Raw genomic sequence first — 113,029 nt, forward strand, 5'->3', positions numbered from 1 at the left:
GATACTAACTTGTTCTTTAAGATAAAAAAATTAATTAAAAAAATGAATGATCAACTCCTCCTTAAATTGGTGAAGCATAACAAATTCTCAAAACCAATTAAACCAAACTAAACTCAATTGAAGTTAAAGAATATCAATTAGGAAAAATGACAAAACAAGAATATAGGTAGGTCGATCATTTTACACCTATTTATATATATATATATATATATATATATATATATATATATATATATATATATATATATATATATATATATACACAAAATTAAAATTAAAATTAAAATAAAATTTAAATCCAAACATGCTATACCTTGTAAATAAAAAATAATAAAATAAAATTTAAATGTTTTTGCCAAAAAATACCTATAACTAAAATTTCTTTCTATTTTCATAAAAGTTGTGAGCCACACATTACTTTTCTAATTCGAGAAAAAACTATTGCTCTCCACAGATTAAGGGGTCATCTTTAATTAGGAGTTGGCATTGTAGTATATTTTATGTATATGTCCTGTCTAATTTGGGACATCCTACCTAAGATACGTTATAACAAGAAAATTTAGATTAATGATTAAGAAAAACAAATGCCGGAATACCTTAGATCTATTATACATGACTTTTTGAATAATCAAGTATGAATTCTCGCTTATTTATAATTATGACTCTAGAGTTTGGAATACTGTAGACTCTAAGACGTCATTCATTCCGTAACATTTCTCTTCTCTCTTTGTCCCCTAAACATGGAAAACAACACACTATTTTAGTGAATCCCGTAAATTCCTTTTCATCTTTTATGTTATTTGTATTTTTTGTTTGACGATTTCGTAACAAGTAAGATAATGTTCTCCTCCTAAACGTGATTTTGAACCTAATGTAATTAAAAGTGGGACATTCTACCCGAGAGGAGGAAGATCTAATGTTGAGACAAAAATGATAGTCCAACAAAGGTTGAGAAAAAAAAATCTCACTCATGAATCCACCTGTTTACCAATACAGAGAAAAGCTTGAAGGAGAACCAAAACTTTGGGTTTGTTTCTTTGTGAAAGAGAGGCCATTCAATGATTTCCATATACAATATGTTTGTTGCATTAATATATCCATATATATGAACTCAAAAGGCAATGGATAAGCTTAGAAGCATTGTATCCAAAAATGAAAATATGTAAATATATATAGATATATCACTTGAGAAAGCATTATATTATTTGGCTTTTGCTTGGTTTGCTCTACCTTTATCATCCACTTCTCTTAACCCAACTTGCATCCCAACCTTAGAATGTTTTTGTGGTAAAATGCAAAAATAGAAACAAAAGTCCCCATCAATTCTTTCTAGATCTATTATGTTAGAAGTTGAATGTACATCATCGTACACACATTTTCATACTTCTCTCTTTCTTTCTTTTTTTCTTTTACATGATAGGTAAGAGGTCAAAAGAACGCACACATAGGTATCTCAACTAAGTTGATAGATTTTTAACGTCTTATCATATCTCAAATTTAAAAGTCATTTTCATATACTCCAAACAATTTTGTTTAGGTCATAAGAAAAAGGAAAAAAAAATCATAATTGACATCTCAAACGACCTTTAACTTTAAAGTCTTTAAATCTAAAAATAAGCAATTTTAGAAAGAAAAAAATTGAAGTATATGGCAATCATTCAAAAATAGCTTTTAAAATAATTTCATAATACATTTTAAATGATTTTTATCAAAATAATTTAAATAAAAAATGACTTTTTTTGTTTGGAACATGAATGTTACGTTAAAGATGTGTTAACCTAAGATGTCTGTGTACAATCACTAAATACCGTGATTGTATTAAAATGATATCTTTTAAAAGTACTTTTAAGTCAAGTCAAACATACACTTAATATACACAAGACTATCTGATGTAAAATTAATTAAATATTCAACGTTGTCAACATCTTTAATATATCTTCTCACCTATATGTCATATATATAGACTTCTCTTTCTAAAAAATTTCAAAATATTTAAATGACATGTTTAATCGAAGAGCCAATTTGAATTTCAAATTGTAACTTTTTTAAACTCATTTTCTTCCGACACTTTTAATAAAAAATGATTTTAAATACATTTCAAAAACTATTTCAAATGTTCTATCACAAATCCTTGAATGTTATTTTCCAAAACGAGTTATTTCTTTAAATCAAACACTACCTTAATAAACTTAACAAAAATAGAAATAAGTTTCAAACCAAGACATAAGTACTTGGTACTCATATGGTTGAGTAAAATGGTTCCCAATTTCTTTTAGGGTTCTGTAAATGAAATAAAGTAATTAAAATGGGAAAAGTCACTGTATGATTGAGTCAGATCCTACTCATTAGTGCTTGGTGACAAGGCCTTATTTATTCCACAAATCAAAATGTTGGATAAGATTGGTTCATTATATTTATCATACAATATGTGAATACTACACACACACATAGTTTAATTAGTCTTATTAATTAATTCACAGACTTAAGTAAATACATCTCAATGTAATTAATATATATTCTCAAATTTTTAATCTTATATCTCTCTCTTTATGGTGACAGTGTATGCTTCCAACAGAAAGTAGTGTGGTGACAATTTTTTGTCTCTCTAAGTGCAGAGATGATGATGATCCAATATTAATTTAAGTGTTTGACTTTCACTTAACCCTTTCTTTTTTCAGTTTCCTTTTTGATGTTTGAAAGGGTTAATGTTTGGAGTCATGTGTTGAACTTTTGTTATTATTGTTGATGTATATTATGCACAAATAATGTAAAAGAATAATGATCTTCTTAGAACTACATATCTATCTAATGAAAGTGTACGTAGAATAATATAGGTTCTTTTCTATACTAAGATAAAATATAATATATAGTCGAGAAACATTATATTATATGAGACTTCCCATTTAGAGAACTACAAGAAGGAGAAAAATCAATAGAAAGAGATTAATTACGATTAAGAAGCCGAGAATGCAGCTTATATATATATACATATGATGACGTTTCCCCATAGGATGTATACCAATAAAAAGATGAAAAAGAAGTTTCTATGACACATCTGAAAATTTTCATTGAAAATATATGTTTTAATGATTTTGCAACAATTGTCAAAAAATAATACAATTTTTTTTTTGTTGGTCAAGTAAAAGCCTTATATTGACATTGAGAATCTGTGACAAAGACATTAATACTTGATGGAAATTTATGAAAATTATTATGCATAATTAGTTTATGAAACATCTAAATAGGTATAACGAAGAAGAGTTATTAATCTAATTTTTCAATTTCAATCATGTTCTTCTTTGGAAAGTTAGGTTTTGTCTAATAATTCTTTGTTTTTCATTTTTCATTTTCTGTTTTTTGTCCGTTTCTTAAAACATTAAAATTAGAAACAATAAGAGAGTTATTACCAAACGGACAAATAGTGATAAAACCTCACAAAACAGTTTAATTTTCTTTAAAGAAATTCTCATTTACGGTATAATTTAATAAGTAATCGCGCGATGCTAATTTTAAATTTAAGTTCTACTTTTTCAAGCTAAAACTAACTTCATATGAGAGAAATATTAAACATAAAAACAAAAAAATTATGCCTAGCTAGAGATCAATTATACTCCTAACATTATGTATGTCTCTCTCCTCTGAAGAAAAACCCCTTCAATTCAATGGATATTATTGTGTTTCTTCTCTTTTATCTCACCTCATGTTTCACAAGAACTTTAATTCTCAACTTGCAACTTGCCCAATTGTAAACCCACATATTATGTTTCTATATATGTAAATTAAAGAACCCCACCCAAAAAAAAAATAATAACTATTTTGATCATATTTGTAGTAGGAAATGAAAATATCATCCCAACATCAATTACAAGATAAAGAAAACACCCCTAGAATATTATAAATAAACGTACAGCCACCTTCAAGAGTATGTCTGTCTTTTGACAAAGTCACCAAAACTTACATTAGTTTAAAAAGCCCAACAAATCTTATATATATATATATATATATATCATAGTAGAAATAATGAAAACAGTAACACATTTCCTTCATATATATATTATAACACACATTTTTTCCATTTTAGTTCCATTTACTCCAAATCAACCAATTAATTTGAATGCAAGTTCTCTTTAGGAAATGGCTAGCTAAGTCCTTTGTGTGCTTGAAATGGTGGATTACAGCTCTTTATATATCTATCTCCCTCAAGTTTATCTTTTAAAAAACAATGTTAAATTTTAATTATTTTGAGAGCTGTACCACAATAATAATGAATACCATTAGAGAAAATTCACTTCAACTTTATAGTATGAAGATTGCAACGCGTTAGGCTCAACTATATATATATATATATAATAGCTACAAACTTTCCTGGAAATTCAACTAAGATGCTCCACCCAAGAACCTGCCCTATACAAACCTATAACCTCTCTAGCCCTAACCTTCCAAAACAATAATTTGGATTAATTAAACTTAATTTATCTTACTCTCATTAACTTTCTCTTTTGATTAGTTTGTTAAAGTTTTCACTATGCTTTTCATTTTAATATTAATTTAACATGATACATATATATATATATATATATATATATATATATACATATATATATATATATATATACACACACACACTAGTTTGTATAAAACATTGAAAAATTCACTGATTTACAACCAACATTCATATAACCATAATTGGCCCAACATTAGGGTTTACGGTTTAAAACTACAACTCCATTGTAATTTGGAGAGACAAATGTGTTTCATAAGGAAACAATACTAAATCGTTGGTTTTCATATACCAACCCTCGTCTAATTGGGAATGTCGTTCATTATCATATTTTATTTCATCATCATACAATAAGTAAGTGAAACTAATACATTAGTTATTATATCATATACTCTCAAGCTAGAATTGGTACTTTGCTATACCCATGACCTAATCATTGAAAGACAAAAGTGTATAATGGTTGGGAAAGATTGTTGAAATAATTAGGTCACGACTTACAAAAGAATTAAAATAATCTATGAGATTATATTATTATACACAAAATGATAAAGATCATGGGTACATACATTAAGCTCCAAAAGCATATCCATGCGGTAGTGCTCTTCCATAAAATAATTAAGAATTAACCATATATTATAATTTATAAACATAAAAGAATAAAGTGACACATTACACACATACATGATAATACCTTTAATTAATATTCTCAAATCTCAACCTCCAAAAGCTAAAATTGTTTAATTTTTCTTTTCCTTTTTGGTCTAAATGGAAAGACTTTCAAAGTCCGTACCTTCTTTTTTTTTTTCTCTCTCTCTTTTACTTTCGAAATGGGGTTGCTTGCCTGTTTTTTTCAGTAATAAAATTATAAATAAAAAGAATTCATTTTCACACCATTTAGAAAAAAAGCCATTGGATTGAGTCAGCTTATAAATTAATAAATGTCGTTGTCTCTTTCCTTGATGTTTCATTTTCTCTCTCAAACACAAGATCTTTGTCTATATGACCCACAAAAGACACCAACACATGATGTCCAATCTCAATATTCTTCTCAACTTGAGTTTTTTATTTTTTTTTTAAAAAAAAACAATTTTCACTTATAAATACCCAAAATTCCTCTCTCCAATCCACATCCTTCTCTCCCTAGCTCATTTTTCTCTCAAAGTTTTCCTTTTTCTTAATTAAAGACAATGGGGATTCAATTGAAGAACAAAGCTATGGAGGTAGCCTTGAAAATCAAGAAGCTTGGACAAGATGATCCAAGAAGAATTATTCACTCCATTAAAGTTGGAGTAGCTCTTACTTTGGTCTCATTGTTTTATTATTGGAAGCCTCTCTATGATGGCTTTGGGGCCTCCGGGATTTGGGCTGTTATTACTGTCGTAGTCATCTTTGAATTTACTGTAGGTTAGTATATATCGTTCTTTCTCTTCTAATTTTCAAAGTATATCGTTCTGAATTTTGAGTTTTTAGTTTTTGAAAATTAGGTTTGTAAACGTCATTTAATTGTCTCTAAATTTCTTGATGAACATACTATCTACGTTTTTAAAAACTAACCAAATGTCGAAAAAAGATAAACTTTTGAAAATTTATTTATATTTTTAAAACTTGGTTAAGAATTTAAAGATGAAATTTGTTTTAGGAAATTAAACAAAATAAAATTGAATTTTTCAAAAATAAAATAATTACAAAATCATTGCTCTCATCGATTTGTAGAGTACTAGATGAAAGTTGTTTTCGGATTACTGTGCTAGTTCTATTGCTCTAAATACTTCTGTTTTTGCTTGATTTCGGGTCAATGTGATACTATCATATTGAATCTTAGTATAACATGAATCTAGAGCCCCCTCATCCTAATATATATATATTTGAACTCTTTGCGTAAATATTTAAACTTTCCTATGGGTAAATATTTGAACTCTTTCATCATGTTGAATGAATACATCATTAGAATATTTGGAATAAAAAAAAATCCGTAGAATTAGGTCAAAGCTTTTTAACTTTGTTGTGGTTTTTGACATGTTTTGTTTGGATTGAAATTAATATTATTATAACTTTGGTTGTTTTTGCAGGTGCAACTCTTAGTAAAGGTTTGAATAGAGGTTTGGGAACAATGTTGGCTGGTGCTTTGGGAGTGGGAGTTGACTATTTAGCCAATCTCTCTGGACAAAAAGGAGAACCATTTGTTTTGGGCATCTTTGTTTTTCTTATTGGTAAACTTTAATCTTCTTCTTAATTAATACAAATTCCAAAGCATATTCCACTAATGTCAAAAAAAAAAAAACAAACAAACAAACAACAAACTATATGGTAAAGTTATTTCGTAAGAAACTTTTAATGGATATTTATTCTCACTTAGCTGAATTTCTTGAGATGGTTTTGGTTTCAGCTGCATCAGCAACATTTTCAAGGTTCTTCCCTGGGATCAAAGCAAGATATGATTATGGAGTGTTGATATTCATATTAACTTTCAGTATGGTTTCGGTTTCGGGTTATCGAGTGGACGAGTTCTTGACGATGGCTCATCAAAGACTAACCACCATTCTTGTTGGTGGAGCCATTTGCATTATCATCTCCATTGTTGTTTGTCCAGTTTGGGCTGGAGAAACTCTTCACAACTCAATTATTTCCAATATAAACAAGTTAGCCAATTATCTTGAAGGTTAGAAAAATTAATTAGGACAAAAAAAGATCATTATTTTGGCTTCTCTTCATCTTCTATTTGACATGAATAAAATAATCAATCTTAATTATCTAGGAGGATATTTATGAGGAATAATAAAAGGTTAATTAATTTTTACAGGATTTGGTGGGGAATATTTTCACTCTTCAGATGAACATGTTACTGTTCCTGAAAAAGACAAATCATTCCTTCAAGAGTACAAAGTTGTTCTTAATTCTAAGAGCACGGAAGATTCCATGGTGGGTTCTCTCTTTCCTATCAAATTTTTAGAAATGTTTAAATAACTCGATCACCATCTTCACAAATATTAGTAAAATTTCACTTTTTTTATTTACGATAAACCACTTATAGAAGGTAGAATTTTATTATATTTATAAATAAATTGATTTATTTTATTATATTTGAAAACACTTCTTTAAACATGTATTCTTAATAAATTATTCTCAGGGGTTTTAAGAAATAAGAGTTACATAAGTTTAAAAAGATTATTAGTATGCAAATAATTAAATTGAATGAAATGCATTAACAACTCAATTGACCCAACCGACCCATTTTGACTTTTAAGAAGATGAAAATTAATATTATTTTTCTTGCATGCCCACTAGAGCCTTTGTTGCCTTCCATGAAAAGCACTAACTTTTGGTAATTACTTTTTGGTCAGTGAAGAACATAGGTTATTGGGTTGAATACAGCTGATCATACATACATATATATATATATATATATATATATATAAAATAACTTCATTTTCATTTAATTATTTACATTTTGATCATGTGACAGGCAAACTTTGCAAGATGGGAACCAAGACATGGAAACTTTGGGTTTCGTCATCCATGGAAACATTACCTGAAAATTGGATCCTTTGCTCGACAATGTGCTTACCATATTGAAGCTCTCAATTTTCACCTCTCCCCTCATCAACTCCAAGTACTAATCCCATTTCTCTCTTAACCCTAAATAATAAATAATTCAAGCTTATATAAAAATGGATTTACAGCTAAGCGTATTAATTAAATGAGAATAATATTATCATATCACATGAAAACTCAAGACGTCTTTGTTTTACGCTTTTTTTTTAACTTGTAGTATTGGTCTTTTCATTAGTATTTGTTGTCGACTGTCTACTACTTAATTCAAAGTAATTATTAAGTGAAAATTTCAAATTAATTTTGATAATGATGAAAAATTAATGAAACTTAATTAATTTTAATTATTTTAAATTAATAAATAGACTTAACTTATAAAGAGTTGAATTTTGATTATTAATTAGAAAATTAAAGTTATAATAAGTGTAAAGCTTGAAAGAAATAATATTCTAAATCTCATTTATATAGATTAGATTGAAACAAAAAAAAAATCAAAAATTAAAAACTAAAAATTTATATTTCAAAATTTAGAAACCGAATGGAAAGTACACTCAAAGGGAATCCCTAAAGTAATAATAATAAATACATTGTACCAAACGATAGATATTGAGTTCAAACTTCTATGGGTGGTGATTTTCACTCCATTTAAAAGAAATAACCCACTTGTTGGATCTTGTGTAGATTTCCCAACTAATGACTCAATTGAGAAATACCCTAAAGCTATGCATATACTTTAACCTATATATATTTTAATATAGTAATATAGCATGACCTAATTAATTTCTTATCACTAATTTTAAAATTTGTTATGAAATCACAGGAGCCATCACAATTTCGAAGAATGATGGAAGTTCCATGCAAGACCATAAGTTCAGAATCAGGAAAAGCCCTAAAAGCCTTAGCCACAGCAATGAAGACGATGACTGATCCATCACCTTCATCACAGCTCCATCTAAATGCGGCAAAATCAGCCGTTAACGATCTGAAAAACACTCTGAAATCCGGCACAGCACAAATTTCAGACGATATTTCAAATCTTCTAGCAATAATTCCAGATGCCACAGTGGCTTCCATATTGATTGACATTGTTAAATCAGTGGAAGATTTAAGTGAAGCAGTGGCTGAACTCTCTCTAAAAGCTAAGTTCAAAAGTGTTTCACCAGAGAAACCTCAGTTGCTTCACAAAGGAACTATAAAGCCATTTGTAGAAGAAGATGATAATGAAGCACAGCAACAACCCCATGTTGTTATTACAGTCAGCGGAATTGAGAATAATAATAATAATGAGGATTTACCTGTAAATAAAAAGTAGGGTTTTTTTGTTCTAGAAAAGTGGGGTCTTAGTTTTTTTTCAATCCTATTTTGTTATGATTGAAAAATTGTTGGTAAGGGCGTGATGAGGGTGCTGTGGGTGTGTTAGCTCTAGTTAACACATCTAATGCGTCTACTGATCCTTCCACGTTTAGTACTTTATTTAAAAAGAAGGTTAGGCAGAAAAAAAGAGCGAAAAGAACCTCTAGAGGTAAAAGTAGGATTTATTTATTAGGGATGTGTCCTACTGTGTGACCAAGGATGGGGTTTTAAATATTGTGTAACAATCTTATATTTATGTAATGTAATGGTGAATATTCCACGAGATCTAAATATCTATAGAGATCTTTTTGTTCAACCGATTATAACTGCAGTGTGTGGTTTACCTCATTTTTGAGGTTATAATGAAGAAGGTAACTTTTTCTTCGTACTCTTGTTTTGACCTCGTATGATTAATTTTAATGTTGAGTTAAGTTGACTCAAAAGTTTCACATCTAAAATGTTGTTCTACATAGATTTGAAGACAAATAAAAAATAAAATCTTCCAAAAAAAATTAAACTCACAAAGAACAGCTTTTTTAATAAAATCAACCATAATTAAATTAATAAATAGAGATCATATGTTTATTATTTAGGCGGCAATAAAATGACTTATTGGTTGAAGTTAAAATTCTCGAAGAAAATAAGTTCAAATAGAGAATATAGAAGGATCCTTCCATGCTTAGAAAATCAACCTAATTTTAGGATTGGAACATCAAAACTTAAAATTAAAATGCTACTAAAAGGATGAGAATATTACAAAATTGGAATTTGGAATAAATAAAATTGGGATTTAGTTATATCTTTTGTTGCTTTTCCCATTATTTTGAAGAAGAGTTTGAAGAGCACTCAAACAACTTCCACCAATTTTTTTTTTTTTATACCACTAAAATAAAAAGTAAGCAATTTGAAGAAATCATTTCTTTTTTCTTTTCAAACTTACAATCATTTTGATTCTAAAATTTCCTTGTCTTCTAGTCCCTTTTGTAACTTAACTTTATTGCCATTTTTTGGCCATTAATATATTATACACTTAATAAAAACCAAACTTTAAATTTACAACAAAGTTGTTACCAAAAAATTTCCAAGTATCATTTTTTTCTAATTTTTCATAAGGTAGTCTACAAACCAATACTATTTGTATTCACATTACTAATTCATACCATTACTTTGGATATTAGGATGGTTTTCACCAATAGTTTATGAATTTATGAATTATTCATATAATTTTGTGTGATATAAAGAAACCATCAAATAAAACTTCTTTCTCTAATTATTACTTCATTGCAATTTAAACTTTGCATATATGAATCGTTACTGTGTAGAATAGAATGAATAAGGAATTTTCTATAAAAAAATGGAAAGAAAAAAAAAAGTAAACATAAACTATATAAATGTATAAAGTGACATGTTGGTTGCACCACTAATTTAATTTGTTGGACTTGTGAATGAATATAAGACAAAATGCTGAGTGTCTTATTATTTATAAGTTATCACATCAATATTTTAATTTTGTGACATTTCAAATGTCCAATCCGTCAACCATGCATGTGTACTTAAACTTTGTCCACTGTCAAAATAAATATATGACTTAATCATAATGTGATCATTTCATTATATATATTACTATGACTTCCATATGGTAAGCATTTTCTTTGGATCCTCCACTAAATAGAAAATGTTTTGTATGTACGTAATGTGATGTTTGGCTTTTTGTGATTTGAAAGTAAAAATGTTATCTAATAATAGTTCGTTAAGTATGGGAATTCTATAATTATTAATAGTCTCAGGTGCAAACCAAGATAAATAAAAATTATATTATTAATTTTGGCAAGTTGCAATTTTTTAATATATGGCTTCAAAAATTTCAAAATACACCCAATTAAGCTTTTTGACTTTTGTTTATTTTCATGATTTAAATATTGAATTACATTATTTAATTGAATTAACTTCAAGTGACATCAATGAAATTTTGTAGTTAAAGCCATAGTCTTTGGGTCTTGGAATTAAATTTTAGAAATCAACTCTAGCATTAAATATATATATATATATATATATATATGTATGTTAAGTAAAATTGTAAATTAATTAAAGAGAGAAAAAAAACCCCATGTACTTTGAGCAATTAAAACTTCAAATTATATATATTTATACACTAAAAGAAACATTTTTGAACAACAACATTTCTTTGAATTGGAATTATAATAAAATAATTACTTGTCAGTAAAAGTGATTGTCTCTTCAAATTAATGAGAAGTGGGGAAAAAGGGAAGTGGGGGTTCAAAAAAGGAAAAGAAAAAATATAACCATGGGGTTTCCACTAAGAAACGCCATTAATTTTAATGAAACCATAAAGTTTGGTATTGGTTAATAAATCAAAAAAAAAATAACAAATAATAATAATTAAACATAATTAAAGTTGAAAACCTAACACTGATCAACCAAGTTAATTAGGATATGTTATTTTGCCTCTTTTCAGGCCATTAATCATGTTGGATTATTAAACTAATTAGTTATTACAATTATTTATTTTCAAATGGTAAGGTTGGGTAGGCTTTTACATTTAAGCTTTTCTTTTTTTTTTTTCCGATCATTTTTTCTTTTGAATGGATAGAAATGTGTTTCAATGTTATTTTTGACTATGATATCATTTTTCGAGATATAACAAAGACACTACGAAGATGTACGTCAATCTAACTAAAACGTATTAAAATAAGAGAATAATAAAACGAATAAAACTTTGGTAATGAATTTTTCGATTTGTAAATATTAGCACTAATAAATATATGATTTCGTTAGTAAAAGTTAAATGTTGGGTTATCCTTCTAATCTTGTAAACAAATATTACAAGAAGATTAGAATTTGAAAAGGGAAGTGTAAAACTAAATTTGTTTTGTTTAGTCAGATAAGATATCAACCTATTCTCATCCAGAAATCAGATTCATTCGTGAATTCTTGTTTAGGCAGTTAATCATAAAGGTTATCCCTTCGATGAACCGACTCATCAATCCAAGTTCTTACCTTTCTCTAAAGGCTTTGTTAAGGCCGCAACGATATCGATACACGCTGATTCCACGCGCCTTTTTCAGTACCGCCACCAATGTCACAGGGCATAATTGTAAGTTTTGTCTCTATCTCTTTTCCGTTACGCTTCTCTCTGACTTCAGCCATTTCCCATTCATTGATTTTAGGTATTTCATTAAATCGTCGCCATTCCATTGCATCCGCTGGCAATTGAGAAGAGGGCAATCAAAGAGAAACGGATATGGGGCTTCTTTCCAACAGGTATTTGATCTACCAATTCTCTGTTTTTTCAGTTTTATCTCATGTTTTAATCCTTCGAGTTCTCATAATTTTGACCAATTTCAATTGGGTTCTCTTTTATTTGTTCAATTTCAATCCCTAAATTAAGAGTTGTTTGATTTGGTTGCTTGTAGAGTTAATCGGGAGAGCTTGAAACCGGGTGATCATATCTACTCTTGGAGGGCCGCTTATATTTATGCCCATCATGGTTATCTTCTCGCTCTTTCCATCTTGTTTCTCTTTACTTTTTTTGGATTTTGTGTGTATTGCCTGTTGTAGTTTTAGAGATGATTCGAGTGGAATTAAACTTTCCCCAAATATTCATCTGGCCTGTAAGTTAACCTCTGATTTAATCAGAGAGGGATAGTTTGATCTATGATACTGCATTATTGCTCTTTGATTCTTCTTATGTTGGCTTGGCTTGATCTTTTGGAAAGTAGTAGTAAGGATGAGTTGTTGTGGTATGTTTCTTCAAAATTTGTGCCATAACAATTTTTTAGTTTATAAGATTGTATCAATGTGGTCTATGTGAGGAATTATTGATCTTTATTGGATACTAAGAGTGCTTGATTCTCTCAAGAATTTTGTGTGTCATTTTGCACGTTTAGTTTTCCTTTCACACATTGAATTTGCTTTTATACTACATAACTTGTATTGAAATTATATTCGTACTGAAACAAATACGTTACTTAGAGTCGCTTTGGTTTTTTTTTTCTCTTATCTATATCGCTAAGTGGAATAATTCAGGTATCTATGTTGGAGATGGAAGAGTTATTCACTTCACCAGAAGAGGTCAAGAAGTAGGAACCGGGACCGTGCTTGATGTCTTTCTGGCAAGTTCAGGACCTGCTCGATCCTTTGTGCCATGCCCTACTTGCATTCCTCTCGAAGAAGGGAATGGGGTTGTTTCTTCATGCTTGAACTGTTTTCTTGCTGGTGGAGTGTTGTATCGTTTCGAGTATGGTGTCAATCCTGCTCTTTTTCTGGCCAAAGCTCGAGGTGGAACTTGCAGCCTTGCAACCTCTGATTCAGATGATCTTGTGGTCCATCGAGCAAAATACCTACTAGAGAATGGCTTTGGATGCTACAATGTATTCAAGAACAACTGTGAAGACTTTGCAATATACTGCAAAACTGGACTACTTGTGGTTGATCAGAGCACTATGGGACAAAGTGGGCAAGCAGTTTCAATCATCGGAGGACCTCTTGCAGCTGTTCTTTCAACACCACTCCGTCTCGTGACAACCAACGTCTATGGAATGGCAGTGACAGCCGTTGGTGTGTACTGTGCTAGTAGATATGCTGCTGATATTGGGATGAGAAAGGATGTGATGAAGATACCTGTGGAGGATTTGACACAAAGGCTGGCCACCGGCCTTCTCCAGGTGGTAGAACCGCAGATTTTACCTGCAATGGCACCGGAGTCTCACCTGCTTATTGGCAGATAATTTAAAACTAACATATATTTTTAAAAGGAAACTGGTGTGATGAAGATACCTGTTGTTGTTTGTCTAGTTTTAAACAGGAAGAACTGTTGTGAAATGTAACTCTTGCAAACAAAATATTTGTGGCATTTTGAAAGTTATTTAAGAGGTCTATAATTTATTAGGAAAACACGTATTTTATGAGTTGTCTGTTTGACCATAATCAATACAAGAAGTTGATAAATTCCATCTTTGCAAGAGACTTGTTTTCTCTATAAATGCAAAATTGAACTAAAGCAAACTCGAAATAGAATGTTTCAATGAATCCATCTGTTCTTCAACTTATTGTTCTAATGAAAAGCCCATGACATCATAACTCGAGTCGAGTTCAAGGGTAAATTCGATATATCAAAGAAGAATAAGAATGGAGAAGCTATCATACCTGATCACTGATAAGTCAAGGTTTCTACCCGGGCCTAGAGAGGAGGGTTGATTTGGCCCAAAGTTGAATTAAGTCGTCCTCGGGTAAGGCTAAAATCAACCCACCAAATTGTTTAAATTTGAGTAAATTCTTTTCACCTCTCAATTAACACTGGGTCTGTAATATTATTCTTCAAAATTGAAAGTTTTTCTTTTGCTAAAAAAAGATTGCATTGTTAGTAAAAAGAGTTCAAATTTTTCCTTAGGTTAGCAATGGTATTAGATTCATTGTTTGTCCTGTTTAGGGGTTGATGAAACTCTTCACAACTCTACTTGGTTACTTCCAAAACAGACAAATTAGCCAATTATTTTGAAGGCTATAAAGAGGGAAAAAAATGTCCTCAATGGCTTTTTGATATTTAGTTATGTATTGGACATAAGTGAAAATCTTTGCAGGATTTGGTGGGTTCTTTCCGCTCCCTAATAAAAATTAGATTTTTAATCTTCTTTTCTTCCACTTTGACCCAAATTTGGGTCAACGTCAAATAACCCACATTCTATAAACCAACTAAAACTAATATTCTACCATGGAAAGTTTAAACATGGTAGAAAATTCAGGCAAGACATTTAGTTCGGAATTAGGAAAGGCCTTGAAAGCCTTAGCCGTAGCAGTGAAGACGATGACTGGTCCATCATACTCATCCCAACTCCATCAAAACCCCGCTAAATCTGCCATTAACAATCTAAATAGATTTGAGATCATTGAATCGACTGTAAAGCCATTGATAGAAGTTGAAGATGAACAAGAACAAAAACCCCCATATTATTATTACAGATAGTGCAACAGAGAATGAGGATCATTCCATATATGAACATGGATATGTAAATTAAAAGTAGGGATCTTTTTTAAATGGGGGTTAGGGTTTTCTTTTTTTTTTTTTCTTCCGGCTCTGGTTTGTTAAGATATTGAGATATTGTTATGTAGAGGAAAGAATCTTTGAAGATAAAGTAGGTTTGTTGTATTAATGTAACAAACTTGATTATGTAATTTAATGAAAGATCAATCTAATGAGATTTACAGTTCATTGGAAATTGAACCAACTCATTCCAACACACACTGATTTTTCCAGTGCGGCCCCCGAGACCAACCCCATGCTCAAGAGGGCACAATCGTAAGTTTGTCTCTTTCTCTTTCCCTTTACGCTTCTCTTAGAATTGGACTTCCCCATTTCAGCATTTCAATTTGGGGGGAAAAACAACCCTGTTCCCTTCCGCCGAAACCAGATATGGGGCTTCTTTCCAACAGGTAATTTGATCTATCAATTCTCTCTGTTTTTAAGTTTTATCACATGTTTTAATCTTTCGGGTACCCTTAATTTTAAGCAATCCCAATTGGGTTTCCTTTCAATCGTTCAGTTTCATTGCCCTTTTCGTCTAAATGAAGAATTGTTTGAATTGGTTGCTTGTAGAGTTAATCAGGGGAGCTTGAAACCGGGTGATCATATCTACTCTTGGAGAGCCGCTTATATCTATGCCCATCATGGTTTTCTTCTCAATCTTCCCTTCATTTTTCTCTCTTTTCTGGATTATGTGTGTATTGCCTGTAGTTTTAGAGACGATTAGAGTAGAATTAGATTTTCTCCAAATATTCATCTGGCCTGCTGGGTAATTTGAAATGGTTGATTAGTCGTTTAAGTGGTTGATTTGAGAGCTCAAGTATTGGAATATGCTTTAGGTAACCTCTGATTTAAGCCTGGCCTTTATATCTCCTTATTTTGGCTTGATTTGTTTGAAAGAAGTAGTGAAGGATGAGGTTTCTGTAGTATTTTTCTTCAAAATTTTGTTTCATAAGAACTTATTGGTGTCTAAGGTTGAACTCAAAATAATACCCTCTATCTATCAATGTGGTCTAGATTTGGATCTTTATTGCATGCCAAGAGTTTGTAATTCTTTCTGGAATCTTGTATCTCATCTTGTACAGTACTTTGTTTTTCTTTAGAACTGTTGAATGTTGAATGTTATTCACTTGTGATTTTCCAGAAAAGAAAGTGGCTGTTTCAGAATTTTGATATTGTTACTGCCTACCACTTCCTCTAGTAACGAAGGATCACTAGTGAATATTGAGCATGGGATCAAATGTAAATTTTGGATCAAATCAGTGTGCTGTCTTCTAAGTTGCTGACTTATTGTGTTCTCTTAGTCTCTAGCAGAATATGCTGCTTTATGCTACATGTTATGACAGTAAACTGTATTGGGACTAGATTCAAATACATCACTTTGTGTCGCTTTTCGTTTGTTTTCCTCTAATCTATATTTGCTAATGGGAACAATTCAGGCATCTATGTGGGAGATGGCAGAGTTATTCATTTTACCAGAAGAGGTCAAGAAGTAGGAACCGGGACCGTGCTTGATGTCTTACTCGTAAGTTCAGGACCTGCTCGATCCTTCGTGCCATGCGCTACCTGTGTTCCTCTAGAAGAAGGGAATGGAGTTGTTTCCTCATGCTTGAACTGTTTTCTTGCCGGTGGAGTGTTGTATCGTTTCGAGTATGGTGTTAGTCCCACTCTTTTTCTGGCCAAAGCTCGAGGTGGAACTTGCACCCTTGCAAGCTCTGATTCAGATGATCTTGTGGTCCATCGAGCAAAATACCTACTCGACAATGGCTTTGGATGCTATAATGTATTCAAGAACAACTGTGAAGATTTTGCAATATACTGCAAAACTGGATTACTTGTGGTTGATCAAAGGACCATGGGACAAAGTGGGCAAGCAGTTTCAATCATTGGAGGACCTCTGGCAGCGGTTCTTTCAACACCACTGCGTCTTGTGACAACCAACGTCTATGGAATGGCAGCAACGGCCGTTGGGGTGTACTGTGCCAGTAGATACGCCGCTGATATTGGGATGAGAAAGGATGTGATGAAGATACCTGTTGAAGATTTGACCCAAAGGTTGGCCACCGGCCTTGTCCAGGTGGTTGAATCTCAGATTTTAACTGCAACAGTGCCGGAGCCTCACCTGCTTGCTACCAGATAATTATGCTACCATCTGTTGTTGTTGTTCTTGTTGTTCTTGTCTACTTAAAATAACTAAAAACATACTGTTGTGAAATGTAACTCTTGCAAACAAAATATTTGTGGTAAGTTAAGAAATATATGGAAGGTCTTAAAATGATTAGGAAAACATGGTCAAATTATTAGAGGATTGTTTGACTTTTAATCACTAAAACATCTCTCATATAAATTTCTTCATCAAAGATAATTTAACCCCATATAGACCACAAAAAAAATACCAACAGACACAAAACAGAAAGGTTTCAATGAATTCACTGTTCTGACTTTCTAATAGCTAAACAAAATGAAGTGTACAAAAGATGTTTTTGAGCCCTTAAATCATTCATCATATATTGTATGTGGGTTGAGTTAGTTCCATTTAAAAGAGGGGGAAGAAAAAAGGGAGATTTAAATGTAAGAAAAGTTAAAGAAGGGGCACATGGAATGGCTCCCTCCTTCACACACCCAAATGAAAGAACAACCAAAACATTGATGATGAAAAATAGAGACAGATTGAGACCTATCTGTCCAATAAGTAATATCAAAGGAAGAAGAAAGACCCTAAACAGCAAGGCAGCTTAGTTAGATGAGATGAGCCAACAAAACAAACATATGTGGGCTTCAACCCATATGTTCTTTTCCTTTCTTTTCTTTTTCTTTTTTTTATTTCCATAACTGCCCTCTACACATTATTCAAGTACATATATATCATACATATTCTCTCTATTTCTTCTTTTCCTTTTGGGATCAGACTTATCTTTGGAAATGATGGACCAATTTAGTTTTTTTGTGGACATTATTGGGATTTTTATGGGGGAAGAAGAATCAATTTGTTTGATTGGTTGGCATTGGGCAGTGGTAAGAGAAGGAATTATTCATATTCTCTTTCTTTTTTCTTTTTTTTCTTTTCTTTCACTCTGTCTTCTCTTATTATTTCAATGAATTAATGCTATTATCCCATTCATGCACATGCTCTTACACACACACACACACACACACTCTCTCTCTCCCTCCTCCATTTCCTTACATCATTGTTCTTTCTCATAAATTCTATCGATTTGCATATCTTCATAATTGTTGAATTATAAATACTAATAGGTTGGAGAGGTAATTCGAATCTTCTCATGGTTTACTTGTAAATGTTCATATTCCAAATAAAACTATACTATCTATACTTTTGGTATATACGAGAAATCATCGGTACTTGTAAACCAATTAAACAATATTTCTATCTAACTAACAAAAAAAATCTAAAAATCTAAAATTTAAAGGTTATAAAAATTCAAATTTCAATTTGAAAATTTTATGTGTTAAATTTCTGGTTAAAATATATACATTTTTTATTAACAATGATAAGAAAATAAATAGATACGGATCATTTAAAAGAAAATTACTTAAAATATTAAAGAAAAAAATCCATGAATGATAAAGGTTTTTTTTTAAGTATAAATCAGAAGATGAAGAATTCAAACTACTTTACTATTCAACCTCGAAAATGAAAATTTAACTGTAATAACCGATTAATCACTCACCAGTATTTATGAGAAACAAATGAGTGTCCTAAAATGTTTAGGTAAAAGTGTATATTTTAGGTTAGAAAATGAGAAATAAAAAATGGGGAGATGTTTGAGTGGAAGCGTTAGTTTAAAAGGAAAAAGGAGAGAGTGAGTAGTGGATTTGATTGAAATTAGAGAAAGAGATTAATATGGCGTTTTCTTTCCTATGCCGACATGGACACGTGGCTTTTGCTTTGCTTTCAAAAACTAAAACGGATCCTAAAATTAAGGTCATTCATTGTCGACACAATCATGGTCGCCACCAATTTTTTTCCATTTCAACACTTCATTATTTCTAATTATTTCTTCTTCTTCTTCTTTTTTTTTTTTTTTTTTTTTTTTGGAGAAATTTAAACATAAATTGTTTCCTAAGTGTTTTCCTACCTCTTTTTCCTTTACATATAATATTATAAAATTGTTTAAATTACCACTACTCAAAAAGCATAAGCTAACCAAACTAAAGAACAAAGTTACATTTATTCTCAAGAAGACACCTTACAAATGGTATAAAAAAAAATTAACCTTATTCTTAATAAAAATGGGAATATTGGACTAAAATGGATTGAAATAGATTAAAAGATGGGATAAATTAATATATATATATATATAGAGAGAGAGAGAGAGAGAGAGTAAGAAAGTAGGGCCCAAGGATCCAGCTTTTGACTAATTGGACTCATTCACCTTCCTCCCCACATCACTACAAAGCCATTGCAATACAAACAAAAAGGTTTAGCATAAGATTTAGACCCCACTTTTGTCTCTCTTTACCATATCAATATACAAATATATACATTTTACTTTTTCTAATTTTAATTTTAATTTATTTATAATATATAAAATAAAATCAAAACAAAACAAAACAAAACAAAAGCCTCCTCTGCCTGCACCGCCGCTGCCCTTCCTCCCCTAACTTTATTCTCCTTCCATTGAATCTTAATGAAAACGTTTAGGACTAAACTCCCTTTTAAATCCTAATCATGGACTCTAGTTTCCATTTTCCCTCTTTTGTTGGGACTTTTACAATTTTATAAAATATCATTTGAGTTTTATTTATATATATATATATATATAATTTTTAAAAGATTTTTACATTTTGTATTTTTATATTTTATCTTTCGATTTTGAATTTTCTTCCATTTATGTTTTCTTAACCTTATTTTTAATTAAATATTTTGTTTGCATGGTTGTTGGTTGTTGGTTGGTGGTTGGTGTTATCATCTATTAATTGATTTAAAAAATATCTAAGAAACAATTTAATAAATTTAGGATTTTTATTTTTATCATTAACGATATTTTCGACTAACTAAAAATTTATCTTATACCAATTTACGTCAATATGACTATTCTAAAGATCATAATAGTTTTCAAAATAAGATTATATTAGGAATTATAATTAACTTCAAAACAAAGTCAAATAAAGGAAAGGATAAGAGAATATGGAACTAAGTTTAAATGTATATGTATCCACTTGAAAAGATATTGAAGAAGATATATATATATATATATTGCATTTTGACAATTATACTATACAATTCAATTGGCTAAAAGTGAATATGGTTGAAGTTAATAACTCCGTGGAAAGTGAGAGAAAGAATATATGACCACTTGGAAGTTAATAAATTTGTTATTATTCCATTTTGAAAGTTTTAGATTCCTAATACTTTGAGAATCTCTTATTTCATCGGAATTAATTACACCGTGGAGTTGACTAGAATTATAGTGTATTTGCTTCCATTTCACGCTATAACATACATATTGGTTTCATATATAAATGTTCAATTTTTCTGTTATTACTTTATAATTCATTGTCTTATTTTAAATAATAATAATTTTGTATTAGAATTTATCTCATAAATTTTAGTTATTTAACCCATTTTTATTATAAAAGAGAAAAAAAAAACCCTATTTTCGATGACTAAATAATTTATGATTTGATCTCTTACCTTTAATGTTTTGTACTAAAGAAACGTCTAATTGGTTTTAGTGTAACAAATTAAGTCAAGAAGATTCGAATATATAACTATTTAGGCACACTTTTCTCTTACTTTTGTTTGAAGAATCGTAGAAAATCTAAGTTCATAGAAAACGAGAAGAAATTTTTTATTAGAAAATCAATATTAATTATAAAATGTCGACAATAATTTAATTCAACTGATACCTTCAAATACGGAAGACGAAGAAATTTATGGTCTAAATCGCTTCATAGTAATTAATTAGAATAACTTAACACATGCATGTTCTAATATCATGTCTTTCAATTAAACTAAAGTGAATTAAGTCAAATATAGAAGTTTTTTTATAAAATAAAAATAGACCGGAAATCATTTTAATAAAAATTGTGAATTGAAATATTGGGAAACGAAAATATAAAAATGGAAGAAATCAAAATCGATGATATAAAAAGAATGAAAAAAAAAAAAAACTAGTTTAAGACAAATCATATATGTTTAAATAAAGAATAACAAAGAAGAAAGTGTTTCCACAATGGAGGTGACTAGAGGGATTGTACTTCATAACATAGCCCGTGACCTTTTTTCGGGTAAATATTTAAATGGCATTATTCAGAAATGCTTCTCTTTGTCTACGTTTACCAAAATTTGTCAACATAATAATAATAATAATTTGGAAATAGCTGTACACCTCAATTTTCATCCACTCTATACCAAAGTTTGTATATGCAATACATGCTTCATCAATAATAATTAATATATAATATATACTCATACTAAAAAAAAAAAAAAAACACACACAAAACACAACATTGGGATAAGATTCTCGTGAACATGAAATGTGACATTAACATTGTTAGGTTCAGTTTTCCATTTTTGTTACTTAAATAATTAATGGGTCTATATATATATTTTAAAGGGTATTTTCAAATAATGGAACAAGTAAATAAGTAAAACTTTACTTCTCTCAAATAATTCATATTCATATTAATCCATTAGGTTTATAATATATATATATATATATATATATATATATATATATATATATATATAATTGGTAGAAGCGAATAGAAGGAGAAGTATCTGAATGAAACTCCATGTGCCACGTGTCAGAGAGAATAAAAGAAGTCCTCCAAATAATATATATAATAATTTGAAGCTAACGAAATGATATGGGTAAGTGCGTAGGCTTAGCTAGACACCATGATATTTAAATAAAATTGCAAATTGCAAATTATTCTATTCATTTCTTTTTATATATTTTTCAAAGATTTTACGAACAAATTAATTATAAATTATAAATTTAAAAGTATTTAGTCATTTAAAAAAAAAAAAGAAAAAAAAAGAAGAAGAAGAAGAAGTTTGGGGGTCAAAAATGAAAAGAAAAATAGGCGGCGGTCGTCGGAGTGAGGTGGGGGTAAAAGTAAAATGGAAGGAGAGACGGTCCCGTGATTTTCTCGTAAGTGGAAGTCACGTCTTGGTTGGGGAGATGAATTTACGTAAATGCCACCAAGTGCAAATATCATTTTCCTTTCTATTATTTTTATATTTAAGATGGTGGTTATCCCATGCGCTCTATTCTACACACTCCTTGTCCTGCAAATTTTAAAAATAATATCTTCTTTTCTTTTCTTTTCTTTTTTTTCCCCTTTAAAAGGTAAAGTATATTGGCCTCTCATCAAAAGATGAGAACAATTCTTTTGAGATCCTATAAAGCCTTCATTTTTTCAGCTGCTCTATGCTCTTTTTTTTTTTTTTTAAAGTCAATTTAACTTAACCATAATGATACGATATCTTATACTAAATGTAAGAATCGTTTTTTTTTTTCAATTTACTATTTATATTTATATATTGAACTCCTCTCCACTTTAATTAATAAAGTAATTTGTTCATACATACACTATATTTTATGTGAAATAAAAATATAGATCGACTAGTTCGATATGATTTAAGTTTTAGTGTTAAGTTAGGTGGGAAAAGAGAGACTTTGACATTTTAGTCAAATGATGAGATTTATTGTTTGGTTAAGCCAAGAAAGAAAAAATAAAACCGATTAAATCGCATTTTTCATTATATTTAATCATATACAATTATGTTTTAGTATTCATAAATAAATATTGTGTTTGAACTTGTTGTCATACTGTTAAATAAATAATCTAAATTTAAATTGTGCATAACTGGATTGAAGTTTCAAATCTCTCCTAACAAAACTTTGTAAATAAAAAAATCAAATATGTTAATAATAATAATAATAAAAGTAATAATTATTATTCATCACTCATGAGGAGAGTAAAAGATGGGTAAAAGAGGCGTGATAATTAATCTAATCGAAAGAAAACCAAAATTTTGATTGAAAAAATGTAAAAAATATATAATATTTTGATAAAATACATTTCATACAAAAATAATCAGGTGAAGGGTAAATAGTTATCAATCCTTTCTAATTTTACAAAAACATCAAATTTATTATTAATATGTTTAAATTGAAAATTTAAAGTTATAAAGGTTCACTCTCAAGAATAATAAAATTATATGAAAACTATCTACAAATTATAGGAAAATTCATCCCATTTGTCTTATTTCATTTAAATTGTTTTTGCTATATTTTCTGTAAAAGGTTTTGTTTTTTTTTTCATCCATAACCATTTTCCTATAATTTTTTCCATCTAATTTGATAAAATAAAATACATAAATTCTAAATAATTTTAAGAATTTGTGAACTAAATTTTATCACAAGTCAAAATTTGTAGAGATGACAAAGTATTTACATGTATAGAACCATTCAACAATGGAAAAAGCCTAAAGACCCACTAAAATATAAAAAATGTCCCGTCAATTAGGCTATCAACAACACGCGTAATACATTTACTATCGTTTAGATTTGGTTATTGTTTGGTACGTGATCATTTAAATACGACTGCAATTTATGTTTTCAATTATATCATTTAATTTGACTACGCTTAAATTTAGTTACTCGATAGTTTAGATTTTATCCTTTAGATCTAAATGATTTTTTTTTCAAAATTTGGTACATGACTTTTTTAATTCTTTTGGTACACATACTTTTTTTACACAATTATTTACCTATTTCGATTTAAATGATTTTTTTCAAGATTTTTTATACACGATTTATTTTTTTTTACACGATTGTTTTTTTTTTCACATCTTTTATTTTTTTTATACGATTGTTTACATTTGGCTACTCCAATCTAAATGATTTTTTTTTCAAAATTATTTATACACGATCTTTTATATTTTGCTATTTTTTGTGTACCGTTGTTTAGATGGTTACCCAAATTTAAACGACGTAAAAAAAGAAAAGAAGAAAATTGATGAAAAGAAACGAGAAAAATAAGAAAGAAGATGGAAATAAATCGCAGGAAAATAAGAAAGACGATGAAAAGAAATCGCAGTAAAAAAAGGAAAATAAGAAAGACTATGCAAAAAAATCACACTATCAAAAAAGAGGAAAAGAAAAAATACGATAGAAAAATTAAACGACGTAAAAATAATCATAAAAGAAGAAAGATTACGAGAAAAAATAAAATCGCAAGAAAAAAAGAAGTTGCATGAGAAAAAAGAAAAAAGAAAATTTCTATGGACTTTGTTGCGTGCAGAGTGCACAGTATATGGGTGTTTTTGTCACAAAGTTTTCCAAAATTGTAATTAAATGGAAATTGTTTATATAAAATATCAAAATTGTTTTAGTTATATGTTAGTTAGAAAAAGGGTGAAATGTTATAGAAAAGAAAATTACAATAAGGAAAAAAAGAAATGTAATGATGGAAAGTTTTAAATAGACACGTTTTGTTTTAACTTTCCGTCGGAAAGTTCCGTTTGTGTTCGTCATATTCGATGGATGGATGGATGGCGCCGGATTACCGCCAAATAACGAAAAGACAACAATACCCTTCCGTTATTACGAAATGACGTCATTCAAGGACAAATGGAAAGAGAAGAAGACGAGTTATAAGGAAAAAAAAATAAGGAAGAAGAAGAAGAAGAAGAAGTAGAAGTAGAAGGCGCGTGGCATTCCCCACTTCCAGAAACCATTAACGCGATGATAGCATAAATTCCCTCACAAGGGACACACTCTCCAATAATTTCTCTCTTGGGGGCCTCTCTTTTCTCTCTGTTCTTTTGTTTTCTTCAGTTTCCCGATCTAAATTTCCCACATTTCCGTCTTTCCTTGAAAGTTTTGTCGTTACGGATCCACCTTTCTCGCTCTCAACTTCAGCCAAAGTTTGATTTCTTCACCGTTATTCGGTTTATAAGACAGACCGATTTAGCTGTTCGTTTCTGGAACTGTTAATTCAACATTTTGCTTTTATCACTTGGTCGTAGAGTTCTTTGGATTGGGATTGTATGTTAACCCGAATTCCCCAATTCTCTTGCTCTACAGTGCTGGATTTCACGTGGGTGTTGTAAGAAACCCATAGAAATGGGGTTGTGAAGGTTGTTCTTGGCAAGCATTTCGGCCCTAGATGGTCCTTTTGGGAGCTTGGTATTGCTTCATAGATCTGCCATGGGAGACCTTAAAAAAGAGCTTGCTCTAGCACTTCTTCTTGCTGTAATTTCCGTGGGCTTTGGCGCCACCGACCCCCATGATCTTGCTATTCTCAATGATTTTAGAAAAGGGTTGGAAAATCCTGAGCTCTTGAAATGGCCGTCCAAAGATGACGACCCATGTGGAAACAAATGGCCTTGTGTCTTCTGCGATGGTTCGAGGGTTTCCCAAATTCAGGTCCAAGGTTTTGGATTGAAAGGCCCTTTGCCGCAGAATTTCAATCAGCTTTCTATGCTCTCGAACATCGGTCTTCAGAAGAACCAATTTTACGGTCCCTTGCCATCGTTCAATGGTCTGAAGAATCTCCAGTATGCGTTCCTTAATTACAACAATTTCACTTCGATTCCGGCTGATTTTTTCACTGGCCTTGATAGTTTAGAAGTTCTTGCTCTCGATGGGAATAATTTAAATGGTAGTTCTGGGTGGATGTTTCCACCGGCGTTGAGCAATTCAGCTCAGTTGACGAATCTTACTTGTATGAGTTGTAATTTGGCTGGGCCCTTGCCGGATTTTCTTGGGTCTATGTCCTCTTTATCTGTGTTATCGCTCTCTGGCAATAGACTCACCGGTAGAATTCCGGCTAGTTTCAAGGGTATGGTATTGACAAAGTTTTGGTTGAATAATCAAATGGGAGATGGAATGAGTGGTTCTATTGATGTGGTGACGACAATGACCTCGTTGAATAGTTTGTGGCTCCATGGGAATCATTTCTCAGGGACTATTCCTGATAACATTGGGGATTTGAGTCTTCTGCAGGATCTGAATCTGAATGGTAATGAATTTGTTGGTCTCATTCCAAAGAGCTTAGCTGATATGAGTTTAAGGAATTTAGATTTGAACAATAACAATTTCATGGGTCCAGTCCCAAAGTTTAAAGCATCAAAAGTGAGTTATTCTTCAAACCAGTTCTGTCTAACTGAGGAAGGGGTTGCTTGTGCCCCTCAAGTCATGGCGCTGATCGAATTTCTCGGTGCCATGGGTTACCCTTCAAGGCTCGTCTCTGCTTGGACTGGGAATGATCCATGTGAAGGCCCATGGCTGGGATTGAACTGCAGATCTGGGGATGTCTCTGTCATTAACTTACCTAAGTTCGATTTGAATGGGACCTTGAGTCCTTCACTTGCAGATTTAATTTCCCTTGCTGAGATTCGACTTCAGGACAACCATTTGAGTGGTACGATTCCATCAAATTGGACTGGTTTAAAGTCTCTTTCATTGTTGGATTTAAGTGGGAATAACATCTCCCCTCCTGTACCACGATTCAGTAGCACTGTGAAGCTCTCTACTGGTGGCAACCCTTTGTTAGATGGTAAGCAATCCCCATCGTCGGAAATTGGAGGTCCATCTCCTTCTGATAGCCGGTCTTCTCCAACGACAGAACCGAGTCCTAGTTCTGGAAATGGGGTGAGACAAGCATCTACTCGTTCCAAGGCATCTATAATAGTTTCTACTGTAGTTCCTGTTGTAAGTGTGGTAGTTGTTGCTTTTGTTGCTATTCCTCTGTCTATATATCTGTGTAAGAAGAGGAAACGCAATGGCCAGGCTCCTAGTTCTCTGGTCGTTCATCCTAGAGATCCATCTGATCCCAACAATTTGGTTAAGATTGTTGTTGCAAATAACACAAACAATAGTACATCTACCGCCTCCGGAAGTGGTTCCGGAAGCAGAAACTACAGTGGATTTGGTGATTCTCACGTCATTGAAACTGGAAATCTAGTCATATCTGTACAAGTTCTACGAAACGTGACAAATAATTTTTCTTCAGAGAATGAACTTGGTCGTGGTGGATTCGGAGTAGTTTATAGGGGAGAATTGGATGATGGAACAAAAATAGCAGTCAAAAGAATGGAGTCAGGTGTAATTAGCAGCAAAGCATTGGATGAGTTCCAATCTGAAATTGCAGTTCTTTCAAAGGTACGGCATCGTCATTTGGTGTCACTGTTGGGATATTCAATTGCAGGAAATGAAAGACTACTCGTTTACGAGTATATGTCTGAAGGGGCTCTCAGCAAGCATCTTTTTCATTGGGAAAGCTTTAAGCTCGAACCTCTTTCTTGGAAGAGGAGGTTAAACATTGCCTTGGATGTTGCTCGAGGGATGGAGTATCTTCATAGTTTAGCCCATCAGAGTTTCATCCATCGGGATCTCAAATCGTCAAATATCTTACTTGGTGATGATTTTAGAGCAAAAGTTTCTGATTTTGGATTGGTTAAACTAGCCCCTGATGGTGAAAGATCTGTAGTAACCAGGCTTGCTGGGACATTTGGTTACTTGGCACCAGAATATGCTGGTATGCTCTTAAACTTTTATGGATGAAATCCAAAATCAAAATCAAAATTAATTTGGGATGACTTTTGTATATCTTCTAAATGCCCCTACTAGTTTTCCTATCTAACTTCTACTTTCATGGTTTCATTGATACAGTGACAGGTAAAATTACTACCAAAGCCGACGTGTTTAGTTTTGGTGTTGTGCTAATGGAGCTATTGACTGGACTAATGGCTCTCGACGAAGACAGATCTGAAGAAAGTCAATATCTAGCTGCGTGGTTCTGGCATATAAAATCTGACAAGGAGAAACTGATGGCTGCTGTGGATCCAAGCTTGGGTTGTAAAGAAGATATATCTGAAAGCATTTGTATAATTGCTGAATTAGCTGGACACTGCACTGCAAGAGAGCCTACCCAACGTCCTGATATGGGTCATGCTGTAAATGTCCTTGCTCCACTTGTCGAGAAATGGAAGCCAATCGACGACGACACAGAGGAGTACTCTGGAATTGACTATAGCCTGCCCCTCAACCAAATGGTGAAGGGATGGCAAGAATCTGAAGGGAGCGATTTCAGTTACGTTGATCTGCAAGATAGTAAGGGCAGCATACCATCAAGGCCAACTGGGTTTGCGGATTCGTTCACTTCGGTCGATGGTCGTTGAACAAGGTACCTTGATGGCTCTTCTCTTTCCCCTCTAATAGGTGGACGGTTGTGTGTTCAATCGGTTTCGAAACATTGTTGAATATGTCACAGTGCTTTTCTGCTTTTACAGTGGGATCAAATTTGGAGATTTCTGATGCTAGAAAATTTTCAATTGTAGGATATGGCCTTTTCTTTTTTTCTTCCCTTTTTTACGTGAATGTAGATAGATATCAATGGTTCTTGAAACTGGATAGTTACATTTTTCTTCTTTTGTGCTTGTAAATTCCTTGTGAATCAGACTTGCAAGATGCAATGTTCTGTTGTTGCACTTCTTGCATCTTGAGTTCAAAAAAATGAATTTACATTTCTGTTTGTTTCTTGGATTGAGAAGGAGGAGGGAAGAGGGAAAAGTTTTGTTCAAAAGACAGAATTGTTTTGAAAGAAAAAGACAAAGTTATATTGGTTTGTGGATCTTGCAGCAAGGAACTCAGAAACAGAATTCTAGGAGCTACAAGGAGATGAAAACATGTTAGGTTCCTTTTGCCCTTTTGAACTTCTATATATTCTAAGTTAGTTTGGTCATTGACCTCAAAATTTTGATTATATTCTCAGAAAAATGTATTTTATTTTGTTTGTTCTTTCAACTTTTTTTTATTAGTCTATCATCATTCGTTAAATTCTACCTTCGACAATTTTATTCATAGTTTTTGAAATTATGATGTGGTGTACCTATCAACAATTCACCAACTACACCCACGACCAAACAGATCAAATTTCTTCTCATATCCAAATGGTCATATTTTCAGGTTCTACTCAGAGGGCCAAATGTTAGGTTCAACCATTCAAGTCTTCGGAAATTAGAATTTAGTTTTTATAATTTTGAGGTCTCATTTCTTTTTTCTAATTTTTGTTCTCTAAAAACTGTTCTTTTTTCTTCCATTATATTTTTAAGTCTCAGTAACCTTCTTTTTTCTTTTGAAAACTTTTTACCCTCTTGTGTTGTCTCTAACATTAAGGACACTAGGGAAGTCCTTAGCTCTCTATTTTTTCTCTTAAAATTTTATTTTCATCCTAGTCTTTTTCTTCAAATGTGAATTTTCTAAAAATCAAAATTTGAAGACAGACCTTAGACCTCTGATTTTTTTTTCTTTTTCTTTTTTCATATTTCAATGTTAATAAAACTCATTTTTCATTTATTTTTACTGGAGCCAAAAGTGCAAAACATGCAAGAATTGAAGAGGACTACAATTAAAGCATATTTTCAAATATTCGTAATTACTTTTATAAATATAGAAACCAAGCTCTAATAAAATGATTACGTGAAACCAAAGCAAGCTTATCATTTCGAAATTGAAATTAATCCTCATATCAACCAATTATTGGACTATAGAAAATAGAAATCTAATAATCCTTTCCATTAATCTTTTGGACAACCAGTCCTAGAAAATGGAAGGTAGGTTGTTGAGATAGGATCGAAAATGCTATAAATTATGAGCCACATAGGGCATATTGGTAGTGAATTATTCAACAAATTGGGTAAGAGCATAGAGATATTTGTGATCGATGAAAATTGAAATGACATCCCCTATTGAGAGGGGCATCCTTAAGAGCCATACAAAAAGTTAAAAGAAGTGGACACAACGGTCATTTGGCATTTGGCTAATTGCCCTCTCACTCAAAACCAATTCTCAAAGATAATGGAAACATATACTCTCTATCAATTATCCTCATTTCTCTCAATTTCTTCTTTGTAAATTTCATATATAAGAATTAATACCAGCAAATTCAAATGGAAGACGTCTTGCATTCTTTCTCTATATATAATTGATAATTCCATTCATTTGGTAGAAAAATGGCATAGATTAACCGTTTTACGTATGCTTTTGATTCGTCAGTCGATTTTTCATAAAAAATGGCATAGATTAACCAATTAATTTTTCATAAGAAATTACGAAGTGTACATCATACATCCAACTATTATTCAAATATTCAACTTTCAAGAATAATTAATAACACAGCAAAATGTTTTCCATAACTATATCTACGCTTGAGGTTGAAACGTTTACTATAGTTTTTCGCTCTTCTGCTGATCCAAACTTTAAAGTATTGTACATACGCACGCTCACCTCTTACTAACGAAAGGCTAACATCCTTTTCTTGTATCTGAGGTGGAAAGAAAGATACAAAATAATTCCAAAATCCAAAGCTATCTTCTGAGCAGATTGAGAAAAAAAATAGCAATTGCTCATATCAAAAGCAAATGGATGTACCTTTTGCCTGCCTTGATGATGGCAAGCTACTTGAGCCAACAAAAATAACCGCATCAGTAACAGGTGGTCATTTTCGAAATCACGATCAGCTCCTATGAATAATCTGAATGTGAATATCATTCCGTGCATGTAATTGCATCCACCAAAAGCAGCACAAGATAGCATAGCAGCCAGGGCCCATCCTCTGATTCTGGGGATATTGCCGTATAACATTTGAATCAGAGTCCAGGAGGCCCTGAAACGAATTATAACCAACAATTAGACAAGTGAAGTTGAGAAAAACAAGGTTCAGTTCAGGTGAAAGACAAGGAACATGCTAATACAGAAACAGAATCAATAAACAAAAAAGTAATATATGACACTCCATGCTCGGTTATCAGGAGCCTGAGATGATAAATTTAAAGCATTCCAACAGAGCAGAAGAGTCTGGAAAGGAACTTGTGTGGTTTATTCCAACTGTACCTGTACCGCTATGTGTGACTATATTTCTTCTGAGAAACAATCAATGTGGAAAGCTTGAACAGAATCCAGCTTCTGGTCTTTCAATGAGGTTATGGGCACAGCTGATGAGTTTTTTGATGCACAAAACTGTTTGTACGGCCGAACTACAGGAGGTAACAATAAATCGGATTGTTTGTTTACTGATAGCCGCCGTCCACATTTACTGCAAGATCAGATAACACACAATGGTAAATGTCAAATCCATACAAAACCAGATGTGGAAGCACTAAAAACCCTTAGACTCACCTACAAGCTTTTGAAAACAAATTTTGGTAGCTGCAGATCCAAAGCTACAAGAAAGCACCACAAATTAATTGACGAGGATTTTAAATGGGAAGGAGAAAGAATATCTCAAGGTACAATTTCAATGAGTGATGTTTTACCAATAGAGGATAAAGAGCTGCTTTTGGTTGATTTCCAAGAAAATACTGCAGCACCGTGGCAGCATGCTCCTGCATCAAGATAAAATGAAATTATCATCTCTGAGAGAAGGCAACCTCCATAAATGTGAATGAAAGCGAACATTATGAGCAAAGCGATAGGTACCGTAACATGTCTGAACACATGATAATTTGAAAAACCCCTGGCATGTACATGGCTGCCTCTCTGTTGAAACACAAAAAGTTCTAAAAAAATTGCAACATTTACCAACTTAAGTACTGAAGTAAGATACAACGAAAATCAGTGGGAAAAAAGGCCACAATGAATGGAACCAGGTGGAGGCTTCAAGTAGAGATAACAATTTTAGAAAAATAAACTAAGAAGTCTAATTGCATTTGTAATGAACAAACACCAAGTCTGCTTAGTCTCAGATCCGTTAAAATAAAATGATGAACAATACAATAATATTAAAAAATGTGGTTTTGAATTATATGTGTGTGTGCGCGCGAATGATATAAATAGAACTTAATATAGGTCGTTAAAAATTATGGCACAGTACCATGGATTCACGCCAACTATTTCATAAATCAACTGGTTGCATATCTTTAGACCATGCAACTGGGAGGTAAGATACCCCATATCAGGCAATAACACCATTTATTGGAGAATTTTCTTGTTGTATGTACAACAGACTAATGAGCGAAATATTTTGAAAATGAATGCTTATGCGGAAAATAGAGTACCTCATCAGGAGAAAAGAAAGCGAGAGCATCTGGTTCAACAGAACCAATTGGATGCAGAGATACTACGGCTCTAAAGACCGAAGGAATAATCAACTCAATCACACCAGCTTTATCTGCAGGAGTAGCCCCAAGTGCTCCAGGGCTCATCCTAGGACTATGATAGCTATGTTCTTTCAATGCTCCTATTGAATTCTCATTTGCTTGAGAGGGAAGGGCTGAAGCTTGTTTTAACCAGTCCAATCGCTCATAAGTGAAAATCTTAAGCTCTGGCACTTCCTTTTCCACACAGGATAAAATATCCGAGAGTGATCTAGAATCAATAAGCTCATTTTGTTTGACATCTGTCACTCCATGAGAAAAACAAGGCTTCTTCAAAGCAGGCTCATTATTTGACGCATTTTCATCTTCAAGATGAGGGAAAAACCGTCTTTTTTGGTCAGTGAAGGCCTTTAAAGCTAACCTATTAACAAGCAAAGCATCAGTAAAACACTCATGTGAACTTATGGAAGTCAGATTAAAAATCAAATGATTTTGTCTATCGTATAAAAATTTCAAGAACAACTCAAACTGTCCTACAGTAAAGTAGAAGCAAAAACATATTCAAGGTCAATTCATTAAATAACTTCATCGCTCTGTGTTAGAAGATATGTTCAATATTAAAATCCTTTGTAGGTGAACAAAATATGTTGTTTGACACAGGCCATAACCTAATGGTAACCAGTTAACTATGAAACATCATTTCCACAAGGCATTTATTCATCTAACAACTTGGATTCTTCTTCTTGTTATTGTTTGATTTTTATATGTTATAAAACATAGAGCTTTTATTGAGAAACATGAAAGGAGATACAAAGGGCATACGTAAAGACCGCCCACACGAGAACAGGCCCAACCTACAAAAAGAAATAAATAATAAGGTCTCCAATCCAAAAGAATAACACCTAACTGGATAATGACAAAAGACCTTAGAGGCCATCGCAAGTATTAAACAACCTAGTATTCTCCCAAAAAACATGCCAAGACCGACCAAAACCTCAAAGGTTTTTTTTTTCAAGCCAAACGACCCACAAGATTTAGGGAGAAAAAGTTGCCAAGTAACTTTTTCTTTATCCTTAGAACTCAGGGACACAGTTGTAGAACCTATACTCTTGAAGGGAGGGAACACAACCACCTCCATCATGGCGCTGCATGCCCTATCACAAACGACAGAAGTCTCAAAGAGTCCAAAAACAGCTCCAAATCAATTGCACAAACTGGCAACTCCAAAACAAATGATCAACATCCTCCAGAGCTCCTCTGCACAAGATGTGCCACTGAGGACCAAGGCGCGACTAAGAATGTGTCTGAACGTGATGCAAAGTGTTAACTTTGTCATGCAAACTCTGTCAGGCAAAAACTTTTACTCTATGGAATTCCAACTTTCCAAAGAGAGGAAAATGAAGGGGCTTTGGGATAAACGATTGGGGGGCCAAAAAAACCGATAATCCCTTCTTCTCTAGCCAATCTAAAAATTCCCGATAATCCCCAAAGCAGCTATAACCTCCGATCCTTCACTATCTGTCAATGGATGGGAACTTACCTACTACATATATGCAAAATACTTGATCAAATTATTTGGGAATTTATTAATATCATAAATCTGATCACATAGCCGATCGAGTCCAAATTACCACTAAGCAATATGAAGAAATGTCGAGTAAACTTCCAAATTTTAAGTAGTTCTTCAAAATTCCTGCCCCAGGGCAGCTATTTTGCTGTCTAGACTAACCTGGTTCGGTCAACTGCAGATGCACCAGCCTGGCCAGCTAGTTGACGTTTCCAAGCATAAGCAACCACAGCGCCATCAGGACACACTAAAGGCATATGTAGACCCCAAGAATTACTTCTCGAAAGAAGAGATTCACTGAGAACACCAGACTCTTCAAGCTGCTTTCCTAACAAAATCAGAAGTAAACAATTAAAATCTAGCGTGATCTTAGTCGTAACCCTAAAAGAAAAAAAAAAAAAAAAAGGAAGTGATGCAAAATACCAACTGCACGAAGGTCGAGGAGGTGTTGGCGCATGGAAGCGTCTTCTTTCTGAAACAAATGGAGAGGTTTAGAGCTTTGATGAGGCTGAGCAGTAACGCATAGGGCTTCGAGAAGGCGATCAGCGCCGAGTCTGATGTCGGCGATAAGACGAGCGGCGTGGCCGAGTCTGTCCATGGCGAGAGCAACCTGCTTGGGAGGAGCGTCGTCGGCAGAGGAGGGAGAGTGAGTGTTAGGGCTGACCGTCGCAGTTTGGCCCTGCGATGGCTGCTGAATGTGTCGCATTTACCCCTCCGACGATGTTCACTGCTCCCAATTTGTTTCCCCCAAAAAACTTCGGAGGTGTGACCAAGAAGACCGCTAATTTCTCAATTTCCACCCCCTCCCTTTTCTTTTATTTTCTTTTAAAAATAATAATAATAATAACAATACTTCATTCACTTAATACTTTACCAAAAATTATCCCATTTTTACAATGGAACTTAAACCGAATAGTTACCTAATGAAATTACCCTAATTTATTTACTCAACTCTTAAATCATCTGATAACACTATTTTTTTTTTTCTTTTCTTTTCTTTATGAAAAAGTACTTAAATCTAACCTCGTAGAGGACCAAACCCAAAATGTATACGTACACTTCCCAAATTTGTTTTCAACAAAAAAGAAAAAACCCATACACTATTTACTATTTAGGATATATTTCCTTTTTCTTTTTTCTTTTGTTTTAATTGCTATTTACCTCAATTTAAATATTGAAAATATAAATTACATAAAAGAAAAAGAAATTTAATAGTTTTTTAAAAAGAAAGTGCGGGAGAACAAAATTTCAGCAATCCCTTTTGGCGGCAAGACTGCCACAATCTAAGAACCACAAGAATAAATGCTGAATGAATCTTCTTCTTCTTCTTCTCCTGAACTCGGAATTGAGGTCTTTCCCATCATGCAATCCAAAATCGGCACCTTCTTCAAACCCACTTCTTCGATTTCATCCTACAGGTCGCCAGAACCCTTGAATTCAAACGCCGATGACAGTGATTATGGAACATTGAAAATCTGGGAAAAGGCAGAGCACCAATACATCAACACCTATAAGCGCAGGTACCCACATTATTCTTTTTTTTTTTCTTCTTTTCCCAGAATTTGTTATTGCCTGTTATCTATTAAATCCGTTTTGTTTAATTCCAAGGAATGTGAAAAGTCCACAATGTGTCGACTCGGAGACAAAAACTTCAGTTCCAGACGATTCATCTGGAAAATCAGAGTTAGCTTTATCGACCAAAATTGTGGTGAAGAACAAGAAAAGAAGCTATGCTCAGTACCATTTACTTTTCGGTCAGTCTGATTTTTTGCTACATTTTTGTTCCACCTGTGGAATCAAATATGCTCGTGGGGATCAAGATGATGAACAATCTCATAAAGCATTTCATAAGAAGTACACTTGTGGAATCCAATTTAAGGTAACACAAAACCTTTTAGTTTTCTCAAGTTTCTAATTTCTGGGTGTTTTTCTAATTACATTTTTGAATCATGGGTAGGGATGGACTCGCGAAAGAGTTATCGATACTCCCTCTGTTGAAGGCGGCCGTATTTTGTTGGTGTTGGATTCTGACCCGTCTGCGCACAAGAACAAGGTCCAAACTCTATTAAATTTGAACTGTTGAAGTGGAATACTTAGTGAAGTTAAACTTAGTTGTGGTGAGTTAATCTGACATTTTTCTTAATGTTAATCAAATTTGTTCTACTGGAAGGTTGAAGAGGTGGTGAAGATGATGGAGAAAGAGCTGGGAAGTGGATGGATATTGCATAAGAACTATCAGGTGTTCTACTTACTATAAACTGAGAAATTTCAGAGTTCTTGGTCATGTTGATTCTTTTGCACACATTCATCTGAATATGTATAAATGGGCTTCTAATTTGCCATGCAATATTTCTTGATCAAGTCTGTTCTTGATGTTCTCAACGTTTCCATTTCTAGTTATATCCTCAGACTTCCATTTACTGTAGTTCTTGACTATCATGTTTCTGCACTTACATTTCTTATTCCACCTGCAGGCCTATCTGTTTGTTTTATCCCAAAGAATTGTAGGATGTCTAGTTGTAGAACCGATAACGAAAGCTTATAAAGTTGTGTCATGTCATCTGCACGAAAGACCTGAAGAGTCTAAGATGAAGGATTCAATACCAAGTTCAAGTACCTTGCAGTTTGGTAATATTACTTTCCATAGAGAAGCCATTTTGAAGAAACCTACAAATAATCCCGAGGCATTGGATACGAACATGAATGGTGCAATTTTATGTGAAGAAGAAGCTGTTCCTGCTGTTTGTGGAGTTCGTGCAATTTGGGTTACTCCTGCCAATAGAAGAAAACATGTCGCCAGCCAATTGCTAGATGCTGCAAGGTAAGTCATTTAACATCATTACCTTTACCTAATCTTCATTCAAATGCTCAAACCCAGCAAACAAATAGAATTGGAACGATTGCATTTACACATTCACAAAAGCAGGCTAATTACATTAAATCAATAGACATACTCCTGGAAAGGGCATAAATTATTAGACGTAAGTAGATGACAGGAAGTTTCCCTTATTGTCCCAAGTATCATGGGTGATTGGATTCAAATATTCTTTGAGATCTTATTATGGGTTTTTTGACTAATGGTGTCTTGCCACATAGCAAGTAGGTCTCTCGAGCCTTATATGAACAAACGGACAAATACCAACAGGTCTGTTCAAATACACTTCTAAAATGAGCTTGCAGATTAAACAACCTAACCATTGTATCGTCAAATATCTCGACTGTTAAGCCTGTCTTTGTTATTTAGATACTTATTTTACATAACCTTGTAAATTCTTAGGTAGTTTTTGGGCAAACGACACGACAATTGAGTTCATGTACTTATTTTTTCCTCTACTGCAGGCAAAGCTTCTACAAGGGAGTTGCCCTTGAGTGCTCTCAATTGGCATTCTCTCAGCCAACTTCATCTGGAATGGCATTGGCATCAAGATATGTAGGCTCCAGATCAATATTGGTGTACAAAAGCAGCATTGTGATATGAGCATATTGAAATCTTGGAGAGGATTCATACTTAGGCTGGAAAAAGAAGTTAACCAACTAAAGGTAGCTTAACTCAAAAGTGCTTAAGTTTCTTTTTCTTGACAAAGCCAACTGAGAGTAGTAACAATTATGTAAATAAATAGTTGATTAGTTTACATAAAATCGAGGTTCAAAATTGTTGTCGAGTCCGTCCACTTTAGTTGATGTATAGTCTTGTTTTACTTGTGATATTAATTAGAATGGAGTTAATAGAAATGAGATCATTAATTGGAATTAGTATCAAAGTCAAACTTTATCCAATACTTGCAATTGGAATTATGATCGAGACGTAATTATTATTAATGCATTATTTGTTACTAAAAAAATAGGAGGCTAGAATTTTCAATTAGTTGAATAATCATGAATAACACGTTTAACTCAACTTAGCGTTTTGTGAACTTCAACACTGTTTGATCTCTCTCTTCTCTCTAATATTTTCAAGAACTCTACATAAGAAATGTACTAATAAAAGTTATTTAAAATAAGCATTAACAATTCAGAATCAAAAGTTGGTCAAATTTAAATCAGAACATAAGTTGAATAAACTGAGTCTAGAAAGTCTTAGAATTCTATTTTATTAAATTGGAACATATTTCAAACTGTATTTCAAATATATAATCAAATTTCTTTTCTAATTGAAAAATTCGTTTGAAATATAACTCCTGTCCATCTAGTATACATTAACGAAAAAAGAATGTTGGAATATAAACTTAAGAACTCAAGTTTAAACAATTCTTTACCCAACTACCCCTAAAAGTTTTAAGAACAAAAGATTAAAAAATAAGCAATAGATTTCACAAAATGGGAAAGGAGAACAAAGTTTTGAAGATGTTTTGTTTGGGCAATGAAAATTCAATCACTTTTAAGAGAATAATTCCGAAATTTAAAAGTGAATCCCACGTTTTCATTCCTTTCTATAATCAAAATCCCTTTATCTCTTATTTGGACACTTCAATCCTTGTTTACAGCTGCACAATTTAGTGAAGGTTCTGATTCCAATATCTTGGCCTCAGATTTCATTAATCCACCACTTCAAATTCTAAAAGGATCAAACATATCTGCCTTATCTCTAAATAAAGGCATCTCTTATTTGAACAATCAAACTTAGATGTGAGTGCATAACATTTTCTATGAACCTGTGATTCGTATGGTATATGTTCGTGGTATGATCGATAAAAATATTTGAACCCCTTCAAATGACCAATTAAGTTTCACTCTGCTTGAGAGGAATATCATCACCCACAATTCCAAGTATGAAGTTACCAAACTCCTTCATCACTTGTTCATAAACAGGCTTCCGGGATTTCTTAGCCTGTTCAAATGATTGTAAAGGTTTATGAAAAATTGTTGCAGGAGAAGAATGAATGAAGGTAGAAGTTGTTTACTCACTTGGTTCAGTAGCTGTTCAATTGACATCCATGACCACTCCCCAAACTCTTGCCTTTCTGTTCCATCGCCTAGAAGATTTATCTCTTCGTCTTTTCCAGTAAACTTCAGGAGAAACCTGTCCATGAGCTTTACGATTGATCAAATGAACGTGGAAGCTTGAAGGGGAAATAATATAATCCATATATGTTGATCGATTCTTTGAAGCTGAAAGAAAAAAAAAAAGTTACCAAATACGCACATGATTGGTTCTTTAAGGATTAAAAGAAATAGGATTATGCAAAGAAAACAAATAAATGTAGAGATGCTTTCGGAAAAAGAAGGTTCCTTAACATCAAAACGTTAAAGGAGTCGGATTTTATGGAGGCAATACCACTTATGGGTCTGGCCTTTGTATCTTGCTCCCCAGTGTTTGATGTGTCTGATGCTGACTTCGGGAGAGAAATCGTAAGAAAGCCAGTAGGGTAGCTATACTTAACCATGGATCGAATCAGTCCCGATTCAAATGAAGCTAGAATTCATTTTTTCTAAAGTTCATCATACAATGTACTAAAGAAGAGATATGGAAGCTGCAAAGTTATATAACTGGAACCATCTCAAAGTGCATACCTCTGCTATAATTTCTGCAGAAACTACTCCTGTTTCTTCCATGAGTTCTCTCTTGGCTGCAGTTTTGAGATCTTCGCCTTCATTTACACCACCCTGTACGATGGAAAATCATTATCAGGGAACACAAACCTAAGGATCCTCTACAAGCTTCAAGTTCCACAAGGCAATAGATCTATATGATTTTGAAGTTACTGGATCAATCCATCATTAGAAATCAACTATGAGCTTCCTATTTAAATAGTACGTAAGTTAACTCATGTAGATACTCGAATTGTAAAAAAGATAAAAGACATAATATCAAACACTTCTAAGTCTCACGATTGAAAAGATAAGAATCCCACCAAAGTTTCCATCAGTACCATAATAAACACCTTTCTGAAAGCTAATACAATTCTCTAATGGAAAGAACCAGAACCCAAAGAACCAATGCAAGAATTCCACCAATACTATGTTCGAAGAGTAAATTCGAGAGAAATGGGTACAGATTACTCGAAAATCCCCTTCTCATTTCAGCCGATCCTCGAATTGCTTCAAAAAGGGAGCTCAACAAAGAATTTTGGTATATTCTCACTAGGAAATCGGAGATGGAACCTATAGATATGTGCCCTAATTCGCACAGAATAAAGCGAGAGAAGTACTTAAAGAAAAGCAGAGAGACCGTACTTTCCTGTTTCCCAATGAATAAAGCTCAAAATACAACGGAATAGAAACTACCTGAGGCATTTCCCAGATTTCATGCCCGTTCAGTCTCGAAGCTGCAAAAATCTGCAAAAGATTAATTGGAGAGAGAAAAATTAGTTATGATCAGAAGAAAACAAGATAACAGAGAAAGAAGAAGACGACGAAGCGAAATTACTTTTCCAGAAGAATTAAAGAGGCAAATCCCAACGCCTCTTCTGTAACCTTCTGGAGGGAACTCCATGGATGGATGATGATAGACGAAGGAGAAGACGACGCCTTCCCAAATATGCGTTGACGAGGATTTAATTAGATGACGGGGGCATTTTGGTCTAAACACACCCAAGCTGACTATTACGATGTCGTTTTTGTTTTACTTGATTCCCAAGTCTCTTTCCTTCTATATAAACGTTTTGAAGTTTCCTTCTTAGTTCTTCGCTTTGCTTCCTTAGGTAGGAAGGCCACAAATCTAATTTCTTATTCCGAAAATACCCTCACCGCCTTGTGGTTGTTACCATAAAAACCTAAAACCCATTCTGTTAAAGCAAAAACCTTCCATAGTCCTCTTCAAGATTTCTCCGTAAAACCTTCTTCTTCTTCTCTCTCTCTCTCTCTCTCTTTCTTTATGAGAGTTTTCTTTTGTTCCTTAAGTAAAGAAAAAATTATTGATTTGTAGTGGCGATGGCGGACACCGTCGAGGGCGTTTCGTTCCCGATCGTTTTCCACGATGGCGAACGTGATACCAACATCGGTTCCGTCATCGTTTCTTCTTCGACGGAGTTCAAGAATTTCCAGTCCAGTTTGAGCAAGATGATTGGAATCTCTTCGCACCAGTTCACGGTTTATCTCGCGGAGTACAAGATCTCTCTGGATTCCTCCACGAAGATTCGGCGGAGAATTCCTATTACTGGGAAGGTCAATTTTGGCGCAATCTCCGGCGAGAAGAATAGTTTCTTTCTTGTGGTTTTGAAACGGTCAAGACGCGAGAGGAGGCGAAAGGTCATCCACGATAACGAAGAGGATTATTACTTCTCCTCGGCCACGAAGACGCAAACAAAGACGAATCAACCAAAGAAGAAGAATCCACCTGAGAATGTGATGCTGTTGAGACGAAACGGTGGCATCGAAAACGAATTGCTCTCAGGCTTCGTCTCGCCGGTGATGGATCGATACGAATACGAAGAGCGAATTAGGAAGCTGCAATTGGAGAGGGAGAAGTATTTAATTAGCTTACAGATAAACAACCTGACGATGAGGGGAGGCGGAGATGGCGGGCGGAACAACAGTGGGAGATCGGAAACGAGAATATGCCGTGATTGCGTGAGTGCAAAAGAAAGAGGGGTGGCGGCGGGATTTCACTGCTGCGCGAACGACGCGGTAACGGCGGGATTCCGGTCACTCGCGGGTCCAATAGCCCGACCCGTAAAAGAATCGGAGTAAAGATCCGACCCGAATTTAGGTTATTTTAGAATTGATATTTTTATGTGCGGTGCGTGTGAATAAGCGAGTAGGTTGAGAAGGAGAAGGAATGGTGTGGAGACTGTTCCCGTGTACTCGAGTACCATCGTAAGAAGAGTGTACCCAACTCTTCCATTGGCTACAATTCGATCACTCGGATCGCAGCAGCCGTTGATCATACCCAAGTAGGTGGTTCCACCATCCACCTAATTTTTTTTCTCTTTTAAAATTGTGAGACTATTTTGACCAATAGGATGAAAGAGTTTCTTTCTTTCTTTTTCTTTTTTTTGGTGAGAAACGTAAGGAAAAAAAGATTACGTTCTGTGCAGTTTCTACGACCTTGGACTGGAACAATACTACTTTTTCAATACTGATATTATCATTATTATTATTGTTGTTGTTGTTGTTGCTGCTGTTGTTGTTATTCCAATTAAATTTCTTTTATTTTTGTTTTCTAGGTTCTTAATTTATTTATACTTGGTCGTAATTTATTGTTGAAAGAGACGATTCTCAATTCTTGCTATTCCATTGTTTTATAGTCCATTCGAAAATGACCCTTCACTCCTTGTGTTCATGTATCTGTATTGTTTCGTGTTTGGGAGGTTGGATTGGGATTTCCTTTTTTAATACAAATATTGAATCGTTTTCAAGCTACTGGGAGTTGAAAAATACGTGGGGTTCTATTATAATTGAGATTTTGCTCTCTTACTTGATTCTAGCAACAAGTGTCATTGTTTTTCATGTATTCTCTGCTCTCTGCTCAAATGTAAAGTTAGGAGTATTGGATTAATTTTTTTAAAAAATATGTTTAAAATACATTATTCTAAGTGGTTGGTATTTGTCCGAAACTCCAAAATAATCTTTGAATAGTTCGAAAAGGTTAGTTGTATGTGGGATTTTTTCTCTTTTTAAATATTGAGTCCATCAAATATCACCGGGACACGACAAAGAAATATTTCATTCAATTCAACTCATACTATTCTTTTTTTCTAATTGAATGAATTAACTTGGAAAAAAGAAGAATGTTTCATTCAAAATTGGGCTCAACGTGGATTTTGAAGCTCAGAGTTAAAGAAATTCTATTATTTAGAGTTATTATAATTTTAGGAATAATAATTATATTTGAAATTAATGGTTATATTTGCATATCTTTTTTTTGGGGTTAAAATATAATATTGGGATGGCCACTTTTTGGTAGCTGCCAAGTCAGGTCTTTGTATGATATTGACCAGAAAGGAAGTTGGATGAAATAGGGTCGTGGCTATCATTGTATGGTGCAAAAACGTGTGCAGAAATATTGTTCTGCCGCAAAGTATATGCTTCCAAATTATTTAATATAGTTTTCGAACTTATTTTATTTAATATAGATCTCATTTTTCATAGATTGGTGATATCACTCACCTAAATTGACATGATAATTCTAATAAACGGTAAGAAGCATGAAATCTCATGATTTAAATCAACCATAAATTACATTTATCACAAATTAATTTTGTCCAACTATCAAATGCCCTTCTACCAAATTGCAACCACACTATGATTTCTTGGTTGAAAGCATGTAATAATGCTAAATAAAATAGAGGAACATTCCCACATATTAAAACTATAATGACAAAAATAGTTTAATTAATGAGATGTAAAGGGAAAAATTAAAGACGATGTAAATGAAAAGGCAAAATAAGAAGTTTCAGAAGTTTGGTCTTTGTTTCTTATCCGTTGGTAATGGTTTTAAAAACAGAGGTTGAAGATGACAATGTCCGAACCTTCCGTTATTTTTCTAAGAAAAGCCTTAACGGATCTCCATATTCTAAACCCTTCTCCATTTCTCCTTTACCATTCTTCTCTCTATCTCTCTCTCTCTCTCTCCAAATCCTCTCACAGGGAGAGAGAACAAGGCCAGAAACAGAGCATTCTTTCCAATGGCTTCCTCATCGGAGGATCAACAATCTCAATCCAAAGCCACTGACCCACCTCCTCCGCACCCGTCCTCTGCCGGAAACAACCCTCCTCCTGTCTATCCACCGCCCACATTGGGGTACCCTCCTCCTCAAGGCCATGGGGGGTACTCTCCGGCAATGGGGTACCCTCCAGCTCCACATCCAAGGTACCCACCGGCTACAGGGAATTACCCTCCTTACAATGCGTACTACGCTCAGGCTCCCCCGGCGGCGTATTACAATAACCCCCAAAATTACAGAGCGGGGACGATAAGCGCGGGATTCCTCCGAGGGATTGTGGCGGCGTTGATTTTATTGGTGGCTATAATGACTCTGTCCAGCATAATCACATGGATCATCCTCCGCCCTGAAGTCCCAGTGTTTAAAGTCGATTCATTCTCCGTTTCGAATTTCAATATCTCGAAATTGAATTACTCCGGAAATTGGGATGCGAGTGTGACGGTTCAAAATCCGAACCATAAACTGAATGTGAATATGGAGCGGATCCAGAGCTTCGTGGACTACAAACAAAATACGTTGGCAATGTCCTACGCGGATCCATTTTTTCTAGATGTGGAGAAGAGCGGTCAAATGAAGGTGAAATTGACGTCGAGTAGTCCCGATGATCCGGGAAATTGGTTGGAAACAGAGGAGAAGTTGGGGCGGGAGAGGGCGACCGGAACGGTGAGTTTCAATTTGAGATTCTTTGCTTGGACAACTTTCCGAACTGGTTCTTGGTGGACAAGGCGGGTTGTTATGAGAGTGTCTTGTGAAGATATGAAGCTGGTCTTCACCGGACCCGCCGCGGGTCATGCCGTTTACTTGGCCGACGAACACTCCAAGACTTGTTCTGTTCTCGTCTAGAAGAATTCTTCGGTAAAAATGTTTCTTTGTTTCTTTTTCTTTTGTGACAAAACGTTTCTTAAGCTTTCAAAGTATTAATTAATTGTACATATTATATGGCTTCTTTCTAATTCTTCCAATGTTTTCTAACTTTCCTTTTTTTTCTTTCAATAATTACTTTTCATCTAAAGTCTTTTTCTTTTACAAGATTTGGTAAATAGTCACCATCATTTTATATATGTTTAAAAATAAATATATATCTCCCTCAATTTTGATGAAAATTTATAAAGAATTTTAGTTTTGTAATTTATTCCTATATTTTGAAATTCTTATTTATTTAATCCATTTTTATATCAAAATTGAGTTTATTTATCTATCACTCTTACTGTATTAAGAAGTTTTAGACTAAACCATACTTATTAAAATTCACAAAAGTTGAAGAATCAAAAATGATTTTTAACCTATATTGAATAAGTAAACATTTGTTATATAGGCATGAATTGATCTTTTGTGTTTAGTTTTAAGTAGTTAATTGAATTTAAAAAAATATATGAATTGATCTTTGTTATTCCATGACAAAGAGCATGAGGATGAAAATGAAGAAAAAATCAAAACGTTGAAAAGGCTATCCTAAATTATTACTATCTAACTCAATAACTCCTAATCTATTAGAATCCATTCTCTATCCCCAACGACTTTAACCCACATGTTAACATATAGATATAACTTAACCACAACATATTTACCTTCCATTAGTATTTTTAGGTGATACAAACTATTTAGGATGATTTATCAATTATTTATAGGAGCAATACTTCAAAAAAAAAAAATAATAATAATAAGAAGATGTTTCTTTGCTTTTGTCAGGAAAGTAGGCAAATTGTGTGGGGGCTTCAAGGAAAAAGGGGTATAGCAGAGAGATTTGCATTCATGTTTGGAGATTATGAAACTTTATATTCAATTCTAGGGATTTTTTTTTTTTATAAAATTTTTAGTATCATATCTCTGTCCTCTTCAAATAACAATCTTATTTTATTTTTTTTTAGATAGAGAAAGTTTGTTTCTGAATGTCTTGGGGTTGTTTTAGAGGAAAGAAGAGACCATGTAACTTTGTTTTGTTTTTTCATTTTCATTTTCATTTTCTTATCAATTGCTCTTTTGAAAGTTATATACTTATTTCCGGGTGTCTTTTGATCTCATCGTTTCCATAGATTTCATGTATTTTGATACTTAAAATGTTTAAGTTTAGTTTCAAATTTGTACGAAAAGTACTCAACTAAAGAATACCATAATCTTGTTCTTTTAATAACGACCATAGTTTTTAGGATTTAACAATATCCTACGTTTTTACAAATTGGATGTGAATTAGATAATCACAAAACATTAATTTCAGTCCTAAAATACTAATAGTATAACATTGCGAAAAAAAAAAAATTTAATTAACTGCACTCCTCTCCTAAATTAATACAAATTTTAAGGATTGGGTTGAAGATTTTGTTCGGATGTTTTGAGTAGAACTTGATCAACCCAAATTGTTAAGTGGGTTCAAAAGATCTCTATCATACTCAAACTCAATTCATGTAGACTCCTAAACTTAATATTCAAAGATTAAATTTGAAACATATGATAAGGTTTGGTTGTTTGAAGACTCCAAAGCCCAATACAAAATGGATTATGGACCAAAATTCAAAATGTTACATTTGGGCTTTGACAATGACAAGGTTTGGCCCAATCGCTCCCAAATCTCAATAGTGATGTTAAAGATCATTCTGAGCTTATTTTTTCTTCTTAAAGAATTTAAGTGTGTATACTTTACTATTAAAGTAAGTTAATCCAAAATTTAAGGTTTTTTTTTTAATAAATGAGATTAAAACTGTAAAAATTTTAACTTATTAATTTCTTTGTTTTATTACTTGAAACTTTTCTTTTAAAAAAAAAAAAATCAAACTAAATATGTATTTGATAACCATTTGTTTTTATAATTTTCAAAACTTTATTTAATTTCTTAAAATATTAATGGAATGAGAAAATATTTTTGTGTAACAAAATCATCCTTAAACTATAAAAATGGGATTTGACTCGTTTCAAATTTACAAAGAAAAGACTAATTAAGAGCGATATTGTATTTAGGTTTATTCTTCAAGAACACGTTCCTTTCTCATGGATGTAGGTCATTAAACCAAACCATGTACTTTTGTGTTCTTCTTCTTCTTCTTCTCCTTCTCATTCATTGTTACCTTGCATGCATGCATGCATCTTCTTTCATTCAGCAAGCATCGCCATTAGAGTCGGTTTTTGAGAATATTTTTTATCAACCAATTAGCCTTTCTGTGTGGAGACTTTTTCCCTCAACATGGCATAAGGAGCGAATCATTTTGCTGGGTGAATCTTCTCTACTTTCTTCAGCCTTATTTCTTAAATAATTATCAAACAAACCATATATTAATCAAATCAGTCGGACAATCACGAAGTAGCTAGAGGTGAGATTGTTTATTATTAAATAACACTGTTATATAAATGATGATGAATTCATATCATTGGATTGGGGATTACATGATGTGTGTTATGAATTATGGTTATAAAAGGACAATCAATCAAACATTATTGCCTTTTAGATAACACAACCCACCATATCCTTCTCATCTCATTAGCCTTTTTTTTCAAGCCATCACATGAAAGATGCCATTTTTTTTTTGGAAAAAAAAAGGCATTATTATTTTGTATAAAAACTATATATTATTATTATAAGGTGAGACAATTCAAATTCAAATTTGGGAGATAATTAAAATCACTTATTTGTTTCAATGATGGAAAGACCAATTAGCTTGTGTATTATGCATTAATAATTTGTAAGTCCCTTTCATTGTATTGACCCGTTGATCATACAATAAACCTAGATCTAAGAAACTAAAGAAAGGTGTAGAGACAACCAACCATATCATTTTGAAATTTTATAAAAATAAATCTATCTATATAAAATTGAATCTTTTTAAGGACCCACCCCATCACTAAGCAAACTTCTGAGATTATTAGAGCTACGAATGAGAAAATTTTTGTTGGACAATTAAAGAATACTATCGTATAACTCATCCTATCTAGGAAAAATTATATTTTATTGTGTATTTTGAAAATATAACTTATTATTTTTAAAATCTTTTAGAATAGATTTAAAAAGATATCAAAAGTAATTTTCACCATTTTAAATAATTATATGATATGGTAAATTAGAAAAATAATTATTTAAAACCCAATGAAGAGATAATTTTTTAAAAAATCAAATTTTAATTTTAAGTATATAAAAAAGGTATCGCAAGAAATACGTTGAATTTAAATGTATATATTGTTAAAAATTTAAACAGTAAAATAATATATTTTATAGAATGAACCAAACACATTTATTCTTGGAAGCATCCAAACTAAAAAAAGGTACTTTTTCCAAATGCCTATATCTTTTTTTTAGAGTTGAAGTTTTGTTAAAAAGGTAAAAGAAAAAAAAGAAGAAGAAGAACTTAGGGCCAGGGCCAGTTAACTTTTAGAAAATGTTTAACAAAAACCATTTAAAAATATCGAGAAATTCTTATATGCTTTTTAGAAGGAAAAAAAAAAAAAAAGAATGAATATCTGTATTTAATAAAGCGATGTTTAATGTAATAATCAAGTTGAGACTTTGCTTAAAAAAATGAAAAGAATCAAAGTAAAACAATTTAGGGAAAAAACTGAATTTTTTAAAAGTTCAAAATCTTAAGAAACAAAAAACGAAATAAACCAATATTTAAATTAGAATCATATGATTCGAAAGAATATATAATGGGCAAAAATTAATTTGTCAAATGATACAACGTGAAAGAGGATTTAGTTAATCAAACCTATGTATATTTATTTAAGTAGGTTTGGCAATAATAATATTTTAGGGAATGGGCTAATTAATTAAGACATATATATTTGTGTTATATAGTAATAAATTATTATATAATATGCTTTTTTTGACTTGTTGAAAAGAAAAATGATAGCAGCCGTGACTTGAAACATATGCATAATTGTTCACATTCTGATTTCTTTTAAACATATAAAGAAAGATGGTATAAAGAAGAAGGAAAAAAAATGCCACTTTTCACGTTCATTTCTCCTAAATGTTTCTCCTTTCTATTTCTCTTTCATACATTCTAACATAATTTCAAAATTTTATTAAAATGTATAACAAATGTATACATTTCTAATTTTATACACTCCATCACATATTTGTCTTTATTCTTTTCAAAAATTTGTTTGAATTTTATATCACTAAGGATTTTATTCAACAATATTTGGTGGATAATTTAACTTATGATTTTGAAATTGATAATACAAATTTATATTGGTTGAGTTATACTTCTTTTACATGTTTAATATATAACATTAAACTTTGTTATAGTGATATATTTATAATTTTGTGGATCGTAATGTATGAGATATTTTTAAAATTTTAAGAACTAAGTAACACATAATATTTTCAAAAAAGAAAAAAAAAATCTTAAAATTTCACTAGTAATTTAAACTTTTTGAAATTTAAAATATAAAAGATTAGATAAACATGTCTATCTTTGATTTGATTTACATATTAATTTTATAATAAAAATATTCTTTTCATCTCGTTCTTGAGAATTTTGTCTATTTTAATATAAATATTCTTTCAAATGATGTCTAGATAATAAATTAATGCATGGATTTAGGAATTGAATCTCTAATATAGAGATGGATACTACTAACATTATATATATTGCTTGAATTATGCTATGGTATCTTTTTAAAACATTTTTACTACAAATTTTCAAAACATAAAAAGTGTTGAGAATTAAGGGATTTTTTTTTTATATAAAAAAAATATAGAGATTAAAATCAAATAATTAAAAGTAGATAGATTAAAATAGAATAATAAAGTGGGACTTTATTTGGTGTTGTACCTATGAAATTAAAGGTGGTTTATGGAACTCATAGAAATATGGATGTAGACAAGATAAGTTTGATTCCACATTAAAACTTTGTCTCTTCAAATATTTCAATAACCCTACAACTTACCTTCTTATCCTTTGTCAGATGAATTAAACAAACACCCATTCTTTAATTCAAATAGTTCTATCCAATATTATTTCAATTTCATATATTTTTTTTCACACACTATTTGTCCATTTGGTTCTATATAAAAGAAAGAAAAAACACAAACACACACACACGAAGAACAACACCTTTTCCACGTTTTAAAATATGATATTTAATTTATCTCTCACATGAAAATATCAAACAAATAGGATGATATATCATTTGAAATAATTCAAAGTAAATATTTAACCTTCTAATAAAAATAATATTGGGTTTTTGTTTTATAAAAAACAATAAACAAAAAAGAAATGGTATTTATATGAAATTAATAAATGAGAGAAGAAATTTGTGGGAAAATAATAAATGGAAAGGGAATAGGAAGTAAGCAAACAGAAAAGGGTGTCGTATTATGTGGACGCCGACACTATTGCGTCGGTGCATTGCATTTTGCACAGTGAAGTAAGGGGGGGGGGGGGGGGGGGGATTGGTGACGTGTAAGATTAGTGGTCCCCACGTACTCCACGTCGCTTTTGACTTTTTCAACATCAATCAATATCTAACGCCAACGGCTATCCGTCGCCATTCATTCTCGAATATTCTACAACCCGACCCCATCCCTTAAACATTTCATTTATATTCATCTTCAGTTTAATTTTGTTTTTTAAAAATGTTTTTAACTTATACCATTGTTCACTAACGTTTCAAATTAATGTCAAATTTATTGTTGTATAAACATTTTACATATATTCTTTTGTGCTATATCCATACTAAATCATCTGTTGCATATTTCAAATCAACTTGTTATGGAAATATTTAAACAATAAACAAAAACGACTTGTAGTGATTAAAAAAAAAAAAGAGAGAGATTAAAAATTTTGAAAAATGCAGCGATAATAAAAAGGTTATAACAAACACTCTAAATTTGGAGAAAGATAAATGAAAACTTAATAAGCTGAAAATTCCATCCATTAAGATAATAATACAACATAAATAAATAAATACACAGCCTTTATTCTATAACATTAAATTAAATTAACACCGCCATTCCATTCATTTTAGACCTCCAATCAACTTCAACAACACAAGACTTCCCCTTAATCTTTTTTCCTCCCCTCAATTATTGAGACATTAATAATAAATAAATAAATAAATAAAAGAAAAAGAAAAAGAAAAAAGGAGGAAATTTTTTTAAGCTTCATATCCTTTGTTGACCAAAGAAAAAGAAAAAAAGAAGGGAGGCAGAACCGTGTTTAAGTTGAAATCCATAATTAGGTTTCAGAAAAAAGAAAGAGAAATGAATTAATTTGTAATTATTATATTATAATCACCCCCCATGTGATGATTTTAAATTTTAGAGCAATTCGCGTTATTTCGGATCCGGGGGTATGGATCCAAGACCATATTAATGCATTTCCAATATTTATTAAACTGCATCTTAATTCAATTAAACTATGCATATTTATTTATTATTATTTCAAATATATTACATTTCCTCATTTTATTTACTACCTCCACCTTTGGTTTTATTTTGAAGTAGACGAATTAAATATCTTTACTAAATTGATGTAAAGATCTTGATGATAAGGACTGCATAGGTGTTCATGGCAAGAAAACAAAAAATACTTTGTATATAAAAGAGAGAAAAAGGAAAGTGTGAAACTTGGAAAAGGGAATTCTTTCTTTCGTAATTATTAAATAGTAAATGTAAATTCTACTTTTTCTTTGATAACCGTGTGAATTCCTATTCCATTATGGTTGTGACGTCTCTACTTTAATTTTGTCCTTCGTTTTCAATTCTGGTTGCAATAAAAACCAATTTATTTATTTTTGATTAAAATTATACTAAAATTTAAGATTATATCGTATCTTATAGTTAATAAAATCTAAATTTTTACTATAAATATTTCAATAGTTTTAGTGTTTATAATAGTTGATTTATACCAATTTTAATAGAAAAGTGAAGTTGAATTTTCTAAGCCGAACATATTTAACTCAAAACTTAGGTAACTTAATTCGGCTCCTTAAACACATTGGTATGGAGGAGATATTTCAAAGAAATGTTAAGGAGTATGAAAAGGGACATAGTGGGTGGGACCAGATTGAAAATGGAGGGTGTAGATTAAATATAAATACCATCTATACTTCTACACACTCACACGAGATTTCTCCTCTTAAACCACCACTCCCCATTCAACACAAACGCTATTTCCTTTCTTCTTCTTCTTCTTCTTCGCCGCCCGGAACAGCCATGGCCTACGACTGCGAGAAGCACTGCAAGAAGAAACGCAAGAAGCTCATCAAACTAATCGGCGCAATCATCGGCATCTTCATCTTCCTCGTCCTCCTCACCATCCTCATCGTCTGGGCAGTCCTCCGTCCCACCAAACCCACTTTCTTCCTTCAAGACGTCACCGTCTACGCCTTCAACGCCACCGTCCCCAGTTTCCTCACCTCCAATTTCCTCCTCACTATCTCCTCTCGCAACCCAAACCGCCGAATCGGAATCTACTACGACGAACTCCACGTCTATGCCATCTACCGAAACCAACAGATCACTCTCCGGACCATCATCCCTCGCTTCTACCAAGGCCATAAGGACGTCAACGTATGGTCCCCTTTCGTCTCCGGCACCTCCGTGCCGGTCGCGCCCTTCATCAGTTCGGCGCTGAATCAGGACAGGAACGCCGGAGCACTGATGATCCTGGTCAAAATTGACGGCAAGGTTCGATGGAAGGTCGGAAGCTTCATAACTGGGCGGTACCAATTCCACGCGAACTGCCCGGTGGTGATAAACTTCGGTGCGTATCCGGCGAACGGAGACGGGTCGATGGTTCAGTATAACGTGAAGTACCAAGTGGTTCAGAGATGCGACGTTAGCGTTTGAGTTTTTCTAGAAAAGCTAAAATTGGCTAAAAATATAAACGCCGTTAGTTAACGGTTTGTTTCATTTGGGTAAATGTGTTTTCGTGTTGAATTTATTGTTAATATTGGAAAGTGTATACAAAAAGGCACGAGCGGGTGTCGGAAAGGAAGCAAAAGAAAAGGAAGGATTAGCCAAAAAGAAATGTGTTTAATAAATGAGATTAATTAGTGGCAATGTTTGTTAATTATTCACTCATTTAGTGTCCATTTCTTTTGTTTCTTCCTACCATTTATCATTTATTACCATTGCTATTTTCTGTACCCATTTATTTCTGGAAATATATTTATACATTTTTCCTATTATAATATGTAAATAGTTTCAATTTTTTTTTAAAATCACTTGTATGTTGAGTTTTTGAGTTAGGATGAAGTTGGTGAACATTGTAGAAAATTATGGATTGGACAGTTTAAAAATTTGGAACTAAAATATTGATTTAACCAAAAAAAATGAGGTAAAGGACCTTTTGGTGAGACGTCATTCTCACATTCCTCAGTTTTGGAATGCTAAATTCAATACATCAACACAATTTTCAACTCTCTTGGGCTAAAATAAATTAAGACATAGGAATTTAATGTACCTTTTATTATGCAGCCTATGAAATATAGATAGAGACATTTAATACTAAATTAAATATTCTGAATACAAACAAATATGTGTATTTACCACAAAATTAATCAGTAGCTCAAACTCTCTACCTTCCCCTTTATACTATAACTAAAGCTTAGGCAATGAATAGTATTTTCATATGAAAAAGCACACTTAAATCTAAGGGTGAGCGGCAGGCGATCGAGGTCGGTTTTCCAACCAAATCGTCCCCGAACTGACTACAAATCGGTATATATATTACAAAACCGACTTCTGCCACTGTTTCCAACAAAACCGGTTGGTCCGATAGTCGGTCGGTTTTGGTTTTTTTTTTCTTCCTTCTTTCTTTTTTCCTTTTTAGGTTTCTTATTTTCTTTTCTTTTTCTCCGTTTCTTTTTTTTCCTTTGTTTTTTGAAATGTGAAATATATAGATTCAATTCCTATTTTTTCTTTGCACTTTGAATTTCCTTTTACAAATATTATATGGTTTATGGTTGGAGAAAAATTTTCTTTGATAGACGATTTTAAAATTTAAGAATTGCATTATTTTTTTTTTATTTCTCTTTTTAAACCTAAAGTTATAATTATACAATATATATAAAAGTACATGGGTCGGTTCAAATCGACCGATCAACCTCTCGGTTTTTTAGTTTCTAAAATCGAAACCCGACCGTCGATTGTACTATTGCGATCGCCCATCTTCGTTTCGTTCGGTTTCGGTCGTTTGTTTCAGTTTTTCGACCCACTACCCCCTACTTAATTCAATCGTTTTAAAATATTTGATTCGTTTTAACCTTAAATAAACCAAATGATCAAGTAACTTTCTTTACTATGACGAAAACTAAAAACTAAATAGAAGAATCTCACGTTATCAACCATTAATTTAATATCACACCTAATATCATACGGAAAAAAAAAACAATAAATACAAAAGACCAATTATCTATAAGAACTTTACAAAAGAAATTTAGGTTGATAGCATGAAGAGGATCGGATTCCACTTTTGATATAGTGCACTGCAATATCTTAATTAAAATGGTTCAATATTCTATAGAATAAAAATCATGAGGTAGATGAACTTTTTAAATTTACTTTTTAATTCATAAAGTTAAATATAGCATAATTCATTGAAGTGATGATAACCCTATAAATAATAAAAATATAAATTTTCCCTAAACAAACTTAATTACACACATAATATATATACACTATTTAAAAAAGAGTGCTAAGTTAAAGAAGCAAATTAAATAATTAAAAGTGAAGTGTTACATAGAAGCTTCATATCCAAAACAAACAATAATGTGTATGGAAAGGAAATGTGGGGTTCCATCTTCCACATGAAAAATGGGTGGTGGTCAATTTTTTCATCAAAGCATCTGTCCCTTTCCTAAGTTTTAGACTATAGGAAAAACAAAACAAAACAAAACTTAGAAATTAAAAAGAAACATCCCATTAACCTAAGCTTTACACATAATGCCCTTTTTGCTTATTTCAATCTCTTTGTTCTTTCCCAATGTTATTAATTATAAAGTTGGGTAAACTTTATCAAATATCAATGGATGCATTCTCCATTCCCAAATTTTCTTGTCCCCACTTCTTATGGAAATTTAATATATCTTTTATTATGTACTAAAGTTAGAGTGGGTTTGTCTCATTTAATCATTTTGCACCCTTGAGGCCTTGTCAAATTAACTTAAATATCATTTTGATTTTAAATTAAATGTTGTGGTTGTTTGGGATGGATTGCATTTAGAATGAGTTTTTATTATATCGAAGATCAACACGATAAGATATTCGGAGTATTGTTTTGTTGCGCTTATTTGTTAATAGAATATTTAAATCTTTTTCCTTTCCATGAAGTGAAGAGAAAATCTTTTTATTCTTGAAAAAGTGAAGAGTAGTTTGTGAGAAGGGGAGCTGTTATATATTTTCTTTTTAGATGTTGGGGAATTGTTTATAAATAATAATAATAATAATAACTATTTACAGAATATACTAGAAAAATTTAAATAAGTTTTGATATATATATATATATATATATATATTAAAAGATATATTTTCTAAAATGAAAAACGGTTTTAAAGAAGGAATAAAAACAAAAAACTTCCTACATCGAATATGTTCTTTATTAATTTAGAAAAAGACCGACAAAAATTTAATTATGATTTTAGTGGAAAATGCTTTAAGTCGAAGACTGAAAAAAATGGAAATGGCATTATGATTTTACCTTTTCATTGGAACCAAAGTGATTCCAATTTTTTTTTTTTGGTATAATGAAAAAGTTGACTTCAATTCATTTTATTTTATCTTTTCAGTACAGAATGATTTGGATAATGGCTTCTTAAAGCCTAGGCCCAAAACTAGCCATGTCCAGTGTAATACGGGCCGGATTACGGCCCATGTTTAATTCCTTTCTCTTCGACATTCATTTCCTTTTATAACCTTTATTATTATTATTTTTTCATTAATATGATGAAGAGATTAGTATAGGGTATATTTGTTATTGTCATCATAATATTCATATAATGCTCAAACTAAACTAAAATTTGAAAAATACTCAATCCCAATGGTTGAAGTAATGTCCAAATTAAATACCATAGGTTAATATGCAGTTGAAATCAAACAAGTTTAAAACTATTGGTTAAAGATCTCGTGATTAGTTTAGTTTTGAATAATATTAATGCTAAGATCTTTTACAAACTCATAAATTTGATGGAAATTCCTCCAATGAAAGTAATTACTTTTAAGTTTATGATAAGGTTTGATAAAATTGGTTGCTAATCATTGAATTAATGGAGGGACAAACAAAAGGCTATTTTTCAAAAAAAAATTCTTTTCTTCATTTAAGATATAGCCATGTTTGGAGAGTCTCTTAACGTTGTTTGACGGCCAAATGCCAATGAAATTAGTGAAATCACTTTTATTTTTCAATCTACACTCATTGCTATTAAAAAAACATACTTAGACATTTAGAATTTGTTTGAGACATAGAAAAATACATATTGCAAAAGACCAAAGTGATTAGTGGTATTTGATACAAACATTCATATATTTAAGTAAGGGAACAAAAGAGTGTGAAAGTTAAAAAGGTTGATAGTACAATTCATGTTATTTCATTATTGAGCGGGAATGATGTATTCATGAAAGTACACGGTTGACCTAAGTTGTCCTGATTAGATTTCAAAATTGCTATAAGATAATCTAGCCTTAATGGAGGCCGAAATATTTCCCTAGGCCCATTTTGGTTTGAGTGTGTGATGCTTAGGACATGTCCCATTAGCTATTTCAACACTAGGGTATCAAGATTGAACATATTGATTTGAACAAAGAAACAAATTAACTTTTTTTTTCTAGGCCAAAACCTTGTTATTTTATCGACCTTATTGTTTTTGTCCCTACTTTATATCTATTTTATCATTTGGTCCAAAATCATCTATAAAGTACATAATTATAATAAAATTAGACATCTTATTTATTTATTTATAATTTTTCATTAGAGACAAAATTCTATAAAAGTAGCAAAAATAATTTTATTCTTTACAATTTTATGTTAGGTGAAAATAAAGTAATTAATAGTTAGAGAAGGAAATGATGATGATTATATCTATGGGTATGAATTTTTTCTTGAGTGGTTTTAAAAAGTAAATCAAACACAAAAGTTTATGTTAAAGAAGCAATACCGCATCATCATAAAGATAGGGTGAATGAAATTTATCCTTATCATCATGGGGTATGGTGACAATGTTTTCTTATATATAGATTATAATTTTTTTTCCTTTCTTTATTGTGTCTTGAGATTTAAAATAAAAAAAAATTAAAATTATAGACAAATACAAAATCCATTATACAAAAAAAAAAAAAAAAAACGAAAAAGAAATGAATGGTATTATTATCGTTAAAAACAAAAACAATAAAACAATTAAAAAATACAATGAAAATAAAATATAGATTTTATTCAGTCAACAAAAACTCCTACATGGTTGACTGAGTCAAAACCCCGGAAGTGGCCAATTAAAAATCAAAGTCGCAGCGAGTGGTCTGAAAGAAAGTAAAAGAGTTGGCATTTGATTTCAATGGAACCTTCAATTCACAGTTAACCTTCGGCTTAAACTTCCCGATCCTCACCGCCCCGACTTTCAACCTCAGCTGGAGACGAAACGTCAGGTCGACGTTAAAGACGCCGGCAAGTGTCTCACCATTGAACTCAGTAAGCTTATCTCCGGCCAGAAACACGATCTGCTGGCCGTTGAAGTGGGGGCTGAGGACGGTGGTGGTTTTGTGGTCTTGGTAGAACGGCGGTAGCCACTGGGTGTTAAGCCTCTGGTCTTTATAAAATGGGGAAGCTTCGATGACATCATAGTACACTCCGATTCGGTTGTTAGGGTTTCGGACAGTGAGGTTTAAAGCCATGTTGTAATGGAGTTGGTTGCCGGAGATGTTGAAGCGGGTTAGTTCGGCGTCTGTGACGTGGAACGTGAGCTTGTGGGGACGGAATACGAGCCATAATACCAAGACTGCTATACCGACCACAACGACAATGGTGATGAGGAGCTTGAGAAAGGTGGTGAGAAGGCAACAGGCGCAGCCACGGCGGTGACCATGACGGTGGTAGGTCTTTGCTGGAGGAGGGACGGCGGGGCCGTAGAAGGCGCCGTTGAGATGGGGTTGTTTGTCGGCCATATATATATACTGTCAGATGTGTGTGGTTGGTGAATAATGAGAGAAAGACGAATAGGGAAGTGAAATAATAATAAAATGAAATGGGAAATGAGAAAGGGGAAGTAAGAATTTATGTATAAATAGTGAGGGAAGTGAAGGAGGATACGCGGAATGGAAGTTCCATAGGAACGTTCTCAATTTGCATTCTTTTGCTGAAAAAAACAAAACCTATTCCTAAAGTTAGTCTACATTGGAGGGAAGTCACCTACGGGTGGCTCTTTCATTATCAAAAGTGGCATATAAACACTAATTTTTCGAAAGTAACTTAGTTACAGTATTCCACCAAATCATAAGTTCCTAATTCTAATTTGTTAAGTAGCAAATTTTATTTTTTATTTTTAATTTCCACTATTATGTATTTTCTCTCTTTATTTTTTCAATTAACTTACCAATTGAAAAGGTTGAGCTTTATCTAACTTTTCTTTTTAAGATTTCACTTATCAGTCGTGCATTATTTTACCAAATTATCTTATCCCGTAGGATAGATTGTATTTTATTTTTGTCGAAATATTTTAATATTTTTTTAATGTGATTGGTGAGAAGAGATCCACCCGTAAAAATGAGTACATCTTAAAATGCATCTAAGTATTACCTTATTTTACATATAAAATTAATTCTCTAAACACTGTTTAGTTAATTTTGGAGTGTTGAGGTATACATTTTATGAGTGTTTTCTAAATTAAGTTAAATTCTAAAAAAAAGAAAAAAAAAAGTAGTTTTTGAGATATTATTAGTATTATTATCATCAATGTTATTAATTTTAAAAATTTTGATTAAGAATTCAATGTTTAATGATATGAAAGAGAAATTATAGTTAAAAAAAATTAGGAGAAAGGAAAGAACAATTTTTAAACATACTTTATGGATGCGTAATTTGGCTCACACCAATCTAAGTTGAGTTGATTTGGTAAAAAATACACGCTTAATGTTTAGTTCACACAATACTTAAAATATTTATTTCGAAAGTTACGGTATTAATTAGTTTTTTATTGGTTTGGATATTAGACGAAAATTGTGATGTGAAATTGTGGGATGTGACTTGTTAATTAGAAGGAATATTGGGTCTCAAACATTGTTTCCTTCCAAGTCAACAACTTCATCCAAACATTGTAACGAGATTGTATTGCAAGAGTAATTTTTAGGAAACTTATAACCATAATATCAATTTTTTTCTTAAAGAGAGATTTTTAACCACAAGATATCTGATTGGTAACTAAAAACACAGTGTTAATCTAGAGAATTATGTTTGCAACATAGCTATTGACAAATTAAATAGTGTACACAATAGTAAAAGAAGACAAAAACACAACCAAGTTGGTAACTTAGTTTTGTGTAATCTCACCTACATCTGAAGGACCCTCAAGCCAATTGAAAAAATTATTGACTAGTTATTGAAGAGATTTACAAGTACATAATTTATCAAGAATTTACTATTTTGAAATACACACAACCTTTTAAGATAAATGTTTAGGTTCTCCCTAAACCACTTGATGATATGTGAACAAGAGATTCGATCTAAGTTCCCTAAAATCATATCTTCACGCTTCATCCTTGCATATCAATGTTTAGGTTTCCCCTGAAAGAGACTCAAAATAACCTTCAACGTTAGGCTGCTCCTTTGCACAAATCTTCTCAATGAAGTGAATCACAATGTCAGTAATAATGAGAAACTCACTGTCAATGCAAAATCTACTAAAAGTCCATGACGAGATTTCTATCTTCCACACATATATATATATATATCACGCAACCCACGAGCTGTATTTTAGGTTAACCACCACGAAAACAACCAAATATGCTATGATTTAAAAAAGGCTACTACGATCTTTCGAAAAATATAAATATTTGATATAAATTAAAATCCTAACGTTGGAAGATTAATCTTTTTTTTTTTTTATTATTATTACAAAATTTAATTTAAGACACAATAATGAGATTCCTATCACAAATAAAATATTGAAATAAAAAATATAGATGTGTAAAACAAATAAATGAGAAAACAAAAGAGTGAAAATGAAATGATAAGAAAGATTTTTTAAATTTCTTCCTGAGATGAGAGCCTCTTGTTTTCGATTACAACTTAGAAGCATCCATCTAAAACCCAAATTACAAGGGAAAACAACGATATAATAATACTTAATTTTAATTAAACAGATATAAACTATATTTATTGTCCTTATCGTTTTTTAAATAATACAAAGATTATACCCCATGTAACAAAAAAGGAATAAGAGATAACAATAATCTATTGGCAAAGAGAGGCCCTTATTATAATATGAGCTTATACCATAACAAATAAATAACAAATTAACGAACTTTGTCAATAGACTTCCTTTACGATACTAAAAGAAAACTTTGATAACTCTTGAGATTATCGATTGATCTAAAAATTTAAATTGATCGATTAAGTAAAATCTAATAAAATATCTAAAACTCGCACTCACTTGTGAATTTGAAATATAAAAAAAATCAACAAATGAAAATGAATATTAATTGTTGAACAAACAACAACATAAGATTTTGACGCACTTGACCTAACTACGATCCTAAACTAACTTACTTTTATATCAATTTAAATCATCGGTTGACCTAAAAACTTAAACTAATTGATGAGATAAATTTAATAGAAATTTACTTTTAATAATGTAAAAACTAAAAGTCAAATAGTTCCAAACCAACCTAAATTAATAATTAAAAGACATTTATTATGATAAATCACAAGACTCATATAATATTTACAAATTAATATAATAACATTTTATCAATGTCGAAAGGATAGAATTTAAAAATTGGTTAGGTTTTACTTCATTTAATATATATATATATATATATATATATATATATATTTGAAAATATGTCATATTATATATTGTTATTGAAAAGGAACGTCAAGGGAAGGTTAGGATGACATGGTGGCGTTTTGGGTAAGAAAGCATAAACATCTCAATTCGCAACGCCGTGTTGTGAAAAGTCAAAACGAGTACGGTACCAATTTTATATTTCCTTTAAGAAATAATTTAATTTATATTTATATATATATATAGATTATATTTCCAAAAAAAAAAAAAAAAGAAAAAAGGGAAGAAATCTAATCAATGTAATAACCGACCCAACCGCGTTGAAGTTTCCAAATTTAGTTACATCCTTCTCATTAATTTGAATTGAGAATGTTACACATATACATAAGTATTCTACTTCCAAATAATTAATTTAATTAGAGGATAACATTAAATTAAAGTTTGTAAGAATACAAATATATATTGAAATTGTCATCTGATAGTGACTGCTTCATAAATACTATGCGTAACCCAAATGTCTCTTGGATTCAATTGACTTCTAACTTTTGCAGTTTTTGACGTGTGTAATCCTTGTTTTGATTATATATTTGTGTGTGTTATGTATAATTGTAACTTTTATTTTTATTTTTAATTTGAAAGATTCCAAACAGTCTTACATTTCAAACGGCTTTTTGGAAAATATATCAATGAGAAAGTTCGTAGAAATTAATTAAATTAGCTTCCAACTACGCGTATGCCCCGACTTCCTTCACTATTTATATACCAATTTCTTCACTTCCATTTCCCATTTCATTTTATATCATTCTCTCTCTCTTTTTCATCAAAACATTATATGGCTGACAAACAACCCCATCTCAACGGCGCCTTTTACGGCCCTGCCGTCCCTCCTCCGGCAAAGACCTACCATCGCCACGGCCACGGCCGAGGCTGCGCCTGCTGCCTTCTCACCACCTTTCTCAAGTTCTTCATCGCCATAGTCGTCGTCCTTGGAGTAACCGTCTTGGTATTATGGCTCGTATTCCGTCCCAATAAGCTCAAGTTCCACGTCACTGGAGCCGAACTCACCCGCTTCAACGTCTCCGGCAACCAACTCCATTACAACCTGGCATTAAACCTCACTGTTCGAAACCCCAACAAGCGAATCGGTGTGTACTACGACGTCATCGAAGCTTCGCCATATTATAAAGACCAGAGGCTTAACACACAATGGTTAACGCCGTTCTACCAAGGCCACAAAACCACCACCGTCCTCAGCCCCCATTTCGATGGCCAGCAGATCGTATTTTTCGCCGGCGATAAGCTTACAGAATTCAACGGGGAGACACTTGCCGGCATCTTCGAGGTCGACGTCAAGTTCCGTCTCCGGTTGAGGTTGAAGGTCGGCGCCGTGAGAATTGGGAAGTTTAAGCCGAAGGTTAACTGTGAATTGAAGGTTCCATTGAAATCCAATCCAAACTCCTTTACTTCCTTTCAGACCACTCGCTGCGATTTCGATTTCTGATCGAAATCTTTTCGGTTATGACTTAGTCAACTCTTTGCAGATTTTTTTTGACTGAGTCAACTGATCTGTATTATTATTTATTATTTATTTGTTTCATTTATTTTACACTGCATGTTTTGATATATATTCTTTTTATTGTTTTTCATGTTGATATACTTTATGTTTTCTAGTCTTTTTGGGTATTGAATAAACATTCTAGTTCTGTATATTATTTCTAATGGATCGGTATTCATTCTTTTAAAGTTCATTTTTCAAATATGGCGAAAATTTAAGTTAGTATAATTTGTAAGAAAGACATTATAATTACATAAGAACATGAGTGTAGCGTGTGATTTAAGCCATTTGTTAATTTCTTATAGGTTTGAAAATTTCATCTCATATATATTATCTTAATCAAATAAGCAACATTCCTAGCAGGGCAAAGAGAAAAAAAAAAAAAAAAAGGAAACTAAAGCTAAAATTTATTTATGCACTAATTTTTATTTATATGTGAGGAAAATTCTAATTAAAATTAACTTTTGAACCCTGAATTTTTTGTTTAATTGAAATTAAAAAAACAACAATATGAATATAATTAAGAAACGGAGGGTTAAGAGTCAAACACGACTGGAACACTCCAATACACACATAGAATCAAAAACCACACTATGCCAAAGCCCAAAATTTGTTTAATCAAATTGAGCTATATATAAATAAAAAATAAAGAAACCAATTGAGGGGCATGTGCCCCTTGCCCTCCACGGACATATGGCTTCACCCAAAAATAAAAATCAAAGTAGTGAAAAAACGATATCTTAGTTTTTTCAAAACAAAAATTGGTAAATTGTAGCAAGAATTTTGAGGTTGAAATACATATATTAATAGGTTAGTAGTCCATCCTATCATAAAAACAATTGTTCATGATACCTAATTAAATACCATAGAAAAGACAAAGTTGTGTTAAAAAAACCGATGTCCCTATTGGATTTGATTTAATTTTTTTCCATTGCATTTTCCTTTCACTATAGATTTGCAATAACAACAGCAACAAAGGGTATATCGACAATAAATTCACATCATGTCCAACAAAGAAGTATTTATGTGTGTGTGTGTGTGTGTGTATAGAGGAAATAAGAAGAATAAATTAAAACTAAAAAGGAAAACAAAACCTGAACAAAAAAAGGGTTGGAGAGGATTGTTATAGAACAGTAAAAAAGAAAGAAAAACAAAATGGAGTGTGGAGTTGATTTATAAGCAAATAAAAAGAGTGGCAATTTAATTATAGATAAAGGTGAAGATATATAGAGGCATCGGCTAATTCAATTTTATAAAGTTAAGCCAACCCTATACGCTTCCACTTTTCTTGACTCATCTTTTAGCATCCAAAGCGGCTATTTCAAAAGCAGCCCTGTTATTTTAATCAATGTTATTCCACTTGCTTCTTTTTCTCATTTGCATTTAACAAATTAGGGTTTATGGCAAAAATTAAAAAGATAAATAAAAGCATGAGATGTTTTACGTTACATTTAGCACTCAATTGGGTTAGATTATATTTATTACAACTCGTTAAATAAAATAAGAGTAATAATAATTCAAATCGTTTTGACTTTTGAGAAGGGAGATGTTCAACATTGACGTGAATTTTACATTTCTTTTTTACCACGACGAACTTTCCCTGCTACATCCAATTATGGCTGCCGTTGACATTTTAATTTGTATTCTTCATTTTTTCCCTTTCAGAATGGGACAACTAACTTACACATATCAACCAGATTATAATGATACTTTTTCTGATGCTTAATACTTTTAACAATTTAATAGTTTAATCAATAATATACATCCAAATACTAAATTTATTTTTACCCATTAACTTTTTTTTTTTTAATTGTTGTTTAACCATCCATATAGGTAAATATGGTTAATACTAAGTTTTGATAATTCAAAATCCGTGTACCAAGCAAGAATAATAAAAATTATCATGTCACAGAAACTGTTGTCAAGTTGTTTGAAGGTGAAACAAAACAAATTTAACATATAAGGGCCCTTAAGAAGAAAAGAATACCCATACCGATGTCTTTGATCATTATAGTTAATTAAAAACAACACGTTGTGATTATTAAGAAAACGTGTTCAAATTAATTTACAAGTTGGCTTTCAAAATTGTCGTTATATATTAATTTCTTTGTGAATCCCTCAATTTCCTTCCCTATATATACCAAATAATAACCTTCACCTCCCAATTCCCAAATCAAAACTATCATCCAATCCAATAATCTCTCTTCACCAAATTCTTTTCATATACATATTCACTCTAATTTAATCTCTTGAAATTCTCATATCATGATGGCTGACAGACAACCCCATTTAAACAGCAACTTCTACGGCCCCGCCGTGCCTCCTCCGTCAAAATCTCGCCGTGGCCGCCGTCTTCTATGCACCATTTTGATGGTCGCAATTGGGTTCATTGTAGCGGTTGGTATTCTATTATTGATATTAGGGCTTATATACAGTCCACACAAGTTGGAGTTCAATGTGAGCAGTGCTAGACTCACCCAATTCAACCTCACAACAGGATCCAATCAACTCCGTTACACATTGGCTCTTAACGTCACCATCCGAAACCCCAACAAACGCTACCGTGTTTACTATGACGCCAACGAAATGGCCATTCTTTATAAAAACCAAAGGCTTGAAACTCACTGGCTTCCCCTGTTCTTCCAAGAATCCAAATCCACCGTGGTTGTCGGCCCCAACAACTTCGACGGTCAGAAGCTCATGTTTCTCAACAGTGATGAACATGTCGAGTTCAATGCCGAGAAAGCTAATGGCATATATTCAATTGATGTAAAGTTCTTTTTCCGGTTAAGGATGAAGTCCGGTCAGGTGGTGTTGAAATTCAAGCCTAAGGTGTATTGTGGATTGAAGGTTCCATTGGGTAGTGACATCGACCCTAACATGATCTCTTTATTTTCCAACACTGCTTGTGATTTCAGTTTCTGATTCATTTATTTGGGTTCATTATGTATTCTTTTGTAGATGTATTGCTGTTTTTTTTTAATTCTTATTTTTTTTTGAATTTTTTATTTGTATTTTTTTTAATACAATAAATAATGTGGGTGAAAAGTTTGTAGCTATGAATAAAAAGTAAATGTTTTTGTAGCTGTGAATCTTTATGTTGTTGTCGAAGAAAATTATATTGTACCAACTGCTTGCTTGAAAAACAAACAATATAATATGCGTAATGCTATATTGAAGGGAAGGTTGTACTTATTTCACTATCACAATGACATAATACTCAACAACAATAATACCCGTCAGCTGCTTGATCTATGTTTTGCAAGTTCCTCAATGAAATATTGTCACGTTACAATTTGATTTTGATTTTGATTTTTTTTTAAATTGTGAGGTAATTAATGAAAAGGGAACATAGTAGTGCTGCACCTATTCTTACTCACATTAAAAGCTAAAATTTCTAAAGAGAATAAAAAAGTTTTATAGAAGTATAGAAATTGACCATATTCATCTCTTTGAAAATTTTCGAAATGAATTTGATTATGGCATTAGAAAAAGAACAATACGAGTTACTAAAAAGAGATTTTCCTTTTACTTTTTTATGGGAAAAATTGATCTTACCAAATTCTAAGTACTTTCTTTTATATATATACACAAGCACACATACTTAACAGAATATTTAATGGAAAAGTATAGCAAATAACACAATAAAAAAGATAATCAGAAAATATAACACATCTTTAAAAGATTTATAAATATATCAAACGTTCACCAGCCAACTTCTAACTTACAAGCATCTTATAATATTATTTCTCAAATGGAGAGTTATTGGTAGCATCTAATCCATATCGGTAATATTCGTTAATAACACCCATTGATCGATCATAATCAATCTTACTTAATACTGGACACGCCTAGTTTCAATCCCAGAAATTTCCTCGGAAATGATCCTCTTTAATTTAACAAATGAATTAACTACAAGCAAACAGTTATACATTGACATTATAATTAAACTTTTGATCGTATATGTATTTACTTTATCAAGTATAAGTCAACGCCTTCAATTATTGGGTCACCCAGAAAAAAGAAAAAACAAAAACAAAAATCTTTCTCCTCTTTTCATCTTTCAAATGCCAATTGGAAAAATAATCCCCCAAATTACCATCAATGCATTTTTTCTTTTCAACTTTCACTCTTATTTTAAAGTGCAGGCACGATTCCTTTAGAAGAAGATAATACGAAAACAATGCAGTACATGTTAAAAACAAAAAGTTGACATATGTCCAAATTTTTTTGAACATTTGTTTATGCCTGAGTTTTTAGTCTATATATATTTTAAGTTAATTATATCTTAAAATTTTTCTTATGAAAATTAGATATTGACACACAGTTTTCACTGTTCGAGATGCACTAAAACTAATTTTCTTTATAAAAATCACATAAATCTCTCAAAATTTCAACCAATATAATCCTTTCTCCAGTCTCATTCCAATCCAATTCCCTCTCTCTAAAAATGGCTGGCAAGCATACCTACCACCGACCCGAACATCACCACGACCACTGCCGCTGCAGCTGTGGCGGGGGCCGCTTCATCACCTTTCTCAAGATCCTCATCGCCATAATCATCGTCGTTGGTCTCGCCGTATTGATCTTATGGCTCATATTCCGTCCCAACAAAGTCAAATTCAACGTCACCGACGCTAAACTCACCCAATTCAACCTCATCGACAACCAGCTCCATTACAACTTTGCCCTCAACATCACAGTCAGAAACCCCAACAAGCGGATCGGGGTGTACTACGATACCATAGAATCCTCCGCCATTTACAAAGACCAGCGCTTACAGACCCAGTGGCTACCGCCGTTTTACCAAGGCTACAAAACCACGGCCGTCATCAGCTGTGTTTTCTCTGGGCAGCAGCTCCTCCTCCTCGCCGGCCAGGGGTTGACGGAGTTCAACGCCGAGAGAGTTGTGGGCGTGTACGAGATGAACATGGAGCTTAATCTTCGGATCAGGTTGAAGTTTGGTGCCGTTAGGGTGGGGAAGTTTAAGCCTAAGGTGAATTGTGAGTTTAAAGTTCCGTTGAGTTCCGATGGAAGCTCAGTTGTTGGTTCGGTGTTTGAGTCCACCGGCTGTGATATTGATTATTGGTGAGTTAATTCGTATTTTTCTTGGTCGTATTTCTTAGTCTTTTGTTGTGAAATCATAAATTTATTATTATTTTATTTTATTTGTTTTTTGTTGTTGTTGTTGTTGTTTGTATTATTTTAATTTTTTATTCTAATTAATTTTGGCGATTGGCTATTTTGTATTGTGTGTATCAATAAATTTTTTTGAAAAAAAAATGGGAGCCTTGGTTTTGTTGTTTTTAATTTGGGTGTTGTTGGTTGGATTAACGGAACATATATTCATTTTATTTAGAAAAAAATGGATAATTGTTATTTTAAAAGAAGACTTAGGACGGCATTAAGTCATTGATAATGATGATTAAAAATGTTTATCAAACTTTATTTTGAGATAAAAGATAATAAAAGATATTGAAAGAAAGGGACAATATAGACTAGACTCGATCATTCGAAGGAATTAATCTAAATCTCAATTATCAATATTTTGGAGAAATAATCTAACCTCTCATTTCTCTCAATATTTCAACCTTTTAATTAGCTAAAACATATCCCACTACCAAAATATCACTAAAACTAAGGAAAGCACCAACAATTATTACAGAAATTTACTAATTATTAATTAGCTCAGTAAAAATACAAAGGTAAAAAAAATGATGTTTAGAAGATGGTATTTCATAAATTATATCAAATTAGGGTTTTTGTTTGTCATATAGAGCAATATAACAACGAGGTTCCTAATTCATTTACCTCCAAATAATCTATCAACAGGGTACAACAAATGGAGAGATGTATATGTATCCTTATTAATCTTTGTCTACAACTTGTCTTCAATTGAGGTGGCCGAGTTAAATAATGTTGAGGGATGTTGGAGTATTTTCTTATTCAAATAGTGTCCCAAATAGTCTCTTAAAATCTATTATAGGTCAAAAGTTTGTTAAATCAACATGGACATAAATACTAAAGTTAGTTTGTTGAATTTCCACCATTCTAAAGCTCTAGTCACATTTCAAACAGCTCACATTAAGAAGAGAGAAAAAAGACCATCATTTCTCTTTCTAGCAATATCAATATTTTTTGCATTCTTTGGAATGAAGATTACAAGCGTTGAGAAGAAATATCAACCGTATCCAAGCCTATTTGAATAAAGCAAAGCGGATTAAAATGCTTCTATTTTTGTTATCTTGCAATCCGAGTTAATATGTAAGCGTTATTGATATGTTATATATTCAACTCTTCTTAAAGAATATGAAGCCTTTTATTAGTGGAATTTTTTTTTGTTTTATGATTATAGATCTTTTTATTGCAAAATTACTGATTGGACTAAAATCTTAATTCAATAGGTAAAAATGTGTAAATTCAACTTGTTAATACTTTAGCTTAGAATGTACACTTTTTTCCTTTAATGGGGCTCATGTTTGTTTGGCTCTCTTTTTCTATATATATATATGGTTGACTAACTTAGGTAATGGTACTTTCTGCTAGGTTTCATTGGATAATTAATTATATGAAGTTCTTTTAAAAAATCAAGAAGTTTCACTATTCACACACAGCAAAAGTCTCTGGGTTACATTAACCAAATTTTCTTATATATTTATATATAAATTTTTTATATAAGATGCCTAAGTCTTGCTAGAGTTCTATTTATACATATTATTATGATCACAATATCGTCTAAATTTAGACTTAACAAATCACATTTTTTTTGTAAAAAAAATTATAACAAGGATATTTCCTAATTAAGATATGTATTTCTAATTTATGTTAGTATTTGAAATCAATTGAATATGCTAGTTCTCTTCTTTATGTGTTACACCGTGTCTAAATAGATTATGTAATTCAAACAAGGTGAAAATATATACAATAATGACCCTTTTTTTTATTGTAATTGAATCATATAACAATCCTAATATTGTAACATAGAAATTTCATCGTAAAGGGAGTATAATTTTAAATATTAATACATTGACTTACTCTATAAATTATATTAGTTCACCACACCACTTGATTCAACTAAATAATACAAAAAGCAACGCACACACGTATGGAAATAATTACATTAAATCATCTATACCTATAATCAATTATTTGGGTCAACAAAACAAAAATCTTCATACACAACTCTCCAAATACAATACAAAAACTAAATTATATTAATACCGGCGAAATCAATGGATATGAGTTCCAATACATTAACCCCTCTCAACAACCATGTCAAGAACTCAATCAAACTCAATGTTCGTTGTGGCCTTAATCCCAAGGTTCGTTGTGGCCTTAATCTTCCCTTGGTTTCTCATGGAAGATCGTTTCTTCGGTTTCGGATTATTGGCTGCTTTGTCGCTTATTGATTTTTCTTTTGTCTTATCTTTTTATTTCAAGATACTGTCGTAATGAGACCGATGTTATTAATAATTTTTTACATTGAGATTCTTTATAAAAATATTGCATACATGGAAGTTAGAAAATTTGGATTTGGAGGTCTAATGAATATAGTAAAAACGTATCAATGTCCATTATCATACTTTTAGAGTAACTAGCAATTGTTTTTATCAAGCACGTTATAATTTTAGCAGCTATATTGCAAAGTCAATATATATGTATATAAATATTTTACTACAAGTGTTTTGAAATATCCGATTGAGGGGCATTGTCTAACTTTCGCTTTAAATCAATTAAATATTTAAATTACCATTTTATCTATTACTCTAGTTTTTTTTTAGAAAGAAACCGATGGAGATCTTTAGAGCTACCTCAACAAAGAATTACCTGGGTAACTCTAAAAAAAAGCCTACATCAAGTCCAAAATTTATTCACATAAATCAGGGCACAAAGAGTTACAAAGTAAAAAGAAGGCTTAAGATAAGCCAATTAAGAACTAAATAGAGCTTTTAAATTTAAAGCTATTGAAGAAGGAGAGTAGCTCTTGAAGATCTTATCTTTTGCAAGCCAAGTAGCTGTTTGGTTACAAATAAAGTCCCATATGGAGTTGTTGTTGTCGATGATCCCTTAAAAATTCTTCTATTTCTTTCCAACCAAATAGACCATACGAGAGCCACCATAATGTTGAATGAGATGATGCTTTTTTTAGTCTTTGTTATCTGATTGATAACGAAGGATATGAAGGAGTTGGAACTGTCAAAGCTCCCATTTCTTCTCAGAATATTTACAGGAGAGGAAGATGTGGCTAATGAATATGATTACATAATTCATAATACATTAAAGTAATAAAGATAAATCCCAATTTGACAATTTTGCATGTCAAAAATTAGCAAAATGGATTAAATATTTACACCTTGTAACATAGAAATTTCATTGCAAAATGGATTATAAAGTGTAATGAAATTTTGATGACTAATAAGTTGAGAAATTGGTGGCCAATTATTCGGATTAATAATGAGTAAACAAATTCTTTAAATAATAACATATTTCTTATATAACAAAGAGGGAGAGAAAAAAAAAATTATCCAAGAAAGAGCAGAGCAGGGAGGGAGAAGAAAAGTAGCCATCCCCCTACCCCATGGTTTAATAAATTACCATGCTTTAATAAGAAACTTGTTAAGGAAAACGATTTTCTTATTATTAAATGTTTGGGAATGGAAATTATTTAATCACTAGGAAGTGTTCAAAATCATATACTATGAACCTGTAGGGACAAAATGGAAATTTTCACCTACCTATCTACTAAATGACTTCAATTTTTAATAAAGTCTACTAAGAATGTTTCGGGAAAGAAATATATTATTATATATACCATTGTTTGAATTAATTAATTGTTCGAATTATATAGTCCCTAATTTTGTAACAGGAAACATTCCGAAAGAAAAAATCAACCCTAACCAAGGTTGCTTAAAAGAAAAGAAAAAACCATCCATGAAGGTGTCCAAATTCTTAACATAATTGGACACATGACAATTTGACCTACCTAATACATGTCAACATAATTCCATATTAACAAATGCAAAATTTACTTGGTCTAATCTCAGAGTTCAACCAGTTCTCTCCAGGATCGACAGATTCCTTTATACAACAAATTGGGAAAATTTATTCACTGCCCACTATTCAAAGACCCTCTCGCGAGTTACTTCAGATCATTTCCCAATTGCACTGGAATCCTCCATGATCAGTTGGGGCCCTTCTCCCTTTAAGCTTATAAATGTACATCTGAAAGAATCATGGTTCAAAAAAAATGTCACATATTGGTGGAAAAATTTGAGACAGGAGGGGCACCCAGGCTTTTCTTTTATGAGAAAGCTAAAGCAACTATCTGCCATTATAAGAAATGAGCAAAGAAAGAACAAATGCTACAGTGATGAAGATAAAAATGCTTGGATAAAAGAAATCGACAACATAGACAGATTAGAAGCTGAAGGAAACTTATCTGAAGAGCTTAGCCTCCGTAGGACTAGATTAAAAGCTGATGTCCTTATGTCCGGTTTCAAAGAAGCTCAAATATGGTACCAAAAAAGCAAGAGATTGTGGATCACTGAAGGAGATGAAAATACATCTTTCTTTCACAAAATCTGCTCTGCCAGACAAAGAAGAAGCATTATATCAAATATTAACTTCGTCGATGGTGTTCCTTGTTCAACAAATGAGAGCATTGCAAAAGCCTTCTTAGATCACTTTGAAGATATTTACAAAGGGGGTGGAGAGGAAAGCCCTTGGCTTATTGATAATCTTAGTTGGTGTCCTATATCAACCACCCAAGCACAAAATTTATGTTCTTTGTTCACGGAGGAGGAAATTCATGCAGCCCTTACTGCTTTCTCAAACAATAAAAGCCCGGGTCCAGATGGCTTTACCATGGAATTCTATAAATCAACTTGGTCTGACCTCAAGGAAGAAATTCTCAACATATTCAGAGACTTCCACTCAAACTGTATCATTAACAAAGCAGTAAACATCACAAATATTGCTCTAATTGCCAAAAAGGAAAAGTGTGCGGAGCCTGCGGATTACAGACCTATAAGTTTAACGACCTCCATTTACAAACTTATTGCCAAAGTCATTGCGGAAAGACTAAAAGAAACTCTTCCATCCACAGTGGCAGAGAACCAAATGGCCTTTGTAAAAGGCAGACAAATCATAGATGCTATCTTAGTTGCAAATGAAGCCATCGACTATTGGAGAGTTAAAAAAATTCAAGGCTTTGTTATAAAGCTGGATATTGAAAAAGCATTTGACAAACTAAACTGGAGATTCATTGATTTCATGCTTATGAAAAAGGGGTACCCCTTCAGATGGAGGAGGTGGATAAGAGCTTGTATTAGCAGTGTACAGTACTCTATTATCATCAACGGCAGACCTAGAGGCAAAATTCAACCTCCCGTGGCATAAGGCAAGGAGACCCTATTTCCCCTTTTATTTTTGTCCTAGCAATGGATTATATAAGCAGGCTGCTGAACTCTGTGGGTGAAAAAATCAAAGGGGTGAAAATGGAGGGCAACATAAATCTGACACACTTACTCTTTGCAGATGATATTCTGCTTTTTGTAGAAGATGATGAGCACTCAATTCAAAATTTAAAGAATATCATCAACCTCTTCCAGCTTGCTTCGGGGCTGAGTATCAATCTAAATAAATCCACCATTTCTCCTATAAATGTTGACGCTGCAAGAACTGAACAGATAGCTTCACAATGGGGAATTTCTACAAAATTTCTTCCAATCAACTACCTTGGAGTTCCTCTCGGAGGTAAACAAATCACAAAGACTTTTTGGAAGAACGTTGAAGAAAAGATAAACAAAAAACTTGCCAGCTGGAAATATTCTATGTTATCTAAAGGAGGTAAAATTACTCTGATTAAATCTTCTTTGGCTAGCCTTCCTACTTATCAGCTATCAATCTTCAAAGCCCCTGTATCAACCTGCAAAAACATTGAAAAAACCTGGAGAAATTTCTTATGGAAGAACCCACCAGAGACCCATAAACTACACCTAGTTAATTGGGCGAAGATTACTTCTCCAAAAGAGAGAGGAGGGCTGGGCATAAGTCGACTGAAAGACACAAACTTTGCTCTTCTAACAAAATGGCTCTGGAGATACATCCATGAAGATTCCCCCCTATGGAAGAAAATTATAAATGCAAAATATAGAAGCCTATCCAAAGGGGACATTCCTTGTGTTTGCAATCATAGCAGCAGCCGTTCCCCATGGTTTTCCATTTGCAAAGGCTTGGAGTGGTTTCAAAGACATGTTTCCTAGAAAATTAAAAATGGCAGAAGCTTCTCCTTTTGGCATAGTCACTGGCATCAAAATAGTCCTCTGTCTTTTCACTACCCCAGATTATTTGCTCTATCTACAAATAAGGACAGCTCCATAAGAGACATGTGGAATAATACCTTGATGGATTGGGATCTAAATCCAAGAAGACAGTTAAGAGAGTGGGAATATCCTCTGTGGGCTGAGTTAAAAAACTCTCTAAATGCAAGCTTTTGCGAAAATGGAAAAGACTCTCCAACGTGGACCCTAAACTCTAATGGCTTATACACAGTGGCCTCGGTTAAAAAAGCTCTCCAACAGCCTGATCAAAGCCTCTTAGACCTCCAAAGCCAAAACACTTTCAAGAATCTTTGGAAGACAAGCATCCCAAAGAAATGCATCTTTTTCATATGGACTCTGCTCTATGATAGTGTGAACACTGCTGAACAACTTATGAAGAGATTACCAAATCTCTGTTCTAGACCGAGCTGGTGTGTCATGTGTAAGAGGAATGACAAAGACAGAATACACCTCTTTATCCTATGCCCCATTGCAAAGTCTATTTGGAGATTAATATCATCACACTTAAACAGCAATGTAAACTGCCTCAGTCCAAAGGATCTTTGTATTACCATGTGCAGCTGGAAACAGAAAACAAAGAAAAATGTCATTCTCTATAACACCTATGCCTCTGCCCTCTGGAACATTTGGTTGGAAAGGAATGCCCGTATCTTCAATGGGAAAGAAAAAACAGTTGCAGAAATTTGGGAAGATATAAAAGCTCTTGCAGGACTATGGACCAGTAGATCTTCTCTTTTCTCAAATTATCAAGCTTCTTCCATAGCACTAAACCTTAATGCTTTTAGTTAGTTTGCACTTCCTTAGTTTTCACTTTCTCTCTGTTTGTACTTTGTCCTTACGGGGCTGTTCTCAAGCCCTTTATTTTTGGGCTATCCTGCTTCCGTGTATTGTATTTGTTATATCTTAATGAAGCGGGTATGATGATGGTGCTAAGGGGGTGTCCACCTAGTGGAGATGCCCGGGTGCACCTACTGACCCACCGTATCTTCTTTCAAAAAAAAATTCCATATTAACAAAAGCCCTTTGTTTTATACATTATTTAGTTCTATATATAAAGCTTTTACTTATTCAAACTTCTTAGGCAATTTAATTTTAAAAGACCTCAATTGGGGTCTCACAAAGTCAACCAAAACTAATTTTTGATTAACAAACACAACTCCCAAAATCTCATTATAAAGTCCCTATATTCTTATTCCTCTTTCAATTCAACATCATTCCAACAAAAAAAAAAAAGAAAAAAAAAAAAGAAAAGAAGAACTCTTGACAATGGGAAGTACTTCTTTATGGTGTTTTCTAATATCCATCATTGTTGTGATCGCAATATCCTTTGGGGGCTCTATATTGATCTTATGGCTTATTTTCATAACCAACAAAATCAAATTCAATGTAACCGATGCCACTCTCACCCAATTCAACTTCACCAACAATGACACTCAACTCCATTACAATCTTGGTGTCTTCTTCACCATTAGAAACCCTAATAAGCAAGTTGGAATCTACTATGACACCATTGATGCAACTGCAATGTATAAAGGTCAAAACTTCGACACCAGACTGCTAACCCCTTTTTACCAAGGCTCAAGCACTACAAGCTTACTTAAAGGACGATTTGAAGGGCAGCAGGTTGTGGTAATTCCCAACAACACGGTTTCTGAATTAAAGTCTGAGAAACTTTCTGGGGTTTATTCAATTGATGTCGAATTTCGTCTATCGTTGAGATTGAAATTTGGGCTTTTTAAATTCATTAGAGTTAGGCCTAAAGTAGGATGTGGTTTCCAAGTTCCATTGAATTTTAGTGGAGCTTCTTCTTTTCAGAATGCTATTGGTTGTGATGTTGATTATTGATTTTTTTTTTCAATTTTTGAGTTATGTACTCAATTATCATTTGTATTTGATTGAGTTTTCTTGTTTGAGATCTTGTAATCTGTTGGAGGAGTACTTCAATGCATCTTTCTGGAAATTGAATATTTAATTGAGTGTCCAAAATCATACACGTTGGGTAGATCAGGTAGACACCAGAATGAAATTGTAACCTCCTACCCAGTACTATATTTTGTCATCCCTTGATGAATTTCATAACAATAGTTTCCATAGTTTAATTAATTAATATAACACAAATTTTCTCAAATAATAACAATAATAGTAATATGGAACAAATTCTTTGGGTAAAGTGTACTAATAATATTTTGGGAAGTTGGAAATTTTTTGTGTCTTTTTAACTAAGGTGGAAATGAAACGGACCACGAGCATGCTTAGAGCCAATTTTGGAGGTCAACATAATACAGAAGTTCGGATCACTTGAACTTCTAATTATAATTTTTTATATGAGTAATACTAATTAATGCCTCAATACTTTTTTAAAACTAAGCTTCTTATACCTTTTTTTTTTATTTCATTTTTTTCCTATTCAAAAAACTGGAAAATAGGATTTTAATCTCTAGCCCTTTTTTTCCAGCATAGGGGTATAATTTCAAGCCTCTGTTGTTAAGTTGGTGACTAAATTTTATTGTTTAGATTAAGGAATCAATAATTGAGAAGTGGGACAAAATTTAATTATTCTTTTCTAAATTAAATCATTTTTTACCAAACAAAATACATTAATTTATATTAGAGGTTTTTCAAAATAATAATTAAAAAATCAAACTATTTACATGATTGAAAAAAACCGCTATATTGCATTATATTTTATTGTGTGTATAAATATTTGGGGTTTTTAAAAAAATATAACAAACTTAAAATATTTATATATTATATAGAATAATTTTGAAAATGAAAAATACCCGCAGGTCCACGATGAAAAATACAAAAAATGTACGTCAACCATGTCAACAATACGTAATATATTTGGTAGACGGTCGTTTAGATTTGACTAAACAAAATTTAAACAAAAACTTTCAAGATTCTTTTGTACTTTTATTTTTCAAGATTCTACAATTGTTTAGATTTGACTAAACGTTTTTTTTTTAATTCTTTTGTTACACGATTGTTTACTTTTCTTTATAACATCGTTTAGTTTTGGCTACTTCAATCAAAACGATTTTTTTTCAAAATTCTTTATACACGATCTTTTAGATTTAGTTACTCTAATCTAAACAATGTAAAAAAAGAGAATAAAAGAAATAAAACGATGAAAAGAAATCACAAGAAAAAAAGACGATCGAACGATCGAAAGAAATTAGATTTGATTACCCAAATTTAAACGACCTACAAAAAAGAAAGAAAAAGAAGAAAAACATGGTCACAACGAACAAAAAATAACATAAAAATATTTAAAAAATAGTTAACTTTATAGGTTTTGTTATATTTACGAGAGCCTACTTAAATATTTTGCCTATTTTACCATTTTTCTTAATTATTGTTGGGACTGAATAGGAATTGTTTTATAATACATATAATCTCTAAAATTTTCTAGTGCACCTACCAATCAACTTCACATATCAAATGATATAACTATGAAATGTTTTTTTTTTCTTTTTTTAAAAGTACATATTCATACTAAATCAACCTCAACTCAAGGTCTACTCCAAAGTTCTCCACATAGTTGGATACATGACAAGTGTTAATCTCTAACATGTCAACAAATATATTCTTAATTCCATAGTACAAACGCCCTTAGTTTAATACATATTAATTACTTGAATATTCAATCAATTTGGGCATTTAATATTTTCAAGCACCTCAATGAGCTGGCGTCTCAAAAAGTCAACCACAAGCAAGATTTGATCAACAAACACAAATAAAAAAGATTTCATTATCCTCTCTCTCTATATATACATTCCTCCTCCAATCCAACAGCATCCCCGATCAAATAATCTCCCTCGACCATGGCAAGTTTATGGTGTCTTTTAATATCCGTTATCGTTGCTTTTGGGGCATCTTTTGGGTTCACAGTATTGATCTTATGGCTTGTTTTCATAACCCACAAGATCAAATTCAATGTAACAGATGCCACTCTAACCCAATTCAACTTCACCAACAATGACACACAACTTCAATACAACCTTGGCATTTACTTCACCATTAGAAACCCTAACGAGCGAGTTGGAATCTATTATGACACCATTGAAGCAACTGCAATGTACAAAGATCAAAACTTTGACACAAGATTGCTAACTCCATTTTACCAAACCCCAAAGACAACGAGCTTACTTAGAGGACGATTTGAAGGGCAACGGGCTGTGGTAATCGGCAACAACAAGGTTTCTGAATTAAAATCTGAGAAACTTGCTGGAGTCTATTCAGTTGATGTCAAATTTCGTCTTTCGTTGAGGTTGAAATTTGGGATTTATAAAATTGTTAGAGTTAGGCCTAAAGTGGAATGTAGATTCCAAGTTCCATTGAATTCTAGTGGAACTTCTTCTTTTCCTTGGTTTCAAGAGGCTATTGGTTGTCATGTTGATTATTGATTTTTAATTATCTATTTTTGAGTCATGTGTACTCAATTATATTTAAATATCCTTTGTTTTTATATTCTTTTAGAGTTATTCATTGCACCTTTATTGAATTTTGATAAAATGTCAAACAAAAATATCACCAACGTGATAAGATAACGTAATTTATAGTTTTCTTTTCTCAACAGCTGTCAAATATTTATGTAATAATTAAGATAACATTTTGTTAGATTTGGCCAAACCACCACATAATTCAAATTGAAAACCAAAAACCACTCTTGACTATAGGAACGAAATCATCACATCTCAATCAAAACTGATCAGCTTAAAGACATAACCATATGAAATTGTTAAATTAACATACTTTTATTGATTTTTTGTACAAATATCTAGACCAATTCAACATCAGTATAAATCACTGTCGATAAATAAATAAACAAACAAATAAATAAAAGTTAAATCATAGAACATAAAGAACCTTATATTGAAGATCACTGGTAAAATCAACGATCAATATTCAATAAACGTTCCCCTCCCCCACAAACCTTCATATATGGGCCGATATTTGGGCCGAAACATTAACAGGGCCCACGAATAGACACATGGTTGAAAACCGCCACGCTAGCATAGGAAAAAGCAATGGTCACCTACACCTCCCCACACCAGATTAGCACAGATACCGGTGAAAAGCAAAAAGTAAAAGATAAAATAGTAAAATAGTAAAATAGTAAATGACAAAGAGGTGTCAAATCCAACGGTCCACCTGGGGCCTACTTTTTTCCTTATTTTTAAACGGAACGAAGCTGACGTGGCGTGTCATGCAAATGCTGTTCCCTGAACCGACATGTCGTCCATCAGAGTCGTCGTCGTCGTACGTAATCTCTAATCAGTGAGTGGTAATTTGAATAGCCGAAAAGGGCGTCGTCATATTGTCGTCGGGACAACCTCTATCTGCCGGAAAGTCACGAGAAGGGGACGAGGAGGGGGTGAGGTAGGGAGGAGAAGCACATGGAGTATGGAAGGGCGTTGTATCTTCATCCGTTTTGAGTTTAGGAAAAGGATTATTATACTCGAAACATTCGATTATTCCTTCTCTTTCTTCTTCTTCTTCCTTGATAGTGAAAAGCGTTCTTGACGGTCCGCACAGTTCTTGCCACTTCGTCAACTCGTCTTCCGCTGTCTCCACCACCACCACCACCGCCCCTTCGGAGGAATGACCATCAATTTTAGAAATGGAGGGGATTTCTTTAGGTTGGATCCGCGATTGGTTCCTCCAAAAAAGGTAGAAGCACTTTTGGTTGGGTTCAGCACCACCGAGGCGTTGAAGACGCCGGCGGCGATAGAGAATGTATAGAATCTGAGCGAGGAGGAAGAAGAAAATGAGAAGGAAGAGGAGGATGAGTGGGGTGGCGATCTTGTTAAGGCCGCCGTCCATATCTTGGAATTACGGCTGAAGAAGAGGAGTAGGAAAGAGGGTATTTTAGAAATATGAGTGTTTAGTTATTTAATTTTAATTTTATAATTTTAAAAAATGCGAAATGGTAAATTTTGAAAAAGAAAAAAGAAAAGGAAAAGGGGAGTTAGGGATTTAATGATGACGTGGACATGGGGGGAGTGAGAGATTTAAATTTTGAAGTGGTTGAGCGGGGTTGTTATTTAATTGAAAAAGATGTGTGTTTTTAATACAGGTAAGACCTTGGAAAGGAACGCCATAGCCTCCATTTATATTTTATCCTTTTCACATATTTCCCTTTAATCCATAAATGACACTTCATAATTATCCATTTCAATTTTAATTCTATATTAATCATTTTTTATTTATTTATCATACCATAAATACTTTACACAATAGTCTATTATCATATCATATTTATTTCATTTTATTAACTAATTTCTACATTATAAATTATCAATTATATATATATATATATAAGATGATTCCATCCATTACTACTTATGAGATACTAGCATATTAATAAGGGTTTTTAGAGTTATTCGACCAAATTTTAACATTCTCTAAACCATGAGTAAAGAATTGAATTTGCATTTTATCATAAGCTATGTAGAAGTTTATTTTATTATATATTTGTTTCTACTGTTATTCTTTTTCATCTTTTCATTTTGTTAATTGATTTCTTTAATCTGTGTTTTTTAAAAAATACTTCACCTTTTAATTCTTTCATTTTTTTATTTATTTAATCCAAGATGCGAGTAACAATATATTCTATATATATATATACTTTTAGAATGATCACTTGATTGTAAACTTGAGTATTTAACCAAATTCATGGTTAGATGAGTGAAGTTCATTCCTAAAGGTTGAAAAAAACCCTCCAAAACCTATACTTTTCTGTTTAAAATTATAGGGTACTAATAAATTTACTATCAACTTACAAGAAAATACGACAAATAACTAATTAAGCACTTATAAACTAAAATCAACAACTATTCTAAATATAAACTAATGTGCTAAACAAAAACAATATAACAATTCTCCATATATGCATGTTATTTGAAAGGAGAAATAGCATATGCTTCCCATTGGTTAAAATTTATACGTATAGTTAAATCAATCATGAAGTAAAAAGAAAAAAAAAAAAAAAACTTATTTCAGCATTTTAAAATATACTTAGTTGAGCATTTTAAAATAGCCTTATTGACTTGAACAAATTGTATATGCTTCCTAAATTTCTCTAAATACAATCTCTATTCTTAAATTTATACTTTTAGGTTACGTTTTTTTGGCTCATATTGATCAAATTTTACGTTCATGTAAATAAGCTAACTCATTAATAAAGAAATTTACATATTTATTGAGTAAATGTCACCTTTAAATTTAGATTTGAATTATATTTCTACCACACCAAGAACCTTTTGCGTTCATATGTGTAGTAATACATGCATTTCTTCTGGCTTATCTTTCTATTTTTTTAAACAAGAACCAACAATGAAGGAGGATCGATAAGTAAATACTAGTGACACTTCTAGATGATGACCATGTTGAGGCTTAATTTTCATTAAAAGTAAATATAGTGCACAATTATATTTCTAAATTTAACATGTTTTTAAGAAAAAAAAAAAAAGAAATTAGGCCCCTTTTGTGACCTTAATTCTCGTGTTTCATGGCTGGGTTGTATTCATTTTTTAATGAGGGGATTGTTTGGATTAGAGAAATTTGTAATCCAAACAAATGAGTTGGATCTTATATGTACTTTAGTCCAACTCAACTCAATCCCGATCACCTTTATAAAAAGTGATAAAATATGCACTCAAATATCTTAATTATATTGATACATTTAATATTTTATTGTCGAAAAAGATCACAAAACTAGAGAAGCTCAAGACATTCCAATTACAAAATTGATCACTATATATTTATATAATAATTACCATTTCCCTTCTCTTTTTCCTTTAAAGTTTTAAACAATGATCATCATTGTAGAACCCCAATATATAGATAAGTATAGTAGCTGTAAGTTAGTTCAAAAGCTCAACAAACAAACCTCCCAAACATTAAAGGCTGGTTGGGCCATATATTTGTTTACAGAACACCTTAGACCTGAAGAAACATGAATGGACCTATTCTATTATTAAAGTGAAAATGGCCCAAACCCTAAACCCTATCAGCAGTATAGTCCAAACATTTCAACCACTCATACACTATTACTCCCAACATATATAATTCAATTCAATTGGGTATGTAATGTTATACCATTTATATTAATTCCATTAAACATTATTGTATGTGGTCCTATTCTTTAACTTTCTTTCTTTTTTTTTTCCCTTATAATTATGTAATGAGAGAATAGAGAGAAGTAGGAAAAAGGCAAGCACACATCACATTATAAGCATATGAATGCCACTTGCATTCCAAAGTGTTTGTAATTTTGTCTCAAAGGGAAGTCTATGGTTGAAGATAGAGACCCAACAAGACATCAAAAGCCTCACAATGTCCTAGAAAAACCCAATCAAAAGACAAAACATTCTTGTCTCAAGATATATTTATATTCCCATGAGCCCTAACCAGCTTCCCTTTGTTCTTTTTGACCATATTAACTAAAATAAAATAGCAACACCACATGAAAGAATCCCATTCTCATTTTTCTTTCTTTCCTTGGGATCCTTCAAATTTTATTCAACTTACCTTTCAAATCCATACTCCTATAAAGCAGTGATTAATAAGGGAATTAGATCAAAAGAGAGTGTGACAATTCAAAGTTGAAAGTTTTTAGGGAATTTTATTAATTTGTTTGTATTGTTCTTTCATTGATTTTGAAATCCCTTACTTTGATGAAAAGGAAGAATAACATACATACATATATATATATATATATAATACTCTTTCTTCACTCATACATTTGGGTTCTAAAGGGGAAGGGGAGAATAGAGACAATGACATTTTTGTGTAAAAGAACCATCCTGTTACTTCCCCTTTACCTTTATTTATTTTTTCTTAAAGTCTGGAAAAGAGCTCAACTTGTGTTGAAATTTTGTCTCTATGTTTAATCTTTTTTGTCTCTTTTAGATGCCTAATAAATAAATAAAAATTACTCACTTTCAATTCTTCCTTTGATGGGTCTAAATTGGAATTTACAGCTTTTTGATTTTGTAGGTGTAATTTGTAAATTTTTCTATACTTTTCTTCTTTTGTTTTCTTTGAGAAAATATGCTTAGGATGATGGAAATTTAATAACAAAGAACATACTAGGGATTACTAGCTATACCACATGTTCCACCGCCTTTTGTTTATCTTTTTATTTTGCTTTTGGATTATCTTCTTATTTAAACATATTTTTTAAAAAATAAAAATAAAATTCCTAGTAAAATATATTATTGTATCTTACATTTTTCAGATTTATTTTAAATGACAAATATTCAAAAGTTATTCCAACTGTTATGAATATTTTTTCTTACTAAATCATTTGAAATTTTTTGGTTAAGCAGTCCTTTTTTTCTATTCTTTTCAAATTCATCTATCGAGTATTCTTCCAAAAGAAGTTTTTAAGTTAATAATTTCTTTAACTAACTTATTATTAAGACTGTTTTAATAAATTAAAATCATTTCTAGGTACAATTTAAAATTATTAATTGTTTCAAATGTGATAGAAAATCTTATATTCTAAAGTTAGTCATAACACACCAATCTCATTCGATTTACTCTACATTAAGACTCTCTTTTGATTTTTTTAGGTTAATTGTTTAGTTTAGATTTTTTGTTTTTTTTTAAAAAAACCCCATTATCTTACCACGTATTGAATGATGAATACTTTTACTTCTTCTCACTTCTAAAATTCTTCTATAAATTAAGTCACCTAACGAAAAAGTTAATCATCATTAAGAACTTATTGTTTCTTAATTTAGTAAAACCAATTATTTGATGCACATATGTTCGTCTGATATAGCTCTATATAAAACACATAAAGTTGATGAGATAAATCCCACCACATTTTTAGTTTGAATAAGTTTTTTATAGGTCTAGCTAGAATATGCACGAGGGTGGGTGTTACAAATTTGTCAACCTAATCCCATTGAGGAATTTTTATACTCGTCCTAATTCCACTATTCTAGTATCCCGTTGGAAAACACGGAATAAATTTTTTAGGATATAAACGACTCACAAAATTTTCTCTTAGACTCTATTTGCTACACCATCTTTTAAACATTAAAAGGTGGTCTTTGGTCTATAAAATCATAATCTCCTTCATTTTTCTTTAGACGTAGTGATGGATGATCTTAGTAACTTTGACTCACTTAAATGTGTTCAATTTCAATTCACTATATTTCTTGGAGCAACACAATCCATTTTACATCAATTTATACAACCTTCAATATTTTTTTGGCTAAAGGTACTTAAATATATGTTTTCATTCATAATTGTGAACATAAAATTTTGTTCACAATTTCTTTATTCTCAAATTTTGTTGGTTTCCTAGGGAAAATAAACTTGCAACCTCACTGGTTGTTGGTCTCTCATAGATAAGGACTCTTAAAGGACTATAATCCGACTAAAATTGCCATTAATCTTAGCGTTTTTTGTATCATTTAATGTTTTTTTGGTTTGGCCTTTTCAGACATATGTGGAGATGTTTTGGTCTACCTCTAACTCAACTTGTATCATTTTTCTATAAAAAAAAGTAAAAGAAACACTGAGCATGATTGAATCCGGCATCAAATAATGAAATAATTTGAACAAAACGAAAGCAAGACCATCTAAAATTCAAAACACTAGGGGTGAAGGGAACTTTTTGGAAACGCATCACACTTTGATGATGGTTTTTTGGTTGAGATAAGTATCTCTCTCGTGGGACTAGTAAAATATTAAAACACACAATAGATAGCCCTCGAACAAGTGCTGCTTTTCAAGTGACCTAGTGGAGGTCGATAATTAACTTCTATAATGTAAGTCAATTATACGTTTAAAGGGTTTAGGCCAAATTCCAAATAAATCAATCAAAAAGGGAAAAATTTTAAAAGAAAAAAGAAAAAAGAAAAAAGAAAAAAATGACAAAATTTAAAGAACCGCCATTGTTGTTGGAGAATATAAAAGAGAAGAGATGAAGCCCACATATCTTTAGAAAGTGATTAGAGTTCCAAAAAGTTGGCTATGCATTGTGATTTTATGGTGGATTTTAAAAGGTTTCCAAAGTGAAAGAAGCATAATGGTTTCTTCTCCAATCTTAAAGAAGGGGGAAAAAATTAAAGAGAAACTCATTAAAGTAAACAAAGGGTTTAGGTTTTTTTTTCTCTCTATGTATATCTTTGTTACCAAAAAAATTAGCCTTGTAGCTTAAGTTTTTTCTTTATTTCTAATGTTCTTTTTACGTTGATAATGTGAACAATGGCTTTTCTTTTCTTTTTTTAATTAGTTCTGTGTTGTGATTGTCTTCTAAGGTCAAACATTTACTCTTTGTTGATGGCTTTGCTTACTTCATACCCAAACAAACCTAAATGGCTGGTCAATCAAAGAACTATCACAAAAGGCAAAACACCCATTAACAAATTATTTGTAACTATTTGGTTAAAAGTTAAAGTCTTTTTGAGTTGGTGATCTCATGATATACTGAATATTATCATTTTCCTTTATTTTCTAAATTATATAGTAGTTTATTTATATAACAATACTTTAATTATTTTAAAAGTAAAAGTTGAAGATACGTGAGATGAACGTATTATTGAAAGTAATCGAATGCAATATTTTTTACTAGATCAAATATACTTTTAGATGAAATCAAGATATAGCTAGTTATATATATTTGTATAGGACATTGTTTATTATAAGTCATTAGTGGATTGTCTATGCTTACTATATCTTGAATAAATTATATACTTTGGTTTATCACTAACTATATCTTTCTCTGTCTTTTGATTTAATTTTTCCTTAGTTTAATTTCTTGCTATAAGTCAATAAAAGATTAAAAAAAATGGAACTTTTATTTAGCATTATGGAAGAGCAAGTACGTTTAAGGAAGCATTATTGATTTATCTTTAAAGAAGAATGTAGCCTTGCAAGCCATCTACTTTTCAACCAAAAATAAATTCTCAAACCCGACCTGAAATTCATGTTTTCAACCAAAGAAACCCTCGAAATCTCTGCATTTCATAAAAACAAAGTTTCTTGGTCTTGTTGGGGACAATGAGCCTCCCACAAGGTCGTATTCATGTCAGTAAAATATTATCTATTTCGAATATGAATTATTTTGGTTTTAATTATTTTTTGTGTTAGAAAAATCGGTAACTCTACCAACTTGGATTATCCAATCAAAGCTATAAATGTTGGATTAGGTTAAATTTTATATCGGATTGAATTGGGTAAGAAAACTAGAGAAGAAAAAGTTGAGATAGGATGCAAGTAAGTGACCCAACCCAACCCAATTATGTACCTAATATATATAAGCCTAAAACCAAACTTAAAAGTAAATCTCCAAGCTAGTACATTGTAGATTTGGAATTTAAACTTATAACATATATATATGTCACCTTGCACATTGAATGACAACTTGTTCACTTTGCATATTGAAAAAAAATATATGAAAATTTGTCTAAATTATAGAAGGGAATGAAAAAAACCTACCTACCAATCCAATATGGCCCAACCTTTATACTATAGGTTGGTCATAATTTTCCTTCAACCCGGCTTATGTATCACCCTACTTTTACTAAAATACATCATCACAACATCGAGAGATTTATCTTTCACTTGTATTTGTATGATTTATTCTTTTCTAACCCAAAACCTAATACTTTAGTTGCAGTTCGAATAATTATTCATCTCATCAAACAAGAACCACTTTTATCTGTATATGTTCTCATAAAATAAATAATCTTGGAAAAGGGCCTAGACATAGGCATCGTATCCCCTAGATGTGAGGCAAAACTTGGAAGACCTCGTGTAATGTTTTCTTTTTTATAAAAGAAAATAACTGAGGGTTGAGGTATATATATATATTTATGAAATCAGAGTAATGCTTATATATCAATTCGTTGAATTGGAAGGTTGAGCTGGGAAGATTAGAAGGCCATATAACAATATATTTCAAACCTGTTGACACATTTATAACACATTATTCATCATATCCCAAACCAAAAGTAGATGCATTATTACCAAAAAAAAAAAAAAAAAGATATAAAAGACATGGAGCTAGGAGATGAGTTTCAAAGTAAAAAAAAACAAACGATGTAGAGGCTAGAGAAGATCTTCCAATTTAACGAAGTGATATAGAAGGACGATAGTTACACATGTGAGAAGATTTACTAACTTCATTTAAAAAAAAAAAATTAGTATACCATGAAGCATAAAAGAAAAAAACTGATAAATAATTGAAAGACACCAGATAAATAATTCAAAGTGTGAAGCATAAAAGAAACACTTTTGTAAGTGTAATTAATTATGGTTATTGAAGCATAAAAGAATCCGGAAATGCATTCCATGTGCCCTTATGCAATTAATGGGCGACTATCAAATCAATTATTAGGAACAATAATCTTTTAGAAGACATGAAATTAAATTTGTGAGCCTTTTAATTAATTATTTCATACCATATCATATGATATATGATATTTAAATAATGTGTGTGTATATAAGTATCAAACATATTGTGTGTATGTATATATATAGGTAATAGAGATAGCATTAGTAAAAGGGTCCTTTTGGGAAAAGCTGAACCGTCCAAATTGTTTGAAAGAAAAGTTAATATGTCCCTGTGAGGCAGAGGAATTAACACACACTATACCCACAAACCACTCAAAAGAAGAGCTTTGCTTTACCCAAAAGGAGAATCCAACTTTCCCCTATTAATTAGGTTTTTCTTTCATTAATTTCCCTCTCTCTTCGTAATTTGCTTCATTTTAATTCTTTCCTTTATAATTCATCTTTAATTGTTTTTGCTACTTTTGAGGGACGAATAAAATTAAATAAAAGTTGGATACCATTTTTACTCTCAATAAAATTCCCATTAATTAACAACTCTTTCTGTCACAACCAAGTGTATATGTGTATATATATATACCTTCAGATTTATATAGATTCACATGTCAAACTTGAATACAAATTAGTATAGATTTTCTGTGAGTATTGAATCTCATTTCCTTGACTTAGATTCACATGCCAAACTTGAATACAAATTAAGTAAAAAATACCTGGAGACAGACAGTTGAAACTCTTGATCCGAGAACAAAAAAACACTGGCCAATTCCAAGCGTAAAATGTAAATGTTTGTTCAAGTAGTATTGATGTATTAAATCAACAATGATTAACAGTCAAATAGGAGTAATGATTAATAAAGACAGTTGGAGGCTTTTGTATAGAGGTGAATTCAACTATAAAAGAAAATGAGAAAATGTAAATAGTAAAGAAATTGGCACCAAGATTTACACGAACACTCGATAATTATATAAATTACAACGAAGCCAAAAAAAATTAGAGTGTGTATATACGTTTACATATGTCACTTGTCCAAAACTTGGACCCAAAATCATAACCAACACATACATGAAAAACCAAGTAAAGTTTAACATGGGTATCAAAACATGATGAGTATTGTATGTTCAAACTTCTATTACATCATTTTTCTTCTTTAAATAGTAACACATGTTGATGTAATTAGATTTACTCAACTAAGATGGGATGTTCAAGATATTATGACACTGCTATAAATGTGCTAATATAGTTGCGATATTTGAGGGCATTTATTGATTCCGCTTTGTTCTCTAAGTATTTTATTTAAAATATTACTTCAATTCAATTACAATTTTTGTGTTTGTGTTGGATGATATAATAGTAACTAATGACAAATACCAAAACGACAATTAACATTTAGAATATTATATATAAAAAATAAATAAAACAAATTATCCTGATTCGAGAGCAACATACAATATTAGAATTTAGAATTAACTAAGCCACTCATTTTCTAATTTAAAAGTTGCACAATGAACTCTTCCAATAAGAAATATTGATAAATTCATATAGGTACATTTTCACTCAATTAACTATATATCAGAACGAGATCAAGTGGGAATATTTGACATCTATGTATTGCAATAAAGGCTTCTTATAATTTCTATATTTATGAAAACCATGGATGTGTTTAATTTTGTATTTTGTAATACTTTGAACTAACTACATTACAAATCAAATCACCATCGATATGAGAAGTCTAATCCTAAAGCTTAGGGTTGGCTAAAATTTATAGGAAACCCTAGTTTAGTTCCTATTAGAGGTTTGGTATTTGCTTCGTGTACAAAGTAGGTCAAAAACAAATGAGATTACTATATATGTTTGGCTATATATATTTTATATTCTATATAGCACTTTGGTTTATATATTTGATGGCAAAAAGAATCTATAATCTTATATATTATTTGTAGATATATTTGACCATTTATCTCCTTATGGTTTGGTTATGGTCTTGAAGAAGTCTAAGATGCATAGAGAGAGAGAGAGAGCCCCACCAATGTGTTCTACTTAGTGGATTTATTCGAGTAGCCCTAATCTTTTTGAAAGGCCACAAACGACAAATTCTCTTCTTTAGGGTTTTTAAAAGAAAAAAGTTGTGAGAGATAATGATCTTTTTATGATTCTAAAGTAGCAACATCTTTAAGGTTTTAAAGAAGGAAGATGCTTATCTATGTGGGTTTTTTTTTTTGAAAAGAAAAAAAAAACACATTATTTGCATTTTTTTTAAGTTAATTAAATTTTTGTATATAACCCAACTTTTCAAAGATGAGAATGTTGGGTTTACAAAAATCAAAGTGAGAAAAAAGTTATTCCTTTTTTATATAAATAAAAAAAAAACACCATCAAAAGTAGTGCTCTCTTTTGATATTTCTTAGGGAAGATTTTGCTTCTCTCTTCTAAAGTTGTAAAAGTTGCTTCCCCTTTGCACAACCCTTACGTTATGGATCATACCTTAATCTTCTTCACTTTGTGCATTCCCAACGTTCCCCTTTTCTTTTCTTTTCTTTTGAACTTTTTTATTATTATTTTCCAACTTTTCTATTATTCAAATCCTTTTATTATTTTCTTTTCTAATATAATTAAGCTTTCCATTCAAAACCATTAACCCTAGTTAATCATCTTTTTAAGCAACTAGTTAACCTATTTAATATCCTATTACAAATCATATCTGTTTATATTTTATGTCCACTTACTCATTTCTTGATAACCTCTTGAATAGGATATTCATAATTATATTCCCTTCCTTTATTATCTCAAGTTTTCTTCATATCTTTATTTCTAACCTCTATCTCTCTCTAGGAAAATAATAGTAACTAATAAACCAAACATAGTGAGTCCAAATTTGAAGAGATAAATATATGACTTAAATATATCGATTAAAAGATCGTGCATTCAGACATATCAATTAAGTTAACATACCTACATATATAACACTTTCATGTTTGTTCATACCATTAATTTCTTTATTTATTTTGTAGAACTTGTACATATATCAAACCCTAAATTGTAATTTTAAGGACATATCAAAAAACAGTTATATTCACACATAAAAATTAACTAATATGACACAATATAAAAGAACTTGTAACTATAACAAAATTAAAATAACCTATGAAAGTCAAAGTTTGCAAGTGGTAGACTAATTATATTTCAACCAAGTTTTGCTATATGTAAAATTATTTTAAAATGTTGTTGTACACTTAAAGTTATTAGTCCTAAAAGTATTCGTAATCAAAATTCCAATTTATTAATTATATTTTCAATCAAGTTGATATACATGATACGTGTATAAAATAAGGTATATGGCCTAAATATTTTATTGAGAAAAAAAAAAGGTAAATTTTAACATATAGGTTATATATATAAAGTATAATATTTAGCTTTTACATACCACAAGCATATCTAGAACAATTTATATTGCAAAATCTTCAAAAGTTAAATCTTTTTCTTAAAGACCCACGTCTGCTTTTTCTTTCTAATTTCTTTCTGAAAAACCGTATTTAGAATAAAATTAAGTTCCTCAAAGTACATATAATAGCTGTATTGATGCATCCATTACTCTTAGACTTTGCCTATAAGGAATAATTATAATTGGAAAGCCACCGGATTTCACGTTCATTATTCGATTAGAATTTTTCTAGTCACTTTATTATTATTGTCATTTCTTTTTGCTAAATTTGTTTAGAAAATTGTGATGGATGACTTGACATGACTACATTTGGGAGCTTTGCAAGTTTTCAATCTACTGTTCATGATCGAAACCCTACTGCTACGTCAATTATCTGAGAGATTGATGTGTCCATATTTTTGTTTAGGAAACATATCAATTTTTACTTTTCTATTCAGTTGAATAATTGTATTCATTTTTGCTCTAACTTTTTAAATTTACAAATTTTTTTTAAGCGAAATTAAATTTTAAAGGAACAGAAAATTTTGTATAAAAATATATTTTTAGTGAGAGAATATCTTTTTTAAAAAAGTGCTTAAACTTTGAACTGTAGGATTTTTGGTTGGGTAGAAAAGACTTGTTTTTCTCGAAAGAAGAAAAAAGAAAAAGGTAAAGATGGAGTTTGGTTAGAATTTATGGAATAAAATGTGAAAGTATTCTATGAATTTTGCAATTATATTCAAATACGCCTTCTATATATAATCTTTTTTTCTTCCTTTTTTCCTCTTTTCTTCAACATCAAACTTCTTTTACTGTAGCTTTTTTTTCTTAAAAAAAAAAAAACTCCACTGATTTTAAGATTGAAGTTGCAATTATACTTTTATTTAAACTTGTAAAATTAAAAATTAAGTTTTGAAATTTATCTAAATTCTAAAATTAAACCCTCAAACTTATTTAATTGTATAAATTGTATTGATTATATATATTCGATGATTTAATATTTATTACTTTTAAGTCTATTTTTTATGACCGTTATAAACTTGAGGATTCAATGTTAACAATTTCAGAAGCTTAAAGTCCAAATTATTGCTATTGAAAATTTAAGGATGTAATTGAACTACTATCATATACTTAAGTAGTCTGTGTAATTTACATTTTTTTTATTATCAAAGTTGTTGGGTTTGAGTTGTGAATTAGAGCATTTAACTAAATGAATATCATAACGACATACATTCTTTCCTTTAAAAAGTTGGAATGTTCTAGTCCTCATTTTTATTTATTATAATTTTGTATTTAAGAAAGTAAATCTAACGACAAAAGAAAAAAAAAAAGAAAAAAAGAAAAGAAAGGCATGTAACTTTTTATTTGGTAATAAAACTTTAAAAGAAACATGAATAGGACTTTGAAATTTATATTCCATAATTATTTCAATTTTTTATCCACATCTAGCAATAGTTAGGAAGCAATCAGATTTAAACAACTTTATTGGATAAATTTATCATTTATAAAAACAATCGTTACTTATCTTTGAACGTTAATGCAATTTATTTTTTTCTCCCCCTCCCCTGTGGCTCTCCTTAAGCCACTTCCCCATAATCTCAATTTTGAGCTACCCATCTACATCATAGGTACTTGTTTAATGTTATTGGAATGAAATTAGGAATATGTAAGGAATGTCTTTAACAGATTGTTAACCTAGTTGAAAATTGAGATACTTTGGTGCATCTACCAATTATATTACTCAACCATGCCGTTATATGCAAACAATGAAAACCAAATTGAATTTAGAAGGAATGGACATATATAATATATAATCCATAATTATTAATTTAAGTTGTATATGTGTATAGAGAGAAAAAGCAGTTTAAGTATATAAAAAAACAATTATTGATGCTTTTAAGGCACAAGAAAAAGAAGTGTGAGAACACAACTGGCAAAAATTTAGGAATGAAGCTAAGTTGGGTTAGTACAAATTAAAAAGGGGAGAAGAATAAAGTTGAAAGCCATATCAAACAGTTTGTGATGTTAACAAAAATTCAGACAACGAGGGCTTTGACAGATGCTTATAAAATGGTTTTGATTCTTTTGGAAGAAGCGCCATTGCCATTGATTATGCACATGAAAACCTTCCTTTATTTAAGTGGATTTCAACATCACCTCACCTCAAATTTTGGTGTGCCAACGAAATTTTTTTTCATCCATTCATGTTTTTGTCCTTTCTCGACGAGAGCATATACACTACTAATTAGTTGGATAATCGCTTGAGAAATTCCTTGTGTTATACTTTCTTTAAAAAGATGAGTTCGATGATCCAATTTGTAAGAACTCTTTGAATGCTTGAAAACATGAGTGATTTCAATCAAACTTTTTGCTTTGTATATTTTGGGAGTAGATGTATTAGAATAACATGTTAAAAAGAAAGTAATACTTTGCCTAAAGTGGAGAATTTTCAATCAACAATATATGTGGTCATGTTTTTTAGAGTTTTGATTGGAGGATCCATAGTTCAAAACTTTTAAAGTAGAAAGAGAAAAGGAGAGTTTGTAGTGGCAGAGAATGCTCTAAACTCCTTTTGAGAGTACATTTTTATTCTTTTTCGCAATGTTCAATTTGGAGGATTCATTGTAAGTCTTCAATCTTTTTCTTTAATCTGTTTGAGGGCAGATCCAATTTTGTAGGATATTATTTATTTTTATTTAAATTACAAGTTTATTAAAAAAATGTCTAATAAATTTATGATCTATTAGATGTAAGATTGAAAATTTAAATGATCATGGACAAAAACCATTTTTATGTGTCAAATTCAATTCATGAGGTGATACAGTTAAAATTGATTCAACCTAACAAAGGAACCAAGTTAGAAAGAAGAATTTTTTCAGCCTTTATATTATTTGATAATGAATTATTATATTATATTCCACCATTAGTAAGTGATTTTATAAAAAGAAAAAACCATATCATACCAATTGAAGTAAAAAGAATCCGAAACCAAATGGCTTTCCAACACCCCCTTTATGCATAAATGGAGATGTTGAAAAGATATATTACCCATTAATTAATTTTTCCAACTAAAATATATATAAAACAAAAACGAATTACAAAATCTCGACCCATGGTTTGTTTATATATCACTTCAAAACAAGGATTTGATTCCATTTCGTTTTGGATCGATTACAGTTTGAAAGAAAGAGAGAGAGAGAGAGAGAGAGAGAGAGAGAGAGAGAGAGAGAGAGAGAGAGAGAGAGAGAGAGAGACTCCTTTTATATTGAACCACAAAAAGAAGGGGAAAAAAAAAGTCAAATTCATTACATGGTCTAATGTTTTAGGTTAAGGATAAATTATTTGATGACACTAATATAGTTAACAATTTTATACCCTACTATTAGCAAGGATCATTAAAGTATCTGTGTGCCTGTATATTACACAATGTATTCGTAAATTGAAAAAGATTTGACATTAATTATTAGGGATCAACCGATATCTTCTATATCTTGTATGAATACGCATAAAACATAAAAAAATGTGTTCAATCAATTATTCTAAATATGAGTATGAATACTAATTATAAGATATATCACTTTTTTAACAAAATACTAGGGAAAATTGGGATCCAGAGGTGCACAGGAATGTTTTAACTAGGTTGACTCATCCTTACCACTCACTCTCACCATATTCTGATTCTAATCAGTTGTGTTAATTCAGGACAAAGTTTAATATGTACAAAGAGAGCTAGAGATAAAATTCATAGGTTAGTATAAAAGAGAAGAGCTTAAAAAGAATAGAGAAGAAAGCTTTCTAGTAAAGTACAATACTAAAAGAAACATCTAGACAGGATTTGGCATTTCAAAAAGAAAGGCAGCGAGCGACGTAATATCAACGCAAGATTGACTACAGGACTTTTTGATATAATTACAAGTAAAAATAATATACTCATCCAACAATACAATCAAAATATATTACTTTTATAAATCTAATGTTTTATAAAAATCTTTGTTTTTTCTTTTTTTTTTTCTAAAAGATGCAACAGGACTTTCTAAGTGTCATCGAACTTAGTACTCTCACTTAAATATGCTAATTAACTATGGAGTTCTAATATGGGATCCGATAAATTAGGTGATGGTACGGTCGCATCCATTTATCGAAATCTTTGTTGATATCTATATTTTATAGATATATCGTCTATAATATATATCGAATTTTTTTATAGAGATATTAGCATCAACTACTAGATACAACATCTAAATTCTTTCGTGATTATGTATCTCCTCTAGGTTCGAGGGTATTTTGAGAGTGCTAAGAATGTTTCCTTATTTGAGATAATTAGATGTACCTATTATATAATCCCTATCCTCTAGTACCTTTTTTTTGGAAAGAAAAAGTTTTAATCAAGGTATTTCTACAAATTTTCTGTTGTGCATTCAATAAATGTGAAATTGTGGGCCACATTATGACCTTATTAAGTAATTATATTTTTCTAGGGCAAGGGCGGACCATTTATTTTCTCTATTAACCAAATATGAAAATAACTAATGCACACATATATTTATATATATAATGTACACATATCTTAGAGGAATCTAAAGATCAAAGCGTTGTTAAGGAACTAAGAAAAACAATATATATATATATATAGGTAAAGAAAAAATTAACAAAAGCAAAACAATCTACACCAAACCTTTTTACTCGTTTTTTTTTTTTTTTTTCCTTTTTTACATATATTTCTACTCTCATAGTTCTTGAATTTGGAAAATAATTCGTCTATCAACTGAATCAAGAAGGCCAACATCATCAATTGATTGATCATTTGCAGTTCTATCTTCATCATCATCAATGGAAATATTCAAATCCAAAGCCAAACAAGGGGCCGTTTCTTCTTCTTCATGTTTTTGTTCATGATCTTTTTCTTTCTCCTCTTTATTTTGTTCTTGTTCTTGTTCATTTTCTTGTTGTTTTTTGATAGGAGGAGAGCAAGCTCTTGATCTTGCACTGAAGCTTTCACAGCTAAGAATAACAATGGCATCAGCTAAAGAAACTTGTTGGCCATCAGAGTTTGTGATTCTTCCTCCTTCTATTGCTCTTTTGAAACCCATTTGTGAAGAATAATCAGCTTGCTCAACATCTTCAACCAGAAATACTCTGTGGGGGTTTATGGAAACTGCCTCAGCAAATCGCTCTATGTAGCTGCAACTTTGTTCATCCCTTGATCTTTTGTTTCTACAATTATCTTCCGTTGAATCTCCGGATCTTGTGGACGAAAAGCTGCTTAATGTTATGGATACCAAATTTGATGTTGCTGATCCAAATATTACTCTAGCTAGCTCTTCTGCCACCTTCTCTTTTCCTCTTAGGTCATTGCCTGTTATTCAATCCATTCATTTATTAGTCCATTTAATTTTATCCTATATCATAGTTCAAATGTAAAGAAAAGAGAGCAATTTAACAAATAAATAAATTGAGAAAGTGAAAGTTAGATCCGCATATAGAGGGAGAGAAGTTTTATCAAAAGCGAAGAATATAAGATAATATAAATTACAAAGGCAATAGTAGAATTAGAGAGTTCATATATAATGCAACCCTCTCAACCTAGGGTTAAAATTGCAAATAACATATAATGTGCATATAATTTAGGTCCAAATTAAATTTAACTCATTCCCAACAATTGACCTAAGTTAGTGTGACTTTAAACTTTTTTTAATGATCATCTAATCAATTGATTTTGAGAATAATTCTAAACAAAACCAAAATGATTAACATCTTTAGACAGAAAATTGAAATTAGTTTGATAAATCAAATTTATTACTATTTAAAAAAAAAATACAAAAAAGAGAAAAATAAAAACTTTTTAAGTTACAAAATCTAAAAGGAAACACCCCTTCAAAAAGTTTTAATGAAACTTAAAAATAAAATCAAACCCACATAACACATGTATGGTCTAAAGACACTAAACCCTCAACTTCGCAAAACAAAAACATCCAAATAGAATAAAACTAACCATTATTGAAGTTAATAATTGAAAGAATTTAGATTACCTTGAAAAAGCAACCAAGTTTCTTCCTTGAAATCTCCATGGCCAATCTTGCCTTTTCTCCTACCCATCCCAGACCTACATTGAAGTACTGCACTAGCAATATCACCAACCACATTCTTCTGCCATGGCACCTTCTTCTCCAAAGCATTGCAAAGCCTCTTGAAATTTTCAGAGTTCAACTCCTTGAACCTACTCACATATTCACCCTCCAAAACAACATCGCTTCCCGATGATCCCGAAGACGGTGTCGAACCATGATTACTATTATTGTTATAATTACTACTCAAAACCATCAATGTCTTTGGCTCCACATTTCCCTCATAAAAATGGCCATGATGATCATCTTGAAGCTTCTCTTTTTGGGTGTTCCGTAAAAAATCGTAGTGATTATTACTATTATGATGTTGATGATGATCGTACGAAAACCCCGATGCTGAAGATGATGAATTTGGAAGAATACAAGAGAATGATAAACTTTTTTCAGAACAAGAAATACTATTGTTGTTATTTGAATTGATCTTGTGGATTGAATTGCATATGGAGTTCCACTTTTTGTAAAGCTCTCTGACTGTGACACACTTCGTCTGTTACAAAATAAGAAACAACCTAAGAGATAATGTCAAATAAATAATAATTATATCTACAAAAATTATTATTATCGAATTTACATTATTTTACAAAGATACAAAATCCCTCTTGGCTTTCTTTTTTGATTGGGAAATTTATCTCATACTTTTCGGGAGGATGAAATATTCCAAACAACTTTTTAATTCAATTGGAAAAGGGAAAAATCCTTTTCCACGTCTGATTTCCATTTATTATATGGCAAAAAATGAGTTCATACTTAACGATAGTGGAGGGGTTAATAATGGAATAATTCCCTATTTATAATATACATATATGTATTTGTAAAAGTTTCCTAGTTACAAAACAAGAGCTTCTTTTTATCTCTATTTATTGGAAGATTTAAATTTTTGTGGATTTCAAATTTTTGAGAGACAAAGTGGAATTCCACAAATTTCCCTTTTTTCCCCTTTTTTTTCAAGAAATCATATCATGACTATTGTTCCACTGACATAAAACATCTTATGAGAAAGATTATACAGTTCTTTTTAGCCAATGATCATGAGTTCCCATTATTGAATAGATGTCTAGAGTTTTGATTTTTTTTTTTTTTTTTGGCATTTCATGTGGGACTCATTTTTAAATAGTGGAATAAATTATGATTTGAAGTGTTTATACAAGATATATATAATGAAATTAAAGAAGACCTGGTCATTTTCTCCCATTGCTTTCTGCTCATTTTTGTATTGTTGAAGCCATGCAGGTAAAGGAGTTGAAGAGGTTGTTGATTCACTATTATTATTTGAATAATTTTGTAAGCTTCTTGCTTCTATCTCAAACTTTGCTGAACATTCACCGCAACAATTCAGCTCCTTTTCCTCATCTAATACAATCTCTTGCTTTTTCTCCTCCAAGGACTGACTTTGAATAATGTCACTACAAGAAATTTAAATAGATAAATAAATAAACCACCAATTAAAACTAGGTATCAAACAAAAATATTTCATATTTGGGGTTTGGCCCATTTCCAAAGATGACTTTTTTTTTATGGGAATTTGGAATAAGTGCTCAAAACAAAAACAAATATTATAAAATTCTCAAAAGGAAAATCAAAATAAAACAACCTTTATTGTTTTTCCACAGCTTTCTTTTTATTCTAATATTCCTCTTCTTTTTTTTTTTTTTCATTTTTCTCCCTTGAATTCAAAGTAAAGGGGCTATGAATATGAGAGCTAGCTTTGGAAGAAGAAAAAAAAAAGATATTGAAATAGTGAAATTATAAAAGAAAAAAAAGGAGAGAGAATATATAGTGATATAACCCAAAATCAAAAAAACATGACTTTACCAAAATTAAATTATAATTTTGTCTAACCTGTCAGTGATGAGACTCAACCTGAAGCTGCCTGTTGGAATTGTAAGAGGGTGAATAGCCAATAAAGTTTCTAGAGATGGATTTCCAGTTTTGCATCTCATATAAGTTTGGAATGTTGCAATTCCCATTATCCAAACATTAACTCCTCCTCCTTTTGGTTGATGAATTTGTTGATCATAATTCCCATATACTAATTTCCCTAATTCCATAATCATATGCTCCACCGGACAATAATACCCTCTTCTTTGATTACTTGAATGATAATAATAGTTCTCTCTATAATCTATACTCCATTTAATATCCCCAACATACAAAATCACCCCTTTCCCTATACAATAATTACTCCTTATCAAACTCTTTAGCTCCAAAACTTTCTCATCCACTTCAATTCTTGACCTATCCCTAAATGATGAAATTGAAAGATTAATGAACTTCACTTCCTTCAAACATTCAGGCACTTCCTTTTTCTCAACCCTCCCAATGGCTGCCTCCACCACACATTCAACATTTCCCACACACTCCCCTACAACCACTAAACTCCTCTTCTTCATCTCCGCCAACTCATTAATCACCGCTACAACATCCTCCTCCCTTGCTCGACCGGACGTTGTCGTCGCACCACCCAGAAGAGTAGTATTGTTGTTGTCTTCGCTGTTGTTATTACTCGCGGTCGTCGTATTGTGTTTGGATTTAGTAGAACAAGCTATATCAATAGAAATAGCTTGTTCTACTTTAGTTTTGACTTGTGTACTAGAGAAACGAGCTTCTTTCATAACACGACTAACACTAGGGTCATCCAAAATGGAAATAATGAGTTGTTCTAACTCGATTTTAACGGCTAGAAGCGGTTGTTGTTGGTTTTCGATGGATCCACGACGTTGATGAGCTTGAGCACGTTTGAAAGCAGCAACAAGAGCATTAGAGATAGAAGGATGAGATTGATGGTGGTGGTGATGAGATGAAGGGGTTAAAATAGGAGGAGTAGAATTAGAAGCAGGAAGACGATTTAAAGCGACATTAAAACAAAGTTCTAAAGCTTTACATTGAAGGGGATGAGAATGAGATTGAAGACAAGCAGTACGAAGAAGGCCAGTAGGAGGAGACAGCATAGTGCTAGCAACATGAAGAGGGGTGACTTGAGCATGGCCACGACGTTTAGCTAAAATAACAGCTTGTTTTACAACATTTAAAGCTTCACAAGTAAGAGCTTGTTGAACTGTGCAACCACCTGTTCTCATGATTAATAATATTTGGATTTTTGGATATGAAGAAGATCAAGAAGAAGAAGAAGAAGAAGAAGTAGAAGAAGAAGAAGAAGAAGAAGAAGAAGAAGAAGAAGAAGAAGAAGAAGAAATTATAGTAATTATAAATGCTTTTCTTGTAATTGAGGGTAAAAAATTTGTGGGTTGAAAGGGGGATTTATTTGTAGTGGGGAAGTGGAATGCATGTGCTGACAATTAAACAAGAGAGGCTAAGGGAATGGCAGCAGTATCAAAGGCAACTCAGCTTTGCCTTTGCCTTTGCCTTTGTTTTTGCTTTTGGTTTTTTCTCTCTTTCTCTTTCTCTCTACAAATACACTAAAAGGATAAATATAAATGTTTTTTTTTTTTTTTGTTAAGGTATTTGTATATTCATAGGAAGGGCACTAACATCAAAATCAATATAATCTCTTCATTTTTTTTCCAAGTGGACAACAAATCTTTCTAACAATCTCATATTTTATAGTTATATATACACTCTATATCTCTTTCTTTTTTTTTCCCACACTATTTTACAAGACTAACTACCATTGGGATATACTCTTTTTTTTGTTTTTGTTTGTTAGTATATGTTCTTTTATATATATATATATAAGGGTAAGTGGGGATTCATTCATTGAATTAGAACTCTAAAAAATTTACTAACAATTTTGGGGCAGACAGCATATAACCTAAATCAACTTTACTTTTGTTTTGTTTATAGAAAAATGATCATATTTTGTTAAGACGTGTGAAAAGAAAAAAAAAATTTAACTTCACATTATTGGGTTTCATAATGTAAAATAATCTTTTTTTAAAACAAATATTTGAATGGTCATAGAAGAATTAGTGAGTGCATCAAGATATGATCTTAACAAGGTGGACACATTCTTAACGCGCTCTTATCACACACCTATGCTAAAAAATGTTATAGTAATCAAAAAAAGAAATATATATTGAGAAGTTAGATAATACAAAAAAGAATAGATAAGATAAAAAGACTTACAATTAAACAAAAGATTATAAAAACTGAGTTGATGTGATCTTCCCATGATGCAAAATTAACGTTGGTGCATAGTATGTATGGATTATATTAAATATAGTGGAAATAAAACAATAGGGTTTGAATGAATAAAACCCTATTAGTCCACACCATAGGTAACATATATTATTTAACCTAGTATTATTGTTTTAGGAAAATAAATAAAAAGGCATTAAATTAAAATCATAAAATCCATTTTAATTTAGTTGGCGAAGGCAGAGAGAGAGAGAGAGAGAGAGAGAGAGGTTTGATTTGATTTGAAATGAAATGAAATGAAATGAAAGAAAAGAGTATCCACAAACACCGATGGCCTGAAAAGAGAGAGAATAGGGAAGTGTGTGTGTGTGTGTGTGTGTGTGTGTAATGTATATTACTATTATTATTTATTACTGATGTTGGGAATCAAACACATGTTGGAGTGAGGACTTTGAATTGATCAAACCCATTTGATGCATTCCCAATCCAATTCAATTCCTTATTAATTTTTTATTTTTAATTCAATGAACGCACCCCCAAAATTCCCTTCCTTCATTCTTCATTCTTCATTATTCTCTATTCTTTCTTAAAAGCTGCTTCCTTTACTTCTCCCCCTTTCTCTCTCCCATTATTTAATTATATGCATATATATAATCCTACCTACATCATTCTTTATATACATTCATTTTTGTAATTATAGCCATTTTGAGTGACGTAATATTCCTAAAACAATAACATTTCAACATTAAATATTCATTGTTTTTTGTTTTTATTTTTATTTTCTTTATATATAATTTTATTTAACACAAATGGATCGATCATGAATCGCATGCATCGAAGTATCTTAAACATATCCGTAGCACCTTCATCATACCTAACTTTTATATATAATTATAAATTTAGTTAAAGTTTATATGTATATATAGATATCATAAGATAGAATAGATATATATTTCAATTAGATTGACATGTTTCTAATACTCTTATCGTACGTCAAAAAAAAAAAAAAACTTCATTGATAATATAAGCAAGAGAATGTCCCAGTTAGAAAGCAAAAAGTAGAAGTATAAAGAAGAGAAGCTGAAGAAAAGTTTTCTAACTAAACATGATACAAATAGGGTTATACAGTAGCTTACGATGAGTTGAAATTACACATATATTGTATCTAAATTGATTAACTAACTATATGTCCAAGATTTGTTTAAGAAAAAATGACATAATAATTTTAAAACTCAGCTGTAGGAACTCAATGAAGTATAAAGATGAGTGAAACAAAGTTTTGCAAGGTTAGAATTTATTTGATTTTTCTTGAAGTATAAGATTTAAAAGATGCAACTCTATCTCTTAAAAAAGAATTAAATAAACAGAAGGTTTTGAAAATCTCTTCATCCTGTTTTTTGTTGTTAAGTGTGTGTAGGTGTGAATGTGATGTCACTCATTTGTTTCTCTTTTTTATTTTCAATTCTCTGATCTTTCCAGGTGGGAACAAAGAAATTTACTATTATTTATATTTAAATATTAAAGCACCTATATGTTTTCAAACAAATATTAACTATGTTAGATGAAAAATACAGGCAAAGTTTCACTGTCTTCTAAATTAAAAAAATAATCGTGAGTTTATAAGGAATGATAAATGGTATTAGATCTTTTGGGATAAAATCAAAAACAAAACCACGAGAGTTTATATTCGAAAAAGACAATATCATACTATTGTTCAGATATCTAAGGATCCATTTTTTCTAATAAATTATATAACTCAACCTACTTAAGATATCTAGATTTGTCTGCTAATCCTTCGATTTTTATTTCCACTTGATGATTGCAAGAATATTTCACGTACGTATTTTATTTCTATACTAACACAATTTTTAAAATAAAAATTTGTAGATATGGCAAAAAGAAGGAGGCTCAATTGGCCTAATACTTGTATTATCAAACTCGAAGCTCAATTTTTTTTGTATTAATTAATCAATACTTGTGTAATATATATCTATATAATCCATAAGTAACCTGATATTACTATACTGTTATCAGTTGAGCCTTGTATAAGATAAATGGCTAATATATTACACCATAATATCATTAGGAATTTAAGCAACACTTGTTAACACAGATATATCATAGTATTTCAAGATTGAAATTATTGCTTCTTTCATTATACATGAAGCCATTGAAAAAGAATAAAGTTACGATTACCTCTATCAACATATGGATCCATTAAAACACACAGACATCGAAATTCTTTGGATGGTATTAGCATTTTTCTTTTTGAATTACTAACCCCATCTAGATCAAGACAGGAAAAAAAATTAAAAGCGAAAAAGAAAAGAAAAGAAAGAAAGGAAAAAACAAAAGAAAAAGAAAAGAAGTTTTCTCTTTTGCCATCCGCCATAGCTAAGAAATATATAGTAATTTCTCCAACACAACAAACGAGAGAGATCTGTTTTTTCATTCCTCAATCATCTTCAACTTTAACCTTTTTCTTTTTTCTCTCTTTTTTTCTCTCTCGTTTTTTTGACACAAAAAAAAACTTGACAGAGAATTAGGAAGGAAAAAAAAAAGTAGTTTTCATGTAAAAGAAAAAAAAAAGAGAGAAAATGCTCAAACAATCATGGAATAAAGATTAAAGAGGGTGCCGATCTAAAGAGACTTCACAGTCACCTATGCATGAGATCGATATTTGATTTCTTTAGTATCATTGGTAATTAATTAAGATATTATTATTTAATTAATAAAACATAATAGTTAACATGCAAAAAAATGTGTTATTTACATTTTAAACTCCCTTTAACCTTTTCTCTTTGCTTCATATCTAGGTGCATTCCCTTAAAAAGTTTTCCAAACTGTTCATGAAATTCATACTTTACCACTTTATTAGAACCATATTTTGTTACTAACTTTAGATACTTTATCCTTAAACTTGTTATTCATGAATTATAATAGGTTTTATTAGGCTTCTATGTTGAACCTTTTAATACATTTTCAATAAATAAATAAAGAGATTTTTCGGATGAAAAATCATCATTCATGCATTATAACAAAATGTAGTTTTTCTTTTGTTGAATATGTGTGGAAATGAGAGGTACTTCAGTCTGTCTATTTTTCGTTTAATTTAACATTTTTCAACGAGATACTAAAGGTTGAAAGGATTAGTAGATCCATCTATACCTAGATGTCTTAACTAGGTTGACCCATCTTCAACTTACTCATCATACCTCAAATTCAAAGTTATGCATTAATTCAAATAAGTATATACAAAGGGAGAGCCTGAGGTGAGCCCAAAATTAGATAAAAATACAAATAGAGAGAAACTAGAGGAAAAGCCTTTCTATTAATTAAGTGATCATACTGTAAATGCATCACAATTAAGTATAAAAAGGCAAGACTTCGTACACCAAAGAGTGGATGATATTTAACTTTTCGATTTACACAAAACTCAACAACTAAATCTTTGTGACTAATTACCATTTGAAGCCAAAAGAAAATAAAGATTTAGGTTTTCAGAGAGCAAAAGAAGATCAGTTGGTGAAGTGAAAAAAAAACGTTGGGAGTGATTATAATAATTGCAAAAAGAACTATAGAAACTTGAATCCATATTGTTTGTAGGGACTCAAAAATAAAATTTTCTTAAAAAAAAAAAAAGGTAAAAATGTAGTCCAAGTCGAAGTGCAAGAACTTGTGCCAAAACTGTACATAAATATTTAAAAATGCTTTTGAGTTTGAAGCTAAGTGTGATCCCTTGGTCAAAAAGTTAAGTTATAGTATCCATCTTTGTTGTCCTAAAAAGACATACAAAGAGCACCCAATAATTTGAACAACAGAAAGCATTCTATGGGGTTTAAAATGCTCCAAAAGGAGTGTTTGAATATTGAAAAAAAAAAAAGAAAAAAAAGAAAGAATAAAGAAAGAAAGGAAGAAAGAAAAAATAGAAGAAGAAGAAGAAGAAGAAGAAGAAGAGAATAAATGTATTTGCTTCATATGCACCCTAACTCCCTTGTCTTTCTGTCTCCATTTTTTTTAACTTTCAAAGAGTAACTATAACAAAAGCTAAATCTATAGATATACTCCCAAATCAAAGTTTAGCTTCAAAGTGAATATATAGTTTATTTAGATATCATGGGTCCTTTTGAATATTATTTTTTTCTTCATAGGAGATAATTAACAATAACTATAATAGAGATGCATATATATATATATATATATATATATATATATATATATATATATATATACGTGTGTGTATAGATTTGATTGAAATTATGGTTGGTTGGGTATTGGTTTAGTTAAAGGAGGGGGAAAAAAGCAAAGGGGGCAGTGTGTGAGAAAAAAAGTTGATATTTAAAAGCAAAATATGGCATTATCTACTCAAAAGGGGTGCTCATTTATGCTTTTGAGTCTTCAAAATAAGCATCTTTGGTCCCTCTACGTGGCCATGTGAGTTAAAGCAATAACCACAAAACCATATTTGTATTTCTTGGCACTAAATAATAAAAATACTTACAAAGAAAGTGCATACAGAGGCTTAAAGCTTACGATTTAAAGGGGAAAAATAAAGTTAGTCCAATTTTGAAATGACAGGCTTAAGTTAATGTAAAGGTGATACGTACCATCCCACCCCACAAAACTACTTTTCCCAAAAGTTTTACTATTAAACAAAAAAAAAAAAAAAAAAAAAAAAAAAAAAAAAAAGTTCTCTTCCCTTTCCAACTAAATTATATATTATTCAATACTAATGTCACTTAATTAAACTCTAACATTATTATTATCATATCATCAACTTTAATCATTAATCTCTCCCTTCCCTCACTCGACCGCTCCCAACCACTGAATACTTACTTAATCGCTTCATAATGATATCGTAATTAATTAATTGACTTTTTTTTTCTCTTTTTACCAATTGAGATTGTTAATAATTATAATTTGTGTTATAAATTATAAGCATCATTGTTCTCTTTTATTTAATTTGTTCAATAGTTTGGGCCACAAAATAGTGCCTAAAAGGCCTGTGATGGTACAGCCACGAAGGACTTGACAAGAGGCCAACTTCAATAGTTCTCCTTCTTGTGTTGTCCAGGATTATATATAAATGATGTGTATATGTTCTGCATTCAATTTCTTAACTAGTCCTCATCCTTTTTTTTTTTTTTATATTATTTAATAACATTTAAACCTTTACATCCTGTTATCTTTATCATTTTTGTTTTTATTCCATTGAAATTTCAATGAGAAAATATTCAATTCCCGAGTTTAGTACGTTTACGTTCAACTTTATGTCTATTTGTTCTACGTCTAATAGGTCTTTGAAATGTATGATATGTCATTTTAACTCTTCAATTTTAAAAGATCCCCGATACAAAACGATGCCATGTGGGAAAATTTTCCGAGTAGTACATACTTAGTCCATTGATCATGTGTAGTATTAAAAATTACCTCAAGATTATGTGTAGCCTTCATTGTCCATATTCTCAAAGCATTCTTGTCTCATCTACAGTAAGCTCTGAATAATCTACCAAATTTTTGCTCAAAGGAAACCTATGGATATCAATTTTCAAATATGTCTTCTGATAATAATTATAGGACATCTCATTTGGATTGAGGTGCTTTTCTAAAACACTTATGATGAATCCTCAAAATTTTATGTTTAAAGTTACCACCCAACAGAAATGGATTCTGAATCCAATGAAGAATATGATCGAGCTCTTGAAATCTAACAGGTGGCATTTTACTCGACTATTCTATCATCATGCCTTCATATTTTGAGTACAGTAACAAAGATTTCAAAGAAGAACAGTCAGCCTCAAGATCTGTTGAAAGAACCTCTCACTCATAACCTTCACCTTTTTCAAACTTGGATTGGTGAATTTGCATCAAACCAAAAGAAACGATGGAAGTTAAAAAGGAACCAACCCAACTGAAGATAGTTTCAAACTGAAAATCATTCCTAATCATATCCTTCGAGCTTCAAGCTAAACCTGCTACCAAAAAAGATCAAATTTATGAAGCAAATTAAATTAAATAAATGAAATAAAAACAATTATTTTTCATGGGTTTAGAATGCAAATACCGAATAGTATAATGAGTTAATGGTGCTCATTCCTCCTCTATTTATTACCACATACCGTACATGCTTTCTTAATTCTAAAGTGAAAGCTATTCTATAAACAATGGTCCTCCTATATTACAATGACCTTTAACTTTATTTTAACTTCAATCTTGCATTCCCCCGTAACATTCCTAAAGAATCAAATTCACAAGTAATGCATCAAAATCAAAAACCTCTTAACGTTATGTGTGTCAGCAAGGCAGTTCTGAAATGATTAGCAACCATTGAATAAATATGCATCCCGCTTGGCCATTTCAAGAACTATGCCCTTCTAATCTAAACTGAACAACAAAAGCAAAGTTGATTAAAATACAGAATCTTTAACGAAGAAAGCCGTACCATGTAGCCTGCCGTTGGTCAGAAAAAACATATCAAGGGCACATCTTATTTCCACCGGTAATCCTAGAAAGTAAAGTTGAGTAATGAAACTTACATCAGAGCCTCCAATGGAGCATTAGCAGCAGTAGCGGATGTAGGGGAAGGTCATTATTCCCTAAAGGTTTCTAAGTAAAGAAATAATATGATAATTTCCACTTTTGGGCATAAACCCAAAACCCAAAATATCTCGTACGAATGAAGATAATTGTTCTCAATTGTGAACCCATATCACTTCTTTCCCTAAATTACTGCAGAAGAATAGAAAATCACATTGACAGAGTAAGAAAGCTAAACCTAGAGAAATAGATGTCGACATTGTTAGATCGTAGAAATTTCTGGATGCATGGTTCTACAATTGCATTTATCATCAACAGAAAACTCAAATGCTTTTATAACGAATTCAACTTCGATTATGAACAAATATAATTAGAGTACTACAAAATATATAAAGGAAGAAAAAAGAATGGTGTATTAGTCGATACAAGAAATTCAAGAAATAGAATCACCTTAAGGAAGAAACAGAAGCGGGTTACAGAAGTACTGTCTACGATAGCTAAATTAAGCCTACTCGAAGATCTAAGGAAACTAAGAACACAAAAAATTAGAAGAATATGGAACTTACTGGTGTTTCTGGAAAGAGAGGAGATCGAGATGCTTGAGGTGAAAGAAAGAGAAAGGGGAAAGGGATAGAGTAAAGAATTAACCATGGGCTGCACATGACACCTCATAGAAGCCCATCAGGCCCAATATAGACCTTGAAACAAGCTAAGAACAAGCCCTATTAAGCTCAATATAGATGCAACAGTTGGATAATGTGTAACGAAGTGCATCCCATAAACATCAATGGAAATGTTTCCCTAAGGACTTAAAAAGAAACTCACATTACAATAATCACGTCCTATCAACAAATTAACAAATAGCTTGGAAAGACACACATTATTAGGTCATGTCTCATCTCATTAACAAAATGACAAAATGGCTATTTACTAAAAATATAACGGTAAAAATACATGTGAGAATGAAGATTTGAAGTTCTGCTTTTTGTTTAGTTTCTTAGGAAAGTTATTTTTTTGTTATTCTCGACTAAATGAAAACTTAACCCTTCCTTTAAATTTAAAAGAATTAGCAACAAAAAAAAAAACAAACTCAATCACCAAACAACACCGTTGGCTAACCTCACAATCTCGTAGACAAATTTTGTCATCTCCAATAAAACAATGTAACAATATTAACAAGACTACCATAGTCTGACTCCACAAAAACATAGGGAAGAGACACATGAACCAAATAGTCAGCAATGACTTCTAAACCTCTAATCATAGCCATAGTTTGGGAGACCTAAATCGGCCACTTATATGATTTTGTTTATACAATTTCGTTTGTTTTAAATTTTTTTGGCATTTTATTTATGGACATCAGATTTGCATTACACATTCAGTTTTCTAAAATTCTCTCAACAACAAAATTAGAACATTTAAAATGACATTTATTTCATTTTATTATTTTTATTCTTCTTTCTCCAATTACAAAGTTAGCCTTTGCCCCAAAACAAAATATATATTTGTAAAGAGTCCATCTTTAATAAGTTCGTCACCATTCCCTTATTTATTTATTCATTTTGAAAGAGAGATATGATCATTTCCTTTTGTTTTCTTTTTTTCTCTCCAAAAAAAAAAAAAAAAAAAAAACTCCTCTTTTTATAAAAAAGTTTACCCATTTTAGACAATATGGGTTGGTCCACAATTTGATGAAATTTTTTGTTTTCTTAACAAATAAGTATCATTAATAATAAATGATGAATTAATTACACATTATATTAATTTTTAAAAAAGGACATTTTTTGAAGTACGTATTTGATAGAAAATTTAAAAACTCATATATGTATTTTGGTGGTAAATTCAAATTTTGAATTTTAGTCCTAACAAATACTTAAATGTGTTTTATTTTATATTTTCATAAATCATAAAATTAATCTTATTTATTCAGTTGACGATATTTATTTATAAATATAATTTATGTTTAAAAGTTTGTTTAATTTGTAATTTTTAGTCATATTGTTTGGAGAAAGTAAAAATTTAGTTTACACTTTGATAAAACCTTATACAGAGTCTTTATGATTTGATAACCTTTACAAATATTTTCTACAAACGAGACCATTTCATTTGATTTTATCAAATCAAAAGAATTAAATTCTAGTTATAATGATAGAGACTAAATTTTAACATTTTAAGATTATTATAGGGATTAAATTTGTAACTTAATCTAAAAATTTTATAACTACTATTTTGTATTATGAAATGATTTATAATATATTACGTAATTCATATTGTATATAAGAATATGAAATGAGTTTGTAACCTAACATATTGTATTTTTAAATGTCTTTATACGTGTATTTAATATAATTCTGCTTTTTAAAATATAAAATACATTAAAAAAATGTTGTTTTTTCAGAGTTTGCACAGTTTGGATCATAGAATCCGAAAACAGTTTTCAAAAATATAATATGTATTGTCTATCAAATGCATGTCTGCTGTGTTGAGTTCAGTAAATCTGAAAACCTAAAACAAAATCCAAATTCTCTACCAAATAGATTCGAAAACTGTTTACAAAATAGAATAAAATTCGTCAAACTAATCTCTATATCTCATTTAAGTTTTTTGCAATATATTTTGTGAATAGTTTCGTTTTTTTAACCCTTCCTCGTATCAATAATCGAAAAAGATATATTATTATTTCAAATAGAGAAAGATATACTCAAAGTCAATTTCAAAATTTCACGTCCTGTTGTTTAGCCAAACTAAGATTATGTCTTACTAAATAACTATTTTTTTATTCTAGAATTTTTAGACAAAATTAATATAAAAATAGTCTCTAATTTATTGAGCTATGTCTTAAAGAGTCCTAAACCTTTTAATTAAAATACATTATTATATATGTTCGTTATTTGTCACTCAAATGTTATTTGACACGTAATATGTCTAATTATCTTACAGATGTTAATAAAATAAAATAATTACTAACCTATAGTAAAATGTTAAGACTCAAATTAGAACTCACTAAAAAGAAATATTCATACTTAATTTTTTTTTCATTCCTTTTTTAAAAGAACAATCAGCTAGCTAGAAGAAACAAAAATGTATCTACACATTACAAATTGAACATCAATCCTTGAGTTCATCACGAAGTAAAGAGTTATTAATTTAAGTTTGTAGATCCAATGGAATTATTAAAGTCACACTCATTTCTTAATCTTAACGAAGTTACATGAATGCTTCTAAGTACTTTTTCACATAACTAATTATGTTTTGTTTGCCACTTGGGTTTGTGATAGAAAAAGAAGGAAATGGAGACACAACACCTACTGGTTTTATCTATAATCTAGTCAATATATATTTGACATGAAAGCCACTTGACCTTTCTTTCTTTCTTTTTCTTTTAAAAACCATATTAGGTAAAAAGTCGAACATCTAACTTTAAAGATGGTTGTATAACCTTATGTAAGTTAAATTAAGTTCGTTTTGACCTCTTTGTCTTTTAACTGAAAAATGAGAAAATTAAACTTTACACCGAAGTTGAAATTCGTAGGGTTTAGGTAAAGAATCCAATTCCTAAATAAAGGAAAAGAGAAAGAATCCACTACTTATGGTGGAGCAAATAGTAATGGTTCCTAGTGCAATCCATAGGAAGGGCATATATAATATGTTTCCACTATTAACACTTTACACAAAATCCTCAAAACACACTACTTTTTTTTAAAAAAATTACATTATTGATTTTAAGGGAAAAAAAAAAAAAAAAAAGCAATTCCTCTTTTTCCTTTGTTTTAATTATTAAAGTTGTATGCTTAATGAATGACCCTTCAAAAAAACTCTTTTACTTATTTTTTAGGGTAAATAATTCTTTTGGTTTGTTTGTTTAAATTTACAAATTTTGATGAGAGATAGAGTTTTTAGAATAATCAAATTTAAAATATATGGTATTTTCAATTATTATTTGTTATAAAATAATAATAATAATAATAATGATAAAAGAAAATGAAAATTGCGGACTCTTCTCTTCTACAAAATTTATATGTGTTTCAATTTTCACCCATCATATAATTCTAAAAATTGAGAGTCGTGATTAGAGGAGAAGTTGCTATAATTTAAGCAACTTTTGAATTAAAAAGCTTTTTTCCCCTTTGTAACTTAACCTTTTATTATATGGCAAAGTTTTGCATAGTCATCATCACCGGCCCGAAACGAACCACTTTTTGTCTCTCATGAAGAAAGGGATAATTAAAAGGTAGCCTACTCCTACACTCCCTTCTCATATGATTGTTAAATGATATGCCCATTCATACCCTCCTTCCTAATCCTACCCCTACCTTTCTTTTCTATTACTTCTTTTCATAACTTTTTATTCATTTCTTTAGTCTCTAATTACCAAATTAATTCTACTTTTATATTCTTTCTTTTTTTCTCTCCTTCCCCAACAAAATTGACCTCCTCTCTTGATTAAACTAATAGTTATGATATAATCTTTTGAGTTTATCTAAACATTCAAATTCGTGATATAATCTTTTTTTTTATAACACCGATTCATAGCTTACTTTTTTGCAATTTCTTTTTTCTCCTTTAGGTTTTTGCTAAATGAAATTGCTATGTAATTAAATGTATGTATTTTATTTTTCCATAAGAAGAAAATTGAATTAGAAAATAAGCAAATTTGTTAGTATTAAATGTATTAAAAAAATTCAACTATAGGACATTGATAATTACATATAGACTTTCGATTTAACCATTTCATTCTTAATGTCAATCAAATTTGAAATGAAAAAAAAAAAATTCTTTACTATATAAGTGTAGGATCTATCATATTGGTCGCACTTTGTAAATAGGACGATGATTTTTTTTTGTCCTTTTTATCTTTGCACTTCTACCGTAACTAATCTACTACACATGACACATGTATTATTTGTCACTTTAGTACAGGTTCAACTTCATCCTAGAACGAAGTTGAAGCTTTTGCCTTTTAATGTTTCACTATCGTTCAAGAATTTCGTGTTTTTTATAGTGGTTGGTCGATAAAGACCTTAATTAGAAGTGATCGGCATATCTCTTTTCAAATGTCTTTTTAACTTTAAAACGATCTAGTTTTTTTTTTTAAATTGCTTCTCTTTTTGTCAGCAGATTCCTTCGCTTGTATTAATCCAATGGTAGCTTGTGTATCCTTTTGTCTTGTTCAAATAAATGTGAATGACCATGTCTTCAAATCCTCTTTAGTTTGGAGTTATGACAAGACAATATTGTAAAAATTAAAAATAATAATAAAAAAAAAAGATCTTACTTTTTATTTCAATTTTATCATTTTATACTTTAATATATTTAGAGTATGATCTATTAATTAATTGATATATTTATATGTAGGGTTAAATCACATACTTAATATTTAGTAAACGAGTAAGTTATACAACTGATCTCCAAAATTTACCATTCGTTGTACCAGATTTTGTTAGTCAATGAGTGTTCATGACCATGTCAATAGTCATCGACTAAATTTGAAGCTTTATATGAATTTGATTGAGAGTATCAAATTTTTAGTACATCGTCATCCACTAAATTTGAAGCTTTATATGAATTTGATTGAGAGTATCAAATTTTTAGTACATCATCATCCACTTTACAACGGTACACTGCTCTCTATTGATAACCATTCCGACTAACATATAAACTATTGATACAACACCTAATATTATACTTAGAAATTCGATTTTGAAAAGATGGTTTTCCTCAATTGATATATATACTAGAAATGGGTATATTTTTAAGAAGCATGGATGTACTAATAATATACCAATATCATGTATTTGAAATGAATTATGAATAGACATTAATATATAACTAATACACCAATGTCCCTACTTGAAATTTGATGTAGAAGAAGTGTAATTAATATAGTATTTTCATTAGATAATTGAACATATTATTGAAAATGATTGACGATACTCAATTAATCATTCTCTTTTATCATTTTTATTATAATCCAAATTCAATTATTCATATAAGTCTAATTAATTCATAGTATGTATCTTGAATT

General features: G+C 31.3%; 18 protein-coding genes and 2 long non-coding RNA genes across 24 annotated transcripts; 13 read left to right on the forward strand and 7 right to left on the reverse strand.

Annotated features, from left to right (window-relative positions):
* Positions 1-5,635: 5,635 nt before the first annotated feature.
* LOC103486680 (aluminum-activated malate transporter 8-like) lies at positions 5,636-9,684 on the forward strand. Its single transcript, XM_008444697.3, has 6 exons — positions 5,636-5,905; positions 6,571-6,711; positions 6,888-7,160; positions 7,302-7,420; positions 7,965-8,111; positions 8,871-9,684. Exons 1-6 carry the CDS (start codon positions 5,689-5,691, stop codon positions 9,360-9,362), a joined length of 1,389 nt encoding a protein of 462 aa, XP_008442919.1. The 5' UTR covers positions 5,636-5,688; the 3' UTR covers positions 9,363-9,684.
* A 2,539-nt stretch (positions 9,685-12,223) lies between these two features.
* Positions 12,224-14,317, forward strand: LOC103486679 (protein LEAD-SENSITIVE 1-like). Of its 3 annotated transcripts, none has more exons than XM_008444695.3 (4): positions 12,224-12,518; positions 12,592-12,685; positions 12,838-12,911; positions 13,451-14,317. In XM_008444695.3, exons 2-4 carry the CDS (start codon positions 12,666-12,668, stop codon positions 14,149-14,151), a joined length of 795 nt encoding a protein of 264 aa, XP_008442917.1. In that variant the 5' UTR covers positions 12,224-12,518; positions 12,592-12,665; the 3' UTR covers positions 14,152-14,317. The 3 variants fall into 3 exon arrangements, with proteins under 3 accessions (XP_008442917.1, XP_050940067.1, XP_050940066.1); XM_051084110.1 differs by having other exon boundaries at positions 12,296-12,502; XM_051084109.1 differs by having other exon boundaries at positions 12,347-12,685.
* Positions 14,318-15,303: 986 nt separating this feature from the next.
* LOC103486678 (protein LEAD-SENSITIVE 1-like) lies at positions 15,304-17,730 on the forward strand. Its single transcript, XM_008444694.3, has 4 exons — positions 15,304-15,719; positions 15,782-15,853; positions 16,017-16,090; positions 16,883-17,730. Exons 1-4 carry the CDS (start codon positions 15,616-15,618, stop codon positions 17,581-17,583), a joined length of 951 nt encoding a protein of 316 aa, XP_008442916.1. The 5' UTR covers positions 15,304-15,615; the 3' UTR covers positions 17,584-17,730.
* A 7,335-nt stretch (positions 17,731-25,065) lies between these two features.
* Positions 25,066-28,958, forward strand: LOC103486677 (receptor-like kinase TMK3). Its single transcript, XM_008444693.3, has 2 exons — positions 25,066-27,962; positions 28,097-28,958. Exons 1-2 carry the CDS (start codon positions 25,631-25,633, stop codon positions 28,603-28,605), a joined length of 2,841 nt encoding a protein of 946 aa, XP_008442915.1. The 5' UTR covers positions 25,066-25,630; the 3' UTR covers positions 28,606-28,958.
* A 1,586-nt stretch (positions 28,959-30,544) lies between these two features.
* On the reverse strand, positions 30,545-34,911 carry LOC103486676 (mediator of RNA polymerase II transcription subunit 27). 2 transcript variants are annotated; one of them, XR_537113.3, is made up of 9 exons: positions 34,511-34,911; positions 34,250-34,415; positions 32,482-32,941; positions 31,904-31,963; positions 31,741-31,809; positions 31,604-31,647; positions 31,319-31,520; positions 30,857-31,091; positions 30,545-30,749 (listed from the first exon to the last, which is right to left on the reverse strand). XR_537113.3 is itself a non-coding variant. In XM_008444692.3 (8 exons), the coding sequence occupies exons 1-7, from the start codon at positions 34,791-34,793 to the stop codon at positions 31,337-31,339; spliced, it is 1,266 nt and encodes a 421-aa protein (XP_008442914.1). In that variant the 5' UTR covers positions 34,794-34,911; the 3' UTR covers positions 30,545-31,091; positions 31,319-31,336. The 2 variants fall into 2 exon arrangements, 1 of the variants encoding a protein (XP_008442914.1); XM_008444692.3 differs by having other exon boundaries at positions 30,545-31,091.
* Positions 34,912-35,328: 417 nt separating this feature from the next.
* LOC103486675 (protein CHROMOSOME TRANSMISSION FIDELITY 7) lies at positions 35,329-37,864 on the forward strand. The gene is made up of 6 exons (XM_008444691.3): positions 35,329-35,607; positions 35,696-35,966; positions 36,045-36,140; positions 36,258-36,326; positions 36,562-36,908; positions 37,427-37,864. Exons 1-6 carry the CDS (start codon positions 35,390-35,392, stop codon positions 37,563-37,565), a joined length of 1,140 nt encoding a protein of 379 aa, XP_008442913.3. The 5' UTR covers positions 35,329-35,389; the 3' UTR covers positions 37,566-37,864.
* On the reverse strand, positions 35,632-36,569 carry LOC127149097 (uncharacterized). The gene is made up of 3 exons (XR_007820424.1): positions 35,979-36,569; positions 35,829-35,875; positions 35,632-35,757 (listed from the first exon to the last, which is right to left on the reverse strand). It is a non-coding gene; the product is annotated as an uncharacterized LOC127149097 (long non-coding RNA).
* A 621-nt stretch (positions 37,865-38,485) lies between the features above and the next one.
* On the reverse strand, positions 38,486-40,649 carry LOC103487152 (nudix hydrolase 26, chloroplastic-like; the record flags this gene model as incomplete). Its single annotated transcript, XM_008445373.3, has 6 exons — positions 38,486-38,915; positions 38,993-39,107; positions 39,363-39,457; positions 39,599-39,691; positions 40,313-40,363; positions 40,455-40,649. Coding segments are annotated over 6 exons (657 nt in total), but the record flags the coding sequence as incomplete, so codon positions are not given.
* A 2,527-nt stretch (positions 40,650-43,176) lies between these two features.
* Positions 43,177-45,690, forward strand: LOC103486674 (uncharacterized). Its single transcript, XM_008444690.3, has 2 exons — positions 43,177-44,547; positions 45,382-45,690. Exon 1 carries the CDS (start codon positions 43,654-43,656, stop codon positions 44,533-44,535), a length of 882 nt encoding a protein of 293 aa, XP_008442912.1. The 5' UTR covers positions 43,177-43,653; the 3' UTR covers positions 44,536-44,547; positions 45,382-45,690.
* Positions 45,691-51,609: 5,919 nt separating this feature from the next.
* LOC103486673 (NDR1/HIN1-like protein 1) lies at positions 51,610-52,708 on the forward strand. The gene has a single exon (XM_008444688.3). It carries the CDS (start codon positions 51,626-51,628, stop codon positions 52,472-52,474), a length of 849 nt encoding a protein of 282 aa, XP_008442910.3. The 5' UTR covers positions 51,610-51,625; the 3' UTR covers positions 52,475-52,708.
* Positions 52,709-56,966: 4,258 nt separating this feature from the next.
* Positions 56,967-57,872, reverse strand: LOC103486672 (NDR1/HIN1-like protein 10). The gene has a single exon (XM_008444687.3). The coding sequence runs from the start codon at positions 57,776-57,778 to the stop codon at positions 57,110-57,112; it is 669 nt and encodes a 222-aa protein (XP_008442909.2). The 5' UTR covers positions 57,779-57,872; the 3' UTR covers positions 56,967-57,109.
* Positions 57,873-61,372: 3,500 nt separating this feature from the next.
* On the forward strand, positions 61,373-62,322 carry LOC103486671 (NDR1/HIN1-like protein 10). The gene has a single exon (XM_008444686.3). It carries the CDS (start codon positions 61,448-61,450, stop codon positions 62,114-62,116), a length of 669 nt encoding a protein of 222 aa, XP_008442908.1. The 5' UTR covers positions 61,373-61,447; the 3' UTR covers positions 62,117-62,322.
* Positions 62,323-64,438: 2,116 nt separating this feature from the next.
* On the forward strand, positions 64,439-65,095 carry LOC103487150 (NDR1/HIN1-like protein 10). Its single transcript, XM_008445372.2, has one exon. The coding sequence runs from the start codon at positions 64,439-64,441 to the stop codon at positions 65,093-65,095; it is 657 nt and encodes a 218-aa protein (XP_008443594.1).
* Positions 65,096-66,596: 1,501 nt separating this feature from the next.
* LOC103486670 (NDR1/HIN1-like protein 3) lies at positions 66,597-67,412 on the forward strand. The gene has a single exon (XM_008444685.3). It carries the CDS (start codon positions 66,621-66,623, stop codon positions 67,260-67,262), a length of 642 nt encoding a protein of 213 aa, XP_008442907.2. The 5' UTR covers positions 66,597-66,620; the 3' UTR covers positions 67,263-67,412.
* A 5,197-nt stretch (positions 67,413-72,609) lies between these two features.
* On the forward strand, positions 72,610-74,301 carry LOC127148989 (uncharacterized). The gene is made up of 3 exons (XM_051083427.1): positions 72,610-72,925; positions 73,724-73,922; positions 74,073-74,301. The coding sequence occupies exons 1-3, from the start codon at positions 72,610-72,612 to the stop codon at positions 74,299-74,301; spliced, it is 744 nt and encodes a 247-aa protein (XP_050939384.1).
* Positions 74,302-74,778: 477 nt separating this feature from the next.
* On the forward strand, positions 74,779-75,357 carry LOC103487148 (NDR1/HIN1-like protein 10). The gene has a single exon (XM_008445370.2). It carries the CDS (start codon positions 74,779-74,781, stop codon positions 75,355-75,357), a length of 579 nt encoding a protein of 192 aa, XP_008443592.2.
* A 1,979-nt stretch (positions 75,358-77,336) lies between these two features.
* LOC103487147 (NDR1/HIN1-like protein 10) lies at positions 77,337-77,918 on the forward strand. Its single transcript, XM_008445369.2, has one exon. It carries the CDS (start codon positions 77,337-77,339, stop codon positions 77,916-77,918), a length of 582 nt encoding a protein of 193 aa, XP_008443591.1.
* A 440-nt stretch (positions 77,919-78,358) lies between these two features.
* Positions 78,359-79,487, reverse strand: LOC103486669 (uncharacterized). Its single transcript, XM_017044138.2, has one exon. The coding sequence runs from the start codon at positions 79,336-79,338 to the stop codon at positions 78,790-78,792; it is 549 nt and encodes a 182-aa protein (XP_016899627.2). The 5' UTR covers positions 79,339-79,487; the 3' UTR covers positions 78,359-78,789.
* Positions 79,488-94,734: 15,247 nt separating this feature from the next.
* Positions 94,735-99,757, reverse strand: LOC103486668 (protein SMAX1-LIKE 3). Its single transcript, XM_051084111.1, has 4 exons — positions 98,212-99,757; positions 97,547-97,775; positions 96,277-96,859; positions 94,735-95,603 (listed from the first exon to the last, which is right to left on the reverse strand). Exons 1-4 carry the CDS (start codon positions 99,447-99,449, stop codon positions 94,975-94,977), a joined length of 2,679 nt encoding a protein of 892 aa, XP_050940068.1. The 5' UTR covers positions 99,450-99,757; the 3' UTR covers positions 94,735-94,974.
* Positions 99,758-106,012: 6,255 nt separating this feature from the next.
* Positions 106,013-107,645, reverse strand: LOC103486667 (uncharacterized). Of its 2 annotated transcripts, none has more exons than XR_537111.3 (2): positions 107,571-107,645; positions 106,013-107,196 (listed from the first exon to the last, which is right to left on the reverse strand). It is a non-coding gene; the product is annotated as an uncharacterized LOC103486667 (long non-coding RNA). The 2 variants fall into 2 exon arrangements; XR_537112.3 differs by having other exon boundaries at positions 107,455-107,580.
* Positions 107,646-113,029: the final 5,384 nt, after the last annotated feature.

This window comes from Cucumis melo, chromosome 4, assembly GCF_025177605.1.
Source record: "Cucumis melo cultivar AY chromosome 4, USDA_Cmelo_AY_1.0, whole genome shotgun sequence".
Taxonomy (NCBI): domain Eukaryota; kingdom Viridiplantae; phylum Streptophyta; class Magnoliopsida; order Cucurbitales; family Cucurbitaceae; genus Cucumis; species Cucumis melo.

Excerpts from the sequence above, each read along its gene's own strand:
- LOC103486670 (XM_008444685.3), top strand. The coding sequence starts at position 66,621 with ATGGCTGGCAAGCATACCTACCACCGACCCGAACATCACCACGACCAC.
- LOC103487150 (XM_008445372.2), top strand. The coding sequence starts at position 64,439 with ATGGCTGACAGACAACCCCATTTAAACAGCAACTTCTACGGCCCCGCC.
- LOC103486676 (XM_008444692.3), bottom strand. The coding sequence starts at position 34,793 with ATGCGACACATTCAGCAGCCATCGCAGGGCCAAACTGCGACGGTCAGC. Across the intron at positions 34,416-34,510 it reads CCTCGACCTTCGTGCAGTTG|GAAAGCAGCTTGAAGAGTCT; the intron begins GTATTTTGCATC and ends TGATTTTGTTAG. Across the intron at positions 32,942-34,249 it reads TCTGCAGTTGACCGAACCAG|GTTAGCTTTAAAGGCCTTCA; the intron begins GTTAGTCTAGAC and ends GCTTGTTAATAG.
- LOC103486677 (XM_008444693.3), top strand. The coding sequence starts at position 25,631 with ATGGGAGACCTTAAAAAAGAGCTTGCTCTAGCACTTCTTCTTGCTGTA. Across the intron at positions 27,963-28,096 it reads CTTGGCACCAGAATATGCTG|TGACAGGTAAAATTACTACC; the intron begins GTATGCTCTTAA and ends TCATTGATACAG.
- LOC103486680 (XM_008444697.3), top strand. The coding sequence starts at position 5,689 with ATGGGGATTCAATTGAAGAACAAAGCTATGGAGGTAGCCTTGAAAATC. Across the intron at positions 7,161-7,301 it reads GTTAGCCAATTATCTTGAAG|GATTTGGTGGGGAATATTTT; the intron begins GTTAGAAAAATT and ends TAATTTTTACAG. Across the intron at positions 8,112-8,870 it reads TCTCCCCTCATCAACTCCAA|GAGCCATCACAATTTCGAAG; the intron begins GTACTAATCCCA and ends ATGAAATCACAG.
- LOC103486672 (XM_008444687.3), bottom strand. The coding sequence starts at position 57,778 with ATGGCCGACAAACAACCCCATCTCAACGGCGCCTTCTACGGCCCCGCC.
- LOC103486671 (XM_008444686.3), top strand. The coding sequence starts at position 61,448 with ATGGCTGACAAACAACCCCATCTCAACGGCGCCTTTTACGGCCCTGCC.
- LOC103486679 (XM_008444695.3), top strand. The coding sequence starts at position 12,666 with ATGGGGCTTCTTTCCAACAG. Across the intron at positions 12,686-12,837 it reads ATGGGGCTTCTTTCCAACAG|AGTTAATCGGGAGAGCTTGA; the intron begins GTATTTGATCTA and ends GGTTGCTTGTAG. Across the intron at positions 12,912-13,450 it reads TTATATTTATGCCCATCATG|GTATCTATGTTGGAGATGGA; the intron begins GTTATCTTCTCG and ends GGAATAATTCAG.
- LOC127148989 (XM_051083427.1), top strand. The coding sequence starts at position 72,610 with ATGGATTATATAAGCAGGCTGCTGAACTCTGTGGGTGAAAAAATCAAA. Across the intron at positions 72,926-73,723 it reads CCTTGGAGTTCCTCTCGGAG|TGGCCTCGGTTAAAAAAGCT; the intron begins GTAAACAAATCA and ends GCTTATACACAG. Across the intron at positions 73,923-74,072 it reads CTCTGTTCTAGACCGAGCTG|CTGGAAACAGAAAACAAAGA; the intron begins GTGTGTCATGTG and ends TACCATGTGCAG.
- LOC103486678 (XM_008444694.3), top strand. The coding sequence starts at position 15,616 with ATGAGATTTACAGTTCATTGGAAATTGAACCAACTCATTCCAACACAC. Across the intron at positions 15,720-15,781 it reads ATGCTCAAGAGGGCACAATC|CATTTCAATTTGGGGGGAAA; the intron begins GTAAGTTTGTCT and ends TCCCCATTTCAG. Across the intron at positions 16,091-16,882 it reads TTATATCTATGCCCATCATG|GCATCTATGTGGGAGATGGC; the intron begins GTTTTCTTCTCA and ends GGAACAATTCAG.
- LOC103487148 (XM_008445370.2), top strand. The coding sequence starts at position 74,779 with ATGGGAAGTACTTCTTTATGGTGTTTTCTAATATCCATCATTGTTGTG.
- LOC103487147 (XM_008445369.2), top strand. The coding sequence starts at position 77,337 with ATGGCAAGTTTATGGTGTCTTTTAATATCCGTTATCGTTGCTTTTGGG.
- LOC103486673 (XM_008444688.3), top strand. The coding sequence starts at position 51,626 with ATGGAGGAGATATTTCAAAGAAATGTTAAGGAGTATGAAAAGGGACAT.
- LOC103486675 (XM_008444691.3), top strand. The coding sequence starts at position 35,390 with ATGCTGAATGAATCTTCTTCTTCTTCTTCTCCTGAACTCGGAATTGAG. Across the intron at positions 36,141-36,257 it reads CGTCTGCGCACAAGAACAAG|GTTGAAGAGGTGGTGAAGAT; the intron begins GTCCAAACTCTA and ends TTCTACTGGAAG. Across the intron at positions 36,909-37,426 it reads CAATTGCTAGATGCTGCAAG|GCAAAGCTTCTACAAGGGAG; the intron begins GTAAGTCATTTA and ends CCTCTACTGCAG.
- LOC103486669 (XM_017044138.2), bottom strand. The coding sequence starts at position 79,338 with ATGGACGGCGGCCTTAACAAGATCGCCACCCCACTCATCCTCCTCTTC.
- LOC103486674 (XM_008444690.3), top strand. The coding sequence starts at position 43,654 with ATGGCTTCCTCATCGGAGGATCAACAATCTCAATCCAAAGCCACTGAC.
- LOC103486668 (XM_051084111.1), bottom strand. The coding sequence starts at position 99,449 with ATGAGAACAGGTGGTTGCACAGTTCAACAAGCTCTTACTTGTGAAGCT. Across the intron at positions 96,860-97,546 it reads CAATGGGAGAAAATGACCAG|ACGAAGTGTGTCACAGTCAG; the intron begins GTCTTCTTTAAT and ends ATTTTGTAACAG. Across the intron at positions 95,604-96,276 it reads AACTTGGTTGCTTTTTCAAG|GCAATGACCTAAGAGGAAAA; the intron begins GTAATCTAAATT and ends ATTGAATAACAG.